Source organism: Cryptomeria japonica, chromosome 1 (genome assembly GCF_030272615.1).
Source record: "Cryptomeria japonica chromosome 1, Sugi_1.0, whole genome shotgun sequence".
Lineage (NCBI taxonomy): Eukaryota > Viridiplantae > Streptophyta > Pinopsida > Cupressales > Cupressaceae > Cryptomeria > Cryptomeria japonica.
Window position 1 is genome coordinate 556,091,533 of NC_081405.1, and position 144,179 is coordinate 556,235,711.

A 144,179-nucleotide genomic window follows, 5' to 3' on the forward strand; every position below is an offset into this window, starting at 1 on the left:
TCCACTTGAACATTAGCACTTTCAATGATCTTCTTTGTCTATTTTTTGTAACATTTGTAGGCTTTGCTCTTGGTGGAGTAACCAAAAATATGCCTTCATCACTCTTAGTATCAAAATTACCAGCATAGTCACCTCTCTTGATAAAACATCTGCTACCAAAGATCTTAAAGTAGCTAACATTAGATGATCTACCATACCAGTATTTATAAGGAGTATTATCCTTACCTCTTTTAACCAATATCTAGTTCATTGTGTAGACAGTTGTGCTAATAGCTTCTCTCCAGAAAGTCTTAGCTACACTTCCTTGTATTAGCATATTTCTCGCAGCTTCAACAACTGACCGGTTGTTCCTCTCTGCAATACTATTTTGTTGTGGTGTCCTAGGTGCAGAAAGTTGCCTCTTAATTCCAATGTCTTCACAATATCTAGTGAATTCCTTTGAATTAAATTCACCATGTTGATCAGTTCTTAAGCACTTTATCTTCTTTCCGCTTTCCTTTTTAGCTAAGGCTCTGAATGCCTTAAAATTGTTGAAGGCTTCAAATTTGTCCTTCAAGAATGTGACCCACATCATTCTTGAGCAATCATCAATGAAGAACATAAAATACCGATCACCTTGAATACTACTAGTCCTTATTGGTCCACAAAGGTCTGTATGAACCAAATCTAGAAAATGTTCTGCTAAGAAATATTTTCTCTTAAAATTTGAGGATGTCATCTTCCCTAACTAACAATCCTTACACAAAGCATTCACCAGTTTGCCAACCAAGGCAAACCTCTTACTGATTTGAACTTACTGACTTTTACTATGTTATCAAAATTTGCATGACAAAATATTTGATGCCAAAGCCAACTATCTTCTATGTTTGTAATTAAACAATTGTTGACTTTACAATTTAGGTGAAACAAGTTACCTTTTATCTACTTTCCGGTTGCAATCCATTCACCTTTTCTTCCATAGATTTTGCACATTCCATTCTTGAATTCCAGTGGATCTTTTGTCATTGAGTTGAGCAACACTGAAAAGATTGTGTTTCAATCCTTCAACCCAATACACATCATCTGCACTTCTCTTTCCATTAAGAAAGATTGTTCCCTTTCCTTTTAGCATGCAGGGTGAGCCTTTTCTAAATCTCACAACATCTCCATCAAATTCCTTCAAAGTAAGAAACTTACTCTGGTCATCGGTCATGTGGTGTGAACAACCACTATCTATTATCCAATCATCAAAACTATCAATGCGAGAGACTAATGCCTTCTGATCTGATGTCTCCTCTTTAATGGCAATAAAGAAAATGTCCTTATTTTCATTTTCCTCAGATTCCTCATCTATAATTCCTCCATCAACTACAATGAGACAATCTCTTTTACCTTTGTCTTTTTACTTCGTACACTTCTCACATTTTTGCTCATTATATCCATTTCGACAGTCAGCTGCAATATGTCCAATCTAGTTACATGCAAAACACTTCAAAGGTAATTTACCTCTATACTTACTGGTACCTCTAGGTGAATGCTTGGCCAACAATGCTTCAAGCTCAATAAGACTGTCTTCATCATCAACTTCTCTACTGGATTTGGATTCATGTCTGTGACTAGCTTCACTACTTTTCCTTACCGATGGGTTAGAAACTGAAGCTCTAAATGGATATTCTAATTTTTGAACACTTCCATCATAGCCATTTAATTCAAATGCAATTAGTTTATCAATGATGGAGTCAAGAGTAACCTTTATTTTATCAATAGAGTTGAGTTCATGAATGGCTACAACTTGGATAACATAGACCAATAGAAGGGTTATCAACACCTTGCTAACCACTGTGGTATCCTCCACTATACCACTATCACTTTTGATCTCACCAACTATCTCCTTGATCCTCTGATCATACTATTGAATATTCTCACCTTTAGCCATTCACATGTCATCAAATTGACCTCTCAAACTCTCCTCTTTGGCAATCTTCACATGCTCATCACCGCTATATATATCCTCAAGTTTCTTCCATACTTCAAAAGAAGTCTCCAAACCATAGACATCAACATACTTTGAATCAGACAAGGAACTGATAATGGTCACCAATGATTTATTATTCTTCTGTTGCTCCTTCTTTTGATCATCTGACAAAATCCCACTAGGTAAGCTCTATTTTGTAACAACATGTTCCGAATATTGACTTCCTAAGATCTTGATATAGATCTTCATCCTATCACTCTAGATTCTGTAGTTTTCCCTATTGAACTTTGGACCTTCTTTCTTCATCATGTTCTTCTAGATCTTTACCTCAAGATGTTAGGCTTAGACACTAGAAGACTTGGAATGATCTAATACCAATTGATGATATGATGAATCAATAATGATCCGATCAACTACTGAGAGGGGGGAGGTTGAATCAATAGATAGAAAATAAACTAAACATTCACCAAGCTCCATCATTTAGGGTTCGACATATCAATAGGTTAGGGTTACCGGTTGATATCTCTTCTTCAATAGTAATACTGATTTCCTTCACTGCTCAACTACCGATTGCATTACTACATCACTATCAGTTACAATACAAATCTATTACCAGTTACAATTGACATCAATGACAACACTATAGTTCATCAATGCAATCTTCATGCAATTCCAACATAGCCTTTTACTTTTTTCTATAATGCCTTTTATCTTCCATGGGACTTTTGTAGTGTTATTCAGGCAACTCACCATAAGTTTTGAGTCACCTTCTAGAACCAATTTTTACCTTTATGGTGATGGAGGTGTGAGAGACCCTACCAAGCTACCAATGTCTCAGCCCTGTTATTCGATCCTCTTCCTAAATTTGCACAATATCCTTCTATCATATGCCCTTTGTAGTATCTTATAATGCCACCGCCCCCAGATAAACTTGGGTTCCCTTTCGAACAACCATCAAAATTACATTTCAGCCATCCATCCTCTAAAGGGATCCAAGTATAATTTTTCCTTAGGATCATATTGTGCCAATTTACTCTCAAAATGATATGATTAACTCCCCACCTCTATTTTAATCTTAGGTACATTAAGCTTGGCATGACTTTGGACTTCTACGGCTTAGTTGAATTGATGTTCTCCTTCACTTACTGCTTTATGATGTGACATAAAACCTTGCTACTCCTTGCCTCATTTATGAACACCCTATTATTTCATTCCTTTCATATATTCTAGGCCATAAAAGGAAGAATTTGGGGCCATAGATTTATAATAATAGGATGGGTGTAAGGGCTAAGGGGCCATTGTTCCATAAGGTTTTTCAAATTCTCTAAAAGGGTCCAATAGATAGCTAGAGCTCCAAGCAGGTCCTCCTAAATTTCTTTGACAAATTGACAATGCAGAAATAGGTGGTTGATCCTTTCCAAATCTTTATAGCATAAGATGCACCTATTTTTTATTAAGAAAAAATAGGTTTTAAGGGGACCCAAAACCCCTTACAAATCTTCTAAAAAGAAAAGAATTAAAGATCAAGACATCACAAAGATAAACACACAAAATTGGCTGCAACAGGAAAAACAATACAGACCAACAACCCAAGCAACAATAACAAAAAGCCAATGAGAAGCTGGCAGAGACAACAACTAACTAAAACTACCTTAAAACATTTAATGCTTGAGAGGCCTCCTTTTCTAGCATTAGCATGGTCTTGGCAGCATCTTTAAGATCTAGAAAAACCTATGGAAGAGAATCCACCATCATTTTAGGACTTTGCCTAGTCCTCCTTGATGAGTGAGGAATAACATTCTTCTCATTGTGAATTTTCTCCAATCTGGTAACCAGAGCATTCATTTTGGTAGTGGAAACCTTCATCATAGCAGCACTATTTTCTATAATTTTCCTTAGGGCTTCCTCAATCTAAGCTACCTTCTTACTAACCCCTTCAATCTTATGGTCATATATGTTCTTTAAGAGCTCAATTGTCTCACCATTTTTCTTTGAACACTCTAACATCATGCTCTTTTCATCTATAGTCCAGGTAGTGTTGGAAATTGACACTCATTGGATTCATTTTTTTGTCATTGATAGCAACAAGATCAGATGGAAGTCATATACCGACATTAGGAGGCATTTACCAGCAGACACCGGTATTCGAGTATCCAGGATTACACCAGCACCGACACCGGCATCAAGTACTTCAAGGAAGCTGACATCAAGGAAGATTGATTTAGAAAATAATTTTGTAATTATTGTCGAGGCCGACATTGAATATCTTTGGTAATGTATTGTAAGCCGACATAAGGTATATTGTTTGTAATAGGTATATAGGTCAATCTGCTAGGTCATTTTGTAGAATGTGACATAGGAGAATATAGAAGAAATGTATAATGCAAAGTATATGTATGTAGATCATTTGTATGTTAATGTTATATCATGCAATGATATGTAGATAGTTTGGAAAGCATTCTTGGAGGAGAAGAGATACCAGTAGTAGTGTTCAGGGCTTATGAACTGGTATAGAGAAGAGCTAGAACCATAACTCTATTCGGCATAGCAGATGCATTTTGTGAGTTTATTTTCATTGTTTTACTTCATTAGAAGCTTGTACTTATTGAGACTCTTTAGTGATGAGTAGTGTGCTCTAGGGAGTGTGCCTTCCTCCATGTGTAGGCCCCCATTATATGTAATATCCTTTCATATGGCCTGTGAACTGATATTGTGGGTCACAAATCCCATCGTGGTTTTTATTCTTTGAGGTTTTCCATGCACAAATTATGTGTGTTATGGTGTTCATTTATGTGGATGGTTTATTTTCTTCAAGTTATATGTTTATTTATTTACTAGTTTATATGTGTATGGTATAAAAGGATAAAATCTTATCTTACTGGCAGAACACTGATTCACCTCCCTCTCAGTGTTCTTGTATCCCAACAATTGGTATCAAAGCCTGGTACCTTGGAAGAAGTTTAACAACTTGAGGAAGATCCTGAAACTGAAATCTTTAAACATGGCTATGGAGAATAAACTTGAGATGGCTCTTGAGGATTATGATGCTAAAAGGATGAAGAATTTAAAATTACAAGATGAATTGACTTCTATTAATGAATTCATTCTTATCCTGGAAGAAAAGTTATCATCTGCTCAATCCAAGAGAAAGGAACATTTGCAAAACCCAGATGATGAGGAGAAGAATGCACTTAAGGAACAATGTCAGAAACTAAGTCAAGAAAACATGCTCATAAAGAATGAAATGCAAGATCTGATTATGAGGTTATCAAAAGATATTGAGGACAGAAAGAAGGAAGATAATCTTGTTTTATCTCTAAAGAACAAATTTGATGAATGTGGGAGATTGACTCATGAGAATAATCTATTGAGAACAGATTTGGCACACTCTTAGAACAATGAACAAGAACTTGAAAGACAAATAACTACTTTGAGAGATGATTTGACTACTGCAAGTGAGTATAAAGAAAAATTCAGGGTTAGTGCTACATAGTTGGATGACTTATTGAAAAGACAAAGGCAGATTGATGACTCTAGAGGACTTGGATTTGTACAAGGTGAAAGCTCTGGTAGTGCAAATGAAGATCAAACAACTGATATGCAGAACTTGTCAGAAACAGAGGAAACTAGTAAGGCAATCTAATGCTTATAAATTCAATGGTAGATGTTTTTTTTGCAATAAATTTGGTCATATGGATAAACAATAAACAAGAACTTGAAAGACAAATAACAATGAACAAGAACTTGAAAGACAAATAACTACTTTGAGAGATGATCTGACTAGTGCAAGTGAGTATAAAGAAATAATCAAGGTTATTATTGCATAGTTGGATAACTTATTGAAAAGACAAAGGCAGATTGATGACTCTAGAGGACTTGGATTTGTACAAGGTGAAAGCTCTGGTAGTGCAAATGAAGATCAAACAACCCGTATGCATAACTCATCAGAATAGAGGAAACCAGTAAGCTAATCTAATGCTTATAAATTCAATGGTAGATTTTTTGTTTGCAATAAATTTGGGATATGGCTAAACAATGTAGGATATTTTGTTTCTGGTCAATGCACAAATTACAAGAAATATGGTCATAGATTAGAAGATTGAAGAATGAATGTCAAATGTCATGCATGTGGAAATTTTGGACATTTTTCTAATCATTGTAGGTCAAGGAATGACATTGGACATGTTAAAGCAATTAAAAAGAACAACATTACATGTTATGCATGCAACAAAATAGGTCATATTACTAAGTACTATAGAAGAAAGACTCAACCAATTAGCAATGATAAAGATAATAAGAAAGGAAAGAAGAAGGTAGATGAAATACAACAAGATCACACCAAGAGATGGGTTAGAAAGTCTAAAGAACCAAGTGGAAATGCAACAACACTGGTAATTCCATCGATAGAACAGAGCATTCTTGCACTAGAAGGAAATTCCACTGGTAACTAAGGCATAGGCCTTAGGGGTTGGAAAATTCATTGCAAATATTGCTTATTCCCCTAGAGGAGATCAGAAGAGATCTAGGGAGTTGAGTTCATCATTGTTCAAGGTTCACCTTGCATAAGACTATGAAACCGACATCTGGTAGGGTACATTGCAAAGCATTTATGATAGAGAAAGATTAAGGTTTTATTTGCTGATAAAAAAGGAAAGTGAATTCATTTTAACTCACCCTGCATTTAAGCACTTAGAGTGAAGTAAAGGCAAATTTAAGGAGAATTAAGAGAAGCAAAGGAATTCTACAAGGATTTCAAGCAGTTATCTGAGAAACACTAAATCTTCCACTAGTGTTCACATTTAGGTATTCTTCAAAAATGGCATCTGGATCTTCAGCTCCTACTTTCATTCCAAATCCCACCATTGTTAAAGTTAAGGATAGGTTGAGGCCTGTATTCAAGGAGGTTCCCCTAATTGCTAAGAAATAAGACTCTATGGGAGAATTTAATAGTGTTCCTGATGACGTGATTTATGTTGAAGATGTGAGGACATACATTCCCTACACCCTCGAGGATCTAGGCACATAGGAAATCAAAGGACTGTATCAATCCATGATACTGGGAAGCTCTAAAACCATCAAGCTAGAATACAAAGCAATTGAGATCTAGGGTTAACCTGTATTCTGTACATACTAGAATTCATAGATGAGATCATCAGATATGTTCTAAGTAGGGTTCACAATGAGTTCATCTGGTTGGATTGGCCTTACATGATCACCAAGGAGCCTATTCAATAATTCATTGGCTTACCCAAAGTTGGACAAGAACTTGGCAAGAAAATTTCCAACATTGAGGTTGAAAAACTCATCGGTGCAACTCCTGATAGCAGATCAATGAGTATCAGCACATTCACCAACACTAATGTGAAATTTACAAGCATGATAATAGGTTATAAGGTAACTCAAACTAATCGATTGAATTATGTTTCTATTTCTTGCATTCATGTTGCATATAAGATGTTGAGGAATAATGAAAAATATGATTTATGTGAATAATGGTTGAGGAGTGAATTGATGTTGAACCTTGGAAAGATCAAGGGAGTTAAGAAAGGAACTTTTAGATACAAAAATTTGATTGTTTGTTTAATGCTTTACCTCCTGAATGAGCTACTCAGTCTAGGGAAGAAGTGTTGGGTTCATGACATACTAGTAGGTATGCAGATCAAGGAAGCAATCACCGGTCTTGGTATGGACAAAGATGAGAAACTTTGGGGTTATTTTAAAACATTCCAAGAAAACTTGAGGTAGAGGGAGAGGTTATCAAAGAACATTGTGGAGAAGTAATCCACTGATATTTGTTTCATGGTGAAGATCGATGAAACCCTCATGGAAGTAGTTGAACCAAGGAGCATATGGGCTACAAAACTTGGATATGAGATGGATGATAACATTCTAGACCTCTATGCAAAAATGTTGCTAGATGCCCCATTAGATGACAAAATAGAGAATTTTGGCACGACAGAAGAAAAGGTCTGTGAAGTCAAAAATGTCTTCAATAGGAAGAGAAGAGAGAAGAAAATAGACAGGATGTCTTCATATATACATAATATAATTCATAAGATAGACACTCAAATGGGTTCTAGATCTAAACTGGCAGCTGAACCGGTAGTGACTAGTACTGCAGAAGTAAAGAACCTTGAAGCTTATGTCTCTACCATCACTTCTGATTCTGACCCTGAGGACAGTGAATCTCTAGCTTTCAGAAGGGTACAAAGGAAGAAATTAGATCAACCACCGGTAGAGAAGAAGAAGGTGGAGCCTAGGAGGAGACTTCTTAGAAAGGTAATTGTAGCATAGGAAATAGGAAATCATCACAAACAAATAGAAAATACTAATCTAGCTCAATCACAAAAACTAGAATGCAATGAATCTATCCTAAGCACACTCAATAGAGACATGAAATCAAAACATTCAAAATTAAAGACATGCAAACCAATGGTAGATTTGAATGCTTCTTCATGCGGCTCCATTGTTCTTCTTTCCTCTTCAAATGGTTTGGTTGTGGATCTCACCTACAAGTGCACACACATAATTGAAAGCAAGATTGACATTGATTATTGATCAAGATTACTAGAAGCACGATTGACTAGAAATTTGATAGTCTAATTACCAATTATTAGGGTATTTGATTGAAGAAAATCATCCAATTTATAGATAAATTGGAGACAAGATCAAATTAGCATGACATGGATATTAGAAGCAATTGATTTCAAAATGGCAAAATTTAGTGAAAAGAAGAAGGTTATGACACCTTCTATGTCATGAATTATGACATATTGCCAATGCAAAGCTTAGAGAACTAGAACCTTATGACATCTTGCTATGTCAAGAGTATGACGCATGAAGCACAAAAATAGGGAGAACTAGAGACAAGTTAATTAGGTGGAATTTTGCAATTAGGAAAATTAGAAAATAGGTGGAAATTAAAAATTTAGAAATGATGAAAATTAGGAAATTAGGTAAATTAATTAATAATTTGTCATTTATTAATTAATTCACAAAAAGAGGAATAGGTTAGCCAATTAAATAAATATTTAATTGCGATGAGAAGACTTAGGATAAATAAATAAATTATTTAACCTAGAGGGAGAAATGACAAATTGGGTTAAATGAATAAATCATAAAACCTTAGAAGATAAATTAGAAATGCAAGGATGACAATTAGGTCTTGATGTAAGATTGATTTGATGTCAATTCGATCATGATTTTGAATTGATAACTGACTAGTGTTGATAAATGATTTAATTTAGATTGGCTGACTAAAATCAATGACAAATTGACAAAATTGACATGATTGAAAAGGACAAGGATCGATGATGAATCGATCGCAATATGACAAGATTGACAAGGACAAAGATCGACCAAAATCATGACTGAAGATTTGCTATTGACAAGACCAAATTCGAAAGCAAGACAGATGAAGAATGTAGAAGAAGGACTCGATGCTCACAAATGATAAAGACCAAGTGCATGACATAGGAGAAATGTTAATGCGACGCAAAAACCTAAAATGAGGCAATGCGCAAATGTTAAAGTATGATTCCGCAAGCGTTGACCATTTTTAGATGTCTACATTTTGCCCCTCTTTGAGACAATGCGATTTTAAGCATTGTTTCAAAGAACAATAAGAATGCCCCGAACGCTGACAATGACATATGAAAATGCCCCAGACAATAACAATGACATATGCATGCCCCCTCGAGGAATTGGCCAGAAACATGCAGAAAAGAGGCCAATTGATCGATAAGAATGATAGAAAATGATAGGATCAAACGGACTGCCAAGACGGACCGAAGAAATGTTAGTAAGCAGAAATTAGACAGAGGACAGGTAGAGATAAAGAAATACTTGTTTTCACCAATGTACAGAAGTAGGTGAGAACCTTTATTTGATATGGCAAAATGGATGTGGCGCTACATGGCAATGAAGGCCAGAGCGATAATGCAATCCCTTTGCATAAGACAGACACATCGCAGACAAACAACAATCACAACCAAAAGAAAAGGACCATGAACCATCCCAGTCACTCTAAATCACTCAGTGACATCATCGAGCAACATAGGAACATGATTGAAGATAAATCAATAAAAAGATAAGATGCACAAATTCCAACAAATCAAACAAACATCTTGATCTTCATTGTCAAAAGTTGAAAGTGTTGATAGGACGATCATGTTGTCTAGTTTCAGGGAATGCGGTACCCCGTCTAAGACAGGACACAGTCTGGTTTTGAGTATACCACACCCTATATAAGACCCATGATAGTAGAGACAAGGACAAATGATTTTTGATGTTGATTGATATGACAATTTTGATCAGTTTGAATGTCTGGTTTGATTGAAAGAGTTCATCTGTTTACGCATGATTTCAGTAAAGCACAACGTTGGATTGCGAGTCATTGGATGTATACTCAGTGATCTATCTATGCATAGAGGGGTTATTTATGTTTTGTTTTGCCTTTCGAGTTTTTACAATTTTTTTAGGACTTTATTTGACTTTTTAGGGATTTTTTCAGGACATTATATGATTTTTTTGGATTTTTGGAGATTTTTTTCAGGACATTATATGGTTTTTATGAGTTTTTTTCAGGACATTTTTCAATTTTTTTGTGAGATATTTTTAGGACATTTTTAAATTTTTATGATCTTTTTTCAAGACATTTTTCAATTTTTTTTAGGACATTTTTGAAATTTTTATGATCTTTTTTCAGGACATTTTTAAATTTTTATGGATTTTGCCCCCAGTGTCTAGCAAGGCAAGGAATATGACAGGTGAATAAATAGGCTTTCTGAAATGTTGGTGGATAGAGGGAAGACAAAGGCCTTTTATCATGGAGACAATACGGATGCAATTTTCAAGGGCTATTGTGTGATGGGACAAGAAATTGGATATGACAATGTAAAGCAGTGACATGGCATGAGGGACATGTCAAGAGGTTTTTGAAAAATATGTTTAAATTTTGCATCCTTATGTCAAATCAAGATCAAGGAATGGAAAAAGTGTATAGATAGTGATAAGATATGGATAGGATAAGCAAGACCAAGAATGGATAAGAGACATGGACTGAAGGTCGCAATAAGACAGGGAATATGGATGAAAGGTTGTAATAAGAAAATGGATAAATACCAAAAGCTATGATGGACTAAAAGCTACAAACAAGATGCATGATGCTCATGATGATCCTCAGCCTTGTCAAGATCAAATGTGGAAAGGGAAACTAGACATGAGGGACGATAGGATATGAAGGGTAATGACAGGGGTTCGACAGGATAATGAAACAATGAAGGACAAAAGGATATGATAGGAGGAAGCCTGCCCCCAAGTGTGGTGTGCAAGAATTTCATAGATTACACATGACGCTTGTTTGCCAGGTTTTCATCATGGTACTTGCCCAAGGCACCTGTTTGCCAGGTTTTCACCAGTGGACGAATTATTTTTGCTTTACTTTTTTTTTCTTTTTCTCTTTTTTTTTTTTTTTTTTGTTTGACTTTTTGACTTTTTTTTTTGTATTTTGACATTTTCAAGAGAAGATGGACACATGATAGGGGATGGAAGAAGGACTCAAGTGTCTTATTGTTTGGATAGTAGCCTTGAAAAAAATGGACCATGACCTTTAAAAGTATGCTCAAAGACGTTGGTAGGACAAGGACATGGAAAAAGAGATGAAACTAAGGCAAGGATTTATGTAAAGGATTGGATCAAAGGGATCGAAGGATGGAAAATATGCATTGGATAATGGATAGGGTATTGGAAGAATTGGGCTTCACTGGACAGAAATGTTGGCAAGATCAACATTGGCACACACCTTGAGGGGTGATGGACTGATGGAGGAAAAATGGATCTCAGATTGTGAGATTTTGACGAAGGAACAACTATGGATTTTGGGACATAAGGGCCCAAAATGGATGAAGAAGGTGATGGAGGAATAGAATTGAGAGGTTTGGATGGAGGAATAGCAACTTTGGATGCCAAGTTGTATTTTTCTTTTTGTGCTTCAAGAAGCTACTTAGGGATCCACATGGTTTTTGATTTTTCATGCTTTTGTGGTTCCTTGGAGTGCATTGCTTACACAAGGGATTTAGGAACCCATATAGATTTTGACTTTGCTTTATTTTTCTCAATGGGCCTTTGTGGCCTTTTGGATATATTTTTTTCTTTATAGATCATATTGTTCTTTGTTTTGACATGTCGATTATATTGGACATGTTGATCCTTGAATACATGTGGATTTTTAGACTTATGACTTTTACACTTGGCATCCAAATTGCTTGGAGGGGGAAAGGAATGTATGGATGGATATGAATGAAATGGAATTCTTTTGGATTGATGAAATTTACTCAAGGATGTGTGCCTTTGCTGACCTTGCATAGATGACAAAGGAATATAAGGACCTAAGATGGATGGAAGGTATGATGGGGAAGGTGTATGCTTGGATTTTGAAGGGATGTTGGATTTAGTAGGCATACCCACGTCTTGAGGAATTTCATTGAGGCCATGACCCTTAATATTTTCTTTAACATGAAGGGATTCTTGCTTATGAAGATCTACTCCTTTTCCTTTATGAATATCTTGATTTGTAGGATACTCTTTTCTTTGGGAAGAAGACGCGAGTCCATTATGAGGTGGATATGATATGAGAGAAATAATGAGATCTTGAAGTGGATCAGATTGCACCAAAGTGGAAGAACCCATTATGCATGTCGAGGGTTCATGAACATCTTGCACTGACACATTAGAATCATGAAGGGGATCAGGATCATGAGGGGGACTAGGATTGTGTAGTGGACATGGTTCAATGACAGGCTCTTCAAGAGATGGAATGGGAGAAATAATGGGATCATCAAAAGGAATGCGATCTTGGAGTGGATATGCTGGATTAGGACAAGGAGATGGAGGAACAAGTGGATCTTGTGGAGGATCTGAAGGAATAATTTGATCTTGACAAGGAGGAAGATCATTGGAATCCTCTTTAAAGGTGCTTTGCTCTTGACTTTCAATGGAATCATCATAAAGGATGGAAAGGATATCTTGATCTTTCTCAGGAAGTGGAATGTCAATGGGATTTGAAAGGACATTGTGTTCATGAAATGGAAGGGGATCGTTTGGGATTTGATGGACTGGGATATCTTGATCTTGCCCGGGGAATGGAGTGTCAATAGGATTTTGGATAGGATGGACAAGAATAGGGGAATCATTGCGAGTGTCTAGGGAAATGGGATCCTGGTCAACAATTGGATGGGATGATAAGGTTTCAGGATCTTGATCTTGATTTTCTTTAGGACTCATTTCTTCGCGCTCTAAATTATCCTCTTGACATGAGGTTGGACTTTGGATATGCATGGAGGATTCTGACAAGGAATCAATGTTTTGGCATGAAGGAAATGCACTTTGAACATTTGTGATGGATTCTGGCAAGGAATCAATGCTTGAACATGAGGAAGAGGGACTTTGAATGGGGTCCTCTAAATTAGGTAATGGAAATAAAGTGCATGGTGGCATTGGGTCTTGTATTTCGGAAACATGACAAAGATGTGCATCAAGAATTGGATTATCTTGGCAATCAATTATGGATAGCCCTTGGATAATTGCATCCTTGGGTTTATTGTTTGATGAGGATAATATGGAAGGTTCTTGTGAAACTTCTAGAGGTGTAGGGATAGATGTCACTGGAGAGTCAATTTGTTTGCGAGGGGATGAGGCATTGCTAGACATAAGTGTATTATTTTGATCTTCCTCAAAGAACTCACTTGGTAATTTCCTTAAGAGCATTGCAATAAAGCCACCTTTCTTTCGAGGTTTTGACATAGTTGAATCTGGAATTTGAACTTGTTTGGAAAGAATTTGGTCTTGGTTTGATGTCATGTTTGGATATTGGACTTGGTTCAATTGTTTTGACATGTTTGAAACTTGGCTTGGTGCATGTTGCAAGTTTTGTTTTTGAATGTTTGGTGGTGGTTGTTGACATTGATATGTTGATTGAACTTGTCGATATTCCACCATTGGTTGAACTATTTGTTGACATTGTATAGTTGGTTGGAAATGTTGGAACTGTTGAACAATTGGTTGTATTGGTTGAAAATCTGATTGATAGTAAACTCCTTCTTGTTCTTGATGTGAAGGCACATAATGTTGAAATTGATGTTGTCTCTTTTCTTGAAATTGTTTCATCATCTCTATTTGGGAGAGGAGAGCTGGTATGTCTGATCATTCAAGAAGAGACCTTACATCAATTGGCTCAATCTTTAGATTTTGACCTGGAAATTTTTGAAACATTTTGGACATTTGTGATCTATTCTTCTGAATGTTTTTCACTCTTTGTTCCAAAATCTCATTTTCTTGAGCTAGTTTCTCCTCTAGTTTTTGTATTTGGACATTTACATCATCATGGAAAGTTTGACCAATATTGCCTTGTTGTTGGGTTGGATAGAATTGTGATTGCATTGTCGATTGATATGTCAAACTGTGTTGCATCATTGGTGCTTGGAACCTTGTTTCAATAGACATGTCACTATGCAAAATGTAATGTTTTTGGAATTTTTCAAAGACAGTATATGATATGCAACTAAATGCCAACTAGATAGACGAGCATGCAATCTATGTTTTTGGTTGCTTTTGAAGATTTTGATAAACTTTTGAAATGCAAATCTAAAAAGAGACCCTTAGGAAATTGAAATGATGTCTAGACCTCAAAGGACAAAAGGACTTAATTGACAAAGGACAAGATGACAATGTCTCCCCTATATGCTTGGATACTAAGCTAGGTTTGATGAAATGATATTGATGACAAAAGGACAAAAGATTTGATGAGGTCTAGACTTCTTAACAATGACTTAGGGTTTATCAAAGATTTGGATTACTCAAGTATGACAAACCAAAGTTTTGACACTATATGCTAAGGGACAATTAATATGCAAGTGACCCTAATATAATATGATAATGAATTAAGCTTAATGAAGAGACTTAGGGTATGCAAATGCAAATGTATGACAATGGTATGACTTTAATGCAAGAGGACACATGCAAATGGGTGACTCTTATTGATATGAAAAGGAGTATGACTTAGATGGAACTTAACCTTGATAGTTAACAATGAATTTTGCAAAATGCAACCTAGGATGAACCTAAATGCAAGTGACATGAATGTTAAGACAAGATTTTGAACAATGTTTGATCATCATATTGGAAGATGTGTTTTGAACCTTGTTGAAATTTTGTTGGATGAATGTCTCTTGTGTTTAATCTTATGTTAGATCAATTTGCCTTGTTCTTGAAATGAGATAAAATTCAACTTTTGACAATCAAAGAATACAAGATATTGCAGCTTAGACTCAAGACAATCATGCTCATTCCCACATTTCTTATGGTAGGCAAGGACATTAGGTACTTGAGAGGTAGACTCATTATGGGATTCAAGGAGAATACATAGATGCTTGACCCCATGGGCTCCCCTCCACGGCACTCACTTCTCAAGGCAGCCAAGCATCAGTCCCCATGGAAATCTCCCCATGGCGAACTTAGTATCTCTTCCAAGTATCCAAACTTGTCCTTCTCAAGCAACTAGAAGGGTTTTTGGCCTCTAAAATAAGGTGTTTAGTAAGGATTTCTGTTAAGTTTTACTCCTTGGTGTCACGCAAGTGTGATTGAGACATTAAGCCCACCAAGATACCAAGCAAATGTAGTCGCGCAAGCATGATTTAGACCTTGAGGCCCTACTTAGATGTTGATATGAGAAAGAGTTCAAGGGTCATCACTTCCCAAGTAACTACAATTCCTACGTAACCCTTCATTCAAAGCTTTCACTCATCAGGTATTTGTTTATAGTGAGTTAGAATGCCAAGGTATTCTAGCTGTACTCACTTTGGGTCATTCCCTTCTCACGATTATCACTTGCTTGCAAAAGCAAAGTGGTCGGGAAGGCAGTCCCTCTAAAGGTAACACTCAATCAAAGACACGAACATGGTATTGAAGATCTAGATTTCTGATCACCCTAAGAAGGATGAGAGCATACTCTCCTACTCCAATGTCACACTCAACAATCAAAGCAAAAACATGCATTCATTCCATCCTATTTAGAAATCACTAGGTGCCTAAATATTAATTGCAAACACAAAGTTTAGTTGTAGTCCAAGGCAACCTGCAAAACCACCAAGTTAGAAGTTTGATATGTTTGGTCTTTGACTAGCGAACCTGCAAACAATTCATTAGTAGTTTGTGAAATAATTCTTTGTCAAGCGTTTCGCCACAAAGCTACCAATAATGTTAGAGAATCAAGAAAAATGAATCACCATCAAAATTAATCCATAAAAGTTGTGATTCTTTGTCCTCTTAGATTAATCTATGTGAAATTTATCAAATTTACCACCCTAGATTAATCTAGATAAAATTTGCATGAATGCATGATTAATTTGCCAAGTTAAATTAATCTAGATGAAGGTTGCATGATTTTGTTTTTTGAAAATTTTGACCATTTACAGTAGCATAATTAAAAATATTATAACTTCCTTAATATTGATCCAAATCACAAACCATAAAATGATCTGGAAAGGTAAAAACATGATCTAATATACCCAGAAATCGTTTATTTTAATTCTGTATGAATTTTTTTATGTTATCAATTGATTATGACTATTTTTTTTTCTAGAAGAAAAATCTGCAATTTCTCCACAAAAAAATCTGCAACTTCACAAAACATTCAAAAAGATATTAGATCCAAGGATGTTCACGTCGGGTTCACCAATTAATGTAGCATAGGAAATAGGAAATCATCACAAACAAATAGAAAATACTAATCTAGCTCAATCACAAAAACTAGAATGCAATGAATCTATCCTAAGCACACTCAATAGAGACATGAAATCAAAACATTCAAAATTAAAGACATATGCAAACCAATGGTAGATTTGAATGCTTCTTCATGCGGCTCCATTGTTCTTCTTTCCTCTTCAAATGGTTTGGTTGTGGATCTCACCTACAAGTGCACACACATAATTGAAAGCAAGATTGACATTGATTATTGATCAAGAGTACTAGAAGCGCGATTGACTAGAAATTCGATAGTCTAATTACCAATTATTAGGGTATTTGATTGAAGAAAATCATCCAATTTATAGATAAATTGGAGACAAGATCAAATTAGCATGACATGGATATTAGAAGCAATTGATTTCAAAATGGCAAAATTTAGTGAAAAGAAGAAGGTTATGACACCTTCTATGTCATGAATTATGACATATTGCCAATGCAAAGCTTAGAGAACTAGAACCTTATGACATCTTGCTATGTCAAGAGTATGACGCATGAAGCACAAAAATAGGGAGAACTAGAGACAAGTTAATTAGGTGGAATTTTGCAATTAGGAAAATTAGAAAATAGGTGGAAATTAAAAATTTAGAAATGATGAAAATTAGGAAATTAGGTAAATTAATTAATAATTTGTCATTTATTAATTAATTCACAAAAAGAGGAATAGGTTAGCCAATTAAATAAATATTTAATTGCGATGAGAAGACTTAGGATAAATAAATAAATTATTTAACCTAGAGGGAGAAATGACAAATTGGGTTAAATGAATAAATCATAAAACCTTAGAAGATAAATTAGAAATGCAAGGATGACAATTAGGTCTTGATGTAAGATTGATTTGATGTCAATTCGATCATGATTTTGAATTGATAACTGACCAGTGTTGATAAATGATTTAATTGAGATTGGCTAACAAAAATCAATGAAAAATTGACAAAATTGACATGATTGAAAAGGACAAGGATCGATGATGAATCGATCGCAATATGACAAGATTGACAAGGACAAAGATCGACCAAAATCATGACTGAAGATTTGCTATTGACAAGACCAAATTCAAAAGCGAGACAGATGAAGAATGCAGAAGAAGGACTCGATGCTCGCAAATGATAAAGACCAAGTGCGTGACATAGGAGAAATGTTAATGCGACGCAAAAACCTAAAATGAGGCAATGCGCAAATGTTAAAGTACGATTCCGCAAGCGTTGACCATTTTTAGATGTCTACAGTAACTAAACCTACTGCACCGCCACCTCCAACAAGGTAGCCTATACAAAAGAGAAAACTAGTTACATCTACTTTGGCAACCAAAAGAAAAAAGAAGAAGAGTGATGATACTAAATCTAGTAAGGCCACAAAGACCTGTGTTGAATTAATTGATGAAATTACAAAGGATGGAATGTTAAAAAATGTATCAATTTATTATGAATATTTAGAGGATGATGAGAAAAATGAGATTGAAGAGGCAATTTTGTTATACATGAATATATATAAGAAAGCCTTAGTAGAAATTTTGAAGGAAATTCCTCTATCAGTATGCAATAAATTAGATGCTAGAAGACTTGATGTAATAAAGAGGGATAGGGAAATTAAGGAAGTAGAACTTTTGGAAATCTGTGGTTCAATAAACAATGAGGAAATGAAAAGATGCATAGATGTTGCAAATGTAATAGTATTAAGTAGAAAACCCCGACAAATAAACCTAATTATGGGCAGAGTTAATGAGGTGATAAATGAGACCAGTAAGCGTTGGACCAAATTCTTCCAGAAAAATCCATATTTTCTTACATCTCATGAAGAGTTTGTTAAGGCAACAACTTCCACCATTCCAGACAAATCAAAAGGGAAAGGTAATTTGGGAAGTTCAACTCCAATTTTGACTAAACCAACAGTAACTATAGATACATAGACACAACCGAAAGTAAAGGAAAGTGTACAGTCAGTACCGGCACAAACTTTTTTTGAGCAAGGAAATGTACAAGATACTGTGAATATTGTGGATAATAATCTACCGACAGTAATTGACACTGCACCAAGTGGTGAAGCCACCGATGCTAAAGAAGATAAGGAAAAGGGAATTGAGTCTACATCGATAGTTCATATTGATTCCCTAACAAAGGTTTTGGCAATTAACACTTATCAAGTTGAGAAGAAACCAGTCACTAAGATGAGTCCAACTGAGTTAATGATGATGGCTACTTAGAAACTATTAAAGGAGGGATCTGCAAATAAGGGAATAATAGATCAATCAGTTACAGTGTTACATAAATTAATCCCTGATTGTCAGATTGAGAATGAAGCAAGCCCTTCTGAAAAGCTTAAGGGATTAACTAAGCACATATCTAACAATTTTCAATCACTGTAGTAGATATCAAACCGACAGGCATTAGAAAGATTTTTGTGGCTAAGAAAGCCGCCTTTGACCAGATCATTGAAACAGAGAAAAATAAAATTGAAGCTAAACTCATTATTATTGAGAATTGATTGAAACAATGTACAAATATCTACAAGGTCTATTGTAAAATAGAAATTCTTACAGCAAATGTAGATAAAAAATTAAAGGAATTACATGATAAGGTAGCTAGCATTGCAAATTATTTTGATGGATTAACCACACTGACAACATCTATTGATGGACAAATTTTGTCTTTGGAGAACGAAATTTTTTCTTTTGAGAAGGAGAAAGATAAAATCATTCGGAGAGCAAGGAGTCTTAGAGGATTGGTGAGTCCTAGATTGGATTGACTAGGTGTACATAAAAGAGAGTGTATGGACATGATTGCTAAACCCACACGAGAAGAAGTCAAAGAGAAGGAAACACTTACACATTTACTAACTGGACTAGCATCCATATCTGAAACTTTCAAAAATGGCTGGAACACATACCTACAATTGTTGGATAAGGCTTACCCAGAAATTTTGAAGTTAGTCAAGCTCCGGTAAAACAAATAGTATTTATTCATTCTTTTATTCTGAATTCTTTCAATTCTTTCACCAGTCTTTGGCATTGATGCCAAAGGGGGAGTTTATGTATGTGAAAAATATCAAAAAAATATCAGATAGGAACATATGGGAAGGACATTAGAATATCAGGAGGAGTGTATTGCTTAGGGGGAGCATATTTCAGTTGAACCAGAAGGGAATCCATTTTTCACACTAGTGTTGCCATCAATGCCAAAGGGGGAGATTGTTGGCAGTTGACACTCATCGGATTCATTTTGTTGCCATTGATGGAAAAAAGATCAGATGGAAGTCATATACCAACATTAGGAGGCATTTACCGATAGACACTAGCATTGGAGTATCCAGGATTACACCAGCACCGACACTGGCATCAAGTACTTCAAGGAAGCCGACATCAAGGAAGATTTATTTTAAAAATCATTTTGTAATTATTGTCAAAGCCGACATTGAATTTCTTTTGTAATGTATTGTAACCAACATAAGGCATATTATTTGTAATGGGTATATAGGTCAGTCAGCTAAGTCATTTTGTAGAATGTCACATAGGAGAATATAGCAGAACTATATAATGTGAAGTATATGTATCTAGATCATTTGTATGCGAATGTTATATCATGCAATGATTTATAGATAGTTTGGAAAGAATTCTTGGAGGAGAAGAGATACCAGTAGTAATGTTCAGGGTTTATGAACTGGTACATAGCAGAGCTAGAACCAGAACTCTATTTGGCATAGCAGATGAATTTTGTGAGTTCATTTTCATTGTTTTACTTTCGTAGAAGCTTGTAGTCAGTGAGACTTTTTAGTGATGAGTAGTGTGCTTAGGAAGTGTGCCTTCCTACATGTGTAGGCCCCCATTATATGTAATATCCTTTCATAAGACCAGTGAACAGATATTGTGGGTCACAAATCCCACCAGGGTTTATCCTCTTTGAGGTTTTCCACATACAAATTCTACGTGTTATGGTGTTCATTTATGTGGATGGTTTATTTTATTCAAGTTATATGTTTATTTATTTACCATTTTATATGTGTATGGTATAAAAGGATAAAATCTTATCATACCGACAAAAAAATGATTCACCTCCCCTCTCAGTGTTCTTAGATCCCAACAAGTAGCACTATTTGCTGCATTTTGAACAACTTTCTCTTTATTCAGATTGGTGTCTTGGTTGTCTTTTCGGGTCAGAACCTCCTCCCCATCCAACTTAGTTATCATGGATTTTTGTTTCAAGTGTAACTTTTTTGTCTCATGAAAAGCCCAATGGTGGAATCTGTAAAGATCAACCAAAGAGGTTCTGGTCACACCCAGAATGTCAAGTATTGGCACCAGAATGTCCTGCAAATTCTCAAAGTCTAAGTCCATCTACTGGGAATCCTTTCTATCACCAAAAGACCTTCAAACTTGTTTTGCAAGCATAACATTAGTAAAGTCTTTAATAGACCTTAGGCCAAGACCCTCAAGATTTTTTGGATTACAAACCTTCTCCCAAGCAACCAATGGAAATGTTATCTTATCTTCAACCCCAAACCATAAAAACCTCTTCTGAATTTTTTCAATGGCATTAGAAAATTTACCTAGAATCTTGAATAAGCTTAAGGCATAAACAAGAAGATTATGAAGAGATGCTTTGAGGAGCTGCAATTTAGCAGCTTGACTAAGTAAAGCTCCTTTCCATGCAACAAGTTTACTATTAAACCTGTCCATGAGAGAGATCCAAAAAGAGTTAGGAGGGGAGGTGACCAAAGGAAACCCCAAATAGATAGATGGAAAACGCTCAATAGAACAACCAATAATGTCAGTAATTTTCCCCTATCTCGCTAGAGGAGTATTAATGAAAAAGATAGTTGTCTTATTCCAATTTATCAGTTGACCCGAAGCATTAGAATAAAGTTTTAAAGCTCTTTTAAGGACCTAGCTTCATGAACTAATGCATAACCAAGAAGGATAGTCTCATCCACAAATTTATGATGAGAAAAAAAAATTAGAAAATGAAGACCTAACACCTTTAATAATTCCAGAAGCAGCCAACTTTTGCAAGTGTCTGCTTAGACTTTCAACCATAAAAGTGATTAAAATAAGGGAGATAAGGATCCCCCTGTCTTAAACCCCTGGATGGTTTAAAAAAGGAGGAAGGAGATCCATTAATAACAATAGATAGGGAGGTAGTAGAGATAAGATGCCAAATGATGTTAGTAACTTTACCATCACAGCCTAAGGCTTGTAGAATCCTTAGCAAAAAAAACCAGTCCACTTTGTCATAGGCTTTAGCCAAATCAACCTTAATGAGGAAACCATCTTTCTTAGAGGCTTGAAGTGAGTGAATATTCTCATGGACCAAGAAGATATAATCCAAGATTTGCCTCCCACGAATGAATCCATTCTGATGTGAGGCTATGATGGAAGGTAGCACAACCAACAATCTGGATGTAACAACCTTAGAGATGATTTTATATAATGAGTTGCGGGGACTAATAGATCTAAACCTATCCATAGATTCCACACTAGGCCTTTTAGGAATAAGAAGTAGGAAGGTAGAGTTAACCTCTTTAAGAAGGGACTTGGATCCAAAAAATTCCTTCACAACATGAACAATATCCTTACCAACAATATGCCAAAAATGTTGGAAGAAGAACATGGGGAACCGATCAGGTCCAGGGGCTTTATCCCCCTGGAAAGAAGAAAAGGTTCTCCTAACTTCCTCATTAGAAGGGATGGCACATATAATTTTCTTATGATCATGTCCAATAACCTTTGGAATATTCTATAGCAAAGACTCTTGATCATTCAGACAAAGATTTGGATCAACAGTAAGAAGACTAGAGAAAAAATGAACATCCTCCTATTAGCATTTGCATGAAGATTGCATTAATGAAGTATAAGTGTTGTCATTGATATCAATTATAACTGGTAATGGAGTTGTAATGCAACCAGTAGTTGAGCTAGTGAAGGAAACCGATAACCCTACTTGTTGATATGCCAAACCCTAACCGATTGAGATTTGTGAATTGGTTGTATTGATCTAGGATCAAATGGTGATCGAAGATGATTATGCCACGTATGCATGATGGATGTGATGAGTTTCCAAGAGGTTTTGGTGTGTAGAGATAATTGTTTTATCTTCAGAATGAGCGAGTGCATAGCATGAAGTGGAAACCACGTGATGAGTAATAGGATTCAATGAAGCGGTGATCAAGGAGCGGTTGAGGTTGTCTTGTACAATGTGCAATGATTTCTATGTAATCCAATGGTCATGTTTGAACTAATTTGTTTGTAATCCAACGATCATGTTTGAACTAATTTGTTTGTAATCCAATGGTCATGTTTGAACTAATTTGTTTGACACACTAACACTTAACCAAAATTGCCAACAGGTTTTTGATGTGTTACCAACCTAGTGTCAGTGTCATTGATTACCGAACTAGAAGGAGTATCTGTAGAATGTTTGAAGATAGATAGGAGCATGAAAAGGATTTGATCAAGAAAAGTAGTTCTATTTACTAGATCAACAAGACCCTATTGTTCTCTAACTATTACAACAGTGAAATCCCTTAATCGGGTAAGATTTAACAAAATTAGTGCTTTCTAAATCCTCTAACCAGGTGATCCATTAGCTTGGATTTCAAATCCTCTATCGAGGTTACTCCTAATAGGGTATTTTTTTTAATAGGCCATTGTAGTCAATCCCTTAACCAAGTGGACCTTAACCTGATCTGTTCCTAACAAGACTTTTTTGGAAATCTTTAACAGGCTTGGCTCCAAATAGGGAAAAATTCACAAGAGTTTAGAATACTTGTGGGTATTCATCCCCGCCATAGTTTTTCCCATTTGGGTTTCCACATCAAAAATCATTGTGTCAAGTGGTGATGGTTTATGAGTTCAGTTTTGAGTTTGGTGAAATTTTAGATTGTTTTCCATCTACTGGTTCATCCCCCCCCCTCTCAGTAGTTGACTGGCTCATTATTGATTCATCATATCATCAATTCATATCAGAGCATTTTAGGTCCTCTACTGTCTAAGCCTAACAACTTGAGGTAAAGATCTAGGAGAACATGATGTAGAAAGAAGGTTCGAAGTTCAATAGGGAAAACTACAAAATATGGAGTGATAGGATGAAGATCTATATCGAAAGATTAGGAAGTCAATATTGGGAACATGTTGTGACCAAATATAACTTGCCTAGTGGGATTCCATCTGATTATCAAAATAAAGAGCAATAATAAAATAATCAAGCATTGGAGGCTATTATGAGTTTCTTGTCTGATTCAGAGTATGTTGATGTCCATGGTTTGGAGACTGCTTATGATGTCTTGAAGAAACCTAAGGATATCTATAGCAGTAATGAGTATGTGAAGATTTCCAAAGAAGAGAGTCTGAGAGGTAAATTTAATGACATGTGGATGGCTGAAGGTGAGAATATCCAATAGTATGGTCAGAGGATCAAGGAGATAGTTGGTGAGATCAAAAGTGTTTGTGGTAAAGTGGAGGATACCACAATTTTCAATAATGTATTGATAACCCTTCTATCGATCTATGCTATTTGAGTTGCAAGCATTTAGGAAATCAACTCTATTGATAAAACAAAGGTAACTCTTGACTCCATTATTGGTAAACTTATTACATTTACATTTGAATTAATAGTTTTGATGAAAGTGTCCAGAAATCGGAATCTGCATTTAGAGCTTCAGTTTATAATCCACCTATAAGGAAAAGTAGAGATGTTAGTCATAGTCATGAGTCAAGATCCAGTAGAGAATTTGATGATGAAGACAGTTTGATCGAGTTTGAAGCATTTTTGGCCAAGTGGTTACCCAGAGGTACTAGAAAGTATAGAGGTAAATTACCTTCGAAGTGTTTTGCATGTAACTAGATTCGACATATTGCAACTAATTGTCCAAATGGAAACAATGATAAGAAACATGAGAAGTATAATAAGTACAAAGGAAAAGTTAAAAGAGATTTCCTCATTGTAGTTGATGGTGGAATCACAGATGAAGAATCTAAGGGAGATGAAAATGAAGACATTGTGTTTGTTGCCATTAAAGAGGAGACATCTGATCATAAGGCATTAGTTTCTCACATGGATAATTCTGATGATTGGATTATTGATAGTGATTGTTCATACCACATGACTGGTGACAAGAGTAAATTTCTTACTCTAAAGGAATTTTATGGAGGAGTTGTAAGATTTGGAAATTACTTAACCTGCATGGTAAAAGCTAAGGGAACTATTTCTCTTAATGGAAAGAGTAGTGCACATGATGTCTGCTGGGTTGAAGGATTGAAACACAATCTGTTGAGTGTTGCTTAACTCAATGACAGAGGTTATCAACTAGAATTTGATGATGGAATGTGCAAAATCTATGGAAGCAAAGGTGAACTGATTGCAACTGGAAAGCAGACAAAAGGTAACTTGTTTCACCTAAATCCTAAAGTCAACAATTGTGTAATTACTAAAGTAGAAGATAGTTGGCTTTTGCATCGAAGATTTTGTCATGTAAGCTTTGATAATATTGTCAAAATTAGTAAGTCCAAGTTAGTAAGAGGTTTTCCTTAGTTGGACAAACCACTGAATGCTTTTTGTAAGGAATGCCAATTAGGGAAGATGAAATCCTCAACTTTTAAGAGAAATTCTTTCTCAATAAAACATTTGCTAGATTTGGTTCATACAGACCTCGGTGGACCAATAAGGACTAGAAGTATTCAAGGTGATAGATATTTTATGATCTTCACTGATGATTTCTCAATAATGATGTGGGTCACATTCTTCAAGGACAAAAAATAATCCTTTAGCAAGTTTAAGGCATTCAGGGCCTTAGCTGAAAAGGAAAGTGGAAAGAAGATAAAGTGCTTAAGAACTGATCAAGGTGGTGAATTTACTTCAGAGGAATTCATTAGATTTGGGAAGACAATGGAATTAAGAGGCATCTTTCTGCACCTAGGACACCATAGAAAATGGTATAGAAGAGAGGAACAACCGGTCAACTTTTGAAGCTCCTAGAATGATTCTAATACAAGGAGGTGTAGCCAAACTTTCTGGAGAGAAGCTGTCGGCACAACTGTCTACACTATGAACTAGATATTGGTTAAAAGAGGTAAGAATAAAACTCCTTATGAATACTAGTATGGTAGATCACCTAATGTCAATTACTTTAAGGTTTTTGGTAGTAAATGTTTTATCAAGAGAGGTGACTATGTTGGTAAGTTTTATGCTAAGAGTGATGAAGGCATATTTCTTGGTTATTCCACCAAGAGAAAAGCCTACAAATCTTTCAACAACCAGACAAAGAAAATCATTGAAGTGTTGATGTCCGAGTGGATGAGTGTCCTGAAGATTTAGGAGAAACCAGTGAGGATAAGAAGGAAGATGAGCCTTACATTCTGATTTTGGAACTAGAACCCATGAAGCTTGAAGTTGGTGAAATAAATGTTGTAGTACCAGTTCAACCGGAAAAGGTAGATTCTTTAGAAGATGAAGATAGCGAGGAAAAAGAACCTGAAGATAATGATCATGTTATTCCAAAGCATGTGAGACTCAATCATAATCCTGATCAAATTATTGGAGATAAAGATGATGGTGTGTGAACTAGAAGAAGAATTAGAGAGAATTTTTGTATGATCTCCACTATTGAGCCTAGAATAGAAAAGGAAGCCTTTGGAGATGATCATTGGATAAAGGATATGGAAGAGGAGATTGACTATATTGAGAAAAAATAATACATGGACCCTAGTACCTAGACCGGTGAACAAAAATGTAATAGGTACTAAATGGGTGTGCAGAAGTAAACTGAATGAAGATGGAGTAGTAGTGAGAAACAAAGCCAGATTGGTTTGCAAAGGTTATGCATAGGAAGAAGGAGAATATTACAGTGAGAAATTTGCACCAATTGCTATATTGGAAGGTGTTAGGACTCTACTTACATTTGCATCATATAGGGCATTCAAAGTATATCAGATGTATGTGAAGTTAGTATTTCTAAATGGAATACTAGAAGAGGAAGTCTACATTGAATAACTAGATGGTTATGCTTTGACTTATTCAAAGTATATGGTGTGTAGACTACAAAAGGAACTATAAGGTTTGAAGCAAGCACCAAGAGCTTGGTATGAAAGACTACATTCACACTTGGTGAAGATAGGTTTTCAGAGAACCAGTGAAGACAATAATATATATCTTAAGACTATAGGAGATAAGATACTGGTTAGTGAAGTGTTTGTGGATGATATCATTTTTGGAGGAAATGATGACATGAGTGATGAGTTTGCAAATGAGATGAAAAGTGAATTTTTCTTTGGTAGGAGAGATAAAATTCTTCATAGGTTTACAAATTCAACAAATAAAAGCTGGTATTTTTATCACACAGTCCAAATATGTGAAAGAGATATTGAAGACATTTGGAATGGGAGATTGTAAATGAGTTGGGACACCAATGGTTACAGGTTGTAAACTATCTAAGGAGGATGATGCCACATCCGTTGATGAAAAGGAGTACAAGTCTATGATAGGGAAACTACACTATATTGTTCACAACAAACAGAATATTGCTCATGCACTTGGATTAGTTGTCAAATTTCAGAAGAACCCAAAGGAGACACACATGGTAGAACTAAAAGGATATTTAGATATTTGAAAGGTACAATTGATTATGGATTATTGTATCCATATGTAGGTAACTTTTATTTGAAAGTCTATACATATGCAGACTACGCAGGAAATGTTGATGATGAGAAGAGTACGACCAGAGGTGCATTCTTTCTTGGAGGAAGGCTTGTATCTTGGAGTAGCAAGAAATTTTTTTTTATATCATAGTTGACTGTTGAAGCTAAATATGTTGTAGCATATATTAATTGTACCCAGGCAATCTAGATGAAACACATTATGGAAGGATTCAAGTTGAAGATCACAAAACCGGTAAAGATTTTATGTGATAACACAAGTGCAATAAATATTTCAAAGATCCCGGTGTTGCATGCTAGAACTAAGAATATTGAGTTGAAATATCATTTGTTGAGGGAGAAAGTTTAGAGTAAATATGTGTTACTAAAGCATGTATCTACTAAGCAATAGCTAGTGAATATCTTCACTAAACCTCTACCTATTAAGACTACTTTTTAGTATCTTAGAAGTCAACTAGGGGTTGTGCCCCTACATGAAGTTCATTAAATAGATTATGAAGACAATAGTCCAAGAGCTTATTGAAAAATCTTGAAGCGGGATTGGCATAGAGTGGAGCTACTCCACAGGGGGAGCAACAAGTTGCAGAATAGTGAAGTATGACATTGAATGTTTTACTTTCACTTTGGAATTGTTGTCAAAGGGGGAGAAGAACTGTATGATCGATAGGTTAAAGAACTGTAGCCAGTTACCAACTGAAGATATGGAGACTCAGTTGAAGGAGAGTACATGAAAAATGTAAACCGGGATTCGTATACTTGTGTATGTGCATTACTCTCAATCATCACAATCAAAGGGCATGCATATTTGTATTGCCATCAATGCCAAAGGGAGAGATTGTTGGCATTTGCATGAGAACTGCATTAATGAAGTATAAGTGTTGTCATTGATGTCAATTATAGCCAGTAATGGAGTTGTAATGCAACTGATAGTTGAGATAGTGAAGGAAACCGATATTACTAGTGAAGCAGTGAGATCAACCTGTAACCCTACCTATTGATATGCCAAACCCTAACTGATGGATATTTTTGAATCGGTTGTATTGATCTATGATCAAATGGTGATCAGAGATGATTATGCCACGTATGCATGATGCATGTGATGAGTTTCAAAGTGGTTTTGGCACTTAGAGATAACTGTTTTATCTTGGGAGTGAGTGAGTATATAGCATGAAGTGGAAACTGTATGACAAGTTACAAGATTCGATGAAGCAGTGATAAAGGAGTGATTGAGGTTATCTTGTACAATGTGCAATGATTTCTATGTAATCCAATGGTCATGTTTGAACCGATTTGTTTGTAATCTCTATGAGATCTTAGGTTTGTGATGTGTTACCGACCTATTCTTTTTCTTATAAGGTCGATGATTTATTTTGTTGTAGTGTTGGAATTTTGGTTAAGTGTCAGTGTGATTGATTTCCAAACAAGAAGGAGTATCTATAAAATATTTGAAGGTAGATAGGAGCATGAAAATGATCTGATCAAGTAGAGTAGTGCTATTTACCAGATCAACAAGACCCCATTGTTATCTCACAATTACAATAGTTAAGTCCCTTAATCAGGTAAGCTTTAACAAGCTTAGAGCTTTTTTAATCCTCTAACGAAGTGATCCATTATCTTGGATTTCAAATCCTCTATTGAGGTTACTCCTAATAGGGTATTTATTTTAACATGGCATTGTAGTCAATCCCTTAACCGGGTGGTCCTTAATCAGATCTATTCCTAACAAGACATTTTTGTAAAGTTTTAATAGGCTTGGCTCCTAACAGGGAAAATTTCAAAAGAGTTAAGAATACTTGTGCATATTCATCCCCACCGTGGTTTTTCCCATTTGGGTTTCCATGTCAAAAATCATTGTGTCAAGTGGTGATTGGTTTATGAATTCAGTTTTGAGTTTGGTGAAAGTTTAGGTTGTTTTCCATCTACTGATTCACCCCCCCTCTCAGTAGTTGACCGGATCATTATTGATTAATGATATCATCACCTCCTTAGCAATATCCTCATCACTATTAATAGTTTTACCATCAACCACTAGCTTAGTGATTCAATTAGTAGCTTTATGTTTCACAGAGGACATATGAAAGTATTTGGTGTTTTTGTCTTCAGTAGGAAACCACAATACCCTAGACCTTTGTCTCCAAAAATATTCTTCATTGGATATAATCCTTTTATATCTAACAAGGACCTCGTTCTCTTTATCCCTTGTAATATATTTATAACCTTCTTTTTGAATAAGATCTTGAAGTTGTTTCACCTCCATCTTTAAAGCATTCTTCATGACAAAGATATCTCCAAAAACTTCCTTATTCTAAGCCTTGACCCTTTCCTTCACATACCTAAGTTTTTTAATAGCCTTAACCAAGAAGAACCCTCTTCTATTTAGGTTATCAATTGTCAAAATTCTTCCATGACCAGTAGCCCACCAGAAACAGTTGAATTTGGGAAAGAGGCCTTTGATCCAAATATTTTTCTAACAAAAGTTATCCATTGGGTCTTCAACAATACCATGATAGGTTGACTTAACCGAGAAGGCTCTTGAGGGGTTTAACCACTAGATCCATTCATCTTACATATGAGGAGAGAAAAAAGAGCATTTTTTTCTTGTTTGTTTAATGGATGCTATAAATATAAAATTCAAACAAAAGAAAGGCTTTAGGAAAATAAATGTAAATTTCACATTGAATTAAATGCTCATCTTTGATATAGTGGAAAGTAAGAATTATTTCTTTTCATTGCACATTTCATTATAATTTCATCTTAGAGAGTTTGAAACAAAAAAAATTTAGAACAAAAATTCAATTTGTAATTGATGGACTCTAAAATTTTGATTAATTCTTTTTTTTAAATAAAATGAATTTATTTCATTTTTATAAAATACATTTTCATTGTTATCTAAATTACAACAAACATGCATTATAGTATTAGTCACAAGTGTAAAAGAGAGCATTAGTTTCTATAAGAAATATGAGGATAGATAGAAAATCCAAAATAATTAAAAATAAAATAGCACATGCTTCGTTATTTTTCATTCAATACATATTACATATTTATCGGATTATCCAATCCTATTTTGTAGGAAACAACTCTATAAGAACTCCTAAGTATATGATTTGTTTTTAACAACTTAACTTCCTACAAACAAGTTCGTATAACCATTATACTAACCTATATAACAAGCCATGTGACTAATAATAATATTAAGTTGTTTCTCAACAACTTAATATTATGGCACTAATTTAAAACACATGTATAAATACCCCCCATAATGACAAACCTAATTATTTATGCATCCTATGATGCAATATTCCTAACACCTATGTGAACACTAATTCCCAACACCCTCTCTTAGTGTGAACATGGGGAGAAAGTACATCACAATACTTGATGACCACACTCAGTCATCCTAAAGTATGAGTAGGGACATGAAAATCTACTCATAACAAGCAATAGTAGAACTAGCCTCTCTATGCTCAGTGCTATATTTTCATCGAAGGATAGAAACAAACACATCTACCCATGGAACCAAGGATAGGGACTAAAACATCTATCCAAGGTCTTACATCAAGGTTTTATAGGGACAAACACATCTATCCAAAATCAATGTCATGAACAGGGACACACACATCTTCTCATAACAATTATGATTGGTGACACACATCCAACCATGATTACTAACTCTTGTAATTGGGGACAAACACATCCAATCATTTACATCATCTTGTGAATGGGGAAAAATACATCTAATCATTTACATCATCTTGTGAATGGAGACAAACACATCCACTCACAAACAACTCAAAACTAGTGATTAGGGACAAACATATCCAATCACTTACATTGAAAACTTGAATACTAAGACCTCATTGTCACCTATGCAGCTACCATTATAGATCATTCCCACTCTGATCATAGATTATATGAGATGGTTGTCACTCCTATGTGGAAATCAATCTTGGATTAAGTGATTTTGGCACAAATAGTTCTGTCACTAATGCAGTTTAATGACCTAATTGCTAGTGATTGATGAGAGGTTACCAAATGTCCTCCAGCCTCCTATGCCTCCATCCCCCTATTAGTTTGCTACTAACTTAGAAAATCTTTCTTCTGAGTCTCATTTCACAAATATAAGGAAATAATATATCCTCCCCACTTAATGCAAATCTTTTAAAAGAGAGTCGAGTACCATCAATCATGCACTCAATTTACATAGACAATTGATTTTTTTAAAAAACAAAAAAAATTCCAATACAAATTAACAAATTACTAGCCTTACTAATAAATCATACTATGGATATCCTATCACAACATAGCCAAAGTACCAATGGCAAGTGTACACTTGATAAGAGGGGTCAACCAAATGATACCAAACACATTCAAGTATACCAATGAAACATAACAAAACAAAGATCTAAATGAAAAAAAAATTTAATCATCCATCTCCTAAGATTGTTCCATTGTTCTTTATCTCCAAGGATCCTTCAAATCAAAGTGGCTCTTATCTTGGATGAGCACTTGATCTCTAGGATGACTACCTAAAGAATGAGGGATAGATGATCAAAGGTCTAAATGCAATATGAAACTAAGATTTTAGCATGATGTTGATATGAAACTAGCTATGATATGGTGCAATATGACGAGATTGAAATGAATATTAAACTAACATGATATGATAATGATATTGCTATCTAAAATGCTTAAGCTTATGAGAGAGGCAAATGCAAATTATTTATAACTTGGATGCATAAAACTTGGATACAATAACTTGGGGATCTAATAACTTGGGGAATCATGATTATGATGAAATGGGAGTTATTTATTGAAGAAATAGTCAATTGGATGGCCAAGATCGAATTGGCTTAAGAAGAGATAGGATTGAATGATTTTCAATCCATGTGATATTTTCAACCCAATCCCGTGCTGACAAGTGTCACCATGAGATGGCTTGAGTGGAGAGGTAAGAATCATTAAATGCTTGAGTAGAGATGGTGGTTAATCCCATGTGGGAAAGGTTATTGGATAAATATATTATCTAATGGATAAAGACTTTGTCCAATGGACAAACTCTTGTGCAAAGGTTAGTGTGTTGAGAAGTGAAGTCTTGTAAGAGCAATAAATTCTTTTTGAAGACTTTGGAGGTTAACCTGCTTGAAGGGAGAAAACCCTTAATGGATTATGTAAGAGCCTTTAATGGTTATTGAAGACTTTGGGGGTTTGAGAAGTGACTTGTTTTTTCTTAGGAATGAGACAATGTTTAGGATAGGATTTGATTTAATTAAGTGGGTTCTAGGAGGTTCTAGACGAATGATTAGGGTGCAAGTGGGAGAAATTAGGATTTTCAATTAAAATAAAATGATTTATTTCAATCAATGAGTGTAACTTGCATTTGTAGGGAAACACAACTAGGAGGGTAATTTATAAATAGATATTGTTTTATTTATATTAGAAGATTAATTTAATTAAATGTGGAAAGGGGATTTAATCAAATAAATAGGATTTATTCAATTAAGAGAAGAAAGGTTAATTAATCAAAATATTAAATTTGATTAATAGATGAATAGAAGAAAGGAGACATTAATTAAATCTTAATTTAATTAATGGTTGGATAAATGATAATTAAATAAATAATGTTCATTTAATTAAGTGGAAAGAAACAGGTTTCTATATTTTGCCCCTCTTTGAAGTGGCATGTGACCACATGTTGATTCAAAGAAAGATCACTTGATATGTTGCCCAGATTCTCGACTTTAATGATGTTGCCAAAAATTTCATATGGTGCCCCAGATATTGATTTGGATTTTGATATGATAATAATGCCCCATAGGGAGATGAACTAAGAAAAAATTGATGATCAAGTTGATTTTGTTGATTTTTGATGATTTTTTAAAAAAAATCAATTTTTTCAATTTTTTGATTATGATCTCTTGATAAAAAAAATGTTTGATTTGTGAAAATGTAGTGCGAGAAGATAACACACATGCCTCAGACATCCACCTAGGTATCAAACCCAAGGTGACATCAACACTTACCATATAAATCCCTAGGGCTTTCTTTCTGCCTCATTTGTGCACTTGTCATTTGGAGATTGGAGCTTGTAGAAGAGAAGAGGAGAAGGAGAAAATGGTGCCACCTCATCACCACCATAAATTTGAGTGACTTCGTCAATTTGAGAGGCTAGCTGAATATGCACCTATGATAAGTTAGATTTTTAACCTCTTTGTGTGATTTTTTGAACTTTTTAGGTAGATTTTCAAGGTTTTCATGTGTTTTTCCACGCTTTTTTTGTGCCCTAGTTTTTTTAAATTTTTAGCGCATTTGATTGTTAAATTAGCGCATATGAGTCATATCACATATAATCATTTGATTAGCACATTTGATGAGGTTTTTAGTGCATATAATATGACTGTTAGCACATATGAAAATTGTTTTAGCGCATATGACACAGTGGCACTATATTAATATTTTGTGAAATTTTTTAAGTTGGCAAATTTGATATTTAGATTGTGGATTATGTCTAATACTTTTTTGTATGATCGCTAGTTCTTGATTTTGTCTGATATGTGAGAAATTTTGAATGCTGATGTTGGTAGGACTTGATAAAGTGTCTGTTTTGTGTTTGGATTGATAGAGTTTATGATCAAAACTCTTGATTGATAGTGTGACTTGCGTCACTGATAGGAGAGGTTCACTTGACAGTGTTTGATCAACACTCCAAGTGTTTGATAAGTTCATGACTAGGTCATTGATAGGATAGGCTAAGATGAACCTTCCCATGTTGATAAGAGTTTAAGATCAAATCTCTTGAGTTGATAGGGTGACTGGCGTCACTGATAGGATAGGCTAATATGAAACCACCTAATTTGATAAGAGTTTATGATTGAAACTCCCAAATGATAGGGTCACTTCTGTCACTGATAGGATAGGCTAAGATGAACCCACCTGATATGATAAGAGTTTATGATCGAAACTCCCAAATGACAATGTGACTTTCATCACTGATAAGATAGGCTAAGATGAACCTTCCCATGTTGATAAGAGTTTATGCTTGAAACTCCTGAGTTGATAGGGTGACTGACATCACTGATAGGATAGGATAAGATGAACCTTCCCATGTTGATAAGATTTTATGATCAAAACTCTTGAGTTGATAGGATGACTGACGTCACTGATAGGATAGACTAAGATGAACCCACCTGATTTGATAAGATTTTATGATCAAAATTCCCAAATAATAGCATAAATTTTGTTACTGATAAAATAGGCTAAGATCAACCTTCCCATATTGATAAGAGTTTATGATCGAAACTCTAGAGTTGATAGGTTGACTGACATCACTGATAGGATAGGCTAAGATGAAGCTTCCCATGTTGATAAGAGTTTATGATCAAAAATTTTGAATTGATAGGGTGAATGACGTAACTGATAGGATAGGCTAAGATGAACCTTCCCATGTTGATAATAGTTTATGATCAAAACTCCCAAGTTGATAGGGTGACTAGTGTCACTGATAGGGTAGGCTTTAAGATGAACCTTCCTATGTTGATAAGAGTTTATAATTGAAACTCTTGAATGATAGCATGACTTTCGTCACTGATAGGGGCTCAATGAGATTGATTAAGATCTCTTGCTAAGATGATAGAATAATTATTTGATTTAAGTCATGATGATTGATCCATTTGATAGATATAACTTATATGGTGTTGATATCTTGATATAGGTGTCATTTGGTGTAGTGATGTCTCAGAAGTTATACCCCAAAATATTTTCTAGGAGGAAAGATCTTAAAGATGATGATAGAGTGGTTATTGTTGCATGTGGCTTATCTCATATCAAATTCATTCCATTCTATTGGAGGAACATGGCTCTATTGACTGCATTAGTGGAGAGGTGGAATAATGATCATAGCACCTTTCATCTACCAACTAGAGAGATTAGAGTGACACCAAAGGATGTATATTGGATCTTGCGGATTCCTATCACGGGTGAGTTGGTCACCTATGATGTTGAGGAGCAAGGAGGCACAAAGGAACTATGATAATTTTTTGGTAATCTGCATATCAGTGGATACTCGATGGCATGGCAGAACATGGTTGATCAGTATGCGCTTATGCCTTTGATGCTAGTAGGTTTTATTGGTGGCTTCATCTACCCAGACATGAGATGACATGGGTATTTTGTCAGATGGGGTTGTCTATTGCATTAGATGGTGGGGCACATTACGAATGGGGTATTTGTGTGTTGGCCCACCTGTACCATTATTTGCATCATGTAGTATATGATGAGGCAACTAGTTTTCTAGCAGGGGTGACACTTCTTTAGATCTAGGTATGGGAGCATATAGTAGTGACCAGACCAGTGGTGGAGAGATCATGGCTAGTTGGGCTTCTGCATTTGATTATGTATCAATAGGCAGCTTCCCAACCCATTCTTTTAAAGTTGGAGTATTGGAGACAGGTCCTAGATGATATGGATTCATTGATATGGAGATTGTATATGGATTGTGAGGTTTGGGCTGAGGATGCCAAAAAGATCCCTATGTTATTCCAGAGTGTAGGTACCTGATAGGGCCGACCCCCTATGTAGTAGAGCGATTTCTTTTGACTCATGTATATCGACAGTTTGGTCGTACCCAGGGGATGCCTCAAGGTGATGCCATATATGCTCGAGTGGACAAGCAGAGCACAGATTGGGGTCCAACCTTAGATTTTGAGATAGCGTAGGAAGAGTTCTACTCACTTCCATGGATATGGTAAGAGATGCATTTAGGGCTGGTAGATGTAGGGATGATTATGTTGTATGCTTAGTATTTTGTGGAGCATCCCTTTCCTCGATTAACAGGTCTAGGGGAGCCAGTACCACCATCAGAGGAGGTAGATGATGATGATGATGAGGGAGAGGAGGTAGACGATGATGATGATGAGGGAGAGCTAGGAGGACAAAGTGGTGGTAGATGAGGTCTGGGGAGAGGAAGAGGTATGGGAGGTGGTGGGATTGGCAGAGCTAGAGGTCAGATCATCCAAGGAGGATATGGTGGAGGAGGAGACATAGGTGGTGATGGAGGAGGAGATGCAGGGCGGGGATGTGGTGTAATTAGGAGAGGTGGTGGATGGAGATAGGATCTAGGATGGGGAGGGCCATTGCATCTAGGGGAGATGGTAGGTGGAGTAGAAGGTGAGGAGTTAGACATGGAGGAGATTGAGGATAAGGAGGGGTCATCTGAGGAGACGAAGTAAGAGTAGTTAGGAGAAGAGGTGATGGGTAGGATGGGGGATCCTAGGGAGGAGGAGGAAGATCCTTAGCCATTGGTTAGGAAGAGGAGGATAGACATGCCACCATCTTTTGCCCCAGTATAGGTTACTTCAGCATAGGCTGTACAAGATCCACAACTATTAGAGTCACTGATGTTACAAATTTCAGTGCCTCCTCATCACCAACATGCACAAATAACTTCCCTACAGTCTACGGTACATGGGCTACAAGTTCAGTTGACACAGGAAGAGGAACAAATAGGCTAGCCACAGAGATATGTTACCTCCCTTATCCTAGAGAGAGATACAACCTAGGTGAACAGGGATACAACACGAAAGGGTTTACAAGCTGCACGAGCTCATATTGCGCGACTTACCACTGAGAGAGATATAGAGATAGAGTGGTGATCCATGCTTAGTATATCATGCAGACCATCTAGCAGACAATCGCCCAGGGGTTGAATAGGGATACCCTAAGAGATCTCATGTGGCAGTTAGAGTGAGAAGATAATTACCAGAGTCTCTATCATAAGGTTGTACCTCTAGAGAGGCGAGAAACATCCTATGTTCTGAGTTCTCAACATGGGGGATCTCAGAGACTAGAGGGTAGCCGAGGAGTCTCATGACCTAGGAGAGATCTTGATGGTGATGACGTAGGTGTAGGTATGGGTGGTGGTTTGGGTGGTAGGCCAGTAGATTTGGTTGGAAGCCACTCCTAGATTACCCCTCATTTGATGTATTTTTATCATTTTGATCTATTCCTTGATGAGATGTATACACTGATATATTTATTTTGATTATTTTGATATGATATGATGTACACATTGATGTATAGTGATGATACAAATCTCCTTGTTATGAACATTTTATTTGTGAGATGATATCCAAGGACTTTGGACATTTATTATTTTTGTTTATTTATTCTAACATGACTCAGTGACCTTCCTTTGGATCCATATGGGTTACTTTATGCAGGATGATATGCTTTATACATGATATGGATGCATTTACTTTAATGATCTAGATTTTTATGTGCATGATTTTGTTTTTACTATGTAGATGATATCTATGTGATGTGTGTGATGATATGATTCTATGATGATGTGATCTATATGTTTTGAAAGTGATATATGCCTATATGATAATTTTTATGATGTGCAGATGTATGCAAATGATGATCATGATTGATGGATTCTATATGATTTGAAGATGATATATGCCTATATGATGATTTTGATAATGTGTAGATGTATGAAAATGATGATTTATGCAATGCATATGGATGTGTTCTATGATGCAGATATGTACATGTGCTAAATGAATGTCTTATTATGCTCTTGTGACGTATGCATGTGTAGATGGTATGTATGGTGAAATGTAGATGTGATGTTGATATGATGATGCTTTTTAACATGTTTTTGAATGCTTTGGATGATGATATGATAAAGGCTTTGATATAGTGCTAAATGTACTAATGGTAATGATATGTAACTAAATGATATGATGTGATCAATGAAACTAATGAAATGATATTAATGATAAATGATATGTAGTGAAATGTCAATGATATTAAGTGCAATGATACTAAATGACATGATACTAAATGAAATGATATTAAATTATAAATGATATGGAAGGACAATGATTCTAAATGTGATGATATTGAAGGTCAATGATACAAAATGAAATGATGTGAAAATGCCACTTAAATGCAAATTTGATGATACAATATGATAATGTCATTATATGATATAAAAACTACAACTAAATGCACTTTAAATGATATGATAATGAAACTAAATTCACTTCAAATGATATGATAATTCACTTTAAATGGAATGAGAACTAAATTCCTTTTAAATGATATGAAATGGTATGAAATGATATGAACTGTACCCTCTGAGATAGTCATCCTTTCGATAAAATTTGTAGTGATTCCTTTTTATCATCATTGAGATTTTGAAATGCTGAAAGTTAATACAAGCAACATAGTATACTTTAACCATGATGACTTGAGTATAACTTACATGAATTTTAATATTTCAAGATGACACAAGCATCGAGGTATGATTTAACCAAGACAACCTGAGTGTTGTTTGCATAAAACAAACAAGAGTTAACCTTCATCCTATACAAATTTGAATGTCCTTAGTGATATGTTTCCTGATCATGTCTTAAGATAAATTTGTATAGTAATAAGATTTCACTCACAAACAATAGACCAAGAAAATATCAAACTACTTCCTTTCATCTCTACTCTTTAAAACATCCTTGAGTCGCTTAGGAGATATGGTCACACAAAAAACATCAAAAACTACTATAGGTAAACATTCATGCTACCCCATGTAATTGTTAGATAAAGCATCTTGCAAATGTATCCTTGTGTATCTTTAGAAATCAGTTTGTGTGTCTAGGTCTTGTGTTGATGTAAACCATTGATAGTCACGATCTATATTTGCATTTTATAGATCTATGTTTATGTGTTTGATTATCTGTTTTCCTAGCCCAAAAGGTGAGTTTCTCTTAGCAAAGTCGGGATTCTTTGCCCCTGTCCTTAGAAACTACTTTTGATAATGGATATGTACATTGACCACCAAGCCATGGTGAGATATGATGCGGATAGCTTTTGGGATAATCAAGGACAGTGACTAACGCTAAGTGTGTCCAAGATTGTGTTGCATGTAAAACGTTTGGTGAATCTTTGCCAATGGCTTAGATTAGATGGACACAAAAGATATGATTTATGTCCTAATAGATATAAAAGTCGCTCTATCACAAATAGAACCTATTTCCAGGTTTTCACTACTTGTTTTTATTGCACTTTTTTTATTTTTATGATTTTTTTGTATTTTTCTTGACTTTTTTATTTTATTTTTTTGGTATTTTTCCCTTATCTTTGCATTGGACGACTTAGGTGTAGAACTTCTTGAGATGGATTCTATTGGTAGGTTCATCCAACATGTCTCATTCTGATGTAGATAGTTGATATACCTCGATTCATAAGTTGATATGATGACAAAAGGACCTATCCAGTTTGGTTCAAACTTGCCCTTCTTTTCTCGATCTTGTTGATTGTGGGGATTTTCCTTTAGTACCAAGTCACCAACTTGAAATGCCCTTGGGTTTACTTTTTGGTTGTAGCTCCTGCACATGCATTTCTGATATGCTTAGAGGTGATCAGAAGCATGTTGTCGGTGCTCATCTAGCAGCTCTAACTCTTGCATTCTGTTTACTCAATATTCTTCATCCAGAATGAGTCACTTCATAGTGATGGAATCTTGACCACAATAGGTCAAATAGCCTCTGATCCATACACAAGTGAGTATGGTGTGGCTCTTGTAGGTGTGCGGATGTTAGTTCCATAGGCCCATATTCCCGATTTGAGTTGGACATGCCAATCACGACCAACATTGTTCATTGTTTTCTTTAGGATTTTTAGAATGGTTTTGTTTGAGGCCTCTGCTTGGCCATTCCCTTGTGGATAATAAGGGGTGGAGAAATGATGCTAGATATGAAATCGTTCGCACGGTTCTTTCACATCTTGATTTTTGAATGGTCTTCCATTATCAGTGATAATGGAACAAGGAATGCCATACCGACAAATGAGATAATTCAAGATAAAAGAGGATATAATTTGTTTATCGGTAACTGTAGTCAAGGGAACAACCTCAATCCACTTTGTAAAATACTCAATGGCGGTGATGATGAATTTATGTCCATTTGATGAGGAAGGATGAATCTTTCCCACTAGATCATGTCCCCATTGACAAAATGATCATAATGTAGTGAACGTTTCTAGCTCTTGTGTTGGTGCATGTAAAATATTTCCATGAATTTGGCATTTCAGACATTTCTAGAAAACTGGTATGATTCTTTTTCCATTGTCGGCCAATAATATCCCATCTTTAGAAGTTTTTTGCCTAGAGTAGGAACACTTGAATGTGTGCCACAAATACCTTTTTGAAGTTCTTGCAAGGAAGTTTCAGATTCATTACAATCAAGACACCAAAGAAGAGTACCATCGAGACCTCGGTGGTAAAGTGTATCAGCGACAAGGGTATAACAAGCTCCTTTATGAACAAAGTTGCGTTTATGGTTTCTAGATAGATTTGGTGAAATGGTTTTATCTTTAAGGTAGGCATAGATATTTCTATAGAGGGGTGAGTGCAACTAACTATGTGGAATTTTCGTAGGCATGGAAAAACAATTACTCCACCAGGAATTCATAATGATTCTGTTTCTCTAGTATTTGAAAGAGTGAAGCAATGGTTGCCATGATGTCTGCATCTTTATTATCCAACATTGAAATTTGTTAAAAATTTATGTCCACAAAGTATTTCTTGAAGTCATCCATGATTCTTTTGTATGACATCAACTTGTTATCTTTTGTTTGAAAGTCATCATTAACCTAATTGATAACTAAGTGAGAGTCTCCAAAGACTTTCAACTCTGTTTTCTTCCACTCTAAGACCACTTTGATGCATTTTATTAGAGCTTCAAACTCAACTATGTTATTTGTGCAAGAAAACATTAATCTGAAAGACCTTGGAATAGTGTGCGCTTCTGGAGTGACAAATAAAATACCTTCACTTGATCCATGTTGTGTGTATGATCCATCAAAGTACAAAACCCATGGTTGTGTTGTGACTATCAAGACATCTGTGTCTAGAAATTTAACATGCATTGGATGATTATCTTTCAATGGAGCTTTTGCTAGTTGATCTGCAATAGCTTTACCTTTGATTGTTGTTTTGTCTGCGTAATTAATTTCAAATTCACTTAAAATCATCACCCATTTAGTTAGTCTTCCTGTTAAAGAAGCTTTGTTGAGTAGATACTTTAATGGATCTATTTTTTCTATTATCTTGATTGTGTGAGCTAGCATATAGTGTTGAAACTTTTGAGAAATGAAGACCATAGATAAACAAGATTTTTCAATGAAGGTATAGTTAAGCTCATATCCATTCAATGTTTTGTTGATGTAGTAGATCGCTCTTTCTTTTCCTGTTGAATCCTCTTATGCTAATAAAGCTTGTAAAGATACCTCAGTAGCTAATATATAGAGAATGAGGGGTTTGTCTTCTATTGGTGGCACCAATATAGGTGGATTAATCAAATATTTCTTGAGTTGGTGGAATGGTTCTGCACATCTATCCTCCCATCTACAGGGAACATTCTTGTGGAGCAGATGAGTAAATGGAAGGCACTTGTTAGCTAGTTGAGCAATGAATCTTCTGATGGATTGTAGCCATCCTTGTAGAGATCTTAACTGACTGATATTATTTCTAGGAAGTGGAATCTCCATGATTGCTTACACCTTTGTGGGGTCCACCTTGATTCCCTTTTCTGATACTATGTATCCTAATAGTTTGTCAAATGCTACACCAAAACCACTTTTTAGGATTTAATCAGGCATTGAATTACTCTAGCCGGTGAAAGATTTTGTCTAAAATTTCTAGATGTCCTTCTCATGTAAATGATTTGGCTAGTAGTTCATCTACATAGTCCTCCATGAATGTGTATCATGCCATGAAAGATTATGGTCATTGTTCATTGATAGATCAATCCCAGGTAAAAGCACAATTTGTGTCACACTTTTATAAAGGAACCGGCGAATACAACTAAAACTATTTAATTTCGACCACATAAAAGTGGCATTTCTAAATTCAATTTTGAAATGATGTAAACTAGAAATATGAATGAAATTTATGTCTGTTATTTTTAGAATAATTAGGTAAAAAAAAGTTATTTTTTTAATAAATTCAAAGATAAATTTTTCATTGCTAAAAATTAGGGGTTTTAGTCGGTGTCAACAAAAAATGAAACTGGACTCATTTTTTTATATTTTTAAAAAAAAATTGATGTATATTTTTATCGTTATAATATTTTGAAGTCCAACATAGATAAATTTGACAGTTTTCATTTAGCGTCACCTTTTGAATACTAAATTTATCATTAACCCCAAAAAAAAAAAATACTCTTTTCGAGAAGATTCTCTCATCTTGTGAAAAATAAAAAATTTAATATCATTTAATATATTTTTTTAATTTCTAATAAACTTCTTTTTTAACTTTAAAAAGCTACTCGCAATTTTTAATTAATAAAAAATATTAAAATTAATCAAAATACTTAAAAAATTATGTCTAGATTCGTGACTTCAAGCTCTACAAAAGGGTATTTTTCAATTTTTGTAAAAAAATATTCTGCTTGAAGAAAAATTGAACAAAAGTGAAAAGTTTTAGAAATACAAAGTTTTTCACCTTTTTGTGCGACATCACATGACACATAGGCTAGTCTAGCCGGACTAGCCTTATTTCAAACTATAAAAAAAAATTGATTTTTTTTTTAATGGACTCATTTGAACTAAGGGATTCCGGTCAAACTAAGTCCAACTAGAATATTGGTGCCATTTTAGTGCCATGTAGGTGCCACATGGCACCACATAGCTTGGGGGTAGTGTGGTTGGACTTAGTTTGACCGGACTACCCTCAGTTGGCCCTAAGTGTGACACAACTCTATGCTTATACCCTCCCACATTCTTCAAGCTGAAAGGCATGACATTCCAGCAGTAAGTACCCCATGGACATGTAAATGTTGTTTTATCTTGGTCTTCTGGTGCTATTTTGATTTGATTGTAGCCCAAGAAACTATCTATAAGTGATAACATAACATGTCATGTTGTTAGATCTACAATTGTGTCGATGTTGGGTAAAGGAAATTCATCCTTAGTGCAAACTTTGTTCAGATCCCTGAAGTCGTTGCATATCCTGATACTTTTTCCTAGTTTCAAAACAGATACTATGTTGGAGATCCACTCTTCATAGTCGATTGGTTGAATGAAACTGACATCCAGTACTTTCTTTCGTTCTTCTTTGACTAGCAGTTCCACATGTGGATTCATCTTTCTCAGCTTTTGTTTGACAAGCTTAGCCTTTGGACCTATGGATAAATGATGCATGATCAAATCTGGATCAATTCTCGACATATCTCCATAGGACCAAGCAAAGTTGATTTTCTTTTCTTTGAAAAAAATTGTGAAATTGGGTTTCTCTTGATCTATTAAGGATGCAGCTAGGTGTAATGTCTTGGTTGTCTCTGTTGTGTCGACATTTATTGATTGTGTTTGCTCAATCAATATTGATGATCTCTCCTAATAGTATTTAGGAAGAGTGTCAAGTCTTTCATCTGTCAGCGACTCAAATAGGTTTTCACTACTGGATACGTCCTTTCTTTTTACCTTCTTGTGATCTATTACTGTCATTGGATGGTTTTCACCAATAGATCCATTTTGTCTTTAATTTATTGTGGGACTAAAAGACTTGGCACTCCCCTGGTTGAAGATATCATTATGAGATTCGCTAGTGGAGCATGTTTTAGGGTTTATTGAATAGAGGTAATGGATAATAGCATCATCATCTGGGAAGATAGGTATATTGAGTTGTTCAGGTTGTTCCCAATCTATGAGTTCATGATGTACAAGTGGTTAGGAATCATTATGGGGATTTATCATTATGAGGATTTAGGTCAACAACTTTAAGGGTCATGGTAGAGACATTGTCAAAGTTATTAATAAGATCAAGGCCTATGATGATACTCTCCTCAGGAATGCCTATCTCAAATTGACACTGCTCATTTTCACAAGCTTCGTAGATATGTTGTGGTCCACATTCAAATGATCTAGACCCTGATACTTTTCCTTCATCAGGTATGGGTATATACGTATAGAATACATCTATATCAATGTCAAAAGTTTCCTCAAAATAAGAATCTCATTCCTACTCATGTGGGTCTATTTCAGAACTTGCTTGCACCATATGGATTTGCTCATAGATATTTTGAGTAGCTTCCTCCTTCTTGATAGAAAGTTCTTCTTATTGGCATTCATACTCTTCTTCCTTTTGTTTGTGGATTGCTTCTTCTATTTTTTATTGTTATATCCATTCCTATGATGATTGTTGTTGTTGTGCTGATTTTTTTTTGGTTGATGATGTTGTTGATCCTGTGGTTGATTGTGTGGTCCATAGCTTAGGCCTGATTTGTCCTTGGTCTACTGTGAATGAGGTTGAATCAGTTATATGATACCTTCTTGATACTTTTCAATAGGACCCTTTCCCTTGTATCCCATATGTTGCATGATCCTAAATCCATTGCCATATTATTTTGTTGGGATTGTGAAATCAACAGTTGTTGCTCTGGTTTCTTCTTCATCATTATATAACCAATTTAGAACATCTTTATCCTCTCTTTCATCTTTTCGTGTGCCTTCTTGGATAAATTCACCATCAAACAATTTTATGGGTTGTGAGGATTGTTGCCTTGATGTTGATGGTTCCCCATGAGACCTTGGTGATATGGGTAACTGTGATAAACATAGGGATTTAAAAGAGTATTCCCCCATGCCTTTGTCTTTCATCTATATCTTCTTTTCAACATCTATGGATAAATACTTGAGTTGATCCAGATTGCTTGATGATGTGGAAGCAAGATCTTCCCTGTTATGTGGTACTAGGACATTCTGAGCTACTTTTAGATTTTTGCAATACAAAAAAGGATTTGTGTGTGCTGACACTAATATTTCTTTCCCATTCTATTGAAACTTGTGACATTGATGATATGTTGAGGGTACCTCTTGCATATCATGAAACAAAGGACGACCCAAGAGTATGTTATCGGACAAGTATATATCCAAGACTTGACAGATGGTGTCCTTTTGAATTAGTCCTACTTGAATGGGAAGTACCACCAATCCTTTTGTTTCTCTTTCTTCATCATCATATGCTTTTATAGTTATCTTCTTTTTAGGATCAAGATCTTTTTCTGAGAATCCCAATGCATTGATAAGTTTTAGAGTAAATATATTTAGACCAGCTCCTCCATCTATTAGTACATGTTTTATCCAATGTTTATGGACCAAAACTTCAATATGGAGTGGGGTGTTGTGCGGATGATTAAAAGAGACATCATCATGTTCTGAGAATGATAGACTATGAGGTGTGGTCAAATGTCCCACCATGACTTGTAATCAATTAATGTCCTGATCTTATGGAACCATAGTGTCAACAAGAGCCCTCTCTAAGATATCCTTGTGTACCAGTGAAATTTGAAGCAGCTCTAGTATCGATATCTAGTCAGGTGTTTTCTATAGGTTATCTACCAAACTCTATTGATTTCTAGGAGGTGTTCCCTTTCAATACATATTTGGATTGGGTTGTTGTAGTTACATTTACCTAGATATGTTCTTGTTTGTTTTTGATCTTGATGATATTCAGTTGATTGTTACATACCGATATGTGGTTGATGGTATTGTCATAAAAATGGTTTATGCACCCCCCCCCATTTGTTGTTTGATGCTCCTTCCTTGTCCTAATTGGGAAGGGGATTCTTGAATGCTTCATGATCATTGTTGGTTTTATCCTCGTCTATCGTTATGTCACCCTTGTCTAGTAATTCTTGGACCAAGTTTTTCAACCTTAGGCAATCATTTGTGCGATGTCCCTTGTTTCTATGATACTCATAGTAGTATGTGTCATTCTACCATGAGGGTTTGACTTGTGGTTCAAAAACCCTTATTTTTTGCAATGTAATGAGTTTTTTCCGATAATTCTTGAAATGTTGATTTAAGAGATTGCCCCAAAGGTGTGAACTTCCTTCGATATGGCACAGGTTTTGTGTTATTGTTGTTACCTTGATTGTTGTTCCCTTGATAGTTGTTTCCTTGATGGGTGTTTCATTGATTTTTATTTCCTTTATTGTTGTTTCCTTGATGGGTGTTTTGTGGTGTAGTACCTGATAAGTTTAACACTGGTTTTTTTGATTTAACAATTATAGCATGAACTATACCATCATTGACAATATTTTTGTTCCTTGTCCAAAATTTGGATTTTTCTAAGTTGTTGTTGTAGTATTTTTAGCTATAGTTGTTGTTTGATGAACTGGAACTTTCCTTAGAAAATTTTAAAACTCCCATTTTTATTAAGGCATCTTCTATCTGGATGCCATTGTCGATCAACTTTTGAAAACTAGGTAGACATTGTAGTTTAAGTTGATAACGCATCTTGTCATTTGGATTATCTACAAATATTTGTATTTTCTCCTTTTCAAGTACAGTCTGGGGATATCTAGAGACCAATCATCTCCATCTCTTTAAAAACATCATGAATGGTTCATTATTCTTTTCTTTTGTGTTGCAAAGGTCAAGCATGGTGACCTCATGTTGAATGTTATAAGAGTATTGTTAAACAAACTTGTTTACCAACTCTTCAAATGATCTAATGGGATGTGTGAGTTTTGAAATCCATTTCATCATTTTTCCTCTTAGGCTTCTTGGAAATAACCTCATCATGTAGGCGTCATTGCGAGCAAAATCCAAGCTTATTGTGCAAAATTCCCTTACATGATCGTGGGGCTCACTTCTACCATTGTATTTGTCATACTTTGTTATTTTGTAGTTTTGTGGGAATGGTATCATGTTCAATCTTCTATCAAAGGGGTAAGGATAATTATCCTCTAAGGAATATCGTGTTGTGGTCCCTTGTTGCATGTCTTGCATTTGTTGTTGAAGTGCTTGTAGTTGCGTAAATGTGGTAAGGGGATTGTTTTTATTGTTGGTGTTATCTTGATCATTAGTGTTGTCTTGGTAATTGGTGTTATCATGATCATTTCTATTGTCATGGTCGGTGTTGTAGGTGTATGTTCTCAATTTTGTCCTTTTTAGATTCTCAGTTTGCTTCGGCTGATCCATGTCAAAATCCTCAGGGATCTTCACACCTTTGATAGATAGTTGGAGGAAATATTTTGTGTTTATCTGTTTTGATGAGTTTCTCTAGGATTTTTTGTAGGCCAGGGTCTTGTTGGGCCTCTTCGATAATGTCATCCATTATATCATTCTCATCTATATTTAGGTACTTTTTCCAGGTGTTAGTTTCTCTATGACCCATGCTTGATTCAGGTTGTGCGTCCAACTCATTTTTTTATGGGATCGTGTAAAAACTGGCATGTTATTGATTTGATTCAATAAGTGATTGGATATTTAGGTAGAGAATCTAAGTTGATATTTCCTCCTTTGTTAAGACATTGAGAGAATGTCGACTTTTGTTTGACGGAATGTTCTTGTAAGGTTTCCTCATCAAACTCAATTCCTTTACCACATAAATAGATACAAAAGCGGTACAAGAAAGTCCAATGTTTTAGGAAGAGTTCACGGTTTATATAGAGAAACCTCCTTCTCTTTAGGAGTTCCTTTTGACTAGGTTGTATCATTTTCAACTTGTTCTTTTGATGGAGATTCTTCCTTCTTAAATGTTGAGGAATGGTCATACAAGTGATCAAAATTGATGTTGTTTATAGGTTTATTTGATAACAAATACCTTGTTTGGATACTCAAGCCTACTAAGTCAAATAGAGGGTTCGATACACCCTCTATTGATGTGACTAAGTGCATCAAATGATATAATAAAGTTCCCTGATTGGAAGGATGATGTATCCTGATAATGGAAACTAGATTGATTTGACTGACTTGAATATCTAGACTAAGTACGCTGAAGTTGATATTGGTTAAAATTGTGCAACTTGGATCACTAGTTGATATTTCTCTGATTTTGTTGGAAGAAACCCGATTTTTGTTATTTGTAAAGTGATTCCTAACTTTGTTGATATTTTTGCAAGATGTTTGTTTGATATTTGACAAGAACGCAACAAACACTCATGAAAAAAATAGTAGTTTTGGTCCTAATCTAACATGAAGTGTATGTTCTTTTGAGGATCCTTTCAAATCCCCAATGTTTTCACTAGTTTGATATAAGAAAAACACACAAAGAAGAATCTTTATTCAAGGGTCATAAATAATATCATAGCCCACAACTCAATACTCCTTCAACTGAAACAATCCTATCTACATTTGATTTAGTGGGTTGGTAAACTTGGCTTTAAGTCATTCCCCACTTAGGTTGTTCCCCTCTCATTGGCCTTATGGGCTTCTCAGGAGGGCAGGCCTATTGAAAGTTTTATCTTATTGCAAGAATTGAAATAAAGAATTCAAATAGTGAGTTTGTCTTTTTGATCACCCAATTAAGGGGAGAGCATATACCTACCACTTTCGTGACACAACTTACAACTTATTATTTTTAATCCTTCATTACAATGACTATCTAACTACTATTTGGAGATGTTGCTCAAACAAACATGGTGTTAATTTTAGTCTCACACATAAATTGCTTTTGACTTTAAAAGAAAATATGATCAACAAAATAAAATCACTTTTCTAATGACAAATGTGGTTTGATCTTTTTAACTTGCACAGAGAGATGTTGATTATTCCTTTTATCCCTTGCAAAATGAAAGATTGTCTTTGTTCTTTTTAGAGAGCACTAAAAATGAAGTGTGAACCTAACTTGCAAAATGGAAGTTACATTTTTTGTTCTTTTTGACCTCTTTGCAAGAAATAAAATGTGATTCTTTTTAAGCACCAAAAAAAAGAGAAGTGCAATTATTTTTAAGCACCAAAATGACTATGAAGTTCCTTTTACCTTTGCAAGAAAAAGAGGTGAATTATTTTTGTACCCTTTTGCAAAATTGAAAGTTTGTCATATTCTTTTTAACAACCCAAACGAAATGTGAACTATCCTTGCAAAAATAGAAGTTTGATTTGTTGTTCTTATTATCCTTGCAAGAAAGAAAACATGTAGTTCCTTTTAAGCACCAAATGAAAATGATCTTCTTTTTACCTTTTGCAAAAAAAGAAAAATGAGTTCTTTATACTATCTTTGAAAGAAAGTAAGAAAGAAAGAACGAATCTAACTTCTTTTGAGCCTGCAAAACACTATTAGAACTTGCACAAAATGAGTTAGCCAAAAATCCAAAATAATGGTGGGCTTTACAAGCCTTATTTTCCATCCGGTTATAAATTTTTCTTGCTCACTATGTTAAATATGCTAAAATAGAGATTGTATGCGCCAGAAGAAGGACTAAATGTGCTAAAATAGAGACTATATGCACCAAAATAAAGACTGTATGCACCAACATAAATTTTATATGCACCAAAATAGAGATTATATGTGCTATAAGAAAGACTATATGCACCATAAAAAATGGGTATATGTGCAAACAAAACTTTGCATGTGCTAGAATAAGGTACACATGCTCTATAGAAAATGTTATATGCACTAAAAATTCCTCTATGAAACTACGGAAAAATTTGTTAGAATGAGTGGGTTGTCCCATAGTGGGTGCCAAAAATGTAAACCTGATAAGAGGGGTCAGCCAAATGATAGAAAACACATTCAAGTATACAATTGAAACATAACAAAGAAAAGATCTAAATGACAAAACAAGTTAATCATCAATCTCCTAAGATTGTTCTCTATCTCCAAAGATCCTTCAAATCAAGGTGGCTCTCAGCTTGGATGAGCACTTGATCTCCAAGATGACTACCTAAAGAATTATGGATAGATGATCAAAGATCTAAATTAAATATGCAACTAATATCTTAGCATGATGTTGATATGAAACTAGCTATGATATGGTGCAAGATGATGAGTTTGAAATGAAGATTAAACTAACATGATATACTATCCTAACATGATAATGCTATTGTAATACTAATTCATGATAAAGAAACTAACATGCTGTGATAATGCTATTGCTATCTAAAATGCTTAAGCTTGTGAGAGAGGCAAATGAAAATTCTAGATAACTTGGATGCATAAAACTTGGATGTAGTAACTTGGGGATCTAATAACTTGGGGGATCCTGATTATGAAGAAATGGTCAATTGGATGGCCAAGATTGAATTGGATTAGGAAGGGCTAGGATTGAATGCTTTTCAATCCATGTGATATTTTCAACCCAATCCCATGTTGGCAAGTGTCACTATGAGATTGCTTGAGTGGAGAGGGAAGAAGAATTAAATGCTTGAGTAGACATGGTGGTTAATCCCATGTGGACAAGGTTATTGGATAAAGTTATTATCCAATGGATAAAGACTTTGTCCAATGGACAAATTCTTGTGCAAATTAGTGTGTTGAGAAGTGAAGTCTTGTAAGAGCAATAAATTATTTTTGAAGACTTTGGAGGTTAACTTGCTTGAAGGTAGAAAACTCATAACGACTTATGTAAGAGCCTTTAATGGTTATTGAAGACTTTGGGGGTTTGAGAAGTGACTTGTATTTGCTTAGGAATGTGACAATGTTTAGGATAGGATTTTATTTAATTAAGTGGGTTCTAGGAGGTTCTAGAAGAATGATTAGGGTGCAAGTGGATCTTGTAGGAGAATGCAAGTGGGAGAAATTAGGATTTTCAATTAAAATAAAATGATTTATTCCAATCAATGGGTGCAACTTGAATTTTGCAGGGAAACACAAGTGGGAGGGTAATTTGTAAATAAATATTGATTTATTTATACTAAAAGATGAATTTAATTAAATGTGGAAAGAGGATTAATCAAATAAATAGGGTTTATTTAATTAATAGAAGAAAGGTTAATTAATCAAATATTAAATTTGATTAATAATTGAATAGAAGAAAGAACACATTAATTAAATCTTGTTGGATAAATGATAATTAAACAAATAAAATTCATTTAATTAAGTGGAGAGATATAAGTGTCTACAACAAAATCTTTAAAACTATACAATTTGCTTCTCTCTATGAACAATATCTTCCTTTTATCTGCATGAAAACTTTGCAACTCATATACTGGTTTACGTAGTAATGAGAACATCGAGACTTAATACCACTAATATATATGTATCCAATCAGCAACAAAAGAGCATTTTCTTACTACATTCACTTAAAGGGACCAAAGTTGGCAATGAAAAGTTACCTCGATCCACCAAAATTTTGGGATCAACGTTTCAATATTCTCTAAGCCAACACTCACCACCTTTGAAGTAGTTGCTGGAATCTCATCACTTTTGTACCTTTCTCATTCATGACACTACTGCAGTGTAACTATTTATGGCATGATGAGTGAATGGTTCTGCTAGCAACCATGTGTGCAGGAAATGATTATATGAGAATGTCTCATCCAAAATCATAGAGACGTCCTGTGGAGAAAATAGTACCAAAAATGAGACGATGGATAATCTTAGTATGAAAGGAGACTTGCGATATGGATAGATATCAAATGTGTTTCAGAGATTACTAGACCAACACACATACTTTATCTGCTTTTGTTGGACATGGGAGGACAAAGCGTGCGACAATGCTTGAAATGCTGACTCGGGCTTGTCCCTTGGTGATCACTCCTACAACAAGCAATGGTATCTAAACCCTAACCGTTACCACTTATTGTAGTTAGCCTTCTGCTACGATGCCTTGCTGCCATGGTAAAATCAAGCTAAGAATGATGTGGTCTATATTTCGCTTATGAAAGTATGCATATCCTATCGACAATCTCCTCCGCTTGGGCAATTCAAAAACTTGCAAAATCTTTTTTAAACCAGTGTAAATATGCATCACCCATTATCGCCTCACAATTACTTTGTCCCATTCAATATGAATGTCCAAATTTATATGCACTTTTCTCTGCAAATTGTACCCTATAAGATCGCTTTCTTTGGCCCTTCCTTTCTCATGTGATGCCAACTATCTCTTCTTCATGTCTACAACTGCATGCATGAAACCATTGTCATGGCCCCTCTATCTACACAGAGAATGTCACTCAAACTAAAGAAAATAGATCTCACAGAGGGGAATTGTGGGCTTCAAAAGCTTCATTAAGCTTGATGCCACCACTAGTTGTTATGCACTGGATTTGTACACAAACTGGAAGTTCATCCTTCTCTCATAACAATATTTAAATCATTAGTTACAAAAGCCACACTAGGTGGAAAAGAACAACGGTGCCCAACTCTGTGGCTTATTGGCATCCAATTGGATGTGGGATGAACTTCTAAAAGATGTCAAGTTTAAGAGGAGGGTCCACAATAATCCAGACTATAGGTCATTTGTACAAGGAGGAGATAAAAGACGCTTTTGAAATATGATGAATGTGATCTAAATTCGGTGTCAAGAATTGGATCCCATAAATTAAGATCTGGTGGATATAATAACATTTGTGGTGGCATGGTAAGTGGATATTTTTATCTATTATATTTTCTATTTTAGAAAAAATAATCAAGACAAAGTTGTGAGTTAATTGTATCATATGAGTCATTATACCTTATAAATTTGGTTATCTTTGTTAATGTAGGTTAGCTATTTTCAAAAGGAACCTTCAGAGGAGGACCTAAAATATGCTTTACTACATGGTTCCCAAGGCCTTCAACAAAATATGATGGATTGAGGGGAGAAATTAATCATTGGTCATGAATCTGAGATAAGTTGTTTATAACATTTTATGACTTATGCAATAATTTATTTGGAGGTATTATGTTATTTCAACAAGTTAAATTTTGTTGTGTATGAGAAGCCCAACAATCAAACTCATCAAGTGAAGCATCTGTTAGTGAGGATGAGAAGGAGATACTAATGTAGGAGCATCCCCAGTTCTTGGCAATCTTGCATCAACCAAAAACATTTATTTTCCAGTTTGTTTTCTATTTTTGCATTTTCAACATTTCTTTCTAGCATTTGTTCATCAGATCTTGCAGAGTTGGATTTTTCTTGAGGAGATCATCATCTTCCTTATTCCTAAACCATAGAGCATTTGGATCATTTTCCGGCAAGTAATCAATTCTGGATTCCGAGACAGTTTTCTGGCACCAGAGCCTCTTGGACCTATTTGCATTGGTGAATCCACCAGATCCCTTCTGTAGCTTACGAAGCCTTAGTTCATCGATTCTGATGTTCCTTGGCATGTGGCCAACCTTTCCTTTGATCTGCACTTCATCCTTTTGATTTTTCGGAGGAATCTCTTTGGTGAAGGCTAGCTTGTTGGTTTTACATGTTTGATCTTGTTCTTCAAAATTTGATACCTCTTGGGCCAACTAGATCACTCTAGATGATATAAATCATTGTAATTGAGCATTGGAAATCAGTTAGATGGAATATAGAAGATATATCCTTAGATTCAAAGGTTCGAAGTTGACCAATTCTATAATTGAGCATGCATGTAGCAGGCCAGTGAGCCAAATCTTGTAGTCTGAATGATGTGGGTTATTTATAATCAGTTTTCATGATCTAATTCATTTAGTTATGCATTACCTCCATCATATCCTCTTGTTTTTGTTATGTTTACTCTTGTTTCCCAGTTCGGATTGATCTCTTTGAGGTCCATCCTAACCAGTGACTGCACCAAGTGGTATTAGAGAAAGATTTTGTTCCAAAGATTGCATTGTCTAGAGAATTTTGCTGTAGGGTGGTGGACTGTGGATCCGACTTGCAGCTGCAGAGGACTAGTGTTAAGATGGCGCAAAGAGGAAATACGAATGGTGGAACATGTGGGAATGTAGACATTGTTGTGATGGAAATGTTGCATGGAATTGTAGCCTGGTTGGAAGTTATTGAGACAACCCAGAGAAGAGGCTGACCTATTGAAGATGTGAGTGAAGATGAAGAGGAAGCACCAGTGAAAGTGGTAGAAAACCCACCAATGATTGATCTAGATGAAGAAAGGTTTTTGAGGGTTTTGAGTAGGCCGAACACTAAACCACATTTTACCCCACTGGAGTATGATGGTAAGTTGGATTCAGATGAATTGATGGATTGGATCTCAGAGATGGAAAAGTAATTTGATTTTGAGAACACATTAGAAGAAAAGAAGGTGAAATGTGCCTGTACCCGGTTGAAAGGTCATGCATCCCTTTGCTGGGAACATTTGTAGGTTGATTGATAAAGAAGAGGAAAAGAGAAGATCAATTCATGTGAGCGGATGGTTGCTAAGTTAAAATCGAAGTTTATGCTAGTTGATTACTAAGTAAATTTGTCCTAGAAGTTGCATAACTTGAAGTAGAAAGAATCTAGTGTGAAGGAGTATACTGAAGCATTCTACAAGTTGAATATCGGATCCAAACATGTCGATGATGAGGTTGAACAAGTTGTGAGATATTTGAATGGATTGAAAATATCTATACAAGATGAACTCAGTTTGATCAAGTTGTAGAGTGTTAAAGAAGCTTACTAGTATGCCCTAAAAGAAGAAGAAAAGTTGAACAAAAGAAATGAGTAGAGATAGAGAGGTAGAGGTGGAAGATTTTCTAGAGGAAGATTTCATGGAGGAAGAGGATAATCTAGAGGAATATTTCCTAGAGGAAGAGGGTGATCCGGAGGAAGAGGAACCTGTATAGATCAGAAAAAGGGACAAGGAAGTAAGCAAAGATGATAGTTCATACTAGAGGGATGACATAAATTTCTACTGAAGAAGAGAACTTGATGCTTACTAGAATGAGGGTTTTGGAAAAGATGACATAAGACAAGAAAAGAGAGTGTTTAAAGTAACTTGATTTAAGTGTGGAGGAGGACATTGTGGTTTCGAGTGTAAGAAGATAGAAAATATTAGGAAAACAACCTTCGCAGAAGAAAGCCCTAGTGGATTAGCTAACAAACTAGAAGATGGATAAATTTTGATGATGAGGAGAGATTTGTGTCATACTGGAGAAGATGAAGAGCCCTTGTAGAGGCAAAATTTGTTCAAGACTAGATGTAAGGTATCCAGGAAGTGTTGCAAAGTAGTTATTTTTAGTGGTAGTTCAGATAATATTGTTTCAGAAGAGATGGTGATTAAGTTGAAATTGGAAAGATTGAAACACCCTAAGCCTTATTAGATAGCATGGATTCAGGATGATCATAAGTTGTTAGTAAGTGACAAATGTCTGGTAAACTTAAAAATTGGGAATTATCATGATGAAGTCTTTTACAATATTATGCCTATGGATATTTGTCGCCTTTTGTTGGGTAGGCCTTGACAGTTTGAGAGATAGGTAATACATGATGAAAAAGAGAACGTATACACTATTGTAGTGAATGGGATGAAACAAACCTTGTTACCCTTGGAGGAGCCTTTGAAGAGTGAAGTATGTAAAAATGCCAAAACAAATTTGGTGGATGGAAGGAAATTCATGGATGGGATGAGACATAAGCATGCATGCTTTGCCTTAGTTCCTAAGAAGACTGAGAATCCAGAGCATGAGGAAGAACAACTAGAGGAAATAAAGGAGTTACTGATAGAGTATAAAGACATCATTTCAGATAATTTTCCTGATCGATTACCACCTATGAGAAGTATCAGTCATTCCATGGACCTAATTCCTAGAGCTAGTTTGCCTAACAAAGTTGCACACTGGATGCCACTGACAAAGAATAAGGAGTTTAATAGACAAGTGCAGGAGCTACTGAATAAAGGTTTGATTAGAGAAAGTTTAAGTCCTTTTGCAGTAGCAGCAGTGTTAGCACCTAAGAAGAATCGAGAGTGGAGGATGTGTACTGATTCTAGAGCAATAAACAAGACAACAGTGAAGTACAGGTTTCCTTTACCTAGGATGTATTACATAATGGATTTCTTGAGTGGAGCCAAATACTACACAAAGATAGACTTGAAGAGTGGATATTATTAGATCAGAATTAGAGAAGGAGATGAATGGAAGATAACTTTCAAGACAAATGAAGGATTGTATAATGGTTGGTGACGACTTTTGGGTTGACTAATGTATTATGTACTTTCATTAGGTTGATGAATAAGGTATTGAAGAAATTATTGGGTAAGTTTTTTATTGTATATTTGGATGACATTCTGATTTTCAGTAAGACAAAAAAGGAGCATTTTTTGCATTTAAGACAAGTTTTGTAGAGGTTGAGAGAAGAAAAGTTGTTGATAAATCTTAAGAAGTGTACGTTCAGGAAGGAAGTTTTAGTCTACCTGGGACTTGTGATATCTGTGGATGAATTGAAGATGGAACCTAAGAAGGTGAGAGCAATTATTGAGTGGCCTACGCTAGAAAGCATTGGAGAGCTAAAGATCATTTCATGGTGTGAGATTTTTCCATGATCAAAAGATCAATGAAAAGTACAAAATAGAGAGGCAAAATAGAAGACAAGAATAAACCATATTCTCATCAATAGATAAATGATCAATAGTTGTGACATACAATAAATATGAGCATGCATATATAGGGAAGGCAATATGGATATGTGAGCACACAAACATGACATGTGGCTCAATAAGAAAAAAGGGTAGGTAGGAGAAACAATAAAATATTCCACATGAGGTGGATCACCCACCGAAGGTGTTATTATCACTCCACAATAAGTGGACATGATAAAGTAGTAACACGATCAACACCATAAAAGGTGGAATTTATCCTACACACACTTTCTCAATGTGGCACAAACACCCAAGTGTCTCATACCCAAACTACAATCAAATGTATTTCCTAAGTAAAATTAAGTAAGGTGTAATAATATCCAAGATGAATAATTATTTGCACCAACACCCCCTCTTAAGTGCAACTTAGGGGAATACACTTAAGTCTACAATGCAACTAAGTAATGCAAGACAGTTCCTGACTATGACGCCATGTTACGTATCCATGTACAAATGCAAATGCATAACAAACCAATGCAATGAAATCTCTCACAAAGTAGGGAAAGAGAGAAAAACCCAATGGGAAAAAACCCTCCCCTAAAAGAGAGATGAAAGTGATACAAGAGAACTCTCATAGAAGTATGTGAGAAACAAAACCCCACGTGAAGAAAAAGTCCCCCCCATATGAGAGAGGAAGAGAAGCTAGGTATCCCCCCCTCAATGTGGAATCTACACCAATGATAGAAGCTCGATGATGTATGAAAAAACTATTCCATGAACGTTGAACACATTCCTCCCCTTAGGAAGAAACAAAACCAAAGGTGTATCCATGAAGTCTTCCCAATCATGAAGGGAAGATGAATGAAAAAAACTCATGATGAATGGAATCTCTGAAAACTACACAAGTGTCCCCATGTTGATGCTGAAATATACCCACTCCAAAGGTGGTAAACTTCTCCACACTACTAAAAAAGGTACTGGAAGATCTAGTGGAGAAGAAAGTAGAACAAGTCCCAAAGACTCACATGTCTCCTCTAAACATAAAGAGACCTACTCCAACTATTGTACATAAGTATCCACAATCATGTCAACCTCAAAAGAATGATCATGTAGAGAATAAACAAGAGGGTCAGAGTGTTCCCTCGCAACAATCGAAGAAGGATCATCTTCATAAAAGAGAAGATGAATATCATAAATGGTGTCTCCCAAATCTACAATGTAGGATTCCACAAACAAACCTAAAAATTCTATCAAGTAATCATCCCAATGAACTGAAGTTGGAAGACAATGAATATCTTGTTGCACTAAATCACAAGAAGGCAAAACTTTCACACTAGCTCCATCATCAAGTGCAATAGGTGATGTGATATCAATAGGAGGAGATGAAATGCAAGGCTTGAGAATGGGGTCACATGTGAGAATCCCAAAGTTCAAGTACCCAAAGTTCTCCTCAAAATTTGAATCATCACAAGAAGTGTGATCGTCACGTGAAGAAAAATCATATGTGAAATCATCATCATCAACAAAATCTGAAAAGGAGTATAACCAATATGCATGATCAACCACCCTAGTCGCAATGATAGCTCTAGTCTCCAAGTCTCTAATGAAAACTAACTTGGATGTGAACTCCACAACTCTCTTAGTTGCGCCATGTGTGATATGATAGATAGAAAGGAGATTGTTTGTCAAATGGTGTACACAAAATACATCATTGAAGGAGTTGTCCCCAATAGAAATAGTTCCTTTCCCAATCACATCCATGTATGTATGATTGCCCATCAAAATCTACGGCATGGTGGAAGGATCAAATGAAGAGAACATAGACTATGAAGATGCCATATGATGAGAAGCCCCTGAATCTAGAAGCCGTCTCCCTGAATCATGACTTGTAGTAGCACAAAGAGATTTTCATTTTCTTGTCCCAAAAGAGTGAGTCTTCCCACTTGTAGAAGCCATGAATGCATTCCCTTTCCCTTTTGATTGTGAGGAAGTGGAAGTTGATGAATCATCCTTCTTGTAGACATTAGGCAAATCAATGTTATGCTTTTTGAGGATGTGTGTGAGCTCATCAATCTTCTTAGAATGGTAACGATGCTCCTCATGACCAACCTTTTTACAATAGGCACAAGTAGGTCTCTCCCTCTTTGGTGAATTGTCCTTCTTGGAAGAGGATGAATCCCCTTGTTGTAGAGAAGGTGATGCTTTGTTCTTAGGCTTTGATTGCCATTTCTTCTTGTTTGAGTTGTCCTTTCCATTATTTCTTTTGTTCCCTTGAGTTGCCACTAATGCTTGAGACTTAGAAGTCTTAATAATGCCCATGCTTATCAACTTAGTTTGTTGCATCATCAACATTTCGGCGAAAGCATCGAATGTAGGCATTGTGTAGCTTGAACCCATTGTCATTCTATGGGTTTGGAAACTAGAAACAAATGTTGCATATTCTTGTAGAAGTTTGCCCATCAAATTGAACATCAATTGATTATCCATCTTATCAATGCCACAATCCTTGAGTTGTGCCCTCAATTATTTTACCTTAGTGACATAATCTTGTATAGTATCAAAGTTCCTGGGATCTAACATGATGAGATCACTATTGGTGCAGGAGCACCTATCTTCATTTCATCACAAGTTTGATAGCAGGTTTGATTTTTATTAGTTTTGAGTTGGAAAGTTTGTCTAAGATGTTTTTGAGTTTTTTTAAGTTGTTTGGATGAGTTTTGAACTCATTGTGTGGTCATGTTTCCTGTTTTCATCTTTTTGCTCAAAGTTGCCAGTTTGGAGTTGCCTAGCAAAATGTTCGGAAAAGTGAGTTCTCAATGTGTTTTTGTTATGAAAAGTTTTTAGACATGCTTTGCGCTTGGTTTTTAGGTGTGAGTAGTGTTCTTAGGTGATTGGTAGTCTTTGAGGTCAACCTTGCATCATTTAGGCATTAAAAGTTGTCATTTTAGACATGCAAATGTCAAATTTGAGTGCTCTTGGACATGTACCTGTTCGTACAGGAGGATAACTGACTTGTAGAGGTATTTCTTCTCCTTCTTTAACCATTGTAAGGGTTGATTTTGTGGAGATATCAAGCATTTGAAAGTTTGCACTAGTTTTAACCTTGTTTTTCTCTAAGTGTTAACTCCATGTGAGTAGCAATCCATACACCTGCTGTACTTGGCTGTACTATTCTTACATTTTCAAGTTCTCTTATGCTTCCTAAATCTTTTCCCTTTGGTGGCATCAAATTTCATTAAGTTTTGAGTTCTAAGCAAAATTAATTGGTTTTGACAGTTTCACTGCCTTGTTTAGGAATTTGGCAAGGATGCTTGACCAACTTGGCTTCTTGAAGCCCTAAATGTTCATGGCTTCTCAAGAACCAGTTGGTCAACTTGTAAGATATGTAAATACATGTTTTTATTTCAAAAATGCAGGTGCAAGAAGTTTTGTGGCCATGGAGCCCTAGGCAAGTGTGCTATTTGGCTAGGGTCTTTGAAGAGGTTTGATGCTTTTCTCTTCTATAGAAAATGCATTCATCAGGTGGACAGACCTGTCTTGATGTTCAAGTTGTATGTGAAAGCAAAGAGGATTTCTAAGCCATGATAAGGATGGTTGCATTTTTTCAGTTTGTGAAAATTGTGAAAAAAATAGTGAGCCACTGTTTTAGTGTTGGTTTCCACTCATTTGTTTACTCTCCACCATATATTAGTGTTTGTAAGACCTTGTATCTCCTTTTATTTTCTTGAAAAAAAGAAAAAGGAGTGGTCTTTGACCCTACCCATGGGTTTTGAGATTGCCAAGATCAGTCAATGATCCTTTAGGCAAAGTTGTAACGCCCAGCTGGATGTAACAGTCAATTATGACTGACTTTTGCATTTTAGTTGAGTTGTTTATGCAATCTTCCTCTCCCAAATAGTAGGTATGAAGGTCAAAAAACATTCAAAGATAGAGCCTTGATCAAAAGCACCAGATAAACCTTTGAAAAAGAGTTTTGACAGTGGTATATGTAGGTTAAAGTGAAAAAGTAGTGAAAGAGGCAAAGTGCAGTGATAACAAGTTTTGATAGTGAATGATTCATTGGTTTGTAATTGCCTAATGCCTTTTTGTGAAAGGATAATGTGGTTCTCCTTTGTCACTAATTTTAGACATGTTTACATGTTTTTAATGTAATTGGTACTCATGCAGTGATGTGTTTGTGGAAAGCAAGAAAGGGAAAAGTTGTAAATGTTGCACACTCCTTATGAGCATCTTTTGTAGAACCTTGTTCTCTAACCTTTGAAGGCATAAAAATTCTTTATTTTGGCCTAATTAGTATGAGGCATGGTAGAAATAAGGTTGCATGATTCACATTGAAGGTTTCTAGCTTGTAAGTTGATTCTTGCGATCAAAACCCTAACAAACACTTCTTTTTGCACCCATTTTTGGGACAGTCATGGAGGAGGCCTAATGGACCCTAAGACTTAGAAAATCCTCAAGAAATTCCAAAAGGGTATCAGAATATAAGGTTATTTTTGTTTGGAAGTCCATCGTTGGAGCAGGATGAGCACAAAACCCCAAAAAGAGGGTTGATTCCTTATAGCCCATTTTAGGCCTAAAATATGGTTTTTTGTCAAATCGGGTACACAATGGAAGGTTGCAAAGCATAAAACTAATCAAATCAAGTTGAAACAAGTTAATATTGCATTCTTTTAACACATTTGGTGAGATAGGCTCCATAAGTCACTTTGTAGCACTTGTGAAGGATTACTACACTCGAAACCATAGAAGACCAAAGACACCCAAGGGGGTAGAACTTTACACAAACTTGTAATTCATCAAGAGGAGACCTTGTGCAGTCAGAGATTAGGTCAAGGATAGAGGAAATGATTTCCAATTGAGAGAGTAAGGTGTTAGACTACAAAAGCCTAAAACAATGGAGTTGAAGCCCTTGAGCAACCAGGGAGTGTTTGACTTAGGGAGGTGGATCAAGGAGAGTTGCTAGGTTGCCTATAAAGCTTTGCACTCTGATTCTGGTGACTACACCTTGAAAATAGCAAAGCACCTATCACTTAGTAAAAAAATACAAGCCTATTTGGAAACCCCCTTGCCCTACCTCCGTATCAACTATCAATCTGATATCCCCTAGTCTCATCAACTTGACCATACAAGTCTTGAAACTTTTGCCAAGCATCCTTGATTAGAGTACATTTCTAAATATTAAAAATGAGATCCTTAGATACATACTTTCTTAAGGTAACAATTGCCATGATATTTTTAGTGAGTCAATCCAATTGACCAACATGATCAACCTTAGGATCAGTGGGAGCAACAATAGTTCCATCAATGTAATGAGTTAGTCCTTTTTCTATAAGTTTACTCCAGGCATCAATTTTCCAAGTAGCATAATTATGAGCAGTTAAGACATGAAACTTAGAAGAAACCATAGCAACAAAAAGGAAGGAACACACGAGCACACAAGCACAAGAGACACCCCCCCCAAATTGAATCAATCAAAGTACTCCCCCCAAAACTAATGATTTTGGCACTTTATATGTAGTGTGTGTACAATAGGCCACTCGCAAACAATGGCAAGGTGGACTTCTGATTTTGTTTTACAAATGCCCCAATAGGATAAGAAATACAATGCAAAAGACCAACAAGATAGATCTATGCAATACAAGTGCCAAAAAAGACCATATATTGAAAGTACAATTTCTACTCAAAATCACTGCAAACTTATAGCATATTATGAGAGTAGACAAAAAATTATGCACTTTCAAACAAAACAACACCTGAAAAGGAGTTCTTATGAGCCCAAACAGAGTCCCGGAAGTTGTAGAAACGAGGATTGGACGGGCATAGTCACCAAAACTAAGATTTCTGAAAAATATGTCCATCAAAATCAGAAAATAATGCTACCACGAGAATCTAAACAAAATTCTAGCCCGTTTCAAAAAACATTGCACCAAAAAAGGAGCAAAAATGAGCAAGATATGGCCATTTGAAGTTGAACTGCAAAATCAAAAAGATCAACATAGGGGAAATGCAATTTTTTTAAAAAAATAATGATGTCGGTAAGTGATGAGCCTAAATTTGATGGTTGTCTAGCCATCACAAAAACTTCGCCTCCCCTGCTAACTCGGAGTCCATATGGTACGGACTGACACATGGAAAAAAATGATTCGGTGAAAAGTGATGTGGTAGGATGACGTGGATTCGTACGGTGTTGATGCGGTGGGGTGACTCGTTGGATGACAGGGTGTATGGAGGCGCTGATTGGAAGTGACTGGACATCTGCATGGAGGATGTTGACTCGGTTACTGACTCGACCGAGATGGCAATGTGGTAGCCGCATGGTGGAGGGGCCCGACATTTGGCCAACCAACGCTGGAGTTCGGGATGCCAACAGGAGCTCAAGACTGGAATGCAGGGGGCAATTGGGGTTGGAACTTGAGATGCCAGTGGGAGATCAAGGACAAAACTTGAGGGTCACCGGTATGATGGAGGAGGTGACGGAAGATGATGACACTGCTGCAGGAGAAGGTATGACACAAGCGGGAGAAGATACATTGCACCCTACAATACAGTGGAGCTAAACCATACCACCCAAATTGGGCACAATTTCTCCTCCAAGACCAAAATCTGACTTTCACCAAAATAGGCCTAATTTATTCTCCAAATTTATGAAAACGACCACCTGGATGCAATGGCGAGGTCAGATCTAGTCTAGGATGCCTCCAAAAGATGTTTCTCCTTAGATCTGCCTCTTGATGTTGCAATAATGCCTCTCAAAGATGAATCAATGATACTCTAATGGCTTTGATACCATGTGAGATTTTTCCAGGATCAAGAGCTCAATGGAAAGTATAAAATAGAGACAAAATAGAGGACAATAATAAATTGTATTCTCATCAATAGTTGTGACATACAATAAATATGAGCATGCATATATAGGTAAGGCAATATAAATGTGTGAGCACACAAACATGACATGTGGCTCAATAAGAAACAAGGGTAGGTAGGAAATAGGTGTTGTAGGTAGGAGAAACAATAAAATATTCCACATGAGGTGGATCACCCACCGAAGGTGTTATTATCACTCCACAATAAGTGGACATGATAAAGTAGTAACAAGATCAACACCATAAAAGGTGGAATTTATTGTACACACACTATCTCAATGTGGCACAAACACCCAAGTGTCTCATACCCAAACTACAATGAAATGCATTTCCTAAGTAAAATTAAGTAAGGTGTAATAGTATCCAAGATGAATAATTATTTGCACCAACACATGGATTGGCTAGTTTCTACCAGAAGTTTGTCAAAAATTTCAGTTTAGTTTGTAACCCTATGACTAAGACAATGAGACAAGATAGGAAGGAATTCAAGTGGACCACTGGAGAAAATAAAAGCTTTGAATTGCTGAAGTAGAAAGTGACTGAGCAGCCTCTATTGGCATTACCAGATTTTAACAAAGTATTTCAAGTGGACTGAGATGCAAGTGGGAATGCAATTGGAGCCATGTTAAGTCAAGAAGGGAGGGCAATAGCTTATTTCAGTGAGAGGTTGAATGATTCTAGGTGGAGATACTCGGTATATGATTAGGAATTTTATGCCATAGTTCAAGCCTTGAAGAAGTGGAGATGTCACCTATTGCCTAAGTAGTTTGTGGTGTATATCAATCATCAAGCCTTATAGTATTTGAACAGTTAGAGTAAGTTGAATCAGAGACATAGGAGATGGGTAGAATTTTTCAAAAGTTACACCTTTGTGTTGAAGCATATGAGTAGGAAGTCAAAAAAAGTTGTTGATGAATTGAGTAGGAGGAGGAATATGTTGACGGAGATGAGAGTGACAGTATTAGGATTTGGGGATTTGAAGACCTTGTATGATGATGACCCATATTTTGCAAAGCCTTGGAAAGCATGTAGTGAACCAGTTATGGTAGATAGAAGTTAGTGGTTGGATTATTTCATTTAGGATAGGATGTTATTCAAAGGAGTTCAGTTGTGTATACCTAAGAGTTCTATGAGGAAGAATTTGATAAAGGAAAATCATAGTGGAGGATTAGAGAGAAACTTTGGTGTTGATAAAACAATAGCATTAATGAGAGCATTCCTTTTGGCCTTAGATTCATAAGGATGTTAGAAAATTTATGTAGAGCTATAGAGTTTGTCAAGCTACAAAAGGTAGTAGTCAGAATGTGGGATTGTATAAACCTTTGACAATATCAAAGAGACCTTGGGAGGACATAAGCATCGATTTCATACCTAAATTTCCTAACACACATAGAGGAAATGAATCTATATTTTTGGCAGTGGATAGATTCTTGAAGATGGCTCATTTCATACCTTGTAAGAAAACATCAAATGCAATACATGTAGCTGACCTGTTTTTCAAGGAGGTAGTGAGATTGCATGGATTTCCTAAGAGCATAGTTTGAGATAGGGACACTAAGTTTGTTGGTTATTTTTGGAAAACACTATGAAAGAAGATGAAGACAATTTTGAAATTCGATTCTACTTTTCACCCACAGACTGATGGATAGACAGATGTAGTAAACAGAAGCTTGGGAAATTTGTTGAGATGTTTAGTAGGAGATAAAACTGGAAGTTGGGATTTGATTCTTGCACAAGATGAGTTTTCTTACAGTAATTCAATGAACAAGAGTACCGGAAGAACACCTTTTGAGATTGTTACTAGAGCACACCCTAGAGGTATATCAGAATTGAGAGATACCAATAATGAAGATAAGAGGAGTATAGAAGTAGAAGAGTTTGCAAAACACATGGCGGCCTTACATATTTAGGTTAAATAGCATTTGGAGGATATTAACAACAAGAATAAGGAGAAGGCCGATGAGAAGAGAAGAAATAAGGAATTTGAGGTTGGCAATGAAGTGATGGTGTATCTAAGAAAATAAATATTTCTAGTTGGAACCTATAACAAGTTGTAGATGAAGAAGTTTGGACCTTGTAAGATCTTGAGGAAGTTCAGTTACAGGAATGCATATGAAGTGGAGTTACCAGATAGTTTTAATATTTTACCTATATTCAACATTGCAGATCTACATCAGTATCATGAATAAGAATTTAGTGAAGATAGTACTGAAAACTTGGAGAAATAGTTTCCCTGCAAGGAACCATGTCAGATTGAAGACATTTTGAATAGTAAGTTGGGCGTAGCACCTAGAGCAGTTAGTATAAGGAGTATCTTGTGAAGTGGAAGGACAAACTAGTCAAAGATTCATCTTGGATTTCTCCGATAGAGGTGAACCACCATTCTTTTCCTCTGACCCCAGAAAAGTGAGAGAATCACTTTTTCAACAACCCTGGAATAGTTTATAATATCCACATAGTGGTAGGTTCTTATTATGTCTTCAAAAGCTACTCTGATAGGTAATCCTTGGTCACTTGGTTGGCGTATCTATTCTAATATACTGATATTAGAGTAGTTTACTCTATTGGTATTACTTGAAAAAGTTACTCTGCCTATGTTTAGCTATCCCAATAAGTAACTCTACCTTGACATTTTGACATTGCTATCTTGATCCGATGAAGCACAACAAGAACACTACATGACCCGACATCAGTATGACTTATGTCGATAGCATTTTTATGCACGAGACTCAGTATCGGCCTACCTATCTTGATATGACCACTTCACCTGCACAACACTCGATCGGTATAGCTATTTTAATATGATCACTTCACAATATGCCATAACCAGCTCTCATCAACTTGTCCCATCATGCATTGGGACTCAAATAATTCTTTCAAGTTGTACACATTTCCATCTGTAATGCCCACCAAAATACCCTAGAGAAATAAACCATTATCTACTAACAAAAGAGATAATAATTTTTTTTTTATTCATTACATCATAACATCAACATCTAAGATACAAATATTATACCATTAACCACTTTTGTATCATTACTATATATGTGATTAAATGGATGTAAACATAAGTATGAAACATATTACACAAGCGGAATATTTGTTTACTCATTACTTAGCATAAAATAAAACCATACAATGCATAACCATTCCCTAGGGTATTTTAATGTCACTACTTGACACATCACATAACCACATAGAGCTCATAACATACTATACAATCCTTCCATTTGCTAATTATTCAGCTATAACAATTCATTATCTTATAATCATAATCTAAACTCCCATAACATGTCTTTATTTCTATTAGAACTAGTAATACTAACATTCCTATTATTCAATTGATCTAGGTAAGGTTGGATAGATCCCTGATTTCTAATGATTGGCTCTCCAAATACCATTGTTCTTTATCTACTATCAACAGAGTTGGGTCAGATCATCTCCCCATATCCTTCACTGTTGATGCTCTCATTAAAAAATACAACTTTCCTTTCAGATTTGGAAAAATGTGGTTGTCACACCCTTCCTTGGAGGAAAATATCTTTAGATGGTGGAATATCAGTGTGTAGGGCACTACGATGTTTGAAGTTGTTAAAAAATTAAGGTTTGTCAAGGACAATGTGAAAACTTGGAATAAAGAGGTCTTTAGACACATTTTTGCTACTAAATCAATAGTACAAATGGAGGTAAAATAGGTCCAGGATAGTATTCAGAAAGAGGGATTCAAGTCTTTTTCAAGAGCTAAATAAAATGAAATCCTTGCTAGATATCATAGTATCATTGCCAATGAGGAAGAATTTTGGAGACAAATGTTGAGAGCTCTGTGGCTTTCTATAGGAGATAAAAATACCAAATACTTCCATATGTCTACTATGAAACATAAAGCTGCAAATATAATATCTCAGCTAGTCAAAGAGGGAAATATCATTAAAAAAGAGGAGGAGATAGATGTTGAGGCTATCCACTTTTTTGTTGCTCTTTTGGCTGCAGAGTATAACCTCTGTCCGAAAAGTCAGGATTCTTTGCTGGAAAATATTCCAAAAGTTATTGGGGTTGAAAAAAATAAATGCATATCGGCAATTCTTACTGCAGAGGAGATAAAAAAGGTTGTCTTTTCCTTTTAGGGAGATAAAGCCCCTAGTCCAAATGGGTATCCCATGTTTTTCTTCCATTGCTTTTGGCACATAGTTGAGAAGGATATTGTTAATACTACATTAAGGAATTCTTTGGGTCTAAATCTCTTCTCAAAGAGGTCAACTCTACATTTTTGGTTCTTATTCCTAAACTTGCTGGGGTCAACTCTTTGGATAGATTTAGACCTATTAGCCTTTGTAACTCTCTATATAATATTATATCCAAGGTTGTCACTTCTATACTGCTGGCTATCCTTCCCTCCCTCATTTCTCTGCAGTAGAATGGATTCATTCCGAGTAGGAAAATATTAGACTCCATTATTATGGTTCATGAGAATATTCATTCTCTGGATATCTCTAATAAAGATGGGTTTCTTATTAAGCTAGATCTTGCTAAATCCTATGATAGAGTTGATTGGTGTTTTTTGAGAAGAATCCTCCAAGCTTTTGGCTTTGATGACAGAGTTTCTTGTATTATTTGGAAACTTATTTCTAATCCTTCTCTCTTTGTTATCATTAATGGCTCCCCCTCTAGATTCTTCAAGCCATCGAGAGGATTAAGACAAGGGGATCCCATCTCCCCCATTTTGTTTACTATCTTGGCAGAAAGTTTAAGCAAATATCTTCAAAGGTTGATTATTACTGGGGAAATCAAAGGAGTGAGACCTTCATCTTCCATTCTCATTTGTTCACACCAAAAATTCATTGATGATACCATCCAAACTGGGTCTTCTACTATTCATGAAGCTATATATTTCAAAGGTGCTTTGGAAATCTATACCCAACCTTCTAGTTAGATTATCAATTGGAATAAGACGTCTATTTTCTTCATCAATACTCCTCTGAGGTAGAGAAAAATTGTTGACATCATTGGATGTGTTGTGGATTCATTTCCTTCAATTTACTTAGGATTTCCATTGGGATCCTCCCCTCCTGACACCTTTTGGAGTTCCATTATGGATAGGTTCAATAAGAAACTAGCAAGATGGAAAGGTGCTTTGCTTAGTCAAGCTGGGAAATTGTAGTTGCTGAAATCTTCACTTCAAAATCCCCCTGTTTACACTTCGATCTTATTTAAGATCCCCTCCAATTTTTTTGAAGAAATTGATAAGATACATAAAATATTTATATGGTCTAGAGTTGAAGAAAGGAAAAGGATGCCTTTGGTTACCTAGGTAAAGGTATGCTTACTTAAAGCCTTTGGGGGTCTAGGGTTAAGGGCTATAAAATACTTTAGCAATGCCTTATTAGCTAAATAGATCTGGAGGACTTATGATGAAAGGAAGGAATGGAACTCAGCGTGGCTAGCAAATACATTCATGGTGTCCCTAATTTGGTGTCCTTCTTCATTGCTTTGATATACCAAATGGTTTCTTCATCTGGAATAGCATTCTCAAGGCTAAAAAGGTGGCTGAAGCTGGAGGTGGCTGGGTTTTAGGAAAGGGTTCTAGCATCATATTTTGGGAAGATTTTTGGATTTTTTATGAACCCCTTTGCTTGTGCCAAGATCTATTGCCCTTTATCAATTTTTGCAAGGCTAGATTTGGCTACTTTGTCTTTGACTACTAGAAGAACTCTTCTTGGGTTCAATTGGAGGAAGTTAATGTTGTCTTTTCTCAAATCCAGCAAGCTTTGTTGTCCTTGTTTATAAATCCTCTTGTTGAAGATATTCTTGTTTGGAGGTTTACCCCGGATGTTTCCTTTTCTATGGCCTTTTCTATTAGAAAGATGGTATCTCCCCTATCCCATCCTCCTGTCTGGGCTAAGGCTTAAATCAAAAATATCACCCCTAAACTTAATATTTTCTTCTCACTTTTGCTCCAAAATAAAATCCTTACAACTGATAATTTAAGTAAGAGAGGATTCTTGATTTCGAATAGATGGTCTTAATGTTGAAGAATCTATCTCTCACCTTATGCTTCATTGCCCCTTCATGGTGGAGATTTGGGGTAAGACTTTTCTTAAGTGGAATATTTCTTGGGTCTTTCCAGATAAGGTGGAAGATTTCTTTGTTCAATGGAGGTGTCCCTCTTCTAACTCTTTTATCAAATTCCTTTGGTCCCTATTGTTTCCCTATGTTTCCTAGCATGTTTGGAAGGAGAGGAACAACACAATTTTTAAGGAGTCATCTTGCACAACTGAGACTATTTTTTACAAGGTGTGCAGTTACATCAGAGAGAATATGAAGTTAATTGGCAGTGGCATCTGCTACCTTCTTTCCACTTTTATTTTTGAGGAGGATAAGAGGATCTCTATGGAGTGGGGGTTAGAAGATGATATTAGCAAGTTCAAAGAAAAGAAATCTAGAGAAGATGTTGTTTGGAATTGCCCTCTGGAGGGATGGGTGAAAGTTAATTTTGATAGGGCAGCTAAGGGAAACGCCAGGCCAACTAGGGAGGGGGGGAGTGGTAAGAGATTCAAAAGGGCATTTTTTGGTTTCCATGCCCCTTCCTCTAGGTTCCCAGACTAATCACATAGTCGAAGCAATGGCAATTATGGAAAGCCTTAAAATTATTGATAATTTGCAATTGAAAAAAGTTTGGATAGAGGGGGACTCCTTAAATATTATGAATTGTCTAAAAGGTTTGGCTAAACCCTCTTGTAAAATTTAAAACATTATTATAAGGGCCCTTAAAATTATTGAAGGTTTGGATAGGTGTGTCATAACCCACACCTATAGGGAAGCTAATAAGTTGACATACACTTTTTCTAATATAGGAGTTAATTTATCGACCCCTATCAAGTGGCAAGGTGAAAGTAATATGTCATTGGAGGCTAACGAGAAATTACTTTTTGATCGCATCAATGGAAATGTTACTCCCTTACTATCTCATGATGGCCCTTAGATCGAGTTGTAACATAAATGATTGTCGAGCTGGCGGGATGTTTCTAGGGTATATGAGGTGGAATACCCCACACACTTTGTGGCTGTTTAATTGCATTTTGTGCTTTGGCTCTACGTTTCTTTGTGGGCATTGCAGAGCCTCTCTTTTCTCAGGTGAAGGAGGGATTGATTAGATTGCTGAAGCAATGGGGGGTAATATTAATAGGAATGAGACAATGAGTTGTGAAGGTTGGAAGAAGGAATAGAAAGTGTGGAGAAGATTGTAGAAAGGAGGGTTTACATGGTATATGGAGAAATTACATGGTGAATAATTTGGCACCCTCCATTGACAACCCTGTGACCTCCGCAACCAAGTTCTCATCCAACTTCACCATCTACCCAAACAAAGAGACTTTCTTTTTGCTCCATATACCCTGTAAACCCTGCGGAAAGAAGATGAAAAAAGAATGATGTTGGAGTTCCTCAAGATAAAAGGGGAGGCTATTGATATTTTTAAGGAAATATATGATGAAAAGTTTGGGAGATTAACCGGAAAATGCAGAAAATTAAGGTTGCACTCAAAAAGATAATGTAGAATAGTGCGACTATGTTGAGAGTGTCTCTAGACGTATAAAAATGACCATATTCCTAAATGAACATTTAATGTTCATTTTATTCCCATTCCTCTATTTAGTTAAATCTAATTTAATTAAATCATCCACATTCTTCTATTTAATTAAATAAATTATTCAATTTATCTAGTTAAATTCACTAAAGCCCTTTACATCATTAAATTGAATAAATCATTTTATTTAGTTAAATCCCTTCTTCTTACTTTTAATTAAATTCATATTTAATTAATAGTTTACCCCAAATTGAATAAATCTAATTTATTTAATTTCCCAACTTGCAACCACAATTGAAATAAATTAATTTATTTTAATTAATTCTATTTTCCCTCGCCCACTTGCACTTTCCTACATCTCTCACTTGCATCCTAACCCTATTCATAATTTCTTCTAGAACCCATCTAATCCTAATCAATTAACCTAAACCCATTCATTATCTCCTTTCCCTAATTTTGAGCAGGTCACTTCTCAAATTTGGAGTAAAGTCTTCAAAAGGCATTAAAGCCTCTATGCCTTTAACAAGCTAATTTGTTGAATACCCCTAAATTTGGAAGGACTCTTAAAAATTTTTCCCCAAAGTCTTCAAACCATTAATGGTTAACTAACCCTTAGTGGCATGGTTAGAGACTTTTTGACTAACTTAACCCTCATCTAACCCAAGGGTCTCATCAAGCATTCATTGCTTTGACCATGGTTATCCCTTTAACCTTTGCACAAGATTTTATCCCTTGGTTAAAGACTTTATCCATTGGATAACCCTAACCTAACCTTAACCCTTACCTTCTAAGGTAACCATGAGGTCTTCTCAAGCATTTAATGCTTCTTTCATCTCCTCTCAAGTAGTCTTATGTTGACAATTGTCACCATTTCATTGGTCAAAATTGTAAACATGGATTGATAACTTTCAATCCTGATCCTTGATTAACTCCTTCAATCTTGACCATCAATTGCCCTATTTTCACTATAAATAGAACTCTCATTCCTCCATTTTAAGGATCCATGCAAGCTTTTAGTATCTCCTTTATGCTCAAATTTATCAATACATCTAACTTCTCTTTGCAATAGGAATTAATCTAATAAGCATTTTAGACTATTTCCTTTATCATTAGCTTAAATCATTAACTAGTATATCGTGTTAGGATAGTATTGCTACTTATCTTGTCATCTTATAATCTAGTTTACTTCATTTGTAGAAACATCCATAGATAGGATGCATTTCATATTTAAATCAATCAAAAGCATCCCTCGTTCTTGCATTCGTCATCCCTAAGGCACTTTGCTCAGTGGTCTGAGAGCAAAGGCATTGGCTTGAGGGACCTTGTGAGATAGAGAACCATGAAACCAACCTTGGGAAGTTGAGTCATTCTTCATGACTCCGTAACTTTCACCAAGAAGTCTTGTGGGTGTGTTAACAAGCCTCTTTGAGACCACATTTTCACTTTTTAAGTTTCATTGACCTGCTTTTCCCACACATAGTGTCTACTACCAATATGTCGGTGATGGTGGAAAGATTGGAGAGGATGCATAATGAAAGGAACTCTATGGATCTGGAGAAGGAAGCTAGGGTTTCCAACTCCATGGATATCCCTCGCACTTTGAGGAGGACTAGACAAAGTACCAAGGCTATGTAGGTCCCTTTGCCTCGGGATCTTCTCAACCTCAAGGAAGATGCAAAGACCATGATGATGTTGGAGAAATAGGCTACTGATGGCCTCAATATTTTCATGTAACTGGTCTTGGTATCTTTTTGTTTCTATGCTCGCTAGCACCTCGCTGGCTTTTTGCTGGTCTTTTCTTTGGCTGTTGTGTCTCTGTTGTCTTTATCTATAGAAACCCATTCTATTTCTTTGTTGATAGTCTTGGTATAGTTACTTTAATGCTCTATATTTGGCTTCTGATGTAAGGGGTTTTAGGTCCCCTCAAAACCTATTTTTTCTTAATAAAAAACATTCTTGTTATTCATCATTTAATCACTATGAAAGCATCATTGACAGCATAACCATTAACTCTATTAACACTTAAGATTCCTCTAAACATATCTAAAATTTCCTTATGACAAGAACCATAATATTTATGAAACATAAACCATCACAACTGTATGATATTTATCACCAAAATTAGATTTATAACAGAAACTTCAACCCTATCAATTTGATTACTACAAGCCACCACAAGTACATATTCATGATGCATTTCAACACAATATGATTATATAACATTACTCTTCCATTCACATAGGTCTATGGTCTATAATTACATAATGTATAGCCAAATCAGCAATCAATATAGAAGAGAATATTTTCCTTAACTATTACATCTGAAATCATATGAAATTACATTTCATGGAAATACATAATCTCTTTTAAAATTTCATAACATCATGATACATGGTCTTCTTTCCATAAACATAGAAATCAGTGCCAAAGTGTAATCACATGAAGAATCTATTCCACACACGCAACACCAAGGAGAGTATCCCAATGAAAGAAGGCAATCAACCACCCGACCATGTGGAACCAATCAAGAAACCACCCCCATGGTAGGAGATGACAAAGGTTCCAACTCACACTCATGACCTAAGTTGACACCTATCAACCAAAGGATACATCAAGACTCAACAAGACTCCAACAAGAGATCACAACACAAAGCTGCAACACAAGGCTAAAATCATCAACAGACCCTCCAGAGACATAATAAATAAATCAAATCATATGGGCAATGGACACAGGTAGCGAGAGAGTGTCATCACATGCTATCCTCACAATAGAAGGGGCCAAGCCTCACCCTGATAGACATGTGGAACCATCTCAACCTTGGATCCATTCAAGGGAGATTGGATTATTGCTCCAACAGTCTTCCCAAGCTCATCCAAAGCATGCACGCTTCTAGGGCTATGAGGTGGGGCACAAAACCAATTATTATCTTGTTTAGTGAATTCCTAATTACCCAAACCCACTAATAAATTATTAAGGTTATCACTTACAGTTACAAATAAATTCTTCATGTGGTTCCATCAAGTCTAGACCCCCGCCTAGAGGCCTAATGCTCAAGACCCATGTCCACACATGCAAGAGCCCAGTCTCCCTACTATGGACCAAAACCATAGAATGAAATATAACAAGTATATAAAGTTAACAACATAAAGCTCAATACAAAACTAATGCAACTGAAATTTAGAATGAACACTAACATAGAACCCAAGAGCTAATCATCAAAAAATCAAATGCCATATTGCAATAATAAGTAATCCACCATGAATTTCAAATACATACAAACATGGGTAGCACATGAATCCAAACAAATAGAATACTCCTCTATAGCAACGCACAACATAACATCTCATTGGAGTTGCACATAAACCTCTTGAACATCAAGGATACACTCAACTTGCTAGAGCAACATAGAAATCCCTCAATGGACATGAACATAACCACTTTCTAGAGCCAAAATGGATTCATCCAAATCTCAAAGGAATAGAATAATACCCAAAAATCATTAAAAGTATCAAGATATAGCCTTTGGGGTAAAAATACATCAAACCTAACAAAACCCATAAAAGAGAAACAGTTCAGCGCATGCAAACTACATAATGACACATTGGGGGTGTTGAATGGAGAGTACGACCAAACATTTAATGCATATACCCCAGAATTTAGCGCATAGAAGATAAAGGCAAAATGTGAGAGTTTTGAGTAATCCATGACTAACAGGTGTGCCCAGGTCTAGGTAAAGGCAAAATCAAGGTCTAAGATCAATGCAGGACACGTAAAAATACATCAAGAGACCCTAATAGGGTTTCCACAAATAAAATAGATCCAAAACCATAAGAAAAATAAGTCCCATTGATCAAGCCATTGCACATGAAGAGTTGGAGACATAGCCACTCAAATATTTTTCCCAAGCAAACACAAATCAAATCCAATCCCTTTCCTTACAAATTTCTGATAGCAAAAGTCAAACGAAAGCTATTTGAACCCCCAAACAATCTTTATGAAAACACAATTGAAGACAATCTTTTCAAAAGTTAAATTATAGAGAATGAAGATTCAACAACTCCAACCTGGAATCACAATCCAACAATGAAGATCTGATGAAGAGAAATCCCAAGAAACAATCCAAGCAAGCAAGCTTCAATCCAATCACCAATGAAATCCAAACCAATTCACAATCCCAAAATCAAACTTAGATTTTTGGAAAAATTAACCTAACAATAATCACAGAGGCAAATAAATAGAGAAATTATTCAAAATTATGGCCAAACATTGACCAATCAAAATATTCCTAAAAATATATAATTTAGCTAACTTGTATGGTTTCAAGGCAAATATTATTCTCCCAATCTAATTTACCTCCCAAATAAAAAACAACCAATCACACACAAGGGTAGGTAAATAATATTAAAATACAATTGCCGACAATATAACTTTTATATAAACACATTAAATAATGATCCATTCCTTTATGTAATCAATTGATTAAATTAATTGAATAGGACCTAAGAAATGGGACCCTTAATAGAAGATGTAAAAATTAAATCACAGATTACAATAAATAATTTAATAAGCCAATAAATAAAAAATCAATAATAATCCTCCACACAAAAATCATTACTTAGGCATGTTAAATATTTATAAACCAATATTAATAATTAAGCCATTAATTAAAATAAGGTAAATATAAAGATAAATCCCATCAAATAATAATTTAAAAAAATTTAGTAAGTAAAGGCAAATAAATATCAATTGATTAAATAAACAATAAATCAATCAAAATAAATAAATAAAATTGATTAAACAATAATCAAATAATCAATTAAATAATAAATAAATAAATAAAGCCATCATATAGGTGAATAAACAATCAATAATTAAATCTCAATTAATCATAAAATTGAATAGTAAATTAAATCAATAACCTTCAATAAATTTAAGGATGACTACTAAATAATTAAATAATTAAATAGTCACACAGCTCACATCAAGAATAAATATAACTCAAAATAACCTACACCAAGGAAATAAATATAACACAAGACCCTAACCTCAACTTGTGTTGTGGTGCAATCGACAAGGTACACATCTTAGACCAAGAGTGTGTGAGGGAACCTATGTCATTTCTAACAATTTTCCATTGGTATAAAGACACGCTCAGACCTATGGAGCCAAGTGGAGTCGATGTTTGGTACTTGCAAACATGCATCAAACACTAACACAATATCAACAATACATATACAACATCATAATAAACAGGCAAGTGATATAGAATCACAACAACATATCATGCTTGCAATGAGTGATATGAAATCATCTCTACACGTGAAGACAACCACACAATAAATCATCAAATATCACATAGAACCATAAACAAGACATAGGGTTAGTACCAAGATATCACCATAAGTCACATAATATGCATGAGTAATGGTCACATATAAATCCATGAATCATGTAAATGCATCCACCAAAGTGATTCTATGTACTATCATCCACTAGAATCATCAAATGTCATATATCATATAATATATCTAATATCATCAATCACATGAATCTCCAAGCATAATCAGTCATATCGAATATCATAAGTCCACATAGAGTACTAGCATCATCATCCATATCATCTAAGATAGAAAAAGAATCATGAACAACCATCTAAGTAGTCCACCATATGTCCATATAAGTCTATCAAAATGCAAATAAAAAGGCAAGTCTAGGAGGGGCACTACATCCTCCCCCCATTGCCTAGGCTTACTCCTAAAAGCCTAAGAACAAATCGGGGTATAACTCTCTCATCTGCGCACCATCCTCCCAAGTCGTTGAAGAATCATCATTCAGATCCCATTGGACCCTTACCTACTCTATCTCCCAACCCTTGAGGGTCAATCCGCGATGCTAAGAATGCATGCCGGCTCTAAAGAAAGTTGCCCATCCTCTACCTGCAATGAATGCCAATCTAAAAAATGTGTCACATCAGGAGAGTAAGGTCTTAAAATGAATACATGAAACACATCATGGATGTGAGACAAGCTAGGTGGCAATTCTAGGTGATAAGATATAGAACCAATCCTCTCCAAAATCTTGAATGGTCCAACAAAGTGAGGTTCCAACTTAGAGCCTTTTTCATTTCGGATAGGACTCTTTCATGGACACACTCTCAAAAACACCTTGTCGCCCATTGAAAATTGATGATCAACTTGATGAGCATCTATATATTTCTTCTATCTATCCTGTGCTGCTACCATATTCTCTCTAATATGCCACACGTGCTGCTCCAAGTCCTACAACATCTCTGATCCAAGAAGCACTATGTCCTCTAATTTGTCCCAACTCAAGGGTGTATGACATAGATGACCATATAATGCCTAGAAAGGAGACATACCAATCGAACTATGATAACCATTATTGTATGTGAACTCAACCAAATGAATGTACTCCTCCCATCTAGACTGATGATCCATGTCATACATCCTCAACATGTCCTCCAACACCTAGTTAACCCTCTCTGTTTGTCCATCTATCTCTGGATGATATATCAAACTAAACTTCAATTGTGCTCCCAAATCATGCTGAAGGGCTCTCCAAATTGGTAAATTGAACACCGAATCATGATCTGATATGATCCATCAAGGAATACCATGTAGTCTCACTATTTGCTTCATGAAAATATGAGTCATAGACTTTATTGTGTAGGAAGATCTGACTGGCAATAAATGATATACCTTGGTCAACATATCAACAGTGACCATTACAGCATCATGACGACATGAGGACATAGGCAAACCAATGATGAAGTATATAGATATGATGTCCCATTTCCACTCTAGAATTAGGTTTGACTGCAACAAACCTACTGGATGTTATTGATCTTCCTTCACCCACTGACACTCTAAGAAACATGATAAATAATCCTCTATGTATCTCCTCATGCCTACCTAGTGATATATCTATCACAAATTCATGTGCATCTTCTTGACACCTGGATGTGCCGAGTAAGGTGCATGATCAACCTCTAACAGAATCAATTGTCGAAGACCATTCGATGGTGGAACATAGATACGCCCCAAATGATAAAGAAGGCCATCAAACTCTAGTGAATATCCTATATACTTGCCATCCAAAGCCCTCCCTGAAGCAATATCCTCTCTAACCTCCTAATACCAAGCATCTATTGGAAGTTCACTGAGAATATGACTCCTCAAATCAACACTAAGAACCATTATTGATACCTCATTCCTCCTGCAGCTCAATGTATCTACTACCCCTTTCTCCTTTGTCTGTATGTACTTCACCTCAAAGTCATACTCACACAAAAACTTCATCCAACACCATTGTCTAGCATTCATATTTGGTTGCATAAAGATATACTATAAATGCGATGATTTCTGTGCAACTCAAATCGATGCCCAAGAAGGAAATGCCTCCATCTAACTAATGCATGAACAACTGCCGCTAACTCTAGATCATGAGTGGGGTAGTTCAACTCATGATGTTTGAGTTACATGACTCATTAGAAATCACACATCCATCCTACATGAGAACTGCTCCAAGGCCCTCCAAAGATGCATCTATATAGACCACAAAATCACCCAAAGGATCTAGAACTACTAGAATGGGTGCACTAATCAAACACTCTTTCAAAATCCAAAAATTTGCCTCACACCACTCTGACCAAATAAACTTATTCCCTTTCATCTTAAGAGAAGTGATAGGATGTGCAATCCTAGAGAAATCCTGAATAAACCACTGATAATAGTCTACAAGACCCATGAAGCTATGAACCTCTCCCACATTAGTGGGTGCTGGCCAATCCATAATTCCCTAAATCTTAGAGGGATCAACTACAATACCCTCTCCTAAACTAACATGGCCAAGGTATTTCACCTTAGACTGGACAAACTCACACTTCACCACATTGGCGTACAACTTGTTCTCACGAGACACTGTAAAACATGTTGCATTTGCTCCTCATGCTTCTCCTTTGTCCTCAAATAAATCAAAATATCATCTAGAAACATGATAACAAATCTATTGAGATAGGTCCTAAACACTCTATTTATCAAACTCATGAAAATCGATGGAGCATTTGTCAACCCAAAAGGCACCACTGTAAACTCATAATGACCATACCTCATGCGAAAAGTTGTGTGATGAATGCCTACCTCATGAATCTGTAACTGATAATACCCTTATTTCAGGTCTATCTTAGAAAATACCTTCACATCCTTAATCTGATCAAACAAATCATCAATCCTCAACAAAGTATAAGAGTTCTTCAACATCCCCTTATTTAACAGTCTATAATCAATTCACAACTAAAGAGACCCATCCTTCTTCAAAAACAACACTAGCGCACCCCAAGGTGAAACACTAGGCCAAATGAATCCCTTCGCAAACAAATCCTCTAGCTACAATCTCAACTCACTCAACTCCTAAGTGGTCATTAGATAAGGAGCCTTAGATATAGGCTCAACTTCTAGAATTAATTAAATCTTGAAATCAATGTCGCGCTTAGGCAGCATACCTAGAATCTCACTCGGGAACACATCTAAAAACTCTTGCAAAATAGGATGATGAGAAAAGACATCATCTCTACTCTCACCCTCATCTAACTCATCCACTCTTCTTGCAAAAAGCTGACAACCCTTGTGCACACAATGCTTCATCTACATCATAAAAATCATGTAAAGAGAGATAGGTCACTAAATACCTACCACCTCGACGCTCTTCCAGCTATCATCCAAACACTGCATTATCTTACCCTAACAGTCAATCCTAGCCTGATGAGACTCAAGACAACACATATCTAACACCACTCCATAAGATCCCAAAGCTAAGACATGAAGATTCATCATGGTAGAGAGTGATGAGCCTAAATAATGGCTCTATTTTGATAGATTTTTTCTATAATACTCCTTCCTAGGTCTTGTGATTAGATGACATTTGGATCATGATACTCTCCTAGTTGATACCTTTTAAGTATTTTTGAAACTGATTTGACTTATACTTAAGGATGTCATATAATGGGTTTAAATGACTTATCTATGCAAATATCTAAACTCAATTTTAAATATGGTTTACATTATATCATCTTAGCATTAGTATATGCACATGTTTGTTGTGCATATTAATGTCATGATGTGGGGTTAGCAAAGGAGAATTAAAGACTAAGTGGCAGTTTAAAGAAGCACCAAGTATATAGCTACAATGCAGACCTAGTCAGAGAAAAGCAGTAATGATCAAATCCACTTGACCAGTTCTTCAGCAAAATGATTTATGAAACATTTATAACTTTTCTTAGTGGAGCTTAGATCCAGGAAGCAAGTCATGCTATATTTTCTCAGCTACAGGATAGATGTTGTTCTATTTTCCTGTGTTGACTTCTTCTTCCTTTGTTAATAAATCTTGTTCGCCTATTCCATAGTATGTGGTCGATCAGTTAGGAGACTATTATAATTTTTCTTATAAATTATGGATCTCTCTCCTCTTGGGGATAGTAGAGAATGACCATAATATTTGTAATACATAGTCTTCTGGTATTTTTATGTATTTTTCACAGTCAAGATGAAATAAAGAGATCAATGTGATTTTGATTGCTTGACAATTGTAATCTGAAATTTATGGAGATACTCACTCAAGGGGCCCCAATTGGTGAGTAATCCTTTGTGTGTTTCATTTAGTTTTTATTTTTCAATAATATTTGTTTCAACAATCATCTGTTCCTATAGCCACTGGAAACGGTTCCTGTGTCTGTTCCTGCAGCCACAACAACAAAGTAGTTGTTGTTTCTTGCCATAACTTTATCATTTAACAGTAGCCATTTAAAGTAATTTCCAGTTGTGAGATTAAGTATTAGTTCATTGATATTTTGCGTGTTTACTTTAAAGAATTTCCTTTCATGTAGTAATATCAAATGGTTCCGATATGAACTTGGTGCACATATAGTGCTGGCCCATTTTAAGTTTATGTCCTTGGTTGATAAGTAAATGAGTCTTTTTTATAGGAAAGCTAGCTATTCAAGGATATTCAAACTCAGAATTGTGTTTTATTACCTAGTTTCCATTCTAGTTGTAAGGACCAATATTTTTGGTACTGTTGTTGGGGATGGTACCAAGATAAGAACTTGTTGTAACCGTTAGTTTCTAAGTTTTCCTAGTTAGCTCTTTGAATTTTCTTCATTATTATGCATACATATGAGGAGAAGAGATTCATTAGGAAGATTTGTTCCCTTGAATTCCACTCAAGATACAAGATCATATCAAGCACCTGAAGTAAACCCTTTTGCACAAACTTATGTATGAAATAGAAGTGTTTTTAATTTGTCAGAAGGAGACCTAGACTTCCTAAATGAACCACCTGAACAAAACATTTTACCTCTAGTCCTTTATCAGGGACCAATGGTAGAAAATCCTCCACCTCTGCCTATAAACCTAGCATTTGAGTTTCCCATTCTTGACCAGCATGATAATGCAGATTTCAAAAACATACCAGCTTCTTCTCTTCCAAAATTTCATGGTTTGGTAACAGAAGATCAGAATTCCTTTTTGATTGAATTTGATATCATTTGCAGAAGTTATGATTATACCACTCACACTCATAAACTTAAGTTATTCCTTGCTTCTTTGAAAGAAGATTCCTTTAGATGGTTTATGAGTCTAGGAAGAGATGTAATCACTACCTTGGAGGAGATGAAGACAAACCTCTTGGATAAGTATAAAGACTATTGTAGGGGAATGGACTGACATGGTGATGATATCTTCAAGATGACACAAAAAGAAGATGAAAGTATAGAAGACTATTTGGAGAGGTTTTTATTTAGTGTTACGAAATCCAAGCATAACACTCTGAGTGAAGATTCTATGAAGTTGATCTTTCTAAGAGGAATCAATGAGGATTTTGTTGACTCCTTAGATCTAATGGGAGGAGGAGATATTACTCAAGTTCAATGGGATGACATCAGACAAATCTATCAAAAGTACTCTAGAGTTGCAACCAAGAGGGGAAGACATTATAGGCTTGGTTCTTCAATTGAAAAGTCATTTACAATAGTTCCAAGAATAGAAATAACTCATTTGTTAAAGGAATTTAAGGAGGATATAATTAATAATATGGCTACTCAATTGGATACACTTCAAGCAAGGAAGAAGCATGAGGAAGTAGAGGCTATGCTTGCTGAATTTTGTCCTCACTATCGACAAAAAAAGAAGGCATGTAGATGTAAATTGCTAGCTAAAATTGATAGCCAACAGAGTTCCCCAGATTTCAAGCCTATCTATGAAAATGATGAACAACTCTTGTATGTTGCACAATGAAGGCCTTGGCCTCCAAGACAAGGTATGCCACAAGATCCATTGTCATTTTCTAATTCTTATATGAACTTCAATGCATAAAACAACCAGTGATAACCTCCATACTCCCCAAAATTTATAAGTTATACTCCTTAGTCTTGGACTAACTCTCAAAACCCTTGGCCTAATTATCAGATTCCTTCATCTCAATGGCAGCAGCCTCAAGGGAATTGGTCTCCTCCTCAAGGTAACTAGCAATAGTCACCGCAATGGAGAGGAGGACAACAATAGGAAAACCAATCATTAGGTTTCCTACAACCACAACAATAGTCCCAACATCTGGCTTTAATGCCACCAACTCCTAATGTCATTCCATCCAAGCTAAACCAACTGCCAACCTAGCTTGTGCCAAATTCAAATAACAAACCCCAGTAGCAACAACAAGTTTTTTCAACTAATCCTGATAACTATCCTGCATACTCTCTCAATATAAGTGATATTCACTTATGGTCAGGGACAACACCGCCTACTCCATCTCCTCTAGTCCTAATAGAATTACCATCTTAGGAGATTGCTCAGGAAACCACACCTAGTAAACTTGGAAACCCTGAGCAGGTTCATCAGTCTGAAACTTTAGACACACATGTAAGAACTCCCTGATTTCCTCAAAGATTGCAAGTAGAAGTGTCTAGGCAGCAAGATGATATAGCTTTTGATCTTATTGATTAGCTAAAACATATATGCGTCAAGATCCCACTGTTTCAAGATATTAAGGGCATTCCCATATATGGAAAATCTATTAAGGAGGCATGTTTGAAGAAACCTGGGAGAAAGAAAAAGGACCAAAAAATAGTGCATGCAGTAGGACAACTGGCTGATAAAATGTTAGAAAAAATTGATGTCCCTAAATATTCTGACCCAGGTAGCCCTATTGTGAAGGTAGTTATTAATGAGACCCAAATTAAAAATGCCTTGATAGACTTAGGAGAAACCACAAATGTGATGACTAAGGATGTCATGCAACAACTCAACATTACTAGTCTTAGATCAACTCCAATGGTCTTGCAACTTGTTGATAGCTCTATTATTCGACCTGAAGGGATGGTTGAAGATATTGTTATCACATTAGATTCTTGGGAATATTTGGCTGATTTTATAATCCTCTCTCCTAAGGCAACATTGGGTGGGTATCCAATCATTTTGGGAAGACCTTGGCTTGCAACAACTGATGCATACATAGGTTGCGGATCAGGGGATATGCCAATTTCAGTTGTTATTTCTACTAAAACACTTGCACTCTATTCTCTAGCACAACCACAACTTAATCAAGAGAAAGTAGTATGGCTAGACATAGGAGAAGAAGCAGAGGAAATCAATCATGTTCAACAACTAATGATGTTAGCAAGGGAACCATTAATATCACTTCAAGAGGGTGATATGGTACTCTCTAACATCATAAGAAATAATTATGGAGCAGATCAACAATCAATGGGGATACCAGTAATTCCTCTGCATACTCTTCTTCCATCTAGAGGCTCTTTAAATTCTCTTGTAGCCATAAACATATTTCACACATTGCTACCACAGGAGATTCAAAGCTCTTGTCTGTCCAAAATATCTAATATTGAGTCAGTAACACAAATAGAGGTTGTTGCAGGAAGAAATCTAAATATCAATAGTCAATTAGTAGCAAATCAAAGATTTTCATTAATAGAATTACTCAAAGCCCAACAACAAGCCTTCGCATGGGATTATCATGACATGAAGGGATTAAATCCTACATTGTGTACCCATAGGATTTATATCATAGAAGATTGTAAGCCTCAGCGAAGGATTAATCCTGCTTTAAGGAAAGTAGTTAAAGAGGAACTACAAAAGTTACTTAATGCAGGATTCATTTACCCTATTTCAGACAATCAATTGGTTTCTCCTCTGGTTATAGTTCCAAAGAAAGGAGGAAAATGGAGAATTTGTGTGGACTATAGGGAGCTCAAAACTGCTACCAAAAAGGATCACTTCCTACTTCCATTCATAGATCAAGTGTTACATTCTCTAGAAGGTGAGCAATACTTTTCATTTTTGGATGGGTTTAGTGGCTATAATTAGATCAAAATAGCTCCGGAAGATCAGAAAAAGACCACCTTTACCTACAGTTGGGGCACATATGCCTATTCAGTTCTCCCTTTTGGTTTATGTAATGCTCCTGCAACCTTTCAAAGGGCTATCCTTAGTATATTTTCAGATATATCCCATGATTTTATGGAAATTTACATCGATGATTTTACTGCTTATGGGACTACCTTTAAGGAGGCATTACAAAATCTGACCAAAGTGTTGCAGTAGTGTGAAGATCACAATTTATCCCTAAATAGTGAAAAATGTTTTATGATGATGTAAGAAGGAATAGTGTTGGGGAATCATATTTCCCAATCAGGTATTTATGTAGATCTAGCTAAAATTGAAGTAATACTTTCTCTTCCTGCCCCTACAAAATAAAAGGATGTAAGAAGTTTTTTAGGCCATGCAGGGTACTATACAGATTTATTAAGGACTTTAGTCAAATAGCAAGACCATTGTATTCTCTATGAAAAAAGTATGTTGAGTTTGAATGGACAGTTGCATGTGAAGAGGCATTTTCTAAAATAAAAGGAGCCTTATCTTAGGCCCCTATGCTTAAAGGACCTGATTGGTCAATTCATTTTCACATTCATACAAATGCATCCGATTTTGCAATAGGAGCAATTTTGGAGCAAAAGCAAGGAGTTTTGGAAAATGCTAATTATTATATCAGTAAAAATTTGCAAGGACCAGAACCGAATTATACTGTCACTAAAGAGGAAATGTTAGCTATCATCAATGCCCTCAATAAGTTTAGACACTATGTAATTGGTTATCAAATCTTTGTGCATACTAATCATGCAACCATTAGGTACCTCATGAACAAAAGCTCCATTACAGGTAGATTGGAAAGATGGTTGTTGTTAATGCAAGAATTTGATATTACTATCATAGATAAACTAGGTAAAGCAAATGTAGTGGTAGCTTTCCTATCTAGAATTCAAACACCAGACAATCCTAAAGTCGTTGATGATTCTTTTCTAGATGAACATTTGTTTTTCGTCAATTTGAATAGTCCATGGTATGCTGACATAGCTAACTACCTAGTAGCTAACAAGATACCTCCTCATTTCTCATGAAAAGAAAAAAGTTTGTTGGTAGAATAGAGTTTCAATTTCTCATGGATAGAAGATTGCTTATTTTATATAGGGCCAGATCAAGTTATGAGGCACTGTGTAAGGGAAGATGAGACATGTGATATACTTCACACCTATCATGATGAGCCTTCTGGAGGTCACTTCGTAGCCAAAAGAACATCTCTCAAGATATTAAATACATGGTAATATTGGCCAACCTTGCACAAGGATGTAGTCAAATACACTAGTTAATGTGACAGATGTCAAAGAATGGGGAGACCAACTCGGTCCGAAGAAATGCCTTTACACCCCTAGGTGGTTGTTACACCATTTGACAAATGGGGCTTAGACTTTGTTGGGCCAATTGATCCATCATCAAATGGTTGATCCTACATTCTTGTTTGCACCGACTATGTCACTAAATGGGTAGAGGTCAAATCTTTCAAGAATTGCAGAGATAACAAGGTAGTAGAATTTTTATATGAAGAAATATTCACTCAATATAGAGTTCCTAGAGAAATAGTAATAGATCAAGTGGCATAATTTACTTCCACTTTGATTACAGCCCTGGTTAATGAATACAATGTCAGGCATAGGAAATCCACTCCTTATCATCCTCAGGATAATGGACAGGCAGAGATCACTAACAGGGAGCTTGAATCAATATTGACCAAAACATTAGCTCTTAATTGAAAACATTGGTCTAGTAGATTATTTGAAGCAGTATGGGCTTATAGAACCATCTGGAAAACCACAACAGGGTTTACACAATTTGAAATGGTATATGGGACAAAAGAAATGATGTCTGTAGAACTTGAGCATAAAACCTTGAGAACGACCATTGCCTTAGATATGACTACAGCACAAGAGGAAAGGCTCCTACAACATAATGCCTTAGATGAGATAAGAAAGTCCACCCTACAACACATTGAATCTATTCAAAACTAGCGCATGAAGTGGCATAATCGCTATATCAAAGATAAATCATTCAAGTGAGGTGATTGGGCCCTTCTCTATGATTCGAGGTATAAAGATAATTTGGGAAAATTACAAACATGATGGTTAGGGCCTTATGAGATAGCTGAAACATTCTTTAATGCTGTCATCAGTGTTGGCAAATGCACACTCCAATGAGAAATTGTAGGTGATTGAAGGTATTGTCATTGATGGCAGCCTTGCAATCATGTGAAACCAACAGGCAGCCATAGGCACCGGCACCAATAGACTCTAATGCCAGCATACAAAACACCGGCATTGAAAAAGAAGAATACTGACACCCTGGCCGACAACATTTCTGTGTTAACATATTTTGTAATTAATTGTAAAATCTTTTGTAAGCTGACATGGCCAATTGTAATATGACTCATATATGTATGAGATAATTGATTATTGTAAGAGTGAGATATATAAAGAGAAATATGATATAAAGGTAGTAGACCTAATATGTGAATTATTGGATAAGGGTTTATGTATGTAGCAGAGCTTAAACTAGTACTGAATTTGGCATTGCAGACGCTAATCTGAAGTAGTACAGAACATTGGATTAGTTTAATCCATTTTTTTAAGTCAATGTGACTTCCTTTGTAATTGAGCAGTGAGCTCTAGGAACTTGGCCTTCCTGCATGTGTAGGCCACTATTTTAAGAGTAATATTCCCTTATTGGATAGTAAGTGTATATTGTGGGTCACAAATCCCACAGAGGTTTTTCCCACACTGGGTTTCCTTGTTAAAACATTGTGTTATGGTGTTCTTTTTTGATAACTCAATGATGAACAGTGAGTACCTAACTAGTACTGAGAGGGGGGTGAATCAGTACAGGCACAAAAACTTTTCCTAAACCGGTTTGATTGCAAACTGTTAAATATTGGCAATCCCTAACACTAGTCCGAACCAGATTATTACTGGTTAAACACAGTGCAACTATGAAAGACATGAACCAGTCAATATTCTTAGCTTTCCATACAACCTACTCCCTCATTTCCACTTTGTCCTTATGTATAAACACATAATCTATCATCAGAGATACAATGATTTACCACTAAACAAGAAATAAAAAAACATCACATGGAAGAGGCATCAGACATGACACACATATTTTTCACGTGGAAACCCAACTGGAAAAAAACCACAGTGGGGATGAATACCCACAAGCTATTTTTGAACTCTTTAGAAGTTTTCTCTGTTAGGAGCAAGGTCCGGATAAATACTGTTACAACAGGTTCTATTAGGAACCGATCCTATTAGGGATCACCTAGTTAAGGGATGGCTACAATACCTGGTTAAGGGTTAAACCCTGTTAGAGGTTACCTTGTTAGGCTTTGACTCACCCTGTTAAAGGATTTATAACAAGCTGTTTAAAGCTACCCTATTAAGGGATTTTCAAACTATTGAATTGGTTAGAGATAAATAGGTATCACAATGATCTGGTAATAGCACTCAATGCAAATGAAGATCCGCTTTAGTTCCTTCCTTCTGCACACACACTATGCAGTTATCAATCTTCTCAACTAGTCTAGCAAGAATCATGTATCTCTACACATAGATACACACACAACATTTGCCAACAACCTCAGCATGAAACACCACATCAACCTTATAGGAAACAGATAGGTCGGTAGCATAAACCCTAAACCCTAAACACTTAGGTTGAGAAATTTAGTCAGTTCAATCCTGACCATTGAACACTTTTCATTTGAATACAATGGTCTTGAACAGATCTCAAGAAATTCTCCATCATTCATTCTTCACCGCTTCTTAGAGGTGATAACCCATCACGCATTCTCCACCATTTGCAGAGACTTCGCACATTCCTGAGGTAGATAGGATCAATCTCCTTCATGCAAGATCCTTCACACGCACAAGGCACAAGCTTCCCTATTCTACTATACTGCTCCCCTTCACATCTTCTCCCCCTTTGACAACAATACCAAAGTGAAGGCACAAGCTGCCCTGTTCTACTATGCTACTCCCCCTGAGGAGTAGCATCCTCCAACACATCAATCCTGAAATGATATATCAATGGAAGACCCAACTAATGTGGAGCATAGACTTTTAATTTACCTCTTGAAGGGGTAGCACCCCTAATTCACCTCTCAGATAGGTAAAGGTAGCCTTCAGTAGAGGCTTGGTGAATATGTCTCCTTACTGCTCCTTACTGGAAACATGTTCCAATACCACCTCTTTGTTTTGAACCTTATCCCTCAAGAAATGATACTTGAGTTCAAACTACTTGGTTCTATCATGTAAAACTGGATTCTTGGAAATGTTAATTTCACTTGTATTATCATAGAATATACTTACCAGTTTAGATACAGGAACTTTGAAGCCATTCAGTACATGCTTCATCCAAATAGTCTGGGTGCAGTTCATAAAAGCTGCAACATACTCCACTTTTGTTGTAGACTCAAAGATGCAACTCTGCTTTTTACTCATCCATGAGACCAGTCTACCACCAAGAAAGAATGCACCACTGGTTGTGCTCTTCTGCTCATCCACATTGCCAGCCCAGTCAGAATCTATGAACACTTTTAGGTTGAAATCATTATTGTATGGATACCATAATCCATAGTCAATAGTTCCCTTCAGATATCTAAGAATCCGCTTGACTGCTACCAGGTGAGATTCTCTTGGGCATTTCTGAAACCAAGTGGTAATACCCACTGCATGTGCAATGTCCGGTCTGCTATGCACTACATAATGCAACTTACCAATCATTGATCAGTATTCCTTCTCATTTACCAATGTTGAGTCATCTTCTTTTGATAGTTTACAACTAGTCACCATTGTTGTACCAACCCGTTTACTTTCTTCCATGCCAAAGGTCTTCAACACCTCTTTGACATACTTGGACTGAGTAATAAAGATTCCATCTTTCATTTACTGAATCTGCAGTCCAATGAAGAACTTAATCTCCCCTATGAGTGACATTTCAAATTCCTTCTTCATCTCATCTGCAAAGTCATGACTCATCCTGTCATCTCCACTAAAGATTATGTCATCAACAAATACTTCACAAATCAGAATTTGATCTCCTTCTAATTTCAAGTAGATATTTCTATCTTCACTTGTCCTTTCAAATCCAATCTTCACAAGATGGTAGTGCAAGCATTCATACCATGCTCTTGGTGCCTGCTTCAGTCCATATAAGGCTTTATGTATCCTACACACCATGTCACTATCTTCTGATAAGGAAAACCTATTTGGTTGCTCTATATACACCTCCTCTTCAAGTATTCCATTTAAAAATGTAGATTTTACAACCATTTGGTATACCTTGAATCCTTTAAAAGTTGCATATGCAAGAAGCATACGAACTCCTTCCAATCTTACTACTGGAGAAAAGGTTTCTCCATAGTCTTCTCCTTCTTCTTGGGCATATCCTTTACATACTAGTCTGGCTTTGTTCCTTACCACTGTGCCATCCTCATTTAGCTTATTTCTGAAAATGCATTTGGTTCCAATGACATTTTTATGCTTCAATCTGGGTACCAAAGACCATGTACCATTCTTTTCTATGTGATCAGGTTCCTCCTACATAGCCTTGATCCAGTCTTCATCTTTATGTGCCTCTTTGAATGATTTTGGCTCAAATTCAAAGATCATACATGAGTTTTCTCTGACCTTTCTTCTTGTAAGAATTCTTGTATCTTTGTCTCCTATGATCTGCTTTGGATCATGATTGAGTTTGACATTCCTAGGTATGTTCTTAACAACTTCCTCTTGCTTTTCTTCATCATCCTCATCTTCATCAGCATCAACATCTACTGGTGTAGGAGCACAATTACTGGTACTGGGCTAATTTACAACCGGTTCCTAGAAAGTTACTACCGGTTCATCTCCTACTTGCTTACTGCTAATCCCCTCCAATTTCTTAGAGTTTTCATCAACCCTAACATTGATTCTTTCAATGATTCTCTGAGTCCTATTATTGAAACATTTGAGAGCTTTACTTTTTGTGGAATATCCTAGGAATATTTCTTCATCACATTTTGCATCGAACTTGCTCTAATGTTCACTCCTCTTCATATAGAATTTGCTACCAAATACTCTAAAGTAGCTTACCATAGGTGTCTTACCAGTCTAGTACTCATAAGGAGTCTTATCCTTTCCTTTCTTGATGAGTACCCGGTTCATTGTGTAGACTGCAGTGCTCACCACTTCTCTCCAAAAGGTGTGAGCGACCTTTCCTTGGATCAACATGGTTCTAGCTACTTCATGCACATTCTGTTGTGGAGTCTGGGGGGCAGACAATTTCCTTTTGATACCATTTTCTTCACAATATTTTTTGAATTCACTGGAAGTGAATTCCCCTCCTTGATCAATTCTAAGGCATTTGATTCTTCTACCACTTTCCTTTTCTGTGAGTGCTCTAAAAGCTTTGAACTTTCCAAAGGCTTTAGACTTGTTCTTCAAGAATGTGACCCACATCATTCTTGAGGAACCATCTATAAGAATCATAAAATACCTATCTCCCTGCACACTCCTAGTTTTCATAGGACCACACAAATCAGTATGCACAAGATCAAGTATGTTGTCAGCAGTGAAAGATTTACCTTTGAAGGTTGAGGAAGACATTTTCCCCAGTTGACACTCTCTGCACAAAGGATTTTTCGGTTTGCTCAACATCGACAATCCTTTAACTACCTTGATCTTACTATCCTTTACTATGTTATCAAAGTTTACATGGCAGAGTCTCTTATGCCATATCCAACTATCATCAAACTTAGCCATAAGACATGTACTTATATTTGCATTCAGCTGAAATAAGTTACCTTTGGTCTGCGTACCAGTGGCCATTAGTTCACCATTCTTTCCTTTGATTTTGCACACTCCATTTTTGAATTCCAAAGTGAGTCCACTATCATTCAGCTGGGCAACACTCAATAGATTGTGTCTGAGACCTTCCACCCAATACACATTGTCAGCACTGCTCTTTCCATTCAGAGAGATGGACCCTTTTCCTTTGACCATACATGGTACATCATTAACAAAATGAACCACACCACCATCATACTCTTCCAAAGATATAAACTTTCTTTGGTCACCAGTCATATGGTGAGAACAACCACTATCAATAATCCACTCATTGCAATTATCAAAGTGGGAGACAAGAGTCTTCTTGTCTGACACATCCTCCTTGACTGCAACAAACATAATATCTTCATTTTCTTCATCTTTTGATTCCTCATCCGTGACACCTTCATCAACTTCTACAAAACAGTTTCTCTAGTTTCCTCCTTTGAATTTCTTGAACCTTTCCGATTTTTCCTTGTTGTCACCATTAGGATAGTTTATAGCAATGTGTCCTTTCCGGTTACAAGAAAAGCATTTCAAAGGGAGATTTCCTCTGTATTTGTTGGTTCCCTTAGGAAGTCTCTTGGCAAGAAGAGCTTCAAATTCCATCAGAATCTCCTCATCATCCATTTGTCTACTTTGTCTTGGTTCACCACTGGTGCTTGCTTCTTTTCCTTTTCTAGATGGTGCAACAAATGCTCTTAAAGCTAATTTAGTCTTCTAAAAACTTCCATCAAAACTTTTTAGCTCATAGATTGTTAATTTTGCAATGATGGAGTCTAGGGATACCTTAGTCTTGTCTATTGACCTCAACTCCTGAATAGTAGCAACCCTTATTGCATAGAACAGTAGTAAGGACCTCAAGACTTTACTAATAATAGTAGAATCTTCCATTTTCCCTTCTGCACTTTTGATGTCTCCAACAATAGTCTTGATTCTTATTCCATATTGTTGAATGGTCTCACCTTCAACCATCCACATGTCTTCAAACTTCCCTCTAAGGCTTTCTTCCTTAGCTTGTTTTACATGCTCATCACTACCATAGATATTCTCAAGAGTATCCCATACTTCCTTGGGATTTTCTTTATCCTAGACATCAATAAACTCAATTTCAAATAAGCTGCTGATTAGGGCTTCCATGATCTGCCCATTCTCCTAGATCTCTCTCTTTTGATCATCAGTGAGAGTACTGGTAGGAATAACATAGGCATTTTCACCATAGCTCCAGTGTTGAGCACCGATGCTTCTAATGTATATCTTCATTCTGTCTTTCCATATTTTGAAATTATCTCTATTGAACTTTGGACCTTCCCTCTTCATCATTACAATAAGATCTTTCCCTCAAGTGGTTAGGCTTCAACACAGTGGACCTGGAGGGAGCTCTGATACCAATTGATAACTTAATGAGGAACAGTGAGTACCAAACCGGTACTAAGAGGGTGGGGGGGTGAATCAGTATAGGCACAAAAACTTTTCCTAAACTGGTTTGATTGCAAACTATTAACTACTGGCAATCCCTAACACCGGTCTGAACTAGATTATTACCGGTTAAACACAGTGCAACTATGAAAGACATGAACTGGTCAATCTTCTTAGCTTTCCATACAACCTAATCCCTCATTTCCACTTTGTCCTTATGCATAAACACATAATCTATCATCAGAGATACAATGATTTACCACTAAACAAGAAATAACAAAACATCACAGGGAAGAGGCATCATACATGACACACATATTTTCCACGTGGAAACCCAACTAGAAAAAAACCACGACGGGGATGAATACCCACAAGCTATTTTTGAACTCTTTAGAAGTCTGCTCTGTTAGGAGCCAGGTCTGGATAAATACTATTACAATAGGTTCTATTAGGAACCGATCCTTTTAGGGATCACCCAATTAAAGGATGGCTACAATACCCGATTAAGGGTTAAACCCTGTTAGAGGTTACCTTGTTAGAGAATTTTATGAACTCAATGGCTTTGAGTCACCCTGTTAAAGGATTTATAACAAGCTGGTTAAAGCTACCCTGTTAAGGGATTTTCAAACTATTGAATTGGTTAGAGATAAACAGGTATCACAATGATCTGGTAATAGCACTCAATGCAAATGAAGATCCACTTTAGTTCCTTCCTTCTACACACACACTATGCAGGTATCAATCCTCTCAACTAGTCTGGCAAGAATCATGTATCTCTGCACATAGATACACACACAACATTTGCCAACAACCTCAGCATGAAACACCACATTGACCTTATAGGAAACAGATAGGTCGGTAGCATAAACCCTAAACCCTAAACACTTAGGTTGAGAAATTTAGTCAGTTCAATCCTGACCATTGAACACTTTGCATTTGAATACAATGGTCTTGAACAGATCTCAAGAAATTCTCCATCGTTCATTCTTCACCGCTTCTTAGAGGCGATAACCCATCACGCATTCTCCACCATTTGCAGAGACTTCTCACATTCCTGAGGTAGATAGGATCAATCTCCTTCATGCAAGATCCTTCACACGCACAAGGCTAATGTGGTGACAGGATCTGACCTCCATTACAATGCTCACTTCAATCGGAAACCCTGAGACTAAGACTACCAACTGGTAGTCATGCCGTATGAATCCTTGATACAAAACATTGCATATACTGGTTCTCATTCTAACATACTGGGTCTGGTTCACAACATCATACTAGTTCTCTTGTTGTCTTTTGGACATACTATTTCACTTGGACAAGCATACCGCTTCACTTTTTCACAAATGCTGGTTCACAACATCATATCGGTTCTCTTTGTCAGTTGCTTAACTTCAATATACCGGTTCACTCAGCATATTGACATCAATGACAGCATAGAGTGTTAACATGTCATCATACTCTGTACATATGCCAACATTTTCATGTTGTGGTTCTTGTTCTTATTTGCTGCATTATTTCTTCTTTACCGGTACACAGTCTTAATATGTGTTTCAAGTTATAAATTAAGAAATTACACATACCAGTCAGATACTGATTCACCGCACCCTCTCATTATCTTTGGGAATCCTAACAATTTGTAGCAGAGCCTGGTCCTCTATTTTCAAAAGTTTAACAACTTGAGGAAGATCTTGACACCGGTAGAGATGGAAAACTTGAGAAAGCTATTGGAAACAACTCTTTCACACTATGATGCAGAAAAGGTGAAAAATACAAAACTTGAAGATGATCTGAAGGCTGTGCAAGATATCATTCAAGAACTTCAAGAGAATTTTACTATTGCAAGGAACACGAGGAGAGAACTTTGTGAAAAGATGCAGAATGATGAAGATGAAAAGGAAACTCTAAATGATTTGGTAAACAAGCTAAGATAAGAAATCAGTACAACAAAGAATGAGATGCAAGACATGACTATGAGGTTCTATAGAGAAATTTAAGATAGAACAAAGAATAAAAAAGACTTGGTTAGAAGACTAAATGATGTTGGAAATGAAAAAACAAGACTTAATCATGAAAATGATATGTTGAAGACAGATCTGGTGCATACACAAAATGATAGAAATGAACTCATGAGACAGAAAGGAATATTGGAGAATGAACTGACTGCTGCAAATCAACACAAGGAAAAATTCAAGAAAAGTTCAGAAGAACTTGGTGACATGCTGAAGAATCAAAAACCTAATGGCGATACAAATGGACCTGGCTTTGAAATTGGTGAAATCTTTGGTACTGCAAACAATCATGATCATAGAAAACTGGTAAGACAGCCTAATACTTACAAATTTAATGGGAAATACTTTAACTATAACAAGTATGGTCATAGAGAAAACCAGTGTAGATCTAGAAATTATCAGAACACTAATACACCCACCGGTCAATGTTCTAAATGCAAGAAAGCTGGTCATAATTCAAAAAATTGCAGAACACATATTGGCATTGGGTATGGGAAAGCTATTCAGAAAAACAATATGACTTGTTATTCTTGTAATAAGATTGGACATATACAAAATTCTCTAGAAGCAAGTCCCCACCGGCAAATACCAAAGGTCCTAGTTTGAAAGGTAAAGAAAAGGTTGAAGAGGTAAAGAAAGAATTCTCAAAACAATGGATCAGAAAGTCAGATCAGATTGTTGATGGGAATACTCCTCCACCAGTAGAACAATGTGACACTCTACTAGCAGGAGACTCTTCATCTAATTGAAGAAAAATCCTTGAGGGTGTAGCAACAAAATGATAAACATGCTATTATTCCCTTGGTTGATGGTAAGAAGTTATAATTACTTCTATATTGGTAGATAAGTTAAGTTATGACTTAACTAGCGAGCATTAAATATGGTAGTTGGAGAAAATAATATTATAAATAAAGTGTTTTGGCTCCTTTCTATTCACTGAGCATTCAAATCTTCGAGAGTGCAAAAATTTCTGAGCGAAGGCATTCCTAGAAAAGAAGTGAAGCAACTCATCAAAGCATTCATCCTTAAGGCAGATTGAGGTATTTATAGCTATGGCATTTTCATCCACTCCTGAATTTATTGCAAACCCTACTATTGTTGAGGTTGTTAAGTGCCCTAGACCCATATTCAAACCAATTCCTGAAATTGCAAAGAAAGATGATAGCATAGGTGCATTTCTCAAATCCCTAAGGGAGTAGTATATGTTGAAGACACTATGATGTATATACATTGTCATATAGAGGAATTAGGTGATGATGAGAGCAAAAATATGTATAGGACTGTGATTTGTGATGAGTCTGGAAACATCAAGCTAGAACATAAGATAGTGGAAACCCTAGGTTTTACTGAAATCCTTAGTGTCCCAGATTTTCCCAAGGATATTATAAGGATTGTGCTAAGCAGGGTTCATGGTGAATTCTTCTGGTTGGATTCAATCCATAAAATCACAAAGGAAGCCATCAAGGCTGTAACAAGGTTACCTTCCATTGGTAGCCAACCTAACAAAACAAAGAAGGTCTCAAATGACACAATGATAAACCTAACTGGTGCAACATTCGACAAAAGGTCTCTAAGGGTAAACGATGTAAAGGACATAAATGTCAAATTTATTAGTATGATCATAGGATATAAAGCTACACATGCAAATAGGTTGAACTCAGTTTCTAGCCTATGTATCAAAAGTGCCTATGATATGGTTAATAATAATGCAAGAATAGATATATGTGAATGGCTCAAAGATGAATTGATAGACAATCTGGGGAAAATTAAAAGAGATAAGAAAGGAACATTTAGATTTGGAAATTTGCTTGTTTGTCTAATGCTGTAAATAACCAAACAAGTACCCGGTATTGGTCCAAAAGATTTTGGTTTTGACATTTTGGTAGGAAAACAACTGTTGGATCTATTGAGCAACATGGGAGAAAACTGATAGAATAACTTAAATGAACATTTTCAAGCATTAAAGGCTCAAATGAAAACCAGAGTAAGACTGTCACAAGCTATTGTGGACAAATATCAGAAAGAAATCTGTTTTGTAATCAAGAAAGATGAAATCCAGATGGAGGTAGTTGTCCCTAGAACTATCTGGGTAACTGAAATGGGCTATGAGATAGATGACAACATTATTGAAACTTATGCAAAATCCCTCCTTGAAGCACCCAAAGATCCTATTGAGGAAGTTTTTGGAAATGTTGAAACAATAGAAAGTGGAATTTAGTCTAGGAAAAGGGTTAAGAAGGTCGAGGAAACAGTAAGAAAAAGAACCTGATAGGCTAAGGCAATTAAGGAAGATGTTTTGAAGCAAACTGGTATAAGTGAAAGTGAGTTGGAAACACTTCAACCGGAAACTCATCTTTCACCGGTTGGAACTTCTTTTGACAGTGACATACCGGTAGTATTTAAAAGGGTAGAAAGGAAAAGAAAACCCTCACCAGTACCCTCACCTTCACCAAAGAGAACCAGAAAAAAACAACAGGCAGTTAGGCCTCCGGTAAAGAAAATGACTCCTAAGAAAAAGAAGGTAAAACAAGATATTACTCCATTGGATAAACTCTTGAGTGAAATCATAGAGGATGGTAAGCTGAAGAACATAAGCAAAATATACAATACACTATCAGCTAATGATAAGGAAAGTAGAGAGAACAGTGTAATCATACACTTAGATATTTATAAGAAATTTTTGATGGAAGTTGTTGATGAAATAACAAATGATCTATATAGGAGATTAGAAGCTAGAAGGCTAGCAATCGTTGAGCTAGACAAGAAAATTAAGATTGAAAAACTACTTGCAGTACATCCAGTCAACTCAATTGATGAAATAGATAAACTTATCAGTGAAGCTAACCAGACAGTATTCTCTACTGCTCATCAGCATGTAGCACTGATGACGGGAAGAGTAAGAGAAGTCTCTGAAGAAACAACTGATGCATGGGATATATTCTTTGTGGAAAAAGAAAAATAGGAAGAACTACTCAGACCAAAGACTATTAAAGTATATCAAAAGGACAAGGATAAGGGGAAAGGTAAGGTAGGTGGTCCTCCAAGCCTTAAAATCACTGATAATATACCCCCACCTCCTTTAGATACTCCACCGGTAGATACTACTGATAGGCAACTGGCCACAAAGAGTATAGAGACTCCATTAGAGGATACAAATCCTAAGTCTGAAGTTTTGTATACTATAAATATTGATACTTAAGAAGTAAATGTTGTGGTGGATAGAGAAACCACTGAGGTCAAGAGGACAGATGTAACTATTGAGTCACCGACTGTAGAATTTGAGATAAGCATTGAAAAACCTACACCTATAAAGCAACCAATAGTAGATACCACTGAGAAACCGGTAGATACAACTGAAAAACTAGTAGAAGAACCGGCCAAGGAAAGTATAGAGGTACAAAATGAGACTACATCTGAGAAATTGGTAGTTGAAAGCTCAAAGAAACCTTCTGAGATATAGATAGAGAAAATGAAACCAGTACAGGTTGAAGCACAGGTTCAGATAGAGATAGTGCCACCGGCCCAAACTGAAAAATCCTAAACCTTTGTTTGTAGAAATGCAAACACAGACTAACCTGCCAGAGGTTGAATCAAGAAAGGTGATTACCACCACTGGTAGCATGGCTATTGTAAAGACAATTGGACAAACATCTGGTACATCTATGGCAGAATTCAGACCTACAAATGTAACAGAGGTCTTATTGGATTCAATAAAGAAGATCACAGAATGTAATGCACAAGCCTATAAGGCTATTGATGATACAATTCCCATTCTTAAATTGATAGCACCAAAGTGCATTGTAGATAACAATGATTCTGTAGGTCAACTATACACATTGTCTAAGTTCATCACCGACAACATATTGACTCTTGATCAAATAAATGAGGATACATTTAAAGAGAAAATGATTAAAGAAAAAGAGAAATTCTTTGAGGAAATTGTGAAGAAGGATAAGGAGAAAATGGATACCCTATTACCAGAAATTGGGGAGATAATTTTTTACTTCAAGAAATTGTATAGAGATTCTTGTAAAACAAACATTCTGACCGAGGATCTAGACAAGGAAATCAACAAAGCACAAGATAAGATAAACAATATTGCTGACAATCTGATAGGTACATCGGATTCATTTTTGGAGGTAGAGATGAGGATTGCAGAGAAAGAAGAGAAAATCAAGCAGTTAGACAAGGACAAAGAAAGAATAAAGGATAAAGCAAAGGACTTAAAATGCAGACTCGGTCCAAAACTAGATTACCTCATCTCCTTGAGAAAAGAAATATCTGAGGCTCTAGTTCTCGGACTGAAGACACTAGAAGAGAAAATGCACATACTCACTGGTACAGTGCAAAGATCTCAAGAGGCAATAAAAGATAGTAAAACATTTAGTAATGGCCTAAATAAAATTTTGACAGACATTTTTCAGATTGTAACCCACCGGTTACAAGAATCCAAGCAGGACTCCACTGACAGCGAATGACAACCTTTGTCATTGATGTCAAAGGGGAAGTAGTGTGATGAGAAAAATGGTCAGAAGGAAGTAGAGATTATCTACTCAGGGGGAGCACACATTTTTGGAGACACAGTTTTCTAAAGATTTTTTTTGGACTTCAGTTTTTGGATACATTCTTGAATTTTTCTCATGAGTGTTGCCATCAATGCCAAAGAGGGAGATTGTTGGCAAATACACACTCCAATGAGAAATTGTAGGTGATTGAAGGTATTGTCATTGATGGAAACCTTGTAATCATGTGATACCAATAGGAAGACATAGGCACCGACACCGACAGACTCTAACACTGACATACAGAACACCGACACTGAAAAAGAAGAATATCGACACCCTGGCCGACAACATTTTTGTGTTAACATATTTTGTAATTAATTGTAAAATCTTTTGTAAGCCGACATGGTGGATTGTAATATGACTCATATATGTATGGGATCATTGATTATTGTAAGAGTGAGATAGATAAAGCAAAATATGATGTAAAGGTAATAGACCTAATATGTGAATTATTGGATAAGGGTTTATGTATGTAGCAGAGCTTAAACTGATACTGAATCTGACATTGCACATGCTAATCCATTTTTGTAAGTCAGTGTGACTTCCTTTGTAATTGAGCAGTGGGCTCTACGCACTTGGCCTTCTTGCATGTGCAGGCCCCTATTGTAGGAGTAATATTCCCTTATTGGCCAGTAAGCGAATATTTTGGGTCACAAATCCCACTGAGGTTTTTCCCACACCAGGTTTCCTTGTTAAAACATTGTGTTATGGTGTGCTTTTCATGTTGTGGTTCTTATTCTTATTTGCTGCATGATTCCTTCTTTACCGGTACACAGTCTTAATATGTTTTTCAAGTTATAAAATAAGAAATTGCACATACTAGTCAGATACTGATTCACCCCCCCTCTCAGTATCTTTAGGAATCCTAAAAGTCAGATTATCTACAAATGATCTTGTTAAATTTAAATTGTTAGTCAATGGTCATCAGTTGCTATACCACAAACCTCTTAGCAAGGATGACTTTCTACAACAATTCTCCACTGTCGAGCATGTCGTGATTCCTGCAGCAACTAGCGACAACTTTACCATTACCACTCTATCTTAAATATTTCCCGCATGATCATAATAAATACTTCCAGATCTATAGGAAGTACATTTCTATGCAATAAATATTCCATTCCATATTCACTCATTTCTCTTCTTTCACTCCATCCATTTCCACCTCATTTTCCTTACATGATGGCTCAATGACTTCAGCTACAGTCATTCTCACGTGATGTCAGGTACGCTCGTGTGTATTTTTTTTTTTACATGTATATAATCAAACCATATTAACTATCAATATGATATTTTGCATAGTGTCCTTTTTCAGTCCTCTTCTACATGTGTAGACACCTATTAAGCCTTAGGTTGGGGGGGGGAGACATACACTAATAATGACTCTAGAAAATAATTCTTATGTCCTCTCGGATTGCATTTTAATTTTTCAAATTTCTAGTTTGAGGTGATATTTTGTACTCTGCCCTTCTATCTGCTTAGAGCTATTTTTAGATTGCAGCTAGGTTCTGACCAAGTAAAGGCACATTGTATTCTAGTGCAGATCTTAGTTCAGCAATTGGGAAAATTAGTGCCATTATAGAGTAGAAAGTGTTATCACTACAATCGGTGGTCCACCTATTCGTCATGAGCTGACAGTCCATGAAGCCCTACTTCAGGACCAATATTCTGTAATAGTGGGTGGGTGGATTATTTTTTGAAGTTGATAGAGTTTAATGAGAAAATTGCAAGGGAATTTACCCACACACTTTCAGTTGGAGAAGCCCAGGTAAAAGGGTTGAGAGTGGTGGTTATAGAGGAATGGATTGTAGAGGTAAGTGGGTTACCAACAAATGGAGAGAAGTACTCAAAATCCAAGAATGCATATAATGCAAGAGAAGAATTTACACCTTTGGGAGACACACCCTTAGTAGTAGATAGACAAGGAGATAGGTGAGAATCTCTTCCGCCTGAATGGAAAGCAGTAGCATTGTATGTTCTAAAGTATTTAACCTGTGAAGGAAAATTCTTGTGTCTGCATTCCCATCACTTCAATCTTCTAAGTCATCTATGCCATGGAAGAAGGATGAATGTTCCAAGCCTATTGTACAACCTTCTTTCCATAAGCACAATAGAGACACAAAAAGGTAGGCCTCACTCTATTTCTCATCATTGCCTAATTAAGCTATTAGTTGAAAGATCTTTGAGAGATGTCTCTCCAATGTCTTGGAATGAATTTGTTAAAATAGCGATGTTTAGGGTAGAAAACGTGGTTATAGAGGAGCCACTTCCATCTCAAGAACAAGAAAAATTGGAAAACCTTGAAAGACCTAGTTCCCCTCTTGAACCCTCATCCTCCAAGATATCATCAGAATAAAATGTTCCTGCAGTAGAGGAACCCTTACAAGAAAAAGCTATAGCAGGGGTTCCTTCTCAAAGTCTAATAAAAACTAGGGCTGCCATATGAAAGGAAAAAGGCAAACAAAAATGGGTTGACATAGAAAATAAGGAAGAGAAAGGTAAAAGTGAGAATTTAGCCTCTCCAACGGCAAAGAAAAGGAAAGTTGTAAAAATAGTTTCTCCTGTAGCCATTGAAGTGGTTGAAGAGTTGGCTACAGGAAGTAGTCCTGTAGCCGCAAAAGGGAAATCTCTGAGAAGCAGTGGTAGGCTCTGTAAAAAGCTTAAAAATCAAGACCAATCAACGGAGCCAAATGTTACCATCCTGATTGACTCTCTAGAATAAGAACCGCATAGTCTACCTCACAATGATGTTCCTCCTTCTCCACCTAACAAACCCCAAAGGGAACAAGAAAAAGAGGAAGAACTATAGAATATTGAGGAAGAACAAGAACAACATCTACAAGAAGAGGGGGAACTCTAGAACATTGAGCACCCACATAAATAAGTAGGTTTTGAAAGGCTGGAAAGATTAGCATCCACTGTAGAATAGGTTATTGAAGTAGGGAGAAAAGTTGAAAAGAAGAAATGTATGGAACCTATTCATAGACCACCTACTTCCCTTACTAGTCATGCGGTGGGAATTGCTCTCTATGAGGATTGGGAATTGGAAAAGGTAAAAATGTAGATGATAATCGACTGGCAGAAGAAAAATATTGAAAAAAAAGAGGAGGAATTTGCTCAACTTAAAGCTAAGGTGGAAACAGTAGCCACTATGGTACCACATCTAATGCAATGCCAAGCACCTCCTTGTGTTTACTCTCTATATTTAAAAGAACAACATATCAGTTTCTAGATGATGAGAATTGTCAAGGATTTAAGTCCCTCATTGTAGACACCAGAGAAGTTCTACAATGTTTATCAGACATCTCCTACAACAATTAAAAATCTACTTTGAGAATTTTATGTACATAAATATGTTGTTCCTAATGATGTCGATTGGAACCCTCTCCTCTACATTGGAGATATCACATTGAGAGCTCTTATGTCATGGATGCTGAATGAAATAGAAAGGGGAGAGTAGTTTCAGGTGTATAACAAGGAAGAACTTGAGCTTTCACTGCCATTAAGGGTTGAATCAAGGGAGCCTAGTGTTATACAATATATGCATAGATAAGATATTCCCTGATCTCTTTAGAAGTGACATAAGTTTTCTTAAAAGAAATGACTAAGTATACCCCTAAGAATTTCTATAGAAATCTTTGAACTTTCATCAACATTAGATTCACAACTCTTATCGGCCAAATTCAACCATCAGATGACCAAAATAAAATCTCATTGAAAATCTTAGTCTCACCAAAAAGATATATTTGTTATATTGAAGAAATTGATAAATGTTTCCTCGATAATATAAACCATTGAAGGGATTCTGGCCGTGATAAGACTCAAAAGGGATTCACCGAAGTCAGTGTTTCTATCAAAAAATATATAGAAGAAACATATTGAAGTGCCATTGACGATACTATTTTTGAAGACATGTGAGTTTTGAAGGACCAATAAAGCATTAGGCCGACATCTAAAGTCTTATCGACAAAGGAAAATGTCATTGATGGAAGCAAGTCATAGAAGGAGGGTTTTTCGCTCTTGGTGAAACAAAAAGTTTCATCAACACAATGATATCGAATAAGACACGGAGGTCACTCATCAATGACTTGTCATCGATAGAACTCGGGCATTGGATAAATTATTTTAAGATATAACAATGGGATGGATTTCATCAAAAAACAAAGTTTCGATGAAACGACAAGGTTTCATATCGAAGTTGATCACTCGGAATAAAAATGAATGGGATCCATTTCGATGAAAGATGATGATTCAATGAAAACCTAAAGCACAATAGTGATAATAATACTTTCATCAAAACAAAAGTAAGTTTGATGAAAGGAGACCTTTCGATAAGAAAGAAAGGGACATTGCTGAAGAATGTAGTTTCATCGAAGTAAATGGTAAAGTCATGTTGTAAATGAGCATAGAAGAAAGAGAAAAGTAACTGTTAGAAGAAGTAATTAATTTTTGTTGTGAAACCATTCTAGAATTAAATGAAGTCCCATCATCATAAATTCAATACAAGTGACTTCATGACTATTACATAACAGGTGGATATAACTGATGAAACTAGTGTAAAATTGTGATAAAACCACAAGGAAGAGGACAATTCAGGTAGCGTTGGTTAGAAGAAATCATAGAGAGTCTTCAAAATCAGAAGGTCCAAAACTCTAAGTTCCCTATTTTTGAGCTTTGTAATTATAATGGAAGCCTCCTCGACTAAGAAAACCAGAGCTAGGAAACCTAGGGAAACCCAGTCTATAGAGGAAAAACCAAAAAGGAAAAAGAAGGAAGGTTGCTCGTTAGACCAAGACCTATTAGACCAGTTTCCTACCTTGAGCCATTGGTCCAAAAAGATTACAATAGATGACGAGGTCTTGGAGGATAGGTTTGAAAATTTGGGAGACATTTGGATAGAGATTAGAGGGCATGAATTGTTCGTCTTTGAATATGTGCGAAGCAATGCCCCAGAGCCTGTAAATAATTTATGGAGATTGAACCTTCGGAAATTAGCAGGACCTAATGTTTTTGTAAACATTGAACTTATAAAATCTCTAGCCAATAATTATGACCCCAAGATGAAAACCATTTATGATTATATGAGGAAACCAATAGCGTCCATTACTAAAGAAGTTATAGAAAGTGTATTTGATTTAGATTGGGGATTTGAAGAAAAGATAGATACTAGCAAGCTTACTCGGGAGTATTTTAATATGGAAGATATATATAAGAGGTGGAGACTCCCTATCCACAGACCAAAAATTGCAGGATCAACAGTGCCATTCGCAGAAGGAGATAAAGCTCCTTTTGATGTTCAATTTTTCTACCCCTATTTCAAGTACACATATTATTGTGTATCCCATGTCTTAGGAATAGAAGCCCCCCCCCTTGATGGATATAATGGCTATGATAATCTGTGTGGATTTGCAATCAAAGGATCCTAGGGTATTTGATTTTGCTGCTTATTTATCTGAAGCCCTGAATCATGGTTTGGAGAAGTTGAAAGGATACATGGTGAATGTTCATTTCAAGTATTACTCTTTTCTCATGCATATATTACTCTATGTTGGATAAGATAAAGGATTATGGTCAAATGGGTTATGTGTTAGGGCTTATGATAAAGCTGGAGTGAGGAAGCCTATACAGTTATGGTTATCTTTGTGGGACCAGAGATACAACAATAGTCAGTATTGGTACTTTGAAGAGTTCTTTGTTAAAACACTATATAGATTGCTAGGTTATCCATGTGATCATTCTATATCTCTAGAAATTTAGAGATTTCTCAAGCCAAAAGAGTTATGTGAAGACACTCCATTTACACATAATTGGCAAGATTGGTACTTCTTTTTGGATTATACTCAGATAAGGGTGTATGGGTTTGAAGGAAAGCCTCAATTGTTTCCTATTACAGTACCTAATAGAGTAGCTTTCCTTGAGATTATCAGACAATTGTCAATACCTAGTGCTAAACACTTGACAGATCATGGGAAACAACCCATAGTACCTGGGTTATTGGTTTTTTCAGACTTTATTGTTAAAAGTTCAAAGAGTTATGGCCTATTGTAGAATAAATTGGGTTATTATAAGATGGTGGAAGGTGATCCTAGGTCAAACTTTGACCGCGAAGGTTATATGAGAGAAGCAAAAGCATCACAGAAGCGTAGGGCTGGAGAACATGTTTCACTGATGCCTAACGATTTCATCAGAAATATGGAAAGGCAAGAAGCCATTGAGAAAAGGACAAAATATGATAGAGTATCCAGAGCCTACGAATGGAAGCTTAGTATAGGAAAGATTAATGAGGATATTATGTAGTGGATAGATGACCCCTTAGCCAAAGGCAAGAAACTTATGGAACATGAATTGGAGATTCTAGATGGTGTCCCTATGTATGTTTTCAGGGACAGGAAAGAAAATGTCAGGGACACAGAGCCTTTGTCACACATGTCTCCCCAGTCTATTTCTGAGTTTATGCTTGTTGATTCACCAAGAGAAGAGTATCCACCTGGATATGAATGTGATGTACAAATGAATCTGGCAACTGGCCAGTATGATGTCCATGAGATCAATGATGTTAGGTTGCTAGAGCATGAAGAATTCATTTTAGACAATGACTTTATTCATACCAAATAATTTGACACATTTCTATGCCAGTAAAAAGGGACATTAGTCAGAGCCAACACAAAAGGGAAAACCAAGGAAGAGATGCTCAAAATACTATAGGAGGAAATAGAGCAAGTCATTAAGGAAATGATGCCTAAAAGGGGAAGGTTATTACTTAAAGGTACTAGGGTATTAATATAATCAGGATGTGACATTAGATCTGCTTTATTGTTGGATAGTTTTCTGAAGAAATGGGGGCCTGATAAGCATATTATGCCAGATGAAGTTGATAAAACTTTCATGGGATCACGATATGATCCAGATCAGAAATCTCTTATGTTGTGGTCTCTGTACCCTGAGGAGAAAAGGCCTTTACTTGTTGACACTGATGAGGATTTTCGACATTTAATGATCCAACAAGTCGATAAAATTGATCCTAGGATCACTGCCAAACTAAATTTGGATGTAGCAAAACTTAATCAAGATCGGATTGAATTTCTAGTTAGGGAGAATTATACCTATAAAGATTTGTATGAAAATGCTAGTGAGGAAGTTCAATGGTTGCAAGAAAGATTACTACAACAAAAGACTTCTCAGAAATTGATGCTTGAGACTGACCAAAAGATTATAGATGCTCTGACAAACACTATCTACTGGAATACTAAGAGTGAGAAGTTGGTTAGACAAGTAGAAAGTGCTCAACAGAAAATGGATAAATTGGTCAATGACATCATTGAACACAAATTTAGAACCATGCTAACACATGTAGATTAGTATTGGAAAGTGTACATTGGGACTGTCAAGACTCTGAGGGAGCATGGAAGATTAAAGAAATGACTGTAAGAGGTGATGAACAACGTTGATACCATGACACTGGAAGATAGAGCAGAAGGGACAACATACTTGGAGAGACATGACAGATATGAATATACATTGAACAAAGACCTCCAAGCGATGGAAGATGAGAGCACTTCACGAATGCCAACAATCTACAAGGAGGAGGAATTGATATCATTGGAACAATGGTGGAATGAGCTTGCTAGCATCAAGGAGCGAGCAATCTCAGGATTGGATCAGGATAAAGATTTGGCCCCTCAGGTCAACCACATAATCTTTGAGTACATTTCATTGCAGGAAGAGATGAAGAAGCAGAACATTGATATCAGGAGATATAGAGAAGATGATTACATAAATCACTTAGGAATACTTAATATATTTTTATTTAACTTTGTTAAGAACATACAACCTGGTTGTTGATGTTGGGAACGGACATGACTTTTTGTAAAGATAGTTTTTGTTCTCATATATATGAGAGGTTTTTTGTAAAACAAAAGGTCATTAAGAAATAGATGTACTATATACTCTAGCATTTTTTGTAACTTTTGAAACTCTGTCAATATAATCAGTTGTTTTTTCCTGTATGTATGTGTTGTGAGTTTTTTTATTTCAATTGGTAGTTGTTATGTGATATTGTCTTATAGAAGATAAGGTTGCTTGTATCTTCCTAGTGAAGTTTATTTTCATACTGCTATTAATTTGAATAAAAGGCCTATTGGCAGATTGTAACTGTTCCTTATAAGTCTTCCTTGAATGGTCTCTTAAAGTAAGGGTTAAATTCATTCAAGAAAATTATAGCATAAGACTATGAAAATGGATCTTTTTGAGGAAAGGTAGCTGACAAATCTACCTGGGGGGTGATTTAAAAATTGTCTCATAGAAGCATACATTAAGTCTTGCTGAAGTAATAGACTCTGTGGCCCAAACAAGAGGAAAGGCACTGATCATTCATAAACAACAACTTTTACCATGTTAATTATCTTTACTTTAAAGCAATAAGAATAGTTGAGTAGGATATATATATAGAATCAATTAGCAATAGTGTATTCATATAAATTTCAAGCACAAAGATCTAATAGCTTTCACAACAACAATCTTGAACTCATCTAAAATCCACCTATCCTAGGAACCTATGCCATTTTGAGATAGGGAAAAATTTAGATCAAGATACTCAATCTTCTATAAAAGGAATTAGTCATTAAAAGTGACTAGTGAGTAGGTTTACCTGCCTAGGTCTTGCAGAGCCTAAAGTGAGGGAGTTAGTAACCAAATATGTTCACTCTATAAGATGGCTAAGTCAATTGGATGTTTTGATCATAGGAGTTGGCATTTCCTTAGAACCTATCCAATTTATTGATTTGAGATCCAACAAATTGACAACTCTTTTAGGGAGAACATTCATTTAAGAAAGAATTTATTGTGGGAAAGAACTCATACACAAAATACAATTTCCTTTCAAGAAGAAAGGTGGCAACTTTGAAATAAGAAATTTTATGTACGGAAGAAGGTCATTAAAACAAGGCCATCCTATTGTGCAGTTGGAATTCAACAAGAAAAGAAATAAGAACAATCAAAAGAAATAAACACTAAACAGATCAATGGATGATTTCATGTATGAGAGATATAATGAATATTACTCCAAAACTAATCCACATTTATCTTGGAATAAATAGAACAATACAATCCCTACATGCCAAGGAAGCGAAGATCTAGCAGCTGTGAACAAAGCACGAAAAGGAAAAAATAAAGTTCTTCCTGGTTTTGAAAAGCACCACTCAAACTCAGGAATGAACTCAACAAGTTCATCTAGCTCAAGGGGAATAGATGCACCATAACATCTTACAGGACTTTTAAAACATCTTTATGAGGTGACTGAGGAAATGAAAAATACTGGGAGGTCACGAGAAGCTGAGGAATTATGTGCTAAATTAGGCTTCAAAATTGATGAAGATGACATTGATAATGATTTAAATAAATACAAAGAAACATTTATAAACACTAATACAACCCAAGGGTTGAAACAATAAAAAAAATCCAAAAGGTGAAGCAAATTCAAGGGGTGAAAATTTAAAAACACATGACAATCCCTTATATCATACACAACCGAAGGATGAACAATTTCACACATGTTAATAATAACATACCTTATGAACAATAGTATAATCATTTTAACAACTTCACCTATCAAAATTAGTATCAACCTCATAATCAATTTTCCTCTTTTACTTATCCATATAACAATGTGAACCAAAACTATGGGAATTACTTCTAAGGAGGCTTTGGATTGGTTAATACAGAACATATCAGACAATTTGATTTCTCGGGAATGATGGTATGTCCTCACCCCAGTCCAAATGAAGTCAGAACTTCAATTCCAAAATTCATAGGCAGCAATGCTATCACTGGAGAAGCACACTGCAAAGCATTTGATATAGTCATGGAGGATTTTTGCCTTCCTTATGAAGATGTCAAAATGAAGTTGTTCATGCAATCACTGATACGAGATGCAAGGGATTAGTTTAGAACATTACCTGATGCTTTGATAAGCAATCTTACAGAATTTAAAATACTTTTCCTTTAATAGTATGGGGATCATAATAGCACCAAGTTTGCATTACACAAAATCATAAGTATCAAGAAGGAACAAAATGAAATAGTGGTTGAGTTCAACAAAAAATTTAACAAATTTATGAGCAAAATTCCTAATAGGATAAAACCAGTACCTAAAGTGAGTATCCTTTATTACATAAATGCTTTTGATAGAAAAACAAATAATGAACTCAGGACCAAAAATCCTATAACTCTTCAAGAGGTAATGAAGGCTTCTATAACCATAGAGAATAATAGGAAAGCTGCTGGAAGGGTTGGAAAGAGAGATGATACCAGATTGTTTAATCTAAGAGCACCCAAGCAATCTAAGGAGGAAGAAAAGATGGATAAAGTATTGAGTGCTTTAAAATATTTATCTATGAAGGTAAAAAAAAAAGAAAACCATCAGTTCTTCCATCATGATAGACCCAAATTACATGATATGCCTTACAATACTAGATGGCAGGATGGAAAACTAGTGGAAAAGCATCAGACAAACATTATGCAGCCCCCAGATCCTTTGAAGAGATATGTGAATCATATGATAGATAATATTACATGGTGTTTTTCTTGTGACATTCCCCATTCACCTTCTCAATGTATAGTAGAGAAGAAGTTATAGGAAGAAGAGGAAAGCTATGAAGGGTCTATCGATGATCAAACTATAAACATGTTATCATTTGAAGAATATAGCTCATTTGAAGAGAAAGGGGAATATGATATAAATTCCAAATAAATCACTCAACCGTATTGTGTACAATATATATTTTTCAGTTAAAGAAGATGAAGTCAAGCTCAGGATCCCTATTGAAGAGGAAAGAGAAAGAATTACAACAGGTGCAGTCGAACAAGCTAAGAGGACTTACAATCTAAGAATTAGAACTATAAATCCTGAACAAGGAAACCCCTCTGGCATGTTCATGAAAGAGAATAACAAAGTACCCAAGAAAACAACTAAGCCAAACAAGATCCAAAAAGAAGATTCAGGAAAAACTAAAGAGAAGGATCCTAAAGCTACAAAATTACAAAGGGGTGAAAATGATGAGGTGATTAAAGTCCCAATAGTACCTACCACCACATAATTTGACATTGATAATGCCTTGACACAAATGAAGGTTTTTGTTCCTCTACTTGAAATGATGAAGTTCCCTTAATATAGAGAAAATACTTTGAAGATGATTACAGAATCCCGGAGGAGAAAATAAAAGAGCACAAACATGATGATAAGAAAAAAAGCAGTGAGGTGGATCCAGCCCCAATTATGTATTTAGGATCTACAATAACAAAAAATCCTACTCAAGTAGACCCTTTTTATTTAACTTCAAAAATCAATAACAAGAGGATCAAGAATTGCATGATAGATTCAGGTGTAACAATAAATGTTATGTCTATTGGAGTTATGAGAGAACTTGGAATGGGTGTAGATGCTACATTTGGTAAATGCTATGCTATGGATAGCATATCTATTCTAGTAGTGGGTATCATGAGAGATGTAGAATTCAAGTTGGCAGCATGCCCCGAAGCCTCTTACAAGACAAATATCACAGTAGTAGATGTTCCCCCAAATTATGGGATGTTGTTATCTAGACAGTGGTCAAATTTGATAAGTGGACATGTCCAATTAGATTTGTCATGTGCCACCATACCAATAAATGGACACGAAGTAAAAATTAAAAGAGAGCCTCGTTATTCTCATATTATTGAGGATATCAAACCTATTGAGCAGATATGCTTCATCCAATCAGATATGGATAATTTTAAGGTGCAATTAATAAAGCCAAAAATGGAAGAGTTGACCCTAATTAAATCCCACATCCAACAAAATGAAGATCAATTATGGCGCATGTACTTTAATGGATCATGTGGCAAGGAAGGAAGTGGGGCTGGAATTCTATTCATTGCACCAAATGGAGATACATTCAAATACTCTTTTAAATTAATATTTGAATGTACAAACAATATTTTTGAGTATGAGGCCTTGCTCACCGAATTAAACTTAGTAATTAAGCATGGGATCAAGATGCTTAGTGTGTTTGGGGATTGAGAATTGATGGTATCATAGGTCAAAGAAAAATATGCTTCCAAAATCTCAGGTTGATACAATTGAGTTGTTTGATACTTTCCAAATAAGTTGGGTTGATAGATCCAAGAATATAATGGCTGATTTCTTAGCAAATGTTGCATTGAAGGAGAATGATGTGACATTGAATGGAATATCTTGGGTGGAGATAAAAGTTAGACCTTCTATTCCTGATAACTTATATAATTGGAAGATATTCCAAGATGATGTTGATCTTTTAAATTTCTTACAATGTGTAAACTATTATGAGACCAAGGCCATTAAATTTAATGACTTTGTGGAAAATACTGATGGGAAAGAAACTTTGTTTGGTCAAGAAATCATACAGTTAAAATCCAATAAATTACTAAGAGACTTGGTTGCATTAGAAAGAACCTTTAATGCACAGGACAAAGTAGAAACAAAAGTAACTCCAACTAAGGAAAGTGACGTTGAGTGAATTAATCTAGGAAATGAAGAGTCTCCAAGACATGTATACATTGGGAGAAAATTGACCCCTAAAATGAAACAACAATTAATAATTTTACTCAGGAGATATAGACATGTCTTTGCCTGATCATATGATGATCTCAAGGCTTACAAAGAGAATTAGTTTAGCATGAAATAGCACTCAAACCTGATGCTAAACCATTTAGGAAAAAGAAAAGGCCTATAAACCCTACCCTATTGTCCAAGATGAGGAACGAAGTAATTAAAAAGATAGATGCATGGATAATTAAATCTTGCAGGTATTCTACTTGGCTATCAAATTTGGTGCCTATTAGGAAAAAGAATGGAGATATCAGACTATGCATGGATTTCAGAAACCTAAATATTTCATCATTGAAAGATAATTATACTCTACCTATTATGGACACAATGTTGTAGAAAGTAACCAGATGTGAGTTGTTGTCCATGATGGATAGATTTTTCAGGTTATAACAAGGTAAAGGTCAAGGAAGTTGAACGATATAAAACATTTTTCATAGCACCATGGGGCACTTACATGTATGCCAGGATGCCATTTAGATTGACTAACATAGGAGCAACTTTCCAAAAAGCAATAGATGTAGCATTTGCAAAACTGATAGATGTGATCATGGTGATATATCAGGATGACTTGACTACCTACTCAAGGAAGGTAGAGGACCATTGCAACCACTTGGAAAAATATTTAAAAGGGCTTTGGAATATGGGATATCACTTAACCCAAAGAAATGTAATTTTGGAGTTGAAGAAGGAAAGATTTTAGGACATATACTATCTAAAGGAGTAAGAATTGATCTAGAGAGGGTGGCTGAAATTAATGAAATCCCTATCTCGAAGACTGTTAAGGCCATCCAGTCATTCTTAGGATAGATAAACTTTGTCAAAATATTTATCTTGAACTTTGCAGATATTGTAAAACCTATAGTGTAGATGTTACAAAAGGAACCTAAAATAGACTAGACTACTGAAGCATTGGATGCATTTATAGCCATGAAGAGGGAAATAACTGAAGCACCTGTGCTGATGTCACTAGATTTCAGTAAACCATTCTTGATATTCTTCTTTTCTTCTTGTCACATAGTAGCAGTGGTACTATTACAAAAGAATAAAGATGGTTGTGAACAACCAATTGCATACTTCAACAGATCATTAAGCCCTACTAAAATAAAGTATGAGATAAATGAAAAGAAAGTTTATGCCCTTGTAAAATAAGTCAAACACTTTAGGCCATATTTGGTGGGGACAAAGGTGATATTTTATGTCCCTAACGCAGTGGTAAAAGATATATTTAGTCAAAATAAGGTCACAAGGAAAAGATGCAAATGGATAGATCAAATTCAAGAGTTCGACATTGAGCTTAAGATTTCACAATTCATAAAAGGACAGGGATTGACTAAACTCATGGCTGAAGAAAATATTGAGAAGTCATAAATAAATGAAATCAGGTTGAAAGAAGCTAATTTTAGTATTGAACATGCAACATGGTACAAAGACATTATCGATTACCTCAAACATATCAAGTGTTTGGATGGAATGACTGAAAATCAAAAGAGGACTTTAAAATTTCAATCTTCAAAGTATGTGATAGTTAACGGTGATTTATATTGGAAGAATAGAGATGGAATATTGCTACTTTTCTTAGATGAATATCAAGCAGAAAAAGTCTTGCACAAAATGCATAGTGGGGTGTGTGGTGGTCATTTCTCTACCAAGACTACAACCCATAAAAAACTAAAGGCTGGATATTATTGGCTACATGTATTTTATGATAACTATAAGTATGTCAGGAAGTGTGAAGCATGCCAAAAGTTCTAAGGAAAGATGAAGTACTAAGGAGCATTCCCGTTAAGACCTATGCAAGCTGAAGAACTCTTCCAACAATGGGGGTTGGGTTTTATAGGGGAAATATCTGATAATTCAAGTGGAGGATATAGATGGATATTGGTAGCCACTGATTACCTTACTAAATGGGTGGAATCAATCCCTACTAGACAAGCTACTAGTAAAGTGGTAATCAAGTTCATGATGGAGAATATTATTACTAGGTTTGTTGTCCTTGCAAGAATCATTATTGACAATGGTATGTGTTTCAGATCTGAAGAATTCAATAATTTTTGTGAGGAATATGGCATTAAGATATCACATTCATCTGCTTACCATCCTCAAGGTAATGGACAGGCTAAATCTACCAATAAAAATATTCTCAAAATCATCAAAAGAGTGTTGGGATAGAATAAAAAGGCTTGGGATTTAAAACTGAATTTGGCACTTTGGGTAGGTAGGATAATAGTAAATAAATCCACATGAAGGTCCCCATTTGAATTGGTCTATGGTAAGAAGGCTAGACTCCCCCTTGACAATCTCTTGCCTGTTCATAAATTTATAGTACATGAAGAAATTCATGTTGTGGATCCTTTGCAAGAAAGGCTTGTGCAATTGATAGAATTGGATGAAATCGGGACAAAAGCTCACAGAAAAAATATCAACGCACAAAATCAGATGAAGAGATTGTATGATAGAAGAGCAACAAACAGAAAATTTGAGATAGGTGATTGGGTCCTGATGTGGGATGTGAGAAATCAAGAAAAAGGAAAGCATGGAAAATTTGAAGCTCTTTGCCTTGGGCCATACATAATTATGGAAAAGGCAGGAGAGGACTCATATTTCATATAAAGTGCAACAAGAGAGAATCAAGAATTTCTAGTACATGGACAATACTTGAAGAAATTTTTCTCTTAAATAGAGAAATATATTTCGATGTACAGTAGATTAGGACCCACTTTTCATTGTAAATACTATAATCTCTCAGCGATGTATGTTCATTCACTAAAGATCTAAATTCTTGATCACACCTATAGTATACCACCATCCCTAGTCAAAGCCACTATTATACAATATATTCACAAACAAGATATTCCCTGATCTCTTTAGAAGCGACAAAATTTTTCTTAAAAAAAATGACTAAGTATACCCCTAAGAATTTCTATAGAAACCTTTGAACTTTCATCAACATTAAATTCAAAACTCCTATCAGCCAAATTCGACCATCGGGTGAAAAAAAAAAACTCTCACCAAAAAGATATATCTGTTATATCGAAGAAATTGATAAATAATTTCTCGATAATATGAATCATCGAAGGGATTCTGACCGCGATAAGACTCAAAAGGGATTTACCCAAGTCATTGTTTCTATCAAAAAATATATAGAAGAAATATATTGAAGTGCCATCAATGATACTATTTTGAAGAGATGTGAGTTTTGAACGACCAATAAAGCATTAGGCCAACTTCTAAAGTCTTATCAACAAAGTAAAATGTCATCGATGGAAGCTACTCATAGAAGGAGGGTTTTTGGCTCTTGGCGAAACCAAAAGTTTCATTGACACAGTGATATCTAATAAGATGTGGAGGTCACTCATCGATGACTTGTCATCGATAGAACTTGGGCATCGGATAAATTATTTCAAGGTATAATGATAGGATGGATTTCATCAAAAAGTAAAGTTTCAATGAAACGACAAACGTTCATATCGAAGTTGATCACTTGTAATAAAAATGAATGGGATCCATTTTGATGAAAGATGATGATTAGATGAAAACCTAAAGCACAATAATGATAACAATACTTTCATCAAAACAAAAGTAACTTCGATGAAATGAGACCTTTCGATAAGAAAGAAAGGGACATTGCCGAAGAACATAGTTTCATCAAAGTAAATGGTAAAGTCATGTCATAAATGAGCATCAAAGAAAGAGAAAATGAATTATTAGAAGAAGTAATTACTTTCTATTGCAAAATCATTCCAAAATTAAATGAATTCCCATCACCTTAAATTAAAAACAAGTGAGTTCATGATTGCTACATAACAGGTGGATATAAATGATAAAACTACTGTAAAATTGTGATAAAATGACAAGGAAGAGGACAATTCAGGAAGCATTGGTTAGAAGAATTCACAAAGAGTCTTCAAAATCAAAAGGTCCAAAAATTCAAGTAAGTTCCCTATTTCTGAGATTTGTAATTATACTGGAAGCCTCCTTAACTAAGAAAACCAAAGCTAGGAAACCTAGGGAAACCCAATCTGCAGAGGAAAAACCAAAAAGGAAAAAGGAGGAAGGTCACGTGTTAGACAAAGACCTATTAGGCTAGTTCCTTGCCTTGAGCCATCAGTCCAAAAAGATTAAAACAGATGATGAGGGCTTGGAGGATAGGTTTGAAAATTTGGGATACATTTGGATAGAGATTGGAGGGAAGGAATTGTTCATCTTTGGATATGTCCAAGAAATGCCCCGGAGCCTGTAAATAATTTATGGAGATTGAACCTAGGGAAATTGATAGTACCCAATGTTTTTGTAAACATTGAACTTATGAAGGGAAAACTGACAAAGAGATGCTCAAAATACTGTAGGAGGAAATAGACCAAGCCATGAAGGAAATGAATCTTGGAAGGGGAAGGCTATTACTAAAAGATGTTGAGGTATTAATATACCTAGGATGGGACATTAGATTTTCTCTGTAGTTTGATAGTTTTCTGAAGAAATAGGGGCCTGGTAAGCACATTATGCTAGATGAAGTTGATAAATTTTTTATGGGATTAGGATATGGTCCAGATCAGAAAGCTCTTATGTTGTGGGCTCTGTACCCTAAGGAGAAAAGGCCTTTACTTGTTGACAGTGATGAGGCTTTTGAACATTTAATGATCCAACAAGCTGGGAAAAATGATCCTAGGATCACTGCCAAACTGAATTTGGATGTAGCAAAACTTAATCAAGATCAGATTGAATTTCTAGTAAAGGAGAATTGCACCTATAAAGGTTTGTATGAAAAGGCCAGTGAAGAAGTGCAACAGCAAGAAAGATTACTACAACAAAACTCTGCTCTAGGCATTGATGATCTAGGTATGGTGCTCGAGACTGACCGAGAGGTTATAGATGCTCTGACAGACACTATCTACTAGAAGACTAAGAGTGAGAAGTTGGTTAGACAAGTAGAAAGAGCTCGGTAGAAAATGGATAAAATGGTCAATGATATCATTGAATGCAAATTTAGAACCATGCTAACACATGCAGATCAGTATTGGAAAGTGTATAATGGGAATTTCAAGGCTATGAGGGAGCATGAAAGATTAAAGAAATGACTGAAAGAGGTGATGAACTACGTTGATACCATGACACTTGAAGAGAGAGAAAAAGGGATAACATACTTGGAGAAACATGATAGATATGCAGATTCATTGAACAAAGACCTCCAAGTGATGGAATATGGGAGAACTTCATGAATGCCAACAACCTACAAGGAGGGGGAATTGATACCATTGGGACAATGGCAAAATGAGCTTGCCAGAATCAAAGAGCAAGCCATCTCAGCATTGGATCGGGATAAATATTTGGACCCTCATGTCAACCACATAATCTTTGAGTACATTTTACTATAGGTAGAGATGAAAATGTAGAACATTGATATCAAGAGCTACAAAGAGGATGATTACATAAATCAATTGGGAATGCTTAATATATTTTTATTTAACTTTGTTAAGAACATACAACCTAGTTGTTGATGTTGGGAAGGGACATGACTTTTCGTAAAGATAGTTTTTGTTCTCATATATATGAGAGGTTTTTTTGTAAAACAAAAGGACATTAAGAAATATATGTGCTATATACTCTGGCTGTTTTTGTAACTTTCGAAACTCTATCAATATAATTAGTTGTTTTTTCCTTTACGTATGTGTTGTGAGTTATTTATTGCAATTGGTAGTTGTTCTGTGATATTTTCTCATAGAAGATAAGGCTGCTTGTATCTTCCTAGTGATGTTTATTTTCATACTGCTATTAATTTGAATAAAAGGCCTACTGGTGGATTGTAACTATTCCTTGTAATTCTTCCTTGAATGGCCTCTTAAAGTAAGGGTTAAATTCATTCAAGAAAATTATAGCACAAGGCTATTAAAAGTGACTAGTGAGTAGGTATACCCACCTAGGTCTTGCAGAGCCTAAAGTGAGGGAGTTAGTAACCAAATAGGTTCACTCTATAAGTTGGCTAATTCAATTGGAGGTTTTGATCATAGGAGTTGGAATTTCCTTAGAACCTATCCAATTGGTTGATTTGAGATCCAACACCTAGGAGACTTTATTTTGACTCGTAAAAGATTGTATATGAGCCAAATTATGCAAAAAATATCCTACCCTTAAGGGAAGAAGTGTATAAAGGATATGAACAAATGGCTCCAAGAGAAGGACAAGTAGCAATAGGTCATTTAGTCCAATGCTGGAATAGCCTTCTAGATGAGTCAAGGCAATCTGAGCCACACTCTATGAAAATACACCATGCAACCTTAAACAGAGCACCCATTCATATGCACTTGGGAAGAACAAAGGGAAGATATTGGCTGCCTCTTAGTTTTCAGCCTCCAATCCTCCTATGGCCACTGATGGGATGCAGGGACAATGACCCACCATACAATGAAGCAGTGGAACATAACAAGTTGAAGAGATTGGAGAAAATGAAGGGATTCTACTAGATTTTGTTTGCAGGAGGTTCTAGGCAGGTTACTCTAGGCAATTTCTGAATCAATGCCAAAATTCAAAATTTTCCTGTTGTTGGAGGATCAGCAAGAAGTTAGGTTAAGGGGAGATGATGAGCCTAAATAATGGCTCTATTTTGATAGATTTTTGCTATAATACTCCTGCCTAGGTCTTGTGATTAGATGACATTTGGATCATGATACTCTCCTAGTTGATACCTTTTAAGTGTTTTTGAAACTGATTTGACTTATACTTAAGCATGTCATATAATGGTTTTAAATGATTTATCTATCCAAATATCTAAAATCAGTTTTAAATATGGTTTACATTATATCATGTTAGCATTATTATATACACATGTTTGTTATGCACATTAATATCATGATGCAGGATCGACAAAGGAGAAGTAAAGACTAAGTGGCAGTTTAAAGAAGCACCAAGTATATAGCCGCAATGCAAACCCAGTCAGAGAAATGCAGTAATGATCAAAGCCACTTGACCGGTTCTTTAGTAGAATGATTTATGAAACATTTATAATTGTTCTTAGTGGAGCTTAGATCCAAGAAGCAAGTCATGCTATATTTTCTCTGCTATAGGACAGATGTTGTTTTGTTTTCTTGCACTGACTTTTTTTTCTTCTTTTGTTAATAAATCATTTTCACCTATTCCATAGGAATGTGGTCGATCATTTAGGAGTCTTTAATAAGTTTTCTTATAAAGAAAGGGATCTCTCTCCTCTCGAGGATAGTAGAGAACGACCATAATATTTGTAATACACAATCTTCTGATATTTTTTATGTATTTTTCACAGTCAAGATGAAAGAAAGAGATCAATATGATTTTGAACGCTTAAAAATTATAATCTGAAATTTCTGGAGATACTCACTCAAAGGGTCCCACTTGGTGAGTAATCCTTTGTGTGTTTCATTTAGTTTTCATTTTTTAGTAATAGTTGTTTCAGCAATTGTCTATTCTTGTAGCCACTGGAAATAGTTCTTGCGTTTTTTCCTACAACCACATCAGCAAAGTAGTTCCTATTACTTGCTAGAACTTTATCATTTGACAGTAGTTGTTTAAAGTAATTTCTAGTTGTGAGATTAAGTATGAGTCAATTGAGATTTTTCCTGTTTACTTTAAAGAATTTCTTTCTTGCAGTAATATAGAATGGTTGAGATATGAACTTGGTGCACAGAGTGTTTGCCCATTTTAAGTTTACGTCCCTGGTTGATAAGTAAATGAGCCTTTGCTACAAGAAAGATAGCTATTCAAGGATATTTAACCTTTGAATTGTGTTTTATTACCTAGTTGCCATTCCAGCTGTAAGGACCAACAGAGAGTAAACCCAAATCCAAAACACAACCATGCACAAGGGAATCCACATCCACCTTGTATCCCTTGGCAAACTCAACCTACCACCTATCAGCTCACTTTGCCACAACAAGATCGCATCTCTCTACTAAAGAAGAAGAAATAAAAAAATCAATAGCACCAGAATAATACAATACTGAGCAAGAGATACCACCTATCTCACCGACAGTCTCAACAATAGTTCCTTGATGCTTAGCCTGATGGTTATCAACCACCGCAAACACATGATGGGATCTACCCAAATCACCAACTGTAGGCTCTGAAGTTGCGGGTCTCTATCCTTACACCTATGTGGCCCTCTTAGGACACTTAGATGCATAGTGACCCAGCTGGCTACATGTGAACCAACTCCCTCTTGTGAAATATTGTGCAACTAGTGGGGCACTAGACTGTTGAACACTTTGTGGTGGCTGAGAGGAAACTAGTTATCTATCATGTTGTCTACCATGATCTCTGCCCGATTGTAATCTAGCTCCATAAATAGACCCTAAAAGTTTTTCCGATATCACTGACCACCTCAGGAAAAGGAAGGATAGCTCATAGCTTGTCCTTAGAACTATGACTAAGCACCTCTCGCAAATAATCCTTAAGCTAGACCACTAATAGTCTGAGCACTTGTAGAACCTCTTGATGCCAAAGATAATGTCTCCTCAATCAACCAAGCCTTCTCTACCGCTACCTCCATTGTCCTGGGTTCAAGAACCCGAACATCACCACCAGTGCAATTATTAAGACCCCTAATAAAATGTTGCACAAGCATCACATAATCATTTGCAATCGTAGACTACTACCTAAGCTCAAATAATTTCTTCTCATAATTCTCAACTGTAATACCCTGTTGCCTCAAATCATGGAGGGTGAACTCACAATACTCGTTCCCACTTTTTGACCAACTTTGACACTTGGATAAACATTTTGAAAAAAACCTTCACTTTCCGACACTTATAATTTTATACCGTTAAGAATTTGAAGATGATGTAATCTAGTGATTTGTAACATCTTGTTTGTAGATTATAAATATATTTTTATCAATAAATTTTGAATAAAATTTTATTGATTTTTCCATATCCCTCAAAATGTAGGTTTTTACAACAAACAACATTTTTTAAGAGTGATGTGCATCCTGAAATGCACATCTTTTTTTCTATAAATGATTAAAACTTAATTCTTTTGAATTTTGGTTTGTAAAATCAATACCCAGAGCATGCAGTTGGTTTGATAGTGATATGTTGAATATTTTCATTTGATTAAGTTTTGAAATTTGACTAATTATAACTTAGATATAGGTGTAAGTTTGAACACATAACTTGTTCTATATATATCAAAATTCAATTTTTTTATTTTTTTAGAAAGAAGATATCAATACCTAGTACATAGATTTTTTTCAGATTTTTTTTGAATTAGTTTACTATTTTTCCCAATGCATTGAATAAAGAAGTTCATGTTCGGTGAGAAACCTACATTCATAAGAAATCAAATAAAAATCTATTAATGAAATTAAATATATAAAAAATTATACTATTTGGAAAGCTTCTAATAAGGACAATACTTTGAAAAAAAAACTTCTAAATGATTTCATTTGATGCCTCAAAAACTAATGTAAAATTGGTTTTTTATCAACATTTGATAGATGCAAAGGAGACTCCATTACAAGTATTTTTTAGAAGTAGAGAGGTTATATCCAATAAAATTTGATCTAAGATCCTTTGATCTAACTCTCTTCGATTAATTACTTCAAATGGGAACTCTTAAAGCTTAAATCATTATATTTTCTAAAAAATACATGATTTCGACAAAAATCAGGATGTACCAAAAAGTGGGAACCAACATTGTGAGTTCACCATGGAACTCATCAGCCCTATCTCCAAAGATGTGATAGAAAATGAGCATGGAATTGCTCAAGAAATAACTCCCATGATACTGTCGCAATATCCAAATAGAGCTTTTGCTCCTCCATAAGCTACCACATGGAAGAAAAATCTCGAAGATGCATAATTGCACATCTGGCCTTGGTGTTACTACCATACGGATGCATGGAAAAATACCTACCCAAGTCAAGAAACCAAGTCTCTGCCTCCAATCCATCGCTAAAACCATCAAAAGTAGGGGGACGAGCCTTAAGGAGATCTCTCATATGACCAGCTGTAGCTGCATTCTGGTCCACTACAACATCCATTCTCCTATGAGGTGAATGCAAACACTCCCTCTCATGCTCTTAATACTCAGCTCTATCCTCATGACCCGAATGATGAGACTCCTCCTGATAATTCTCTTACTTGCCCAGACCTAGATGGTCAAGAAGATTCCAAAGTGTCGTAACTATCAATGGAATCACATCGCCACCTCCATGATCCTACTGCTACTTCTCCTTGTGGTGTGAGTCTTAAGAAACCTCAGGACAAGGATTCTGACAAGTATGGATGCGACCACCATGACCGCGACCACAACCTCTACCTGTAGTAGGCATCATGTCTAACCAAGACGCAAAAGAGTCTATGAGCTAAAATATAGGGAAAATAAGCAAAAGAATAACAAGCACAGATACACTACTGGGCTACCCCATACTAACATGTGCTAACAAACACAATGGGCTCATATGAAACTAGAGTACCCAGTTTATGAACATGGGCTCTGATATCAGATGTAATACCCACCAAAATACCCTAGAGAAATAATCCATTATCTACTAACAAAAGAGAATAATTTATTTTTTATTCATTAAATTATAACATCAACATATAAGATACAACCATTCTACCATTAACCACTTTTGCATCATTACTATATACATGATTACATGGATATAAACATAAGTATGAAACATATTACGCAAACGGAATATTCATTTACTCATTACTTAACATCAAATAAAACCATACAATGCATAACCATTCCCTAGGGTATCTTAACTTTACTACTTGACACATCACATAACCACATAGAGCTCATAAAATACTATACAATCCTTTCATTTACTAATTATTCAGCTATAACAATTCATTATTTTATAATCATAATCTAAACTCCCATAACATGTGTTTATTTCTATAAGAACTAGCAATACTAACATTCCTATTATTCATCATTTAATCACTATGAAAGAATCATTGACAAATTAACCATTTACTTTATTAAGACTTAAGCATCCTCTAAACATCTCTACAATATCCTTAAGACAAGAAGCATAATATTTATAAAACATAAACCATCATAGTTGTATTATATTTATCACCAAAATCACATTTATAACAACTTCAACCCTATCAATGTAAATCCTACAAGCCACCACAAGTACATATTCATCATGCATTTCAACACAATATGATTATATAACATTACTCTTCCATTCACAGAGGTCTATGGTCTATAATTACATAATGTATAGCCAACTCATAAATGAATATACAAGAGAATATTTTCCTTAACTATTACATTGAAAATCCTATGAACTTACATTTCATGGAAATACATAATCTCTTTTACAATTACATAACATCATGATACAGGGTCTTCTTTCCATAAACATATAAATCTGCTCGGAAGTGTAATCTCATGAAGAATCCATTCCACACACGTAACACCAAGTAGAGTATCACAATGGAAGAAGGAAATCAACCACCCGACCATGTGGAACCAATCAAGGAACCACCCCCCGTGCTAGGAGATGACAAAGGTTCCAACTCACACTCATGACCTAAGTTGACACCTATCAACCAAAGGATAATTCAAGAGTCAACAAGACTCCAACAAGAGATGGCAACACAAAGCTACAACACAATGTTGAAATCATCAATAGACCCTCCAGAGGCATAATCAATAAAGAAAAGCATATGGACAATGGAAACATGTAGGGAAAGAGTGTCATCATATGCTATACCCATAATAGAAGAGGCCAAGCCTCACCTTGATAGACATGTGGAACCATCTCAACCTTGGATCCATTCAAGGGAGATCAGTTTACCACTCCTATGGTCTTCCCAAGCACGCATGCTTCTAGGACTATGAGGTGGGGCACAAAACCAATTATTATCTTGTTTAGTGAATTCCTAAATACCAAAATCCACCAATCAATTATTAAGGTTATCACTTACAATTACATATAAACTCTTCATGTGGTTCCATCAAGTCTAGACCCCCTCCTAGAGGCCTAATGATCAAGACCCTAGTCCACACATGCAAGAACCCACTCTCCCTACCATGGACCAAAACTATAGGGTGGCATATAAAAAGCACATCATGATAACAACATAAAGCTCAACATAAAATTGATGCAACTAAAATTCAAGATGAACATTAACATAGAATCCAAAAGCTAATCATCAAAAAATAAGTCATAACCTCAAATGCCATATTGCAACAATAAGGAAGCCACCAAGAATGTCAAATACATACAAACATGGGTAACACATGAATCCAATAATATAGAATACTCCTCTATAATGAGGCACACCATAACATCTCACTAGAGCTGCACATAAAGCTCCTCAACTACAAGGATACGCTTAACTTGCTCGAGCAAAATAGCAATCCCTCAATGGACAAGCACAAAACCACTTGCTATAGCCAAAATGGATTTATGCAAATCTCAAAGAAATAGTATAATTCCCAAAAATCATTAGAAGTATCAAGATATAGCCTCTGGAGTCAAAATCTATCAAAACTGACAAAACACAGAAAGCAGAAACAAATCAGCGCATGCAAACTACAAAATGGCACATTGCGGGTGTTGAATGGAGCATGCAGCCCAAACTTTAGTGCATCCACCCCAAACTTTAGCACATAGAAGTCAAATATTAGTGCATAGAAGATAAAGGAAAAAACTGAGAGTTTTGAGTAATTTGTGACTAACAAGTGTGCCTAGGTCTGGGTAAAGGCACAATCAAGGTCTGAGATCAACCCAAGACTCCTTAAAATACATCAATAAATCCTAATAGGGTTTCGATAAATCATATAGAGCCAAACACACAAGAAAAATAACTCCCATTCACCAAGATATTGCATAGGAAGAGTTGCAGACATAGCCACTTCCTTATAACTGATCCAAGAAGAACAAGAGAACAATAGAAACTAAAATAGAATACACAAGGAAAATAAAATCTCATCAAAAACCAACTCCAAGCCATTAAACATCACACGAAGTCTTACACAATTATAGGAACAATCTCATCCTACTGATGCACCAACTCAAATATTTTTCCCAAGAAAAAATGCAAATCAAATCCAATCCCTTTTCCTTACAAATTTCAAATAGCAAAAATCAAATGAAAGCTATTTCAACCCCCAAAAAATATTTCTAAGAAAACCATTGAAGACAATCTTTTCAAAAGTAAAATTGAAAAGAACGAAGATCCGAGAACTCCAACCTTGAATCGCAATCAAACAATGAAGATCAATCCCAAGCAACAATCCAAGAAAGCAAGCTTCAATCCAATCTCCAACACAATCCAAACCAATTCGCAATCCCAAAATCAAACTCAGATTTCCAATAAAATTAACTCGACAACAATCACAGAGAGGCAAATAAATAGAGAAATTATTCAAAATTATGGCCAAACGTTGGCCAATCAAAATATTACTAAAACAATATAATTTACCTAACTTGTATAGTTTCAAGGCAAATATTATTCTCCCAATATAATTTACCTCTGAAATAATAAACAACAAATCACACACAAGGGTAGGTATATAATATTCAAATACAATTGCTGAAAATATAACTTTTATATAAGCAAATTAAATAATGATCCATTACTTTATGTAATCAATTGATTAAATTAATTGAATAAGGCCTAAGAAATAGGACCCTTAATAGAAGATGTAAAAATCAAATCACAAATTACAATAAATAATTTTATAAGTCAATAAATCAAAACTCAATAATAATCCTCGACACAAAAATCATTACTTACCCATATTAAATATTTATATATCAATATTAATAATTAATCCATTAAATAAAATAAGGCAAATATAAATATAAATCCCATCAAATAATAATTCAATAAAATTGAATAAATAAAAGCAAATAAATATCAATTTTATCAAATAAACAATAAATCAATCAAAATAAATAAATTAAATTGATTAAACAATTATCAAATAATAAATATATAAATAAAGCCATCATATAGGTGAATAAACAATAAATAATTAAATCTCAATTAATCGTAAAATTGAATAGTAAATTAAATCAAATAACCTTCAATCAATTTAAGGATGAATACTAAAAATTAAATAATTAAATAATCACGAACTCACGTCAAGAATAAACATAACACAAGACTCTAACCTCAACTTGCATCATGCCGCAATCGACAAGGTACACAACTTAGACCTAGAGTGTGTGAGGGAAACTATGTCATCTCTGACAACTTCCCATTGGGATAAAGACACACTCAGACCTGTGGATCCAGGTAGAGTCGATGTCTGGTACCTGCAAACCTACATAAAACACTAACTTAACATATACATTACATATACAACATCATAATAAATAGGTAATTGATAGAAAATTGCGACCACATATCATCCTTGCAATGAGTGATATGAAATCATCTCTACACACAAAGACAGTCACACAATAAATCATCAAACATCACAAAGAACCATAAACATGAAATAGGGTTAGTACCAACATATCATCATAAGTCACATAATCTACATGAGCAATGGTCACATATAAATCCATGAATCATGTAAATGCATCCACCAAAGTGATTCTATGTACTATCATCCATCAAAATCATCAAATGTCATATATCATATAATATGTCTAACATCATCAATCATATGAATCTCCAAGCATAATAAGTCATATCGAATATCATAAGTCCACATAGAGTACTAGCATCATCATCCATATCATCTAAGATAGAAAAATAATCATGAACAACCATCTAAGTACTCCACCATATGTCCATATAAGTCAATCAAAATGCAAATAAAAATGCAAGTCTAGGAGGGGCACTACACCATCTGTCCTTTTTTCCTTCAACAACAAGTTTGCGAGTGATTTCCTTTCTTATTTCACATCCTCTTGAGTGAAAAGTGAACATGTATCTAGTCATGTGGTTGGAGCAACCACTGTCCACTACCCACAAGTTTTTCCTTTCAACATGTAGAGTAGTTTGAACAATCAAGCTTGACTCAGCCTTAAATTTATCCTTCTCTACCCATACTTGTTTTGATTCTTTCTTCTTCTTTACTATCATATTCTAATTTAATTTTGCATTAGGTTGAGATGTTGACACTGTCTTCTTTTGCTTAGCAGTCCTGAGCTTGTAGTGTTTTGCAATGTGGCCCATGTTTTGAAATAGATAGCATTATACATTCACATTGAATGTAATTTGAAAAACTATTGTAGGGTTGAGATATGTTTCTCCTACATTCATAAATCCTATGACCATACCCATTACAATGATAATAAATAATATTTGCAGCTCTAAGAGCAGAAAAAGGATTTCTATTTTCTTAACTAGGAGAGGACCTATGCATAAGTCTACATTCTGCAATTCTATGACCATAAGTATTGCATTTTTAACAATAGCCATGAAACTGAGGTACATACCAATCATTATTGAAGTTATTTCTCATTGGTCTCCTTGGAGCAACATAACTCAGTCTTATTGAGCTCCTCCTCATATCCTTGACTCTTGTGAAACCTCCATCATCCATCTGGGCTTTTCCTTTTGGATCAACATACTGGTTCCTTGACTAATTCTTTGTAGCGGTATAATATATCTTCTTCTCGTTGGGCTTGCAGACTGTAAAGGTTTGTTTGACTTTACTTTCACTTGAAGAAATGAAGATTATTTCCTTGTTTGATGAATCTTTACTGTTAGAGCATTGACCATCCCCAAATCCAACACCCTCTGTGCCTTTGGAGTTCTTTTGCTTGCTCAACATTTTATCCAAAGCATCAGTGCTGCCCTCATACTTAATCCTCATGTTTAGTTCATATTTCTTCTTTTCAAGTTCTTTTCTCAAACTCACAATCTCTTCCTCCAACTTCTGATACTCCTTATCCTTTCTTTCTAAATCTAACTTCATTACTTCATGCATCCTCTTTGCTTCTTCCAACTGAACCTTCAAATCCGAAATTGTTTTCTTTGATTCCTCAAGAGATTTGTTTAAGAGCTCTTGTTGTTTAGCAACATCATTATTGTGCTTTTAATATTCTTTAATTACTTTCCTAAGTTCCTCTAGTGCACTCACAAGTTCACCTTCAATGTCTACTTCAACTTCTATTTCCTCTTCTTCGTCATCAACAATATGTCCATCAAATAAATCTCCTTGTGCCATAAAGAGATTAACTTATCCTTCACCTTCACAACAACAATCTTCAGAGACACTTTCTTCATTAGAGACATCATCTTCAAATGTGTAAAGACAACTCTTATTCTTAAAATCTCTTCTCCTTGGATTATAAGAATTCTTCATCTTTTCTTTTCCAAAAGACTTCATGTTTTTCTTTCCATCTTCATTCTTTTCTCCATAAGAACATTTAGATGCAAAACATCCAATCTTACCATAGTTGAAACATTGGAAAGGCATCTTACCTTTGTACTTGCTTGATCATTTCTTGAGATTTCTAACAAAGTTAGCTTAACAATATCAGAGTCACTTTTATCTTCATTTGAAGCTTGTTATTTTCCTTTCTGTGTGGTATAGGCTTCTCTCTTTGAAGGTTCAACACTTATTGTTCTCATCTCATAGGCTAACAGAGAGCCAAAAAATTCATCCATAGATAAAGTCTTTAAGTCTTTAGCTTCCTCAATAGCTGAGACCTTTGTATCATACTTTGAGGTTAATGATCTCAGAACCTTTTTGATAGCAACTTCATGTTTGACTTCTTCAATGAGTCCTCTTATGGCACTCATAGTCTCATCCACTCTTTGCAAATAATCATCTATCTTCTCTTCTTCTTTCACTTTTAGATTTTCAAACTGAGTTCTTAGATTTTGCATTTTAGCTTCTTTCACATTGATATTTCCTTCATATACACTTTGCAACTTGTCCCAAATTTCTTTTTCTGATTTGCAATGCATGACTTTCACAAACTCTATTTCTGACAGACCACTTAAGATTGCATTCTTAGCTTTTGCATCATTCTCATATTCCCTTTTAGCATCGGGGTCAGTAGGAAATACTTGAGGAATAGTGTAACAATTTTTTACTCACATCCAAACATCAAAACCAAGGGAAGACAAATATGTTTCCATTCTTCTACTCCAAAAGGCATAGTTGGTGTCATCAAACGTAGGTACTTTACAAGATGAGGATTCATACCTAGCCATTGTGTTCACTAACCAGAATCTACCCAAGCTAGCAAACACTTTTACTACAGGGGAACCTAGGACTCTGATACCAATTGAAGAACACAAATGGCCACTAAGAGGGAAGTTGAATCAGTGTATTTTAAAACTTAAAGATCGATGTGCACATCCTAAGGATGTAATGCAAACATAAACACACACACACAAGAGCACATCACATAACACCACACTAGTACATTTGGGCCTAATTTCCAACGACTAATTGTTGGATTTGTGATGACACAACATCGGACTTCCGACCAACTTTGTCATCGAAAACTTGTCGTTGGGATTCCCGACGATGCCATTTGCATTGGTAGTCCGACTATGTTATGAAATCCTTCAATGGTGGCTATATTTGCACCCTTGGCCACAAATTTCAGTGGATTTCCATTGAATTTCCAACGGATGCTATGTTTTCTCCTCGATGACTGTCCAACATGGAAGTGACATCGAATATACAACATCCTTGTCGGATATTTCACTAGTTCTCATTAGAATTCCAATAGCGAGAGATGATGTGGGTCAAACAGCTTTGCCGTCGATGAATGAAAGCATTGAATGAGTCCTACTTTTAAAAATTGCACAAAACATTTATTATTTATTTGATTCAGTGTTATTTGTAAAAAAAAATTATCAATGATGTTTCCTTTCTCCAAGAATTGCCTAGGATCTTTCCGTCAGATAATATGTAACATCGAATGACTAAATCTTTTCTTTACAAATGCTGATTTTATTTAATTATTAACTGAGCATGAATTAAAATTTATATCTGTACGGAAGCAAAATATACAAGCTGAAGAGTCATATGCAAGAAAATTTTGTAAAAGAAAGAAAGAAGGCATTATCTTGAATGACATGGAAACAAGCTCATCAGCTGCCTAGAAGAGAGCAATTGGAGAAAAGTAGAGGAATGTGTTAAAGGGTGATAAATAGATAGAGAGTATGAAATACAAACAAACAATGTCTGGAGTGTGTGATGTGACGTCTCTAATTTATGTCCGGAGGGACTAACTGGTATTGGAGTTCCTGTGAAACCTATTGGACCACGCTTGGAGGAAATCAATGTGTTCATGAAAGGAGCACCTTTTTTCTATTATAATAATGATGCTTTTGCACCGAAGGATATTTGGAAATCAATATTGAAAAATTTCTATAGTGTGGAACTAGAGTTGGCAGACTCGAAGTAATTTTTCAGCTTTCAGAAGACCAAGAGGTTATGTACACAATCTCCCAATAGAAGGGTGATTTCAAGCATTACCTCTCCCCCCCATGACTATTTAGGAAGCACTTCCTCAGACAAAGTACTATTGGCCTCCATGGGATCAAAGAAAAAAATTGAAGCATAGACTCTAGACGATGTGGTGGTTTCCTTCGTGAAGAACTTTGCACTATAATTGAAAATTCATGAGGGAAACTGCAAGATAGTGAAGAGAAATACAATCTTGAAAAGTGGGAAGAATGGATCTTGGTTTGGGTGGGGCCAAGTTAGGTGGCTCCTCTAGAGGTTGACGAGATAGAAATCATATTAAGATTTGATAAAGATCACACTCATGGAACTTTGTGTGCGACTGATCGATTGTGGTGTTTGGGTAATGCATTCCAAATAGATACCGTTGCATACCATTTATTTGTCTTGATTAAAGACTTTTATCCTAATGGCATTAAATTAAATTTCTTTCTCTTCTATCTGGTATTGGTGGAGAAAAGGTTTTCTTGCATTGACCTAACCTACCAATAGATTGTAGGTCAGGTCGATAGGGTGGTAGGTCAGGTCGATGCAAAGCAACCTATTCTCCACCAATACTAGATAGAAGAGAAAGCACTTTAATTTAATGCCATCAGGATAAAAGGCTTTAATCAAGATAGATAAATGGTATGCAACTGTATCTATTTGGAATGCATTACCCAAACACCGCAATCAATCAGTCATACACAAAGTTCCACGAGTGTGATCTTTTTCAAATCCTAATATGATTTCTATCTTGTCAACCTCTAGAGGAGCCACCTAACTTGGCCCCACCCAAACCAAGATCCATTCTTCCCACTTTTCAATATTGTATTTCTCTTCACTATCTTGCAGTTTCCCTCGTGAATTTTCAATTATAGTGCACAGTTCTTCATGAAGGACACCACCACATCATCTAGAGTCTATACTTCAATTGTTTTCTTTGATCCCATGGAGGCCAATAGTACTTTGTCTAAGGAAGTGCTTCTTGAATAGTCATGGGGGGGAGAGGTAATGCTTGAAATCAACCTTCTATTGGGAGATTGTGTACATAACCTCTTGGTCTTCTGAAAGCTGAAAATTACTTCGAGTCTGCCAACTCTGGTTCCACAATATAAATTTTTTTTAATATTGACTTCCAAATATCCTTTGGTGCAAAAGCATCATTCTCATAATAGAAAAAAGGTGCTCCTTTCATGAACACATTGATTTCCTCCAAGCATGGTCCAATAGGTTTCACAGGAACTCCAAAACCAATTAGTCCCTTCGGACATAAATTAGAGATGTCACATCACACACTCCAGACATTGTTTGTTTGTATTGCATACTCTCTATCTATTTATCACCCTTTAACACTTTCCTCTGCTTTTCTCCAATTGCACTCTTCTAGGTAGTTGATGAGCTTGTTTCCATGTCATTCAAGATAATGCATGCTTTCTTTCTTTTACAAAATTTGTTTGCACATGACTCTTCATCTTGTATGTTCTTCTTCCGTACATATATAAATTTTAATTCACGCTCAGATAATAATTAAATAAAATAAGCATTTGTAAAGAAAAAATTTAGTCATTCGATGTTACATATTATCTGACAAAAAGATCCTAGACAATTCTTGGAGAAAGGAAACATCATTGATAATGATTTTTTGCAAATAACACTGAATCAAATAAATTCAAAATGTTTCATGTAATTTTTAAAAGTAGAACTCGTTCAATGCTTTAGTGCACTGACGGCAAAGTCGTCTAACCCACACTATTATCCATAATACAACAAATCAATATAATAGGCTATTATAAAGAATATATACAAAAATATGAAAAAACATTAAATTACCATTAAAAACCCATAAACCATTAAATAGTGAAAATAGATATAAATTTGTAAATGTCTCCCTACAAACACCACAACCATTACCAAAACAAAAAAAATTCTTACCTACAAAAACTAAGTAGCTGGTGAGTTGCAAGTCTACAATATCTCTCAGATGATCAAACCATTTCTTAATTTTGTTATTTTGATTAGTCAATGGATTTAGTTGCATATACAAGTTTTCTATTTGAAGCCTTCCATTTCCCTATTTTTGAGACTTAATAAAATTCTTGTGAGTAGGAAATTGATTCAGGAGTTACGTGTGAAGAATTTGGCAAAGTAAACAATGACAATCAAACTCAAATTTTATCTGTCTTGAAAGCGTATATCCTGATGGCATTAAATTAAAGTTCTTTCTCTATTTTCTGGTAATCTCTGGACCAGAGGTTGCTTTGCATCGACCTGGGATACATTTAACTTGTGTTGTATTTGCGGAAATATGTATCATAGGTTGATGCAATGCAACCTCTGCTCCACCAATACCAGATAGAAGAAAAAGTACGTTAATTTAATGCCATCAGGATAAAATGCTTTCAAGACATATATTAGGTATAAAAGGAAGCCTATCCTGTCATTTGAAGGGGTTTACCTACAATTCAAGTGATCTCTTAATTATAAAATCAATTCAATTCCAAGTGAACAAGCAATCAAGCATTGAAGGAGAATTCAAGTTGGTGCAGGTGCATTTGGAAGACCAAAGGACTCAATGAAGCCATTAAAGACTTTTGAAGGTCTTAGGAGTGAAGAGCCAATCAATTATGATGTCTGAAGGTCCATTATGGTGAATGTAAGAGTGGAGAAATTGCTTGCTAAGGAGTAGCAGTAGCAAGTCCGCCTTAAGGAGGGGCACATTTTATGATTGACAGTGTTTAGACATTTCAAATGAAAGGTGAATCCATCATCATTTGGATGGTAGAGGAGATATTTAATAAAGATATCATCCTTTAAATTTAGAAATGGGCAGGAGATTAAGAATACAAACCTTCCATATTGCACACTTCAAGGTATATTCAAATTACAAGTTACATTTATAGGGTCTGTCCTATTCGAGCTAGCTACTATTTCAACACATTCTAACACATGTATCTATTTCTATGAAATAATTATTAGTAGCAACAAATAGAATAGCATGGTACATAAGTTCTTTTCTAATAGTACCCTTCATATGCAATTCTTTCAAGATTATTTATCCTAATGGCAATAAATTAAAGTTCTTTCTCTATTTTCTGGTGATCTCTGGAGTAGAGGTTGCTTTGCATCGACCTGGGATACATTTAACTTGTGTTGTATCTGCGGAAATATGTATCATAGGTCCATGCAATGCAACCTCTACTCCACCAATTCCAGATAGAAGAAAAAGTACTTTAATTTAATTCCATCAGGATAAAATGCTTTCAAGACATATATTAGGTATAAAAGGAAGCCTACCCTATCATTTGAAGGGGTCTACCTACAATTCAAGTGATCTCTTAATTATAAAATCAATTCAATTCCAAGTGAACAAGCAATCAAGCATTGAAGGAGAATTCAAGTTGGTGCAGGTGCATTTGGAAGACCAAAGGACTCAATGAAGCCATTAAAGACTTTTGAAGGTTTTAGGAGTGAAGAGCCAATCAATTATGATGTCTGAAGGTCCATTATGGTGAATGTAAGAGTGGAGAAATTGCTTGCTAAGGAGCAGCAGTAGCAAGTCTGCCTTAAGGAGGGGCACATTTTATGATTGACAGTGTTTAGATATTTCAAATGAAAGGTGAATCCATCATCATTTGGATGGTATAGTGTTTGGAAGAGGGGTATATGAGAAACTCTACTTTTAAGGGTTTGTGAGAGGCTAAATAAGGGATTTTGCATCTAAGAAGGTTAAAACTTGTAAATAATTGCATTTCCTTAGTTTTGAATCATATACTTTCCAAAGCAACCTTTTGATAGTAGATTTTGTGTACCATCCTAATCCAAAAAGCATTCATTTTGTCTACATCCGATAGTCATTGCTAAAATCAGTTTAAAGTGTATTCATTTAGGGACCTTTCATAAAATATTCTCAACTTACACATCATAAAAGGATCTTAAAATATTCATTGTTTATAATGATAAGAATTTGGTTGTTCCATACACCTTCCTTTACTATTTTAAAAATATCATCGACCAAAATATTGTGTAGCAGTAGTATGGAGTGCATTTCATCTATTTTATCCCTAAATATTTCATCATACCATTTTCTTTTCAAAGGTGACTGATCGATTACCACGTTTGGGTAATGTATTACAAATAGATACAGTTGCATACCATTTATTTGTCTTGATTAAAGACTTTTATCCTGATGGCATTAAATTAAAGTTCTTTCTCTATTTTCTGGTGATCTTTGGAGCAGAGGTTGCTTTGCATCAACCTAGGATACATTTAACTTGTCTTGTATCTGTGGAAATATGTATCCTAGGATGATGCAATGCAACCTATGCTCCACCAATACTAGATAGAAGATAAAGTACTTTAATTTAAAGCCATCAAGATAAAATGCTTTCAAGACATATATTAGGTATAAAAGGAAGCCTACCCTATCATTTGAAGGGGTTTACCTACAATTCAAGTGATCTCTTAGTTATAAAATCAATTCAATTCCAAGTGATCAGGCAACCAAGCATTCATCAAGAATTGAAGGAGGAATCAAGTTAATAAAGATATTTAATAGAGGAGATATTTAATAAAGATATCATCTTTTAAATTAAGAAATGGGCAGGAGATTAAGAATACAAACCTTCCATATTGCACACTTCAAGGTATATTCAAATTACAAGTTACATTTATAGGGTATTTCCTATTTGAGCTAGATACTATTTCAACACATGTATTTCTATGCAATAATTACTTGTAGTTACACATATACTAGCATGGTACATAAGTTCTTCTCTAATAGTTCCCTTCATATGCAATTCTTTCAAGATTATTTAGTTGTGTCTACCTTCTTAGGTTATGCAAATGGAGATTATATTAGGTTATGTATCTAATTTCTTGCTCTGTAATTCTCATTGTGTTTAATAAATTTTTATCCCTTTGGTGAAAAAAAAGGAGGTTGATGATAAATATCTATGTTGTCTATTAGTTGATTCCCATGACAATAAGTGGTTAATGCTGATACAAAGTAACACTAACAGGAAACTTTGATGACAATCTAATACACATCACTATTTAACTTACCCCTATCTCATATAACCCTATGTTGGCTAGGCCCCACAATAATTAGAAGATCCTAATTACTACTATCCTAAACCTTGCATTGACTGTCACAATTTCATAGTGAGTTGAGTTAATTAGTCCATTAGTGAGATTGGGAAAGAGTTTGGTATTGAGTTAGGTGTTGGTGGATGGTTTAAGGAGGTACACTATCATCATAATTAATGTTAGAGAGTGTTGTGTGAAGAAGAATGACCATGAAAGGAGTGACTATCCTAAGTGCTTGAGACTATCACAAAAAGTGAGTGTTGCAATAGTGAATCTTCCTTTGACCTTTGTGTGTTTGGGAGGGTAAAGACCCATGGTGGTATATGTTGAGTGGTTTGGAGGGTAAAGACCCACATATCAACTATATACTTTGACATCCTAAGATGGTGTCCACCTACTCTAAAACCTTGTGGGTACTCTCTATTTGATACTAACATATACATAACATGTGCCTCTCATATAACCCTATGTTGGCTAGGCCCCACCATAATTAGAAGATCCTAATTACTAAAAATACTAGATTCTCCCCTAAAAGGTTGTTGAGTCATAGAAGGCCTAGCTTGATAGCCCTATAGTATCTCATACCTAAAATATCCTTGTGTTGATGATGGTCAAATGTGACTACCCTATGGCCCTACTATGCTCTAGTAGACCTTTGTCCCTAATATTGATACTATTGGGTTTTGCTTTGTAAATCATATAGTAAGTCTAAATTATCCTTTGAAGGATGGGGAGGCCTATGGACACTTTAGTCCCTTCATCAAGGTTACAAACTTCTCTCATGCCTCTTGTGTCCTCCCATGTACCTCCTTTTCCATAAGAGACTTTTCCATGGCAACCCTAAAGTCATTTGGATTGGCCATGTGTAGGAAAACAGAAATTTTGGGCTTTCCACCCCTAATGAAATAATTGACAAGTAGCTTGTCTTGAATGTAATGTACAAACTACAAGAACTCCAAAAACTAACTCTCATGTTGAGCCACTATGAAACCTTAGTATCTAAATTGTGAAACTCATCTATGCATCTCTGTCAAAAATATTTTGAAATAGAACACACTTTGAAGCACTCCAAAATGGTATCTGGAGAGGGTTTCCAATGTGAGTTGGTGAATTTTATCCTCCCAGTACCACAAGGTGGAAGCAAGTCCTCTCAAAAATTGCATTGAAAATTATGCCTTTAGGTTGCTCACATATATATGCAACCTAAAGCATAAGTCCAAGCTAAGTAACCAAGACTTATCCTCAACCCCATTTGTGGATCTTAAAAATGTAGAGGATTGGAGATGAAGCAACTCTCAAATATGATCCTTTGGCTCATGATATGTGCTTGCTATAGTCTATACCTCTTGTATTTATGCATGATGAGGCTAGTTAATGTGTATTAATCAATATTCTATCTCCTCTATGTGTATTTCCCAAATTCAAGGCGAACTCCTAATAAGCTCCCAAGATGCAAGTATATGCACCTCTACTACAAGTGGATCCTCATGGCTTGTAAGATTTGAGGTCCATATTCTTGGTGAAAACTCTCAAAGTGATATGACCCTTCCTTCCATTTCCTACACCCTATTTTCTAACCCACACCTCATAACCTTTACCTCACTTCTTATCATTATTACCTTCCATCTACCTTTCATATCCCCTATCTTAACCTCCTCCACTTCCCTACATCCTATCCTACACCTTAACCTCATATAAACTTACTTTTACTTCACCTACCTAACCCCATTCCATCCTTCACATCCTTTTATCTCCCCCCAGTCACTTTCCTACCTTCCAAACCCCTAACATATCCTAACTTACTCTTTCACCATTACATCCTTCATCACTTACCTCCCTATCTTATCCTAACCCACACCTCATAACCTTATACCTCTCACCTTCCATTTTATACCACCTTCCTAATGGTACACTTATGCTCCCTTCCAAAACACCGACAAAAAATAGCACTCGATCACTACACATTGCTCTCATGGTTCTACAACAAGGATTTTCTGTCATAACCATATATACTAGCATCCATAATTAGGATATATTTTACATAATGGCACTCGATCATGCAGGTTTTGGTCATCCCTCTCCTTAATTAGGATATATTTTAAATATGGAAAGTAGTGTTAATATGTTTCAGGCTAACTATATTGTTCATTATTTAAAATGCAGTGTTTAATTAATACATGATTGTAGGATTGTTCAATGGTTTAGGTCTTGTAAGAAATTCTTCTTTTAAATCGATCATATCATATTATAAAAACCTCCCACCATCTCTGCTATTGGCAATTAACCTGATAAATATATAATAAACTTTGAATCTAAATATTTGAATATGTATAACAATGAATTTGCTAATTATACCCTACCTTTTTCCTGCAATGATTAAACCATTCCTACATCCTCCAGGGATTAAACCTAGAGGGAACTATGTCCACCTCCCTCCTTCGTGTTTATCGGGGGATGGCCCCTACCTGCATGTTCCCTATTGTGATCCCCATTGTTATCCCCTAATATGCCTTGAGACAGCGTGAGCTTAGATATCTTGGGAGGGCCTTTAGGTGGGCACTCATTCGCTCGACTGGGAAGGGACGCTTACGTGAATAGTTGTGGTTGAAGCCAACGAAGATGGATGGAGATTCGATAGTGAGTGTCTAGGAATTTGGGTTGTTTCTAGTGTGGCTTTACTTGCTTTTTTAGGTCAATAATTCCCATTCGTTGGGAAAGCATAGAACCGAATCGTACTCCCTCCACTTCTAGCCTGAGCTACAGAACCGGTTGGTTTCACACCAATGATCTTCCCCGCCATGATTAAACCCACAGGTTCGTTGTAGAGGTGGGATTTTATAATGGTAGAGGTGGGACGAAGAGGCAGGATTTTGTAAAGAGGTGGGATTTATGAAATGACTTGGTCTTTTCTTTTTTTTTAAGTAATGCATGCGATCATCAAAATTTCGAGGAATGCAAGCAATTTTTCTAAAAAAACCCAAATGTCATTGCCAATTCCTTCTCCGTCAAAACCAAATGTTGCATTCTCGTCGGAATTCTGACAAAATCGAGCATTTAAAAAAAAAAAAATCAAATTTTATCACAATATACCTTCTCCATCGGAAACCTCTGTCAGAATTCTAGGCCAAATGTATTAGTTCTAGATGTATGAGGAAAACCCAATGTGGGAAAAACCTAGATGAGAATAGCTGTTGGAGTCTACTACTCCAATCCAGCCTCAGGAGAAATAATAGTTTACAATATGTTTAGGGCACCAACCCAATGAGCACCAACCCCTGATATTATGAGCACCAACTCAAGGAGAATCAACCCCTAGTTTTATGAGCACCTACTCAAAGGAGCACCAACCCCTGCTCTAAGCACCCACTCAAAGAAAATACAATAATCTTGATTCAGTTTCACAATGATAAAGCCAGGTTACAAATAAATTTTGTAACACTATTAAATTTTCATATCTTGAGAATGACCCTCTCTGGTTCTGAGAATTACACTCTATCAGTTCTCTACAAATAGCTATTTCTTCTTCTTCTCTGTTCTATAATCTTTTGTCTTCTTTACTCTACCTCAGCTTCACCTATCTTAGACTACTCTCTATCCTCAATCTTCTGCTACTACAATAGCCCTCACTACTCTGTTTCTGCAACTGCTCACATTCTAACTCTCTCTATCTATACTATTCAGTAGTACACTTCCCTTTACCCCTAACATATCTCACACTATCAACTTAAAGAGATGTCTATATTTTCACAAAAATCTCTTTCTCATCTACACCCATTGAATCTTATCAAATTTCTCTACCTACTGTCAGCTCTCTTTTTCAACAAGATCTTATTCTCTATCTACAAAATGATTTCAGACTGGCTGCATATATTAAATGTTTTCTATCTGTCTTCAGATCAGTCTTAACATAGACTACTAAACTTAGTAGTCTCAATCTGATCTTCAAGAATACAATCTGCAGTAGATTTGATTTTTCTCTTTTGATCATCCATCTGCATTGAATAACCTTTCCCTTTGGGGTTATGTTCGACTCTCTTTTTGTCACAAGGTTGCTATTTTTAGCAAACTTTATCTATACTGCAAATTTGATCCTACCTCTATCAAGCATCTCGAGCTCATAAATAGACTGCAAATGGTTCACCATTAATGAGATTATTGTCATCTTATCGATCTATCTAGATAGGTTTAACAACTATAAGAGATCCACAGTCACCGACTACAACATATTTGATTTGTTTAGACTACCAAGGAGCCACATGTCCTCTTATTCTTCATCCAGTTCAGATGGTCAAGGTCGATCAAGATCCATGTGTACAATCGGGCTACATAGATCAGTTGGTTTCCATGATGTGACTAACCTTCATGTTATGTGGTCTGCAAACATGTTCATCACTATAGCTATCTCGAAGTTGGATTCTCAAGGCCTCATCGATATATCATTAACTATTGGGTTAACAATTTCCCTCAATTCTGCTTTTATAACTTATTTTGGTGACTATTTGAATCTTTGGTACCTTTCATTGGCATAAGTTACTCCAACGAGAAAACTCACCTTTGATTTCTACTATCGCCATAGGCTATCCCGAGATCAGTTTCTCAAAGCTCCATCGGTATAGTTATAACTATCACCATAAGGAAAACTTTTTAAATCGATCGAACAAATTACTCTGATGACATATTGTCAGCTTATCTTCATTGGCATATTTTTTTTGATCCTCAAACTTTGTGATGAAAAAACCCCATCAACATCACTATCCCGAAATAACTACCAAAAAGGTTAATTCTTTATTTTCCTCTATTAGCATAGCTTTGTCTATAAGCATAGGGAAAATGTGCTAGGGCAACATGATAAGTTATTCCGATGTCACACTTTCTACCTCCCTTTATCAGCATAACTATCCCAAAATCACAAATCTGTGGTGACAAGGTATATCAGCATAAGTATTCGGAACTCACAACTCTGCATAATTCTGCAGTGATAGGGTACATCAGCATAGGTATTGTGATAAGAAAACTCCATAGTGACTAACTTCATCGGCATAGATTATACCGATGAGAACCTCCATCAGAATAGTTTACATTATTGGCATAGTGGTAGTTTCTTATTCCGCCTTCAAAAGCTACTCTAAGAGGTAATCCTCAGCCACTTGGTCGGCATATCTATTCCAATATACTAATATCGGAGTAGTTTACTCTATCGGTATTACTTGAAAAAGTTACTCTGCCTATGTTCAGCTATCCCGATAAGTAACTTTGCCTTGACATTTTGGCATTGCTATCACGATCCGACGAAGCACAATAGGAACACTACATGACTTGACATCGGCATGACTTATGTCGATAGCATTTTTCTCCACGAGAATTGGTATTGGCCTATCTATTCTGATATTATCACTTCACAATATACAACACGTGTTTCTCTACATGATCACTCTACAATTACTTGTTTCTGTGCATGATCACTCTGCAACCTGCAACATCTATTGATATCAATTATAATAATGCCAACAGTCTGATGCAAGAGCATCCCCGGTTCTTGGCAATCTTTCATCAACCAAAAACATTTATTTTCCAGTTTGTTTTTTTGTTTTTGCAGTTTCAAAATTTCTTTCTACATTTTCTTGCATTAGTTCTTTGGATCTTGCTAAGTTGGATTTTGCTTGAGGACATGATCATCTTACTAATTCCTAAATCGTGGAGCATTTGGATCATTTTCTCGCAAGTTATCGATTTCGGATTCCGAGACAATTTTCTGGCATCAGAATCGCTTGGACCTATTTGCATTGGTGAATCCACTGAATCCCTTCTGTAGCTTATGGAGCCCCTGTTCATCGATTTCCATGTTCCTTGGCATTTGGCCGACCTTTCCTCTGATCCACACTTCATCCTTTGGATTTCTTGGAGGAATCTCTTTGGCGGAGGTCAACCTTTTGGCTTTACATGTTTGATCTTGTTCTTCAACATTTCAACCCTCATCGGCTGACCGAATCACTCTAGACCATATAAATCATTTTAATTGAGCATTAAAAATTAGTTAGATAGAATATAGAAGATATATCCTTAGATTCAGAGGTTCGAAGCTGACGAATTCACTAATTGAGCATGTCTGCAGTAGGCCAATGAGCCTAATCTTATAATCTGGATGATGTCGGTTATCTATAATCAGTTTTCCTGATCTAATTTATTTAGTTCTGCATTGCCTCCATCATATCCTCTTGTTTACGTTGTTTTTACTCTTTTTACCCAGTCTGGATTGATCTCTTTGAGGTCCCTCCTAACCGGTGACTACACGAGATAAATTCACATGATGAATCATTTGTTGCATACAATGATTCAATTGTCATTCTTAAATCTTGGTAGTAAACCATAGCTAAATTTGAGTAAATATAAGACAAGAATAATGAGGAGGGTGCTCAATGTGATGAGAAATCTACACCCATAATTAGAGTAGTATTTTGTAGAAAGTGGACATTTTTTAGGCTTAATATGTTTCTAAATGTATATTGTCACACTAAGAATACACTTCTAGACTTAAAAGTGTTAAAACACTCAAAGTTGACTAACATCCTCTAGACTTAATATGTTGCTTAGTTACATTTATGAGGAGGATGTATTTTATATGAAAAAATTGAAAATATTTTTAGAGAGACAACAGTTAGAAGAGACAATATGTCTTCAAGCTTAACAATTTTCTCTAGAAAGACAAATGAAATTGTCTCTTAACAGACAATAATTCTTATATTCTATATCGTTTTTATACAGACAATAATATTACTTGCATTCTATATTGTCTTTATAGAGACAACTTTGTAAGAGAAGAATTTAAAGTACTCTTAAATATAATATTTAAGACAACAAACAAATTTCTTTTTGTCTCAAGTTAAAACAATTTACTCTTAAATATTGTCTACATATGCAGACTCCAACTCCTCGAAAGTATCAATCCGGACCCGCCTTTACCAAAGATCTGTAACATCGGCAAAACAAACTTCGTGATCAGATTCATCTCGTCTACACTCGAATAATCCTTGTTTATCTCATTTCTTTTAAATCTAAGGGGCCTGGGAAGATCCAATCTCAACACAACACAGTCCTCCCCTTCTTTCTGCATTGCCCGTCGCATGATCAAACACGAGAATGAGATCAACCCACTGTATATTTTAAAATAGAGAATTAAGAAACACAAAATAGAGGAAAAAATAGAGCAATGTTTTAACACACAAAAAGAACTCTTTATTCAATTCAAAATTCACTAAAGATTTGTTACAGCATGCCTCAATCAAGAGGTCTTTCTCATCTGATTTCATGAGGATATCTCTTTATAAAGATTGCATACTCTAAAAATAGAGACTAAACTGCAGTGCCCCGTTCCATGCATTCAGCATGCACAAAAATAGAACTCCAATTTATTTTAAGACTTATAAACTAAAACTCAAACAAAAACATGCGATGGATCAATACCAACATACTAATTGTTGAACTGTGCATTGCAATTCACCTAATGGTGCATGATGGTGAGGCTAGGTGCATGGCGGTGAGGCTCATGCATCACATGCCAACACCCACTTACTTCAAATGCTCTACACGGTTTAAAATCCATGCAAGAAATCGAAAACTTTTTAACACTCTTTTTCACCCATCCCATGAACATACCGAAGATAATACGAACAATACAATGCCAGGGGGTTCCGACGGACAAACATCGGCGCTCTCTCGCCCATCTGGTAATATTTCCATGGTTGGTATAGAAAAGAATGTGAGGCGAAGGTCGATACCACAATTTACATCTTCATCTACGAAGTCTTGCAGACCGGGTACGTTCCCAGGCGTGGTGACATAGCTGACTATCAGATGTTGGGACGCAACAAGCCTTGAGAGCTCCAACATAGGAATGTAGTGACCCAGTGTAGGAAATGAAAACACCGCCACGTGTGGTTTCTGCAGTCCATCCATTAATGTTCGCAAAATAAAATGAGGATCTTCACAACTTATCTTGAGGACTTCCTATCTATCCAACAAGACTAGAATATAATAACTTGTAACGATTCACATCTAAAGAAATACAGAGTCGATCAGTCGGCCAAGTCAATCAAGTTATTTGTCTAAGGAGTTTTAATTTTGGATTCAGTAAATAAATTGGGTAGAGCAGAATCAATTAAAATATTAGTATATTTGATCAGAGGATGTCCATTTGATTGTAAGATGCATTTAAGGATAGAGCAACATGAGGTGAAAAAAGAGTTGACAGTCTGCCATGTCAATCAAATCTTCTGGGTTTCATTTCTTTTCATGTTCAGTCATAACGAGTTCTACAACTTTTACAATTGTCCCATCAATAAATAAATTAGACAAAGCAGCAGCAACAAAAATGCTAGTTCTACTTAACCGTTAGTTGCATTTGACCATTGGATGCCCATGTGACTGTAAGATGCATTTGACTATAAGATTCACATTTAACCATGTTTATTAATCAATCAAAATTCAAAAAATGTCATAATTTTGAATTTCAAATAATAAATAATCAAATGTGCATATAAAGTGTTGGATAGACCTTGTCCTAACAAGACTTCTCAAGGGTAGATGACCAATGCACTGATCCTATATGTAATTGTATGCATTAATTATAGTTGTGTTGGTTGAGACTGTACACAAGAAATAGGGGTTATCCTAAGTGTACCAATGAGACATTAATTCAAGATATTCAAATAAAAGCATATAAACATAAATATACAAAAAATCTCTCAAGATCACCCCATTGTCCTCTATTTCCAAGGACTTAGTGAATCTACAATATTAGT